The sequence below is a fragment of the Lepisosteus oculatus genome, chromosome 16, assembly GCF_040954835.1.
Source record: "Lepisosteus oculatus isolate fLepOcu1 chromosome 16, fLepOcu1.hap2, whole genome shotgun sequence".
In the NCBI taxonomy this organism is placed as follows: domain Eukaryota; kingdom Metazoa; phylum Chordata; class Actinopteri; order Semionotiformes; family Lepisosteidae; genus Lepisosteus; species Lepisosteus oculatus.
Genome location: NC_090711.1, coordinates 15,916,555 through 16,060,733, shown reverse-complemented (window position 1 = coordinate 16,060,733; position 144,179 = coordinate 15,916,555). Strand labels below are relative to the sequence as shown.

The following is a 144,179-nucleotide window of genomic DNA, read 5'->3' as shown; positions in this document are numbered from 1 at the left end:
CCTTTCTGCACACTGGGGTTAAGAGCTGAGTGTGTGGCCTCTTCTGAGCCTTGCTGTTACATGTTGATTCAGTTGTCTGAAAAAACGCGTTTATTTCTGGCTGAAAAACACGTTTTGAAAAGGGTGCTGTAACTGCCCAATAACTTACATGGGGTAGACCAAACTTGCAGAAACATGTTTATTTCTGCTGAAAAGCACGTTTTGACCCTTTCTGCACACTGGGGTTAAGATCTGAGTGTGTGGGCTCTTCTGAGTTTTGCTGTTACATGGGGATTCAGTTGTCTGAAAAAACGCGTTTATTTCGGGCTGAAAAACACGTTTTGAAAAGGGTGCTGTTACTGCCCCATAACTTACATGGGGTTGACCAAACTTGCAGAAACATGTTTATTTCTGCTGAAAAACACGTTTTGACCCTTTCTGCACACTGGGGTTAAGATCTGAGTGTGTGGGCTCTTCTGAGTTTTGCGGTTACATGGGGATTCAGTTGTCTGAAAAAACGCGTTTATTTCGGGCTGAAAAACACGTTTTGAAAAGGGTGCTGTTACTGCCCCAAAACTTACATGGGGTTGACCAAACTTGCAGAAACATGTTTATTTCTGCTGAAAAACACGTTTTGACCCTTTCTGCACACTGGGGTTAAGAGCTGAGTGTGTGGGCTCTTCTGAGCCTTGCTGTTACATGTTGATTCAGTTGTCTGAAAAAACGCGTTTATTTCTGGCTGAAAAACACGTTTTGAAAAGGGTGCTGTAACTGCCCCATAACTTACATGGGGTAGACCAAACTTGCAGAAACATGTTTATTTCTGCTGAAAAACACGTTTTGACCCTTTCTGCACACTGGGGTTAAGATCTGAGTGTGTGGGCTCTTCTGAGACTTGCTGTTACTTGGGGATTCAGTTGTCTGAAAAAACGCGTTTATTTCGGGCTGAAAAACACATTTTGAAAAGGGTGCTGTTACTGCCCCATAACTTACATGGGGTTGACCAAACTTGCAGAAACATGTTTATTTCTGCTGAAAAACACGTTTTGACCCTTTCTGCACAGTGGGATTAAGATCTGAGTGTGTGGGCTCTTCTGAGCCTTGCTGTTACATGGGGATTCAGTTGTCTGAAAAAACGCGTTTATTTCGGGCTGAAAAACACGTTTTGAAAAGGGTGCTGTTACTGCCCCATAACTTACATGGGGTAGACCAAACTTGCAGAAACATGTTTATTTCTGCTGAAAAACACGTTTTGACCCTTTCTGCACACTGGGGTTAAGATCTGAGTGTGTGGGCTCTTCTGAGTTTTGCTGTTACATGGGGATTCAGTTGTCTGAAAAAACGCGTTTATTTCGGGCTGAAAAACACGTTTTGAAAAGGGTGCTGTTACTGCCCCATAACTTACATGGGGTTGACCAAACTTGCAGAAACATGTTTATTTCTGCTGAAAAACACGTTTTGACCCTTTCTGCACACTGGGGTTAGGATCTGGGTGTGTGGGCTCTTCTGAGTTTTGCTGTTACATGGGGATTCAGTTGTCTGAAAAAACGTGTTTATTTCGGGCTGAAAAACACGTTTTGAAAAGGGTGCTGTTACTGCCCCATAACTTACATGGGTTTGACCAAACTTGCAGAAACATGTTTATTTCTGCTGAAAAACACGTTTTGACCCTTTCTGCACACTGGGGTTAAGATCTGAGTGTGTGGGCTCTTCTGAGTTTTGCGGTTACATGGGGATTCAGTTGTCTGAAAAAACGCGTTTATTTCGGGCTGAAAAACACGTTTTGAAAAGGGTGCTGTTACTGCCCCAAAACTTACATGGGGTTGACCAAACTTGCAGAAACATGTTTATTTCTGCTGAAAAACACGTTTTGACCCTTTCTGCACACTGGGGTTAAGAGCTGAGTGTGTGGGCTCTTCTGAGCCTTGCTGTTACATGTTGATTCAGTTGTCTGAAAAAACGCGTTTATTTCTGGCTGAAAAACACGTTTTGAAAAGGGTGCTGTAACTGCCCAATAACTTACATGGGGTAGACCAAACTTGCAGAAACATGTTTATTTCTGCTGAAAAACACGTTTTGACCCTTTCTGCACACTGGGGTTAAGATCTGAGTGTGTGGGCTCTTCTGAGACTTGCTGTTACTTGGGGATTCAGTTGTCTGAAAAAACGCGTTTATTTCGGGCTGAAAAACACATTTTGAAAAGGGTGCTGTTACTGCCCCATAACTTACATGGGGTTGACCAAACTTGCAGAAACATGTTTATTTCTGCTGAAAAACACGTTTTGACCCTTTCTGCACACTGGGGTTAAGATCTGAGTGTGTGGGCTCCTCTGAGTTTTGCTGTTACATGGGGATTCAGTTGTCTGAAAAAACACGTTTATTTCGGGCTGAAAAACACGTTTTGAAAAGGGTGCTGTTACTGCCCCATAACTTACATGGGGTTGACCAAACTTGCAGAAACATGTTTATTTCTGCTGAAAAACACGTTTTGACCCTTTCTGCACACTGGGGTTAAGATCTGAGTGTGTGGGCTCTTCTGAGTTTTGCGGTTACATGGGGATTCAGTTGTCTGAAAAAACGCGTTTATTTCGGGCTGAAAAACACGTTTTGAAAAGGGTGCTGTTACTGCCCCAAAACTTACATGGGGTTGACCAAACTTGCAGAAACATGTTTATTTCTGCTGAAAAACACGTTTTGACCCTTTCTGCACACTGGGGTTAAGAGCTGAGTGTGTGGGCTCTTCTGAGCCTTGCTGTTACATGTTGATTCAGTTGTCTGAAAAAACGCGTTTATTTCTGGCTGAAAAACACGTTTTGAAAAGGGTGCTGTAACTGCCCAATAACTTACATGGGGTAGACCAAACTTGCAGAAACATGTTTATTTCTGCTGAAAAGCACGTTTTGACCCTTTCTGCACACTGGGGTTAAGATCTGAGTATGTTGGCTCTTCTGAGACTTGCTGTTACTTGGGGATTCAGTTGTCTGAAAAAACGCGTTTATTTCGGGCTGAAAAACACATTTTGAAAAGGGTGCTGTTACTGCCCCATAACTTACATGGGGTTGACCAAACTTGCAGAAACATGTTTATTTCTGCTGAAAAACACGTTTTGACCCTTTCTGCACAGTGGGGTTAAGATCTGAGTGTGTGGGCTCTTTTGAGACTTGCTGTTACATGGGGATTCAGTTGTCTGAAAAAACGCGTTTATTTCGGGCTGAAAAACACGTTTTGAAAAGGGTGCTGTTACTGCCCCATAACTTACATGGGGTTGACCAAACTTGCAGAAACATGTTTATTTCTGCTGAAAAACACGTTTTGACCCTTTCTGCACACTGGGGTTAAGATCTGAGTGTGTGGGCTCTTCTGAGTTTTGCTGTTACATGGGGATTCAGTTGTCTGAAAAAACGCGTTTATTTCGGGCTGAAAAACACGTTTTGAAAAGGGTGCTGTTACTGCCCCATAACTTACATGGGGTTGACCAAACTTGCAGAAACATGTTTATTTCTGCTGAAAAACACGTTTTGACCCTTTCTGCACACTGGGGTTAAGAGCTGAGTGTGTGGGCTCTTCTGAGCCTTGCTGTTACATGTTGATTCAGTTGTCTGAAAAAACGCGTTTATTTCGGGCTGAAAAACACGTTTTGAAAAGGGTGCTGTAACTGCCCCATAACTTACATGGGGTTGACCAAACTTGCAGAAACATATTTATTTCTGCTGAAAAACACGTTTTGACCCTTTCTGCACACTGGGGTTAAGATCTGAGTGTGTGGGCTCTTCTGAGCCTTGCTGTTACATGGGGATTCAGTTGTCTGAAAAAACGCGTTTATTTCGGGCTGAAAAACACGTTTTGAAAAGGGTGCTGTTACTGCCCCATAACTTACATGGGGTTGACCAAACTTGCAGAAACATGTTTATTTCTGCTGAAAAACACGTTTTGACCCTTTCTGCACACTGGGGTTAAGATCTGAGTGTGTGGGCTCTTCTGAGTTTTGCTGTTACATGGGGATTCAGTTGTCTGAAAAAACGCGTTTATTTCGGGCTGAAAAACACGTTTTGAAAAGGGTGCTGTTTCTGCCCCATAACTTACATGGGGTTCACCAAACTTGCAGAAACATGTTTATTTCTGCTGAAAAACACGTTTTGACCCTTTCTGCACACTGGGGTTAAGATCTGAGTGTGTGGGCTCTTCTGAGTTTTGCTGTTACTTTGGGATTCAGCAGTCTGAAAAACGCGTTTATTTCGAGCTGAAAAACACGTTTTGAAAAGTGTGCTGTTACTGCCCCATAAATTACATGGGGATGACCAAACTTGCAGAAACATGTTTATTTCTGCTGAAAAACACGTTTTGACACTTTCTGCACACTAGGGGTTAAGAGATGAGCCTAGCAGTTACATTGGGATTCAGCAGTCTGAAAAAACGTGTTTATTTCGGACTGAAAAACACGTTTTGAAAAGTGTGTTGTTACTGCCCCATAAGTTACATGGGGGTTACCAAACTTGCAGAAACATGTTTATTTCTGCTGAAAAACACGTTTTGACACTTTCTGCACACTGGGGTTAAGAGATGAGTCAGTGGGCTCTTCTGAGTCTAGCAGTTACTTTGGGATTCAGCAGTCTGAAAAACGCGTTTATTTCGAGCTGAAAAACACGTTTTGAAAAGTGTGCTGTTACTGCCCCATAAATTACATGGGGATGACCAAACTTGCAGAAACATGTTTATTTCTGCTAAAAAACACGTTTTGACACTTTCTGCACACTGGGGTTAAGAGATGATTCACTGGGCTCTTCTGAGCCTAGCAGTTACATTGGAATTCAACAGTCTGAAAAACGCGTTTATTTCGGGCTGAAAAACACGTTTTGAAAAGTGTGGTGTTACTTCCCCATAAACTACATAGGGGTGACCAAACTTGCAGAAACATGTTTATTTCTGCTGAAAAACACGTTTTGACACTTTTTGCGCACTAGGGGTTAAGAGATGAGTCAGTGGGCTCTTCTGAGTCTATCAGTTACTTTGGGATTTAGCAGTCTGAAAAAACGCGTTTATTTAGGGCTGAAAAACACGTTTTGTAAAGTGTGCTGTTACTGCCCCATAAATTACATGGGGCTGACCAAACTTGCAGAAACATGTTTATTTCTGCTTAAAAACACATTTTGACACATTCTGCAAACTGGGGTTAAGAGATTAGCCTAGCAGTTACATTGGGATTCAGCAGTCTGAAAAGACGTGTTTATTTCGGACTGAAAAACACGTTTTGAAAAGTGTGTTGTTACTGCCCCATAAGTTACATGGGGGTGACCAAACTTGCAGAAACATGTTTATTTCTGCTGAAAAACACGTTTTGACACTTTCTGCACACTGGAGTTAAGAGATGAGTCAGTGGGCTCTTCTGAGCCTAGCAGTTACATTGGAATTCAGCAGTCTGAAAAACGTGTTTATTTCGGGCTGAAAAACATGTTTTGAAAAGTGTGGTGTTACTTCCCCATAAACTACATAGGGGTGACCAAACTTGCAGAAACATGTTTATTTCTGCTGAAAAACACGTTTTGACACTTTCTGCACACTGGGGTTAAGAGATGAGTCAGTGGGCTCTTCTGAGCCTAGCAGTTATATTGGAATTCAGCAGTCTGAAAAACGCATTTATTTCGGGCTGAAAAACACGTTTGAAAAGTTTAGTGTTACTTCCCCATAAACTACATGGGGATGACCAAACTTGCAGAAACATGTTTATTTCTGCTGAAAAACGCTTTTTGACACTTTCTGCACACTGGGGTTAAGAGATGAGTCAGTGGGCTCTTCTGAGTCTAGCAGTTACTTTGGGATTCAGCAGTCTGAAAAACGCGTTTATTTCGAGCTGAAAAACACGTTTTGAAAAGTGTGCTGTTACTGCCCCATAAATTACATGGGGATGACCAAACTTGCAGAAACATGTTTATTTCTGCTGAAAAACACGTTTTGACACTTTCTGCACACTAGGGGTCAAGAGATGAGTCAGTGGGCTCTTTCGCCTCTTGCAGTTACTTTGGGATTTAGCAGTCTGAAAAAACGCGTTTATTTCGGGCTGAAAAACACGTTTTGCAAAGTGTGCTGTTACTGCACCATAAATTAAATGGGGCTGACCAAACTTGCAGAAACATGTTTATTTCTGCTGAAAAACACGTTTTGACACTTTCTGCACACTGGGGTTAAGAGATGAGTCAGTGGGCTCTTCTGAGTCTAGCAGTTACTTTGGGATTCAGCAGACTGATAAACGCGTTTATTTCGGGCTGAAAAACACGTTTTGAAAAGTGTGCTGTTACTGCCCCATAAGTTGCATGGGGGTGACCAAATTTGCAGAAACATGTTTATTGCTGCTGAAAAACACGTTTTGACACTTTCTGCGCACTAGGGGTTAAGAGATGAGTCAGTGGGCTCTTCTGAGTCTAGCAGTTACTTTGGGATTTTGCAGTCTGAAAAAACGCGTTTATTTCGGGCTGAAAAACACGTTTTGCAAAGTGTGCTGTTACTGCCCCATAAATTACATGGGGCTGACCAAACTTGCAGAAACATGTTTATTTCTGCTTAAAAACACGTTTTGACACATTCTGCAAACTGGGGTTAAGAGATGAGCCTAGCAGTTACATTGGGATTCAGCAGTCTGAAAAAACGTGTTTATTTCGGACTGAAAAATACGTTTTGAAAAGTGTGCTGTTACTGCCCCATAAACTACATGGGGGTGACCAAACTTGCAGAAACATGTTTATTTCTGCTGAAAAACACGTTTTGACCCTTTCTGCACACTGGGGTTAAGATCTGAGTGTGTGGGCTCTTCTGAGACTTGCTGTTACTTGGGGATTCAGTTGTCTGAAAAAACGCGTTTATTTCGGGCTGAAAAACACATTTTGAAAAGGGTGCTGTTACTGCCCCATAACTTACATGGGGTTGACCAAACTTGCAGAAACATGTTTATTTCTGCTGAAAAACACGTTTTGACCCTTTCTGCACACTGGGGTTAAGATCTGAGTGTGTGGGCTCCTCTGAGTTTTGCTGTTACATGGGGATTCAGTTGTCTGAAAAAACACGTTTATTTCGGGCTGAAAAACACGTTTTGAAAAGGGTGCTGTTACTGCCCCATAACTTACATGGGGTTGACCAAACTTGCAGAAACATGTTTATTTCTGCTGAAAAACACGTTTTGACCCTTTCTGCACACTGGGGTTAAGATCTGAGTGTGTGGGCTCTTCTGAGTTTTGCGGTTACATGGGGATTCAGTTGTCTGAAAAAACGCGTTTATTTCGGGCTGAAAAACACGTTTTGAAAAGGGTGCTGTTACTGCCCCAAAACTTACATGGGGTTGACCAAACTTGCAGAAACATGTTTATTTCTGCTGAAAAACACGTTTTGACCCTTTCTGCACACTGGGGTTAAGAGCTGAGTGTGTGGGCTCTTCTGAGCCTTGCTGTTACATGTTGATTCAGTTGTCTGAAAAAACGCGTTTATTTCTGGCTGAAAAACACGTTTTGAAAAGGGTGCTGTAACTGCCCAATAACTTACATGGGGTAGACCAAACTTGCAGAAACATGTTTATTTCTGCTGAAAAGCACGTTTTGACCCTTTCTGCACACTGGGGTTAAGATCTGAGTATGTTGGCTCTTCTGAGACTTGCTGTTACTTGGGGATTCAGTTGTCTGAAAAAACGCGTTTATTTCGGGCTGAAAAACACATTTTGAAAAGGGTGCTGTTACTGCCCCATAACTTACATGGGGTTGACCAAACTTGCAGAAACATGTTTATTTCTGCTGAAAAACACGTTTTGACCCTTTCTGCACAGTGGGGTTAAGATCTGAGTGTGTGGGCTCTTTTGAGACTTGCTGTTACATGGGGATTCAGTTGTCTGAAAAAACGCGTTTATTTCGGGCTGAAAAACACGTTTTGAAAAGGGTGCTGTTACTGCCCCATAACTTACATGGGGTTGACCAAACTTGCAGAAACATGTTTATTTCTGCTGAAAAACACGTTTTGACCCTTTCTGCACACTGGGGTTAAGATCTGAGTGTGTGGGCTCTTCTGAGTTTTGCTGTTACATGGGGATTCAGTTGTCTGAAAAAACGCGTTTATTTCGGGCTGAAAAACACGTTTTGAAAAGGGTGCTGTTACTGCCCCATAACTTACATGGGGTTGACCAAACTTGCAGAAACATGTTTATTTCTGCTGAAAAACACGTTTTGACCCTTTCTGCACACTGGGGTTAAGAGCTGAGTGTGTGGGCTCTTCTGAGCCTTGCTGTTACATGTTGATTCAGTTGTCTGAAAAAACGCGTTTATTTCGGGCTGAAAAACACGTTTTGAAAAGGGTGCTGTAACTGCCCCATAACTTACATGGGGTTGACCAAACTTGCAGAAACATATTTATTTCTGCTGAAAAACACGTTTTGACCCTTTCTGCACACTGGGGTTAAGATCTGAGTGTGTGGGCTCTTCTGAGCCTTGCTGTTACATGGGGATTCAGTTGTCTGAAAAAACGCGTTTATTTCGGGCTGAAAAACACGTTTTGAAAAGGGTGCTGTTACTGCCCCATAACTTACATGGGGTTGACCAAACTTGCAGAAACATGTTTATTTCTGCTGAAAAACACGTTTTGACCCTTTCTGCACACTGGGGTTAAGATCTGAGTGTGTGGGCTCTTCTGAGTTTTGCTGTTACATGGGGATTCAGTTGTCTGAAAAAACGCGTTTATTTCGGGCTGAAAAACACGTTTTGAAAAGGGTGCTGTTTCTGCCCCATAACTTACATGGGGTTCACCAAACTTGCAGAAACATGTTTATTTCTGCTGAAAAACACGTTTTGACCCTTTCTGCACACTGGGGTTAAGATCTGAGTGTGTGGGCTCTTCTGAGTTTTGCTGTTACTTTGGGATTCAGCAGTCTGAAAAACGCGTTTATTTCGAGCTGAAAAACACGTTTTGAAAAGTGTGCTGTTACTGCCCCATAAATTACATGGGGATGACCAAACTTGCAGAAACATGTTTATTTCTGCTGAAAAACACGTTTTGACACTTTCTGCACACTAGGGGTTAAGAGATGAGCCTAGCAGTTACATTGGGATTCAGCAGTCTGAAAAAACGTGTTTATTTCGGACTGAAAAACACGTTTTGAAAAGTGTGTTGTTACTGCCCCATAAGTTACATGGGGGTTACCAAACTTGCAGAAACATGTTTATTTCTGCTGAAAAACACGTTTTGACACTTTCTGCACACTGGAGTTAAGAGATGAGTCAGTGGGCTCTTCTGAGCCTAGCAGTTACATTGGAATTCAGCAGTCTGAAAAACGTGTTTATTTCGGGCTGAAAAACATGTTTTGAAAAGTGTGGTGTTACTTCCCCATAAACTACATAGGGGTGACCAAACTTGCAGAAACATGTTTATTTCTGCTGAAAAACACGTTTTGACACTTTCTGCACACTGGGGTTAAGAGATGAGTCAGTGGGCTCTTCTGAGCCTAGCAGTTATATTGGAATTCAGCAGTCTGAAAAACGCATTTATTTCGGGCTGAAAAACACGTTTGAAAAGTTTAGTGTTACTTCCCCATAAACTACATGGGGATGACCAAACTTGCAGAAACATGTTTATTTCTGCTGAAAAACGCTTTTTGACACTTTCTGCACACTGGGGTTAAGAGATGAGTCAGTGGGCTCTTCTGAGTCTAGCAGTTACTTTGGGATTCAGCAGTCTGAAAAACGCGTTTATTTCGAGCTGAAAAACACGTTTTGAAAAGTGTGCTGTTACTGCCCCATAAATTACATGGGGATGACCAAACTTGCAGAAACATGTTTATTTCTGCTGAAAAACACGTTTTGACACTTTCTGCACACTAGGGGTCAAGAGATGAGTCAGTGGGCTCTTTCGCCTCTTGCAGTTACTTTGGGATTTAGCAGTCTGAAAAAACGCGTTTATTTCGGGCTGAAAAACACGTTTTGCAAAGTGTGCTGTTACTGCACCATAAATTAAATGGGGCTGACCAAACTTGCAGAAACATGTTTATTTCTGCTGAAAAACACGTTTTGACACTTTCTGCACACTGGGGTTAAGAGATGAGTCAGTGGGCTCTTCTGAGTCTAGCAGTTACTTTGGGATTCAGCAGACTGATAAACGCGTTTATTTCGGGCTGAAAAACACGTTTTGAAAAGTGTGCTGTTACTGCCCCATAAGTTGCATGGGGGTGACCAAATTTGCAGAAACATGTTTATTGCTGCTGAAAAACACGTTTTGACACTTTCTGCGCACTAGGGGTTAAGAGATGAGTCAGTGGGCTCTTCTGAGTCTAGCAGTTACTTTGGGATTTTGCAGTCTGAAAAAACGCGTTTATTTCGGGCTGAAAAACACGTTTTGCAAAGTGTGCTGTTACTGCCCCATAAATTACATGGGGCTGACCAAACTTGCAGAAACATGTTTATTTCTGCTTAAAAACACGTTTTGACACATTCTGCAAACTGGGGTTAAGAGATGAGCCTAGCAGTTACATTGGGATTCAGCAGTCTGAAAAAACGTGTTTATTTCGGACTGAAAAATACGTTTTGAAAAGTGTGCTGTTACTGCCCCATAAACTACATGGGGGTGACCAAACTTGCAGAAACATGTTTATTTCTGCTGAAAAACACGTTTTGACACTTTCTGCGCACTGGGGTTAAGAGATGAGTCAGTGGGCTCTTCTGAGTCTAGCAGTAACTTTGGGATTTAGCAGTCTGAAAAAACGTGTTTATTTCGGACTGAAAAATACGTTTTGAAAAGTGTGCTGTTACTGCCCCATAAATTACATGGGGGTGACCAAACTTGCAGAAACATGTTTATTTCTGCTGAAAAACACGTTTTGACACTTTCTGCACACTGGGGTTAAGAGATGAGTCAGTGGGCTCTTCTGAGTCTAGCAGTTACTTTGGGATTCAGCAGTCTGAAAAACACGTTTATTTCGGGCTGAAAAACACGTTTTGAAAAGTGTGCTGTTACTGCACCATAAATTACATGGGGCTGACCAAACTTGCAGAAACATGTTTATTTCTGCTGAAAAACACGTTTTGACACTTTCTGCACACTGGGGTTAAGAGATGATTCACTGGGCTCTTCTGAGCCTAGCAGTTACATTGGAATTCAACAGTCTGAAAAACGCGTTTATTTCAGGCTGAAAACAATGTTTTGAAAAGTGTGGTGTTACTTCCCCATAAACTACATAGGGGTGACCAAACTTGCAGAAACATGTTTATTTCTGCTGAAAAACACGTTTTGACACTTTCTGCACACTGGGGTTAAGAGATGAGTCAGTGGGCTCTTCTGAGCCTAGCAGTTATATTGGAATTCAGCAGTCTGAAAAATGCGTTTATTTCGGGCTGAAAAACACGTTTGAAAAGTTTAGTGTTACTTCCCCATAAACTACATGGGGGTGACCAAACTTGCCGAAACATGTTTATTTCTGCTGAAAAACGCTTTTTGACACTTTCTGCACACTGGGGTTAAGAGATGAGTCAGTGGGCTCTTCTGAGTCTAGCAGTTACTTTGGGATTCAGCAGTCTGAAAATCGCATTTATTTCGGGCTGAAAAACACGTTTTGAAAAGTGTGCAGTTACTGCCCCATAAGTTGCATGGGGGTGACCAAACTTGCAGAAACATGTTTATTTCTGCTGAAAAACACGTTTTGACACTTTCTGCACACTAGGGGTCAAGAGATGAGTCAGTGGGCTCTTTCGCCTCTTGCAGTTACTTTGGGATTTAGCAGTCTGATAAAACGCGTTTATTTCGGGCTGAAAAACACGTTTTGCAAAGTGTGCTGTTACTGCACCATAAATTACATGGGGCTGACCAAACTTGCAGAAACATGTTTATTTCTGCTGAAAAACACGTTTTGACACTTTCTGCACACTGGGGTTAAGAGATGAGTCAGTGGGCTCTTCTGAGTCTAGCAGTTACTTTGGGATTCAGCAGACTGATAAACGCGTTTATTTCGGGCTGAAAAACACGTTTTGAAAAGTGTGCTGTTACTGCCCCATAAGTTGCATGGGGGTGACCAAATTTGCAGAAACATGTTTATTTCTGCTGAAAAACACGTTTTGACACTTTCTGCAAACTGGGGTTAAGAGATGAGCCTAGCAGTTACATTGGGATTCAGCAGTCTGAAAAAACGCGTTTATTTCGGGCTGAAAAACACGTTTTGCCAAGTGTGCTGTTACTGCCCCATAAATTACATGGGGGTGACCAAACTTGCAGAAACATGTTTATTTCTGCTGAAAAACACGTTTTGACACTTTCTGCACACTGGGGTTAAGAGATGAGTCAGTGGGCTCTTCTGAGTCTAGCAGTTACATTGGAATTCAACAGTCTGAAAAACGCGTTTATTTCAGGCTGAAAACAATGTTTTGAAAAGTGTGGTGTTACTTCCCCATAAACTACATAGGGGTGACCAAACTTGCAGAAACATGTTTATTTCTGCTGAAAAACACGTTTTGACACTTTCTGCACACTGGGGTTAAGAGATGAGTCAGTGGGCTCTTCTGAGCCTAGCAGTTATATTGGAATTCAGCAGTCTGAAAAATGCGTTTATTTCGGGCTGAAAAACACGTTTGAAAAGTTTAGTGTTACTTCCCCATAAACTACATGGGGGTGACCAAACTTGCAGAAACATGTTTATTTCTACTGAAAAACGCTTTTTGACACTTTCTGCACACTGGGGTTAAGAGATGAGTCAGTGGGCTCTTCTGAGTCTAGCAGTTACTTTGGGATTCAGCAGTCTGAAAATCGCATTTATTTCGGGCTGAAAAATACATTTTGAAAAGTGTGCAGTTACTGCCCCATAAGTTGCATGGGGGTGACCAAACTTGCAGAAACATGTTTATTTCTGCTGAAAAACACGTTTTGACACTTTCTGCACACTAGGGGTCAAGAGATGAGTCAGTGGGCTCTTTCGCCTCTTGCAGTTACTTTGGGATTTAGCAGTCTGAAAAAACGCGTTTATTTCGGGCTGAAAAACACGTTTTGCAAAGTGTGCTGTTACTGCACCATAAATTACATGGGGCTGACCAAACTTGCAGAAACATGTTTATTTCTGCTGAAAAACACGTTTTGACACTTTCTGCACACTGGGGTTAAGAGATGAGTCAGTGGGCTCTTCTGAGTCTAGCAGTTACTTTGGGATTCAGCAGACTGATAAACGCGTTTATTTCGGGCTGAAAAACACGTTTTGAAAAGTGTGCTGTTACTGCCCCATAAGTTGCATGGGGGTGACCAAATTTGCAGAAACATGTTTATTGCTGCTGAAAAACACGTTTTGACACTTTCTGCGCACTAGGGGTTAAGAGATGAGTCAGTGGGCTCTTCTGAGTCTAGCAGTTACTTTGGGATTTTGCAGTCTGAAAAAACGCGTTTATTTCGGGCTGAAAAACACGTTTTGCAAAGTGTGCTGTTACTGCCCCATAAATTACATGGGGCTGACCAAACTTGCAGAAACATGTTTATTTCTGCTTAAAAACACGTTTTGACACATTCTGCAAACTGGGGTTAAGAGATGAGCCTAGCAGTTACATTGGGATTCAGCAGTCTGAAAAAACGTGTTTATTTCGGACTGAAAAACACGTTTTGAAAAGTGTGCTGTTACTGCCCCATAAACTACATGGGGGTGACCAAACTTGCAGAAACATGTTTATTTCTGCTGAAAAACACGTTTTGACACTTTCTGCGCACTGGGGTTAAGAGATGAGTCAGTGGGCTCTTCTGAGTCTAGCAGTAACTTTGGGATTTAGCAGTCTGAAAAAACGCGTTTATTTCGGGCTGAAAAACACGTTTTGCAAAGTGTGCTGTTACTGCCCCATAAATTACATGGGGGTGACCAAACTTGCAGAAACATGTTTATTTCTGCTGAAAAACACGTTTTGACACTTTCTGCACACTGGGGTTAAGAGATGAGTCAGTGGGCTCTTCTGAGTCTAGCAGTTACTTTGGGATTCAGCAGTCTGAAAAACACGTTTATTTCGGGCTGAAAAACACGTTTTGAAAAGTGTGCTGTTACTGCCCCATAAATTACATGGGGCTGACCAAACTTGCAGAAACATGTTTATTTCTGCTGAAAAACACGTTTTGACACTTTCTGCACACTGGGGTTAAGAGATGATTCACTGGGCTCTTCTGAGCCTAGCAGTTACATTGGAATTCAACAGTCTGAAAAACGCGTTTATTTCAGGCTGAAAAACATGTTTTGAAAAGTGTGGTGTTACTTCCCCATAAACTACATAGGGGTGACCAAACTTGCAGAAACATGTTTATTTCTGCTGAAAAACACGTTTTGACACTTTCTGCACACTGGGGTTAAGAGATGAGTCAGTGGGCTCTTCTGAGTCTAGCAGTTACTTTGGGTTCAGCAGTCTGAAAATCGCATTTATTTCGGGCTGAAAAACACGTTTTGAAAAGTGTGCTGTTACTGCCCCATAAGTTGCATGGGGGTGACCAAACTTGCAGAAACATGTTTATTTCTGCTGAAAAACACGTTTTGACAATTTCTACGCACTAGGGGTTAAGAGATGAGTCAGTGGGCTCTTCTGAGCCTAGCAGTTATATTGGAATTCAGCAGTCTGAAAAACGCGTTTATTTCGGGCTGAAAAACACGTTTGAAAAGTTTAGTGTTACTTCCCCATAAACTACATGGGGGTGACCAAACTTGCAGAAACATGTTTATTTCTGCTGAAAAACGCCTTTTGACACTTTCTGCAAACTGGGGTTAAGAGATGAGTCGGTGGGCTCTTCTGAGCCTAGTAGTTACATTGGGATTCAGCAGTCTGAAAAAACGCGTTTATTTCGAGCTGAACAACACGTTTTGAAAAGTGTGCTGTTACTGCCCCATAAATTACATGAGGATGACCAAACTTGCAGAAACATGTTTATTTCTGCTGAAAAACACGTTTTGACACTTTCTGCACACTAGGGGTTAAGAGATGAGTCAGTGGGCTCTTCTGCCTCTTGCAGTTACTTTGGGATTTAGCAGTCTGAAAAAACGTGTTTATTTCGGGCTGAAAAACACGTTTTGCAAAGTGTGCTGTTACTGCACCATAAATTACATGGGGCTGACCAAACTTGCAGAAACATGTTTATTTCTGCTGAAAAACACGTTTTGACACTTTCTGCACACTGGGGTTAAGAGATGAGTCAGTGGGCTCTTCTGAGTCTAGCAGTTACTTTGGGATTCAGCAGTCTGAAAAACGCGTTTATTTCGGGCTGAAAAACACGTTTTGAAAAGTGTGTTGTTACTGCCCCATAAGTTGCATGGGGGTGACCAAACTTGCAGAAACATGTTTATTTCTGCTGAAAAACATGTTTTGACACTTTCTGCACACTGGGGTTAAGAGATGAGTCAGTGGGCTCTTCTGAGTCTAGCAGTTACTTTGGGATTCAGCAGTCTGAAAATCGCATTTATTTCGGGCTGAAAAACACGTTTTGAAAAGTGTGCTGTTACTGCCCCATAAGTTGCATGGGGGTGACCAAACTTGCAGAAACATGTTTATTTCTGCTGAAAAACACGTTTTGACAATTTCTGCGCACTAGGGGTTAAGAGATGAGTCAGTGGGCTCTTCTGAGTCTAGCAGTTACTTTGGGATTCAGCAGTCTGAAAAACGCGTTTATTTCGAGCTGAAAAACACGTTTTGAAAAGTGTGCTGTTACTGCCCCATAAATTACATGGGGATGACCAAACTTGCAGAAACATGTTTATTTCTGCTGAAAAACATGTTTTGACACTTTCTGCACACTAGGGGTTAAGAAATGAGTCAGTGGGCTCTTCTGCCTCTTGCAGTTACTTTGGGATTTAGCAGTCTGAAAAAACGCATTTATTTCGGGCTGAAAAACACGTTTTGCAAAGTGTGCTGTTACTGCACCATAAATTACATGGGGCTGACCAAACTTGCAGAAACATGTTTATTTCTGCTGAAAAACACGTTTTGACACTTTCTGCACACTGGGGTTAAGAGATGAGTCAGTGGGCTCTTCTGAGTCTAGCAGTTACTTTGGGATTCAGCAGTCTGAAAAACGCGTTTATTTCGGGCTGAAAAACACGTTTTGAAAAGTGTGCTGTTACTGCCCCATAAGTTGCATGGGGGTGACCAAACTTGCAGAAACATGTTTATTTCTGCTGAAAAACACGTTTTGACACTTTCTGCACACTGGGGTTAAGAGATGATTCACTGGGCTCTTCTGAGCCTAGCAGTTACATTGGAATTCAACAGTCTGAAAAACGCGTTTATTTCAGGCTGAAAAACATGTTTTGAAAAGTGTGGTGTTACTTCCCCATAAACTACATAGGGGTGACCAAACTTGCAGAAACATGTTTATTTCTGCTGAAAAACACGTTTTGACACTTTCTGCACACTGGGGTTAAGAGATGAGTCAGTGGGCTCTTCTGAGCCTAGCAGTTATATTGGAATTCAGCAGTCTGAAAAATGCGTTTATTTCGGGCTGAAAAACACGTTTGAAAAGTTTAGTGTTACTTCCCCATAAACTACATGGGGGTGACCAAACTTGCAGAAACATGTTTATTTCTGCTGAAAAACATGTTTTGACACTTTCTGCACACTGTGGTTACGAGATGAGTCAGTGGGCTCTTCTTAGTCTAGCAGTTACTTTGGGATTCAGCAGTCTGAAAATCGCATTTATTTCGGGCTGAAAAACACGTTTTGAAAAGTGTGCTGTTACTGCCCCATAAGTTGCATGGGGGTGACCAAACTTGCAGAAACATGTTTATTTCTGCTGAAAAACACGTTTTGACAATTTCTGCACACTAGGGGTTAAGAGATGAGTCAGTGGGCTCTTCTGAGTCTAGCAGTTACTTTGGGATTCAGCAGTCTGAAAAACGCGTTTATTTCGAGCTGAAAAACACGTTTTGAAAAGTGTGCTGTTACTGCCCCATAAATTACATGGGGATGACCAAACTTGCAGAAACATGTTTATTTCTGCTGAAAAACATGTTTTGACACTTTCTGCACACTAGGGGTTAAGAGATGAGTCAGTGGGCTCTTCTGCCTCTTGCAGTTACTTTGGGATTTAGCAGTTTGAAAAAACGCATTTATTTCGGGCTGAAAAACACGTTTTGCAAAGTGTGCTGTTACTGCACCATAAATTACATGGGGCTGACCAAACTTGCAGAAACATGTTTATTTCTGCTGAAAAACACATTTTGACACTTTCTGCATACTGGGGTTAAGAGATGAGTCAGTGGGCTCTTCTGAGCCTAGCAGTTATATTGGAATTCAGCAGTCTGAAAAATGCGTTTATTTCGGGCTGAAAAACACGTTTGAAAAGTTTAGTGTTACTTCCCCATAAACTACATGGGGGTGACCAAACTTGCAGAAACATGTTTATTTCTGCTGAAAAACGCCTTTTGACACTTTCTGCAAACTGGGGTTAAGAGATGAGTCAGTGGGCTCTTCTGAGCCTAGCAGTTATATTGGAATTCAGCAGTCTGAAAAACGCGTTTATTTCGGGCTGAAAAACACGTTTGAAAAGTTTAGTGTTACTTCCCCATAAACTACATGGGGGTGACCAAACTTGCAGAAACATGTTTATTTCTGCTGAAAAACGCCTTTTGACACTTTCTGCAAACTGGGGTTAAGAGATGAGTCGGTGGGCTCTTCTGAGCCTAGTAGTTACATTGGGATTCAGCAGTCTGAAAAACGCGTTTATTTCGGGCTGAAAAACATGTTTTGAAAAGTGTAATGTTACTTCCCCATAAATTACATGGGGGTGACCAAACTTGCAGAAACATGTTTATTTCTGCTGAAAAACCCGTTTTGACACTTTCTGCACACTGGGGTTAAGAGATGAGTCAGTGGGCTCTTCTGAGTCTAGCAGTTATTTTGGGATTCAGCAGTCTGAAAAACGCGTTTATTTCGGGCTGAAAAACACGTTTTGAAAAGTGTGCTGTTACTGCCCCATAAACTACATGGGGGTGACCAAACTTGCAGAAACATGTTTATTTCTGCTGAAAAACACGTTTTGACACTTTCTGCGCACTGGGGTTAAGAGATGAGTCAGTGGGCTCTTCTGAGTCTAGCAGTTACTTTGGGATTCAGCAGTCTGAAAAAACGTGTTTATTTCGGGCTGAAAAACACGTTTTGCAAAGGGTGCTGTTACTGCACCATAAATTACATGGGGCTGACCAAACTTGCAGAAACATGTTTATTTCTGCTGAAAAACACGTTTTGACACTTTCTGGACACTGGGGTTAAGAGATGATTCACTGGGCTCTTCTGAGCCTAGCAGTTACATTGGAATTCAACAGTCTGAAAAACGCGTTTATTTCAGGCTGAAAAACATGTTTTGAAAAGTGTGGTGTTACTTCCCCATAAACTACATAGGGGTGACCAAACTTGCAGAAACATGTTTATTTCTGCTGAAAAACACGTTTTGACACTTTCTGCACACTGGGGTTAAGAGATGAGTCAGTGGGCTCTTCTGAGCCTAGCAGTTATATTGGAATTCAGCAGTCTGAAAAATGCGTTTATTTCGGGCTGAAAAACACGTTTGAAAAGTTTAGTGTTACTTCCCCATAAACTACATGGGGGTGACCAAACTTGCAGAAACATGTTTATTTCTGCTGAAAAACATGTTTTGACACTTTCTGCACACTGGGGTTAAGAGATGAGTCAGTGGGCTCTTCTGAGTCTAGCAGTTACTTTGGGATTCAGCAGTCTGAAAATCGCATTTATTTCGGGCTGAAAAACACGTTTTGAAAAGTGTGCTGTTACTGCCCCATAAGTTGCATGGGGGCGACCAAACTTGCAGAAACATGTTTATTTCTGCTGAAAAACACGTTTTGACACTTTCTGCGCACTAGGGGTTAAGAGATGAGTCAGTGGGCTTTTCTGAGTCTAGCAGTAACTTTGGGATTTAGCAGTCTGAAAAAACGCGTTTATTTCGGGCTGAAAAACACGTTTTGCAAAGTGTGCTGTTACTGCCCCATAAATTACATGGGGGTGACCAAACTTGCAGAAACATGTTTATTTCTGCTGAAAAACACGTTTTGACACTTTCTGCACACTGGGGTTAAGAGATGAGTCAGTGGGCTCTTCTGAGTCTAGCAGTTACTTTGGGATTCAGCAGACTGAAAAACGCATTTATTTCGAGCTGAAAAACACGTTTTGAAAAGTGTGCTGTTACTGCCCCATAAATTACATGGGGATGACCAAACTTGCAGAAACATGTTTATTTCTGCTGAAAAACCTGTTTTGACACTTTCTGCACACTAGGGGGTTAAGAGATGAGTCAGTGGGCTCTTCTGCCTCTTGCAGTTACTTTGGGATTTAGCAGTCTGAAAAAACGCGTTTATTTTGGGCTGAAAAACACGTTTTGCAAAGTGTGCTGTTACTGCACCATAAATTACATGGGGCTGACCAAACTTGCAGAAACATGTTTATTTCTGCTGAAAAACACGTTTTGACACTTTCTGCACACTGGGGTTAAGAGATGATTCACTAGGCTCTTCTGAGCCTAGCAGTTACATTGGAATTCAACAGTCTGAAAAACGCGTTTATTTCAGGCTGAAAAACATGTTTTGAAAAGTGTGGTGTTACTTCCCCATAAACTACATAGGGGTGACCAAACTTGCAGAAACATGTTTATTTCTGCTGAAAAACACGTATTGACACTTTCTGCATACTGGGGTTAAGAGATGAGTCAGTGGGCTCTTCTGAGCCTAGCAGTTATATTGGAATTCAGCAGTCTGAAAAATGCGTTTATTTTGGGCTGAAAAACACGTTTGAAAAGTTTAGTGTTACTTCCCCATAAACTACATCGGGGTGACCAAACTTGCAGAAACATGTTTATTTCTGCTGAAAAACGCCTTTTGACACTTTCTGCAAACTGGCGTTAAGAGATGAGTCAGTGGGCTCTTCTGAGCCTAGCAGTTATATTGGAATTCAGCAGTCTGAAAAACGCGTTTATTTCGAGCTGAAAAACACGTTTTGAAAAGTGTGCTGTTACTGCCCCATAAATTACATGGGGATGACCAAACTTGCAGAAACATGTTTATTTCTGCTGAAAAACACGTTTTGACACTTTCTGCACACTGGGGTTAAGAGATGAGTCAGTGGGCTCTTCTGAGTCTCGCAGTTACTTTGGGATTCAGCAGTCTGAAAAACGCGTTTATTTCGGGCTGAAAAACATGTTTTGAAAAGTGTAATGTTACTTCCCCATAAATTACATGGGGGTGACCAAACTTGCAGAAACATGTTTATTTCTGCTGAAAAACACGTTTTGACACTTTCTGCACACTGGGGTTAAGAGATGAGTCAGTGGGCTCTTCTGAGTCTAGCAGTTATTTTGGGATTCAGCAGTCTGAAAAACGCGTTTATTTCGGGCTGAAAAACACGTTTTGAAAAGTGTGCTGTTACTGCCCCATAAGTTGCATGGGGGTGACCAAACTTGCAGAAACATATTTATTTCTGCTGAAAAACACGTTTTGACACTTTCTGCGCACTAGGGGTTAAGAGATGAGTCAGTGGGCTCTTCTGAGTCTAGCAGTTACTTTGGGATTTAGCAGTCTGAAAAAACGCGTTTATTTCGGGCTGAAAAACACCTTTTGCAAAGTGTGCTGTTACTGCCCCATAAATTACATGGGGCTGACCAAACTTGCAGAAACATGTTTATTTCTGCTGAAAAACACGTTTTGACACATTCTGCAAACTTGGATTAAGAGATGAGCCTAGCAGTTACATTGGGATTCAGCAGTCTGAAAAAACGTGTTATTTCGGATTGAAAAACACGTTTTGAAAAGTGTGCTGTTACTGCCCCATAAACTACATGGGGGTGACCAAACTTGCAGAAACATGTTTATTTCTGCTGAAAAACACGTTTTGACACTTTCTGCACACTGGGGTTAAGAGATGAGTCAGTGGGCTCTTCTGAGTCTCGCAGTTACTTTGGGATTCAGCAGTCTGAAAAACGCGTTTATTTCGGGCTGAAAAACATGTTTTGAAAAGTGTAATGTTACTTCCCCATAAATTACATGGGGGTGACCAAACTTGCAGAAACATGTTTATTTCTGCTGAAAAACACGTTTTGACACTTTCTGCACACTGGGGTTAAGAGATGAGTCAGTGGGCTCTTCTGAGTCTAGCAGTTATTTTGGGATTCAGCAGTCTGAAAAACGCGTTTATTTCGGGCTGAAAAACACGTTTTGAAAAGTGTGCTGTTACTGCCCCATAAGTTGCATGGGGGTGACCAAACTTGCAGAAACATATTTATTTCTGCTGAAAAACACGTTTTGACACTTTCTGCGCACTAGGGGTTAAGAGATGAGTCAGTGGGCTCTTCTGAGTCTAGCAGTTACTTTGGGATTTAGCAGTCTGAAAAAACGCGTTTATTTCGGGCTGAAAAACACCTTTTGCAAAGTGTGCTGTTACTGCCCCATAAATTACATGGGGCTGACCAAACTTGCAGAAACATGTTTATTTCTGCTGAAAAACACGTTTTGACACATTCTGCAAACTTGGATTAAGAGATGAGCCTAGCAGTTACATTGGGATTCAGCAGTCTGAAAAAACGTGTTATTTCGGATTGAAAAACACGTTTTGAAAAGTGTGCTGTTACTGCCCCATAAACTACATGGGGGTGACCAAACTTGCAGAAACATGTTTATTTCTGTTGAAAAACACGTTTTGACACATTCTGCAAACTGGGGTTAAGAGATGAGCCTAGCAGTTACATTGGGATTCAGCAGTCTGAAAAAACGTGTTATTTCGGACTGAAAAACACGTTTTGAAAAGTGTGCTGTTACTGCCCCATAAACTACATGGGGGTGACCAAACTTGCAGAAACATGTTTATTTCTGCTGAAAAACGTTTTGACACTTTCTGCACACTGGGGTTAAGAGATGAGTCAGTGGGCTCTTCTGAGTCTAGCAGTTACTTTGGGATTCAGCAGTCTGAAAAACGCGTTTATTTCGGGCTGAAAAACACGTTTTGAAAAGTGTGCTGTTACTGCCCCATAAGTTGCTTGGGGGTGACCAAACTTGCAGAAACATGTTTATTTCTGCTGAAAAACATGTTTTGACACTTTCTGCACACTGGGGTTAAGAGGTGAGTCAGTGGGCTCTTCGGAGTCTCGCAGTTACTTTGGGATTTAGCAGTCTGAAAAACGCGTTTATTTTGGGCTGAAAAACACGTTTTGAGAAGTGTGCTGTTACTGCCCCATAAGTTACATGGAGGTGACAAAACTTTCAGAAACATGTTTACAGATGCAGCCATTCAAAATGGGTGAGGTATTTCGCAGCATACCCCGGTGGGCGTGTCGCGGTATCACGCGGTATCACGTGACTAACTATCCAGCGTCGCCTTGTAAAACCGCCAGGAGGAGCTTAACCTCTCATGTACAGCATTTGAGCCTTTAATTTTGAACTGTGTATTACAGCATGTTAATCATCAGTCATTAAAATGTTGGTATATTTTATGAAAGCAAGATTGCTCAGTTGGACAAAAGTACACAACCTACCTTTATCAGAAATATTTATGCATCAAAGCCTTTAATGAAGATATTACTAATAGTATTAATAATGGATGACTTTGGACAAGCTGTATACTCAAAGTATAATTTCTTTAGCACATTTGTACAAGCACTTGAAATCTGTCCAAGCCATACTTTGTCAGGCATTTTGTTTTACTTCAACGGGCATAAAAACTTCCTTGCTTTTAACAGGGCGTTTCATAATTTCTAGCTACAAAAATGATTTAAAATGCGACACCTATCATTCAACTAGAGCTTAAAATATCACAAGGAAAAATACACACCGGTATTCCATTTCTCCCTAAACATTGTAAGTTTCGAAGTCTTTAACTAACGTGATACTGGAGTCAACAAGCATACTTTTAGAATTTGATTAAAAGGGAATATAATATGGAAACGCGTATCTAAAGAATTTAATAACGGTATGATTATATCTGTGTACTGCGACAGGGCTGTGTAGGGCTGTTTCACCTGCCTGATCATGCGAGCTGTTTTGTAGCCTACTGGTCTAGGTGCGTGACTACCAACTGGCAGGTTGTGTGTTCGAATCCAGCTGATGCTGGACTTTTATTTTAACAAACATTTCTTCCAAAAAATAGGTAAGCGATATTATGGACAATCATTTGACTTTTATATTTCAAAATATCGCAACATGATCGATATTTGCGATATTTTGAACATATCTTCCCTTCTGACAGCGGTTCCTGCTTCTATTGTGTGTGTAAATTTTTATAGAGAAATGGCGGCTGGACAGTATGCGTTACAATATAAACATTTATATTGATTTAAATCGTGTTCTGATTTAAATCGCAAACGCGTGTTTAATTATGTGTTTTTTAATCATAATCAGGCTAATGCATTTCTACATTTTCTGTATGAACCAGCTTAGAGGTTCATACAGAAAGACAGCCTGTGTTTAAATTGAGTGTAAGGTAATTTATGCTTCTAAAGTCATGGTCAGTATTATTGTACTGTGCTGTACTGTGTCACATTATTTTATAGCGTTTTTATTGCGTTATTAAATCCGGTGGCGCTGTGTTAGTTTCCTGACTCACATTATTTAAACTGCGACACTGATCATTCATCTCTAAATAAACTTTATTTTATATAGCGTTTTAAGCGAATAGGTAATTAGATTGCTCATAAACCTAATCGCTTTTTCTACATAAACACAGCGTGATTGCTCTCTGAAAATGCTTTTCCTTTATTTTTAAAGTAGGCTCAGATTTCAACTATAGATCGTATTATTATAAACTTTCTTGGAAAAATGTATTTTATGTAAACCATGTTTGCTATTAATTCATTTAGGGCTAAAATACGTTCATTGTCTTCCAATCGAGTCGAGTTGACATTGGAAGCCTACCACACCCGGACTGTTAAACCAACGCATTAGCACGTCAAAGCCCATTGAGCCAGTATTGGCTTTAGTATTCCCCCCTTTTCCCCTCAATTCAATTCAATTCAAGGTGTTTTATTTGCATGACAGATGGGTACAAGCAGTGTTGGGTATGTATATTGTAACGCTTACGGCAGACAGGCACTGTGTAGGAGCCGACGCACCAGAGCAGCGCACCGAGGGAGCGTCTGCATTTATAACTTAGTTTTTAAAATTAGTCAAGCAATACGAAGCATCTCCTTTTACTTAGTGCCTGAGCATACTGCAACGCGTGTGAAGCCCATAAACGATATTAATTTTGGAACTTAAACATACAGTATATGGCTGGTCTCGGTACTTTAAAGAAAACATACACACCAGTATTCCATTTCTCCCTAAACATTTTAAGCATCGAAGTCTTTAACTAACGCGATACCGGAGTCAACAAGCATACTTTTAGAATTTGATTAAAAGGGAATATAATATGGAATCACGTATCTTTAAGAATTTAAAGACCAGACAATCGCAAACTCGTTTTCAATAAAATTATTTTATTCATTCAGCAGTTTGTGAGAGGGACATCCAGCAGGGAGAGACACACACACCGGTTTTCATTGACAAAATTGTTTTTTTGCAATTCCTCTTGTCTAACAGGAATGTTTTGTTTGTGGACAGACTGTTAGATAAGAGGAAAAGACCGCCTCCTCCTATGAAGCATTTCGTTGATCCGATCACAAATTCTTTTCCAGTCGTACGCAGCAAGGGTTGAGAATCTCCGATTCACCATCGTACTAATGGTTTCCTGGAGATTGCAAGGCAAGGCACTTTTGCCTCTGGACCCATCGAAATTTACAGACGTGGTCCACCCCCAGTAAATTTCAAAAGTCACAAGATTTCGAAACACGAGGGCGGCGTAGCGGTCAGCTCTTGCTTTCCCGTCTATGCCGATGCACTGCAAGTACGACCCCCTCTCCATCTCCTGGGTGATGGGTAGCAGTTGGACATCTGGGAGAATTATTCGTCCCACTGGCATCTGTGAATTCCGCTGTGCTTCCTGGGGGGAGATAGCCGGCGGGGACAGCATCAACAGATTCCTGCGCGGTGGTGAACTGAGAGGCCGGGATGGAGTGTCCTGAGGCGGTGTGTGCTCTGCGGGGGGCAGAGCTTCCGCCAGGCATTGCAGCCTGCACGGCGGGGAGAGGCACTTTTCGGGAGACAGCTGCTCAACTGTTTGACTGCTGGAACTCTAGCCTCCCAATCCTCCCCAGTAATGCATCGTAATGCTCCCGCTGCTGCCGAAATGTCTCCATACAGGTGCTGCTTCTACAGGTTGGCACCCTGGCCAGTGGCCGAGAGCAGAGACCCACGGCCTGTGGCAAAATAACATAATTCATGTAAGAAATAAAGTCACACAGTAGTATTCATCAGTCGCGGAACAGAAGTCAAAATAAACTTTTCTTTTTTTCCGTCTTACCGCTTTCTTTTTTACTGTCCTGGTGGTAGATCGTTTTGCCCGTGCGGTGTTTTCTTGAAGAACAGGCTACGAAGAAATAATTATAATTGAATTTAAAATTCAAAACGGCAATAATACCTTGTAATATGCGCTGTAATCGCGTATTTCAGATGAAGTCTGCTGTATTTGCTTACCCTTCGCTCTTTGGAAGCTGGGGCGGCAGAAGCACCCCGTCTCTTCCCGTAAAACGCCTTGGTCTCCATACTGTACTATGGTCGCTGTAGTGCAGGTTCGCAGTTTTTTTTTTGTGATGGGAGCTCACCCAATCCCTTGGTGTCTTTTATGCGTCACACATACTGTATTTCAGCGCCATATATTTCATGGATATTATGGAATATAATGGATGGATATCTTAGTTATCTTTCTAGTTCACAGGTTTGCATGCATAATTTAATTTTGAAAGCCACTGAGACATCAGGTACTACTGTTGTATTTATGAAAAAGAAACAAAACAAAAAACATACTAACAACTGTGCCATCCTACTCCTTAGTTAATACATTGTATTATTCATAAACAGTTAACATTGTTAGCAAAATATTTTGAATTATATTTAACCCTATTTTTTCTTTAGTTTTGTATTTAACTTATTATATGATAGTCAGACTTAATGTATATTTGAACAATGAAAATATATTTTTACAAGATTTTACATTAAGCACTTAAAATTAATATGGTTAATAATAGTAAACTGTAACATGCTGTAACAAGATCAGTTAAACTGCGAAGAAAATGCTTTCAGAGAAAATGTTTCAGGTGTGAAGAACATAGATCTCCAATGCCATTTCAACCAAACCTGTTCCCACACACCCTGCCCCCACTACCATTAGAATATACACAAACATTTTAGTGTTTCATTCTGAGCAGAAAACCCTCACACCTGAAGAGTGCTTGCTGTGACGAATTAAACCGGTTTTACAGGTTTAAATCACAGACCATGTGACATGGGACTCAGTAAACTAAAACACAGCGCCACTGGATTTGATAATACCTAACCAAAATCCGCAATATGGAAACAGAACCTGTGTAATTGTTGATAGATGATGTACTTGTAACATTTTTTCAAGACGAACTACAACATTTAAAAAATGACTTGTATGTACTTGATATGTCTAATCAATCCACGGGTTCCAGCACAAAACGAAACTAAAACGCATACCGTTTCGCGCTTCTTATTAGTTGCTCAAAAGTAATTGACCGTATGAAATGCATAATATAAACCTAGAAACATATACGTGAGCAGTACTTAAGCACTATAGTATCGGTGTTAAGACATTCCTCTCAAATACTGTAAATCAAGTTAAAAATATCTCAAGACCGATTCTGGTCGTAATGAAACCATGTTTCGTGTATGTTTTCTTTTTCATCTTGAAATAACTCATTTCTAAATACCTTTTTCACTGTTAACATCTTGCAGCAACTTTGCGACAAAATATACACTCTGGCAGTTCATCCTGCCACCAACATTAAATAAAACAAATCTTAAGATTTCTATATTTATGTCTTTATTTAGTGGTTTCATTCGAAGCTTACAATGTTTAGGGAGAAACGGAATACTGGTGTGTATTTTTTCTTTAAAGTACCGAGACCAGCCATATACTGTATGTTTATGTTAAGATTTCTCTTCAGTGGTAAACTTAGATATGAATATTCAATACTTAAACGGGCACAGTTAAGACATTAAATATACATATACATATTGTATACAGTACAGTTTGCATACAGTAATATGTTTATGTTACGCGATCAAAAAATAAATAAATAAAACTGAAAGGTCCAGCACCAGCTGGATTCAAACACACAACCTGCCAGTTGGTAGTCATGCACCTAGACCAGTAGGCTACAAGACAGCTCGCTTGAACATACAGGCGAAACAGCCCTACACAGCCCTTCCGCAGAACACGGATATAATCATACCGTTATTAAATTCTTGAGATACGCGATTCCATATTATATTCCCTTTTAATCAAATTCTAAAAGTATGCTTGTTGACTCCGGTGTCACTTTAGTTAAAGACTTCGAAGCTTACAATGTTTAGGGAGAAATGGAATACTGGTGTGTATTTTTTTCTTTAAAGTACCGAGACCAGCTATATACTGTATGTTTACGTTCCAAAATTAATATCGTTTATGGCCTTCACACGCGTTACAGTATGCTCCTATTCTATTTATCCTCAGCTACTAAGATTTCCCTTCAGTGGTAAAATTCAATATCTACAACGGGCACAGTAAAGACGTTTACAGTAAGTCTTTCTACGACAGACCAACGGATCACGAGTGCCCCTGTCGGTTAACCAATCACGCACCGCGGTACCCCGTGTCATCTTACCTGCGGTACGTGTCTGTACCACACACTTTGAATGGCTGCATCTGTATTTCTGCTGAAAAACACGTTTTGACACTTTCTGCACACTGGGATTAAGAGATGAGTCAGTGGGCTCTTCTGAGTCTAGCAGTTACTTTGGGATTCAGAAGTCTGAAAAAACGCGTTTATTTCGGGCTGAAAAACACGTTTTGAAAAGTGTGTTGTTACTACCCCATAAGTTACATGGGGGTGACCAAACTTGCAGAAACATGTATATTTCTGCTGAAAAAAACGATTTGACACTTTCTGCACACTGGGGTTAAGAGATGAGTCAGTGGGCTCTTCTGAGACTAGCAGTTACTTTGGGATTCAGCAGTCTGAAAAACGCGTTTATTTCGGGCTGAAAAACACGTTTTGAAAAGTGTGCTGTTACTGCCCCATAAATTACATGGGGGTGACCAAACTTGCAGAAACATGTTTATTTCTGCAGAAAAACACGTTTTGACACTTTCTGCACACTGGGGTTAAGAGATGAGTCACTGGGCTCTTCTGAGCCTAACAGTTACATTGGAATTCAGCAGTCTGAAAAACGCGTTTATTTCGGGCTGAAAAACACGTTTTGAAAACTGTGGTGTTACTTCCCCATAAAATACATGGGGATGACCAAACTTGCAGAAACATGTTTATTTCTGCTGAAAAACACGTTTTGACACTTTCTGCACACTGGAGTTAAGAGATGAGTCAGTGGGCTCTTCTGAGCCTAGCAGTTACATTGGGATTCAGCAGTCTGAAAAAAACATGTTTATTTCGGGCTGAACAACACGTTTTGAAAAGTGTGCTGTTACTGCCCCATAAATTACATGGGGGTGACCAAACTTGCAGAAACATGTTTTTTTCTGCTGAAAAACACGTTTTGACACTTTCTGCACACTGGGGTTAAGAGATGAGTCAGTGGGCTCTTCTGAGCCTAGCAGTTACATTGGAATTCAGCAGTCTGAAAAACGCGTTTATTTCGGGCTGAAAAACACGTTTTAACATTTTCTGCACACTAGGGGTTAAGAGATGAGTCAGTGGGCTCTTCTGAGTCTAGCAGTTACTTTGGGATTCAGCAGTCTGAAAAACGCGTTTATTTCGGGCTGAACAACACGTTTTGCAAAGTGTGTTGTTACTGCCCCATAAATTACATGGGGCTGACCAAACTTGCAGAAGCATGTTTATTTCTGCTGAAAAACACGTTTTGACACTTTCTGCACACTGGAGATAAGGGATGAGTCAGTGGGCTCTTCTGAGCCTAGCAGTTACATTGGGATTCAGATGTCTGAAAAACGAGTTTATTTCGGGCTGAAAAACACGTTTTGAAAAGTGTGCTGTTACTGCCCCTTAAATTACATGGGGGTGACCAAACTTGCAGAAACATGTTTATTTCTGCTGAAAAACACGTTTTGACACTTTCTGCACACTGCGGTTAAGAGATGAGTCAGTGGGCTCTTATGAACCTCGCAGTTACATTGGGATTTAGCAGTCTGAAAAAACGCGTTTATTTCTGGGCTGAAAAACACGTTTTGAAAAGTGTGCTGTTACTGCCCCATAAACTACATGGGGGTGACAAAACTTGCAGAAACCTTTATTTCTGCTGAAAAACACGTTTTGACACATTCTGCAAACTGGGGTTAAGAGATGAGTCAGTGGGCTCTTCTGAGTCTAGCAGTTACATTGGAATTCAATTGTATGAAAAACGAGTTTATTTCGGGCTGAAAAACACGTTTTGAAAAGTGTGCTGTTACTGCCCCATAAATTACATGGGGGTGACCAAACTTGCAGAAACATGTTTATTTCTGCTGAAAAACACGTTTTGACACTTTCTGCACACTAGGGGCTTAGAGATGAGTCAGTGGGCTCCTCTGAGTCTAGCAGTTACTTTGGGATTTAGCAGTCTGAAAAAACGCATTTATTTCGGGGCTGAAAAATACGTTTTGAAAAGTGTGCTGTTACTGCCCCATAAATTACATGGGGGTGACCAAACTTGCAGAAACATGTTTATTTCTGCTGAAAAACACGTTTTGACACTTTCTGCACACTGGAGTTAAGGGATGAGTCAGTGGGCTCTTCTGAGCCTAGCACTTACATTGGAATTCAGCAGTCTGAAAAACGCGTTTATTTCGGACTGAAAAACACGTTTTGAAAAGTGTAGTGTTACTTCCCCATAAACTACATGGGGGTGACCAAACTTGCAGAAACATGTTTATTTCTGCTGAAAAACACCTTTTGACACTTTCTGCACACTGGGGTTAAGAGCTAAGTGTGTGGGCTCTTCTGAGCCTTGGAGTTACATAGGGATTCAGATGTCTGAAAAAACGCGTTTATTTCGGGCTGAAAAACACATTTTAAAAAGTGTGCTGTTACTGCCCTGTAATTTACATGGGGGTGATCAAACTTGCAGAAACATGTTTATTTCTGCTGAAAAACACATTTTGACACTTTCTGCACACTGGGTTTAAGAGATGAGTCAGTGGGCTCTTCTGAGCCTGGCAGTTACATTGGGATTCAGCAGTCTGAAAAAACACGTTTCTTTCGGACTGAAAAACACGTTTTGAAATGTGTGCTGTTACTGCCCCATAAATTACATGGGGGTGACCAAACTTGCAGAAACATGTTTATTTCTGCTGAAAAACACGTTTTGACAAGTGTGCTGTTACTGCCCCATAAATTACATGGGGGTGACCAAACTTGCAGAAACATGTTTATTTCTGCTGAAAAACACGTTTTGACACTTTCTACACACTAGGGGCTTAGAGATGAGTCAGTGGGCTCCTCTGAGTCTAGCAGTTACTTTGGGATTTAGCAGTCTGAAAAAACGCATTTATTTCGGGGCTGAAAAATACGTTTTGAAAAGTGTGCTGTTACTGCCCCATAAATTACATGGGGGTGACCAAACTTGCAGAAACATGTTTATTTCTGCTGAAAAACACGTTTTGACACTTTCTGCACACTGGAGTTAAGGGATGAGTCAGTGGGCTCTTCTGAGCCTAGCACTTACATTGGAATTCAGCAGTCTGAAAAACGCGTTTATTTCGGACTGAAAAACACGTTTTGAAAAGTGTAGTGTTACTTCCCCATAAACTACATGGGGGTGACCAAACTTGCAGAAACATGTTTATTTCTGCTGAAAAACACCTTTTGACACTTTCTGCACACTGGGGTTAAGAGCTAAGTGTGTGGGCTCTTCTGAGCCTTGGAGTTACATAGGGATTCAGATGTCTGAAAAAACGCGTTTATTTCGGGCTGAAAAACACATTTTAAAAAGTGTGCTGTTACTGCCCTGTAATTTACATGGGGGTGATCAAACTTGCAGAAACATGTTTATTTCTGCTGAAAAACACATTTTGACACTTTCTGCACACTGGGTTTAAGAGATGAGTCAGTGGGCTCTTCTGAGCCTGGCAGTTACATTGGGATTCAGCAGTCTGAAAAACGCGTTTATTTCGGACTGAAAAACACGTTTTGAAAAGTGTGCTGTTACTGCCCCATAAATTACATGGGGGTGACCAAACTTGCAGAAACATGTTTATTTCTGCTGAAAAACACGTTTTGACACTTTCTGCACACTGGGGTTAAGAGATGAGTCAGTGGGCTCTTCTGAGCCTAGCAGTTACATTGGAATTCAGCAGTCTGAAAAACGCGTTTATTTCGGGCTGAAAAACACGTTTTGAAAAGTGTGCTGTTACTACACCATAAATTACATGGGGGTGAACAAACTTGCAGAAACATGTTTATGTCTGCTGAAAACAACGTTTTGAGAAAATCTCAACACTGCTGTTAAGAGCTGACTCAGTATGTACTTCTGGACACAGCAACTGCGGTGCAGTGCCAAAGGTTTCCAAAACGCGTTTGTTTGAGCTGAAAACAATGTTTTGACAAAATCTCAACACTGCTGTTAACAGCTGACTCAGTATGCACTTCTGGACACACCAGTTACAGTGGGATGCCAAAGTTGCCAAAACGCATTTGTTTGAGCTGAAAACAATGTTTTGACAAAATCTCAACACTGCTGTTAAGAGCTGACTCAGTACGCACTTCTGGACACAGCAGTTACAGTGGGATGTGAAAATTCCCAAAATGCGTTTGTTTGAGCTGAAAACAACGTTTGACAAAATCTCAACATTTCTGATAATAGCTGACTTAAAAGCATTTCTTGCCACAACAACTACAGTGCGATGCCAAAGGTTGCCAAAACACAATTGTTTTAGCTGAAAACAACGTTTTGACAAAATCTCAACACTGCTGTTAAGAGCTGACTCAAATGCACTTCTGGCCACAGCAACACAGTGGGTTGCCAAAGGTTGCAGAAACGCGTTTGTTTGAGCTGAAAACAACGTTTTGACAAAATCTCAAAACTGCAGATAGGAGCTGACTAAAAAGCATTTCTGGCCACAGCAACTAAAATGGGATGCCAAATTTTTGCCAAAATGCATTTGTTTAAGCTGAAAAGAATGTTTTGACAAAATCTCAACACTGCTGTTAAGAGCTGACTCAAATGCACTTCTGGCCACAGCAACACAGTGGGTTGTCAAAGGTTGTAGAAACACGTTTCTTTGAGCTGAAAACAACGTTTTGACAAAATCTCAAAACTGCTGATAAGAGCTCACTAAAAATTATTTCTGGCCACAGCAACTACAGTGGGATGCCAAATTTTTGCCAAAATGCATTTGTTTAAGCTGAAAAGTACTTTTTGACACAATCTCAACAGTGCTGTTCAGAACTGACTCAGAATGCACTTCTGAACAAAGCAGTGACAGTGGGATGCCAAAGGTTGCCAAAACCCGTTTGTTTGAGCTGAAAACAACGTTTTGACAAAATCTCAGCACTGCTGTTGAGAGCTGACTCAACTGCACTTCTGGCCACAGCAACTACAGTAGGATGCCAAAGGTTGCCAAAAAGCGTTTGTTTGAGCTGAAAACAACGCTTTGACAAAATCTCAACACTGCTGTTAAGAGCTGACTCAGTATGTACTTCTGGCCACAGCAACTACGGTGCAATGCCAAAGTTTGCCAAAAAGCGTTTGTTTGAGCTGAAAAGAACGTTTTGACAAAATCTCAACACTGCTGATTAGAGCTGACTAAAAAGCATTTCTGGCCAGAGCAACTACAGTGCGATGCCAAAGGTTGCCAAAACGCGTTTGTTTGAGCTGAAAACAACGTTTTGACAAAATCTCAGCACTGCTGTTGAGAGCTGACTCAAATGCACTTCTGGCCACAGCAACTACAGTAGGATGCCAAAGTTTGCCAAAAAGCGTTTGTTTGAGCTGAAAACAACGTTTTGACAAAATCTCAGCACTGCTGTTGAGAGCTGACTCAACTGCACTTCTGGCCACAGCAACTACAGTAGGATGCCAAAGGTTGCCAAAAAGCGTTTGTTTGAGCTGAAAACAACGCTTTGACAAAATCTCAACATTGCTGATAAGAGCTGACTAAAAAGCATTTCTGGCCACAACAACTACAGTGGGATGCCAAAGGTTGCGAAAAAGCGTTTGTTTGAGCTGAAAACAACATTTTGACAAAATCTCAACACTGCTGTTAAGAGCTGACTCAGTATGTACTTCTGGCCACAGCAACTATGGTGCAATGCCAAAGTTTGCCAAAAAGTGTTTGTTTGAGCTGAAAACAACATTTTGACAAAATCTCAGCACTGCTGTTGAGAGCTGACTCAACTGCACTTCTGGCCACAGCAACTACAGTAGGATGCCAAAGGTTGCCAAAAAGTGTTTGTTTGAGCTGAAAACAACATTTTGACAAAATCTCAACACTGCTGATTAGTGCTGACTAAAAAGCATGTTTGGCCACAGCAACTACAGTGCGATGCCAAAGTTTGCCAAAACGCGTTTGTTTGAGCTGAAAACAATGTTTTGACAAAATCTCAACACTGCTGTTAAGAGCTGACTCAGTACACACTTCTGGACACAGGAGTTACAGTGGGATGCCAAAGATTGCCAAAATGCGTTTGTTTGAGCTGAAAACAACGTTTTGACAAAATCTCAACACTGCTGATAAGAGCTGACTAAAAAGCATTTCTGGCCACTGCAACAACTGTGCAATGCCAAAGGTTGCCAAAAAGCGTTCGTTTGAGCTGAAAACAACGTTTTGACAAAATCTCAACACTGCTTTTCAGAGCTGACTCAGTACGCACTTCTGGACACTGCAGTGACATGTGGGATGCCAAAGATTGCCAAAATGCGTTTGTTTGAGCTGAAAACAACGTTTTGATAAAATCTCAACACTACTGTTAAGAGCTGACTCAGTATGTACTTCTGGCCACAGCAACTATGGTGCAATGCCAAAGTTTGCCAAAAAGCGTTTGTTTGAGCTGAAAACAATGTTTTGAGAAAATCTCAACACTGCTGTTAAGAGCTGACTCAAAATGCACTTCTGGACAATGCAGTAACAGTGGGATGCCAAAGGTTGCCAAAACGCGTTTGTTTGAGCTGAAAACAACGTTTTGACAAAATCTCAACACTGCTGTTAAGAGGTGACTCAAATGCACTTCTGGCCACAGCAACTACGGTGGGATGCCAAAGATTGCCAAAACGCGTTTGTTTGAGCTGAAAACAACATTTTGACAAAATCTCAACACTGCTTTTCATAGCTGACTCAGTACGCACTTCTGGACACCGCAGTGACAGTGGGATGCCAAAGATTGCCAAAATGCGTTTGTTTGAGCTGAAAACAACGTTTTGATAAAATCTCAACACTGCTGTTAAGAGCTGACTCAGTATGTATTTCCGGCCATAGCAACTATGGTGCAATGCCAAAGTTTGCCAAAAAGCGTTTGTTTGAGCTGAAAACAATGTTTTGAGAAAATCTCAACACTGCTGTTAAGAGCTGACTCAAAATGCACTTCTGGCCACAGCAACTACGGTGGGATGCCAAAGGTTGCCAAAACGCGTTTGTTTTAGCTGAAAACAACGTTTTGACAAAATCTCAACACTGCTGTTAAGAGGTGACTCAAATGCACTTCTGGCCACAGCAACTACGTTGCAATGCCAAAGGTTGCCAAAAAGCGTTTGTTTGAGCTGAAAACAACGTTTTGACAAACTCTCAACAGTGCTCTTAAGAGCTGACTCAGTACGCACCCTTGGACACAGCAGTTACAGTGGGATGCAAAAGGTTGCCAAAACGCGTTTGTTTGAGCTGAAAACAACGTTTTGACAAAATCTCAACACTGCTGTTAAGAGCTGACTCAGTATGTACTTCTGGACACAACAGTTACAGTGGGATGCCAAAGGTTGCCAAAACGCGTTTGTTTGAGCTGAAAACAACGTTTTGACAAAATCTCAACACTGCTGTTAAGAGGTGACTCAAATGCACTTCTGGCCACAGCAACTACGGTGGGATGCCAAAGATTGCCAAAACGCGTTTGTTTGAGCTGAAAACAACGTTTTGACAAAATCTCAACACTGCTGATAAGAGCTGACTAAAAAGCATTTCTGGCCACTGCAACTACTGTGCAATGCCAAAGGTTGCCAAAAAGCGTTCGTTTGAGCTGAAAACAACGTTTTGACAAAATCTCAACACTGCTTTTCAGAGCTGACTCAGTACGCACTTCTGGACACCGCAGTGACAGTGGAATGCCAAAGATTGCCAAAATGCGTTTGTTTGAGCTGAAAACAACGTTTTGATAAAATCTCAACACTGCTGTTAAGAGCTGACTCCGTATGTATTTCCGGCCATAGTAACTATGGTGCAATGCCAAAGTTTGCCAAAAAGCGTTTGTTTGAGCTGAAAACAATGTTTTGAGAAAATCTCAACACTGCTGTTAAGAGCTGACTCAAAATGCACTTCTGGCCACAGCAACTACGGTGGGATGCCAAAGGTTGCCAAAACGCGTTTGTTTTAGCTGAAAACAACGTTTTGACAAAATCTCAACACTGCTGTTAAGAGGTGACTCAAATGCACTTCTGGCCACAGCAACTACGTTGCAATGCCAAAGGTTGCCAAAAAAGCGTTTGTTTGAGCTGAAAACAACGTTTTGACAAACTCTCAACAGTGCTCTTAAGAGCTGACTCAGTACGCACCCTTGGACACAGCAGTTACAGTGGGATGCAAAAGGTTGTCAAAACGTGTTTGTTTGAGCTGAAAACAACGTTTTGACAAAATCTCAGCCCTGCTGTTGAGAGCTGACTCAGTATGTACTTCTGGACACAACAGTTACAGTGGGATGCCAAAGGTTGCCAAAACGCGTTTGTTTGAGGTGAAAACAATGTTTTGACAAAATCTCAACACTGGTGCTAAAGTTTAATATTATAATATTTATTATATGTGTATGCGAGTGTGTGCATGCAGACACGTTCATGTTGGTTATTGAGAATTTCTGGGGTTCCTATGAGAAGAGTACTTGTAGGTGGTACTTGGATGCTTTGGTTTGATCAGGGGCGGTACTTGGTCCAAAAAGTTTGAAAACCAGTGTACTAGATGGACCAATTTTTCAGTTTTAGTGCAGATTAAACTAGTGCAGATTCTAACAAGCTGAACAAGCTCATCAGGAGAGCAAGCTCTGTCATTGGGTCTGGCCTAGACCCCCTGGAGGTAGTGGCTGAGAGGAGAATGGTGTCCAAACTAGAGGCCATCATGGACAACGTTTCCCATCCCCTCTATGACATGCTTGTAGAAATGAAGAGTACGTTCAGCAATAGACTGATTCAGTCTATCCACGGTGCAACAGGGAGCACTCCAGGAGGTCATTCTTGCCTTCTGCCACAAGACTGTACAACTCATCCACCTTGTTTTTGCGCAGAGGCAACATTGACAGTGACCTGTTTCTGGACTGAACAGTAAACTGATACATCTGTTCTTTTTCTTTTCCCTTTTAAAACTGTTTTTGTGCAAAATATGCCAAGGACCTGTGGAATACATTTATATTTATAGTCATATTGTGCAATATGACTTTTTTGTGTACTGTTCTGGTTTGTTCTGTTCTTTGTGTGTTCTGGACTGTGAGCAACGCATCTTAGTGCACTTCTCACTGTACTGATTGTATTGTAATATTATTTTATCATTGATTACACTGTCTGTCTTAAGCTGCTGTTGCACTGCAATTTCCCTCAAGGGATCAATAAAGTATCTATCTAGATTACTTTTTTCTAAAACCTTAGGTTGTCTATGTTGCAAATCCTACAATATAGAACTATATAATCATTTTTCCCCATTTGCATTGTAAAACCCCTAAAGAAATAATCATTTATTATGCAATAAAGCTTTTACTGACTGTACTGCAAACTCACAGGTACAAACAGGTAAATGGTCATGCAGAAAACTAAGAACACCCCTGCCACACCAGAGCTGTGCAGCCAACTGTGTAGTTTCCTGGGGAACACAGATCACAATTGGATGATAGAGCTCAAACTAGCGACGACTGGGTCACAAACTGACTTGTACAATTTTGTGCTAATTTTAACTGAGACAAAAACAATAAAATCAGAAAAGTTATTACTTCAGTAATAACCAAGAGTTCAAATACAATAAAAACATCAGAAATAGGGGTTTAGTGTTGGTGTAGAAAGACAAAATCCACAATGCCATTCTGTATGACAAGAAGTTCTTTAAAATTTTATTCAATACATGTGTTACATTCAATATCCAATGTGTTTCATTTGGGCACATATATAATTGGCATAAATACAAACAAGCTTTTTTGTGCCTTTCCTAATGAATAAAGAGATACAGACAAATGAAATATACTTCACATCTTTATATTTACAGATAGTCCTCCATTTCTATACATCTCAAGTTAAAGCCTGCAATATTTACAGAGAACATATGAATTATTTTTATAGGAACATAACAGAAAAAAACTACGTTTATGCAATATGCTGAGATTAAGATTGTACATGATATTTTCTGACACACATGACAACTTTAATATTATAGCTCAGTCTAAAGCCATATGTGCATGACCAAAGTGGAACACATTCCGTTTCAAATATACTTTTGTTTCTTCAGAAGATAATTCAACAGTCTAAAGTTTCACATTTTACTCTCACTAAGCATAGAAAACCTTACTGAATATAATTGCCTTTAACTAGATTTAGTGTTTGACTTATCCAGCAATTTGAAACCACCTTAAAACAGTATAAAAACTTCAACTGTATACTTCCAGTCAGAGAAAGCTTTTGCATAATGGAAATACCAGCTCCACACCCTCACAATGGCCAAAAGCTCCAAAATTGTGAACAATAATTGAATCTCAATGTTCTAACTTCTCTTTTTAAGAACATTAGGTGGAATCTGGGTAGGAACACCAAGAACACTTTCTGCTTTCTAGGTATAACACAGCATATTTGGAACACACAAGAGAAAGACTTGACAATGTTGACATAAAATCCACTGGGGGGTCATACAGACATAACCAACAGAACAGGTTCAGGAGAGGGATTCCAGCATGGTAAAGGCAGTGCTACTGATGGTCATGTTGGTGACAGCTCCACAAAATATTTATCCAAATACGATTTAAGCCCTTGAATATTTTATAAATCCTTTGTAATTATAATTCCGGATTATAAATCCACATGACAAAATTTAAATACTTCACTTCACTCAGGCCCTTTGTCTGAATAGCTCATGAAGTATGAAAAGCACAGGTTTTCTTCCTGACACTTTGCATGAATGGTTCTGTAAATATACACTACATCATTCATCATTTAACCTTGTAGGATGCTATAAGTGAACTGCTTTTGTCTTTTAAGTACATAATCAAGTTGAAGTGCCAGTGGTAACAGGATAAAAAGAAGTTTCTCAATACACTTGCAAAAAAGCAGTTAAATTTAATAATTTAAAACTGAACAAAATGCAGTTCATAGATATATTAAAGTGATCACATTTTTTAAAGCACCAGCAACATCATTCATATATGTTCTGAATCAATGTGAACAATGTCTGTTAACACGTCTACAAATGTAACTGTTGTTAAAGCATATGCAACGTGCAGACCCTAAGTGAAAAGATTTAAAAGCTGTTTCAATCTTAACACATTAAAAACAACAACAGAACACCGTGGCTATGTTAACAAAAGATACGAGTGACAAACAGCATAATCAGGAAGGGATGTTTCTGTGGTGAAATGGACTATTAGGATCATCTAAGCTCAAAACAGGGGGGTTTCAAAGCTCATAGGTAACAGTATTAAAGGAAAGATCAAATTGGTCAATGAAAAAAATAAAAAAGCAAAACATGGTCTTGACGGCCTGAAACAGGTACTGAGGGGTGATGCATTACCTGATTTTAACTGTTCCTAAACTATGGAAGGAGCATTCCCACATCAAAAAAAATATTGCTACTCTTCTTACTCAGGATCTGAGCAGACATAAGAAGGAAGAAGGAAGACTTGGGTTGCTTGCATTGAAATGCTGTCCACTTTGTTAGTACTAATCGACAAACAACTGTCAACGACTGTGAATAATAAAAATGATACAGTGTCATAGTCTGACAGTTCCTGAACAAAATAATGTGTCTGTTCTGCTCCTTGGTAAGCAACGTGATTATTGAATATCACTGGGTAAGATAGGAGATCCATAATTCCAGAAATAAATAAGTATTTTTATCGGTCAGAAAAGGTATTTTTTTATCTTAACTGGGAAATCAGATCAAGACAAGGGAATACCTGGCCTTTGCAGCTCTGTGCAATGAGTTCACACCTTCTGACTTATTTGGTGTTTGGTTTTTTCAGTACACATTTTTCAACTAAAATGGAATAGGATCCCTGAAAGGCAGGTTTCCTTTTTTAAAATGTGCACTGAATACCATATAAGGCTGGAAATTATTTCAGATAAACAACCTGAGAAAATCAACAGAGCTGAAGAAAAATTCCATCTGTCTGAAACCATTTTTAAAAATAGGACACATTAATGACTAGAAGGTCACATTGTGTTAAAAAAAATAAAGTCCTAAAGATGACTTGGTGTGGTGTCTCATCTCATGACCTTGTAAGAGGAAGAAAACATTAACACTGTACCATTAGATGTATATTAGTAATTGTGAATGGTCAAGGCCCTTTTTATATTTACAGGGACACTCTGAATGTGTTTACATGTTGTTCCATTTATGCTAGACAAACAAAAATGACAAAACAGACAAAATTACAGTAATCAAGAATGTCAAGCAAAGGACAGACCTATGCAGGAACTGCTCCATGAATAACAATAAGATAAGATGACCAACAGCAGGACTGAACTGGATTCTTTGGGAAAAGTGACAATGCTTGACTTCTGTACAAATGATTTGGTCCTAAAAGGCCACTTGAAAGGTTGTGTGGAATTGCACTATTTGACTAACAAAACCCTGCAACATTGTCCAATTTTTATTTTTACTATTGTTTGTTGATGTTTTCTGTGTTCAAATGAAGCTATCAAGCTGTTAATTCTCACCCTATCGAGTACTGTGACGATTACAGATTGAAGGTCCTCCGTGTAGGGATCTGGTTAGGATTAAGATCCCGGGACCAGGACATTAAGTTGGCTGGCATGGCCGTGATGGTGTGCCTTTTTTTCCTATGGAACACATTGTTTATCTCTGCATTCAAAACGCACAACCACCAAGTAGTGATAAAATTAAGAGTTTAAAAATCTAGAAAGAAACTGAGCTGTCCATTTTGTCCGTGTCATGGATTCAGATTTTTTAACCCCACCTCCTGGAACAGTGAGGTGTAGAACTCGGGCTCAAGTTGCTTGTTGCGATATTTATTGACAATCTCAGCTATTTTCTGTTTTCTCCGTACATGGGGTGGATTGTAAGAATCGCTCTCCAGCCTCTTCCTTCGGCAAACATTAATCACGGTCTGTCGGACCAAAAAGCCTGAAAAAAAGCCAGAACAAATAAATGTATAGAAACAGGTTATTTTTTTCATGCTAGTGTAAATTTTAATTAATATTAGCTTCAGTTTCCAGAGAAAAAGAAACTTTCGGGATTATAATGAATTATTGGCAATAAGTGCTGATTTGAATTCAGCATATTGACTCCCAAAATGGTTTTGCTGACAAATACTACTTATATATTAATTCAGCATACAGATCATTTTTGAATATTTCTAAGGAGAAATGTCTGTTGCTTAACCCGTACTTATTTGATCGTACATCACCACTGAATCTCATCAAGAAGATCATTTGTCAATGGGACCAACATCAGTGCCTGTGTTTATTACCCATCTCTCATGGAAACAGTTCAAATTTCTGCTGATTCTCTGTTTTGTGTGCGACCACTACGTTCTGAACAGAAAAATGCTCAACAGTGAGGCATCATTTAAAATTATCAATGCAAGTTCAAAAAGTCAAAGGATTAATGTTGTTATGAGACTATATTTCTCATTTGCTTACAGTGACTAGTGAGCAAAAAGGGACACTTTCATGTCACAATTCGCAAACTCTCACTTTCGCCTGGGCCTGTGGCAACATGGTGACCATACAGTAGTTTCTCAAAATTCATGGTTTCATACTTCATTCACAATTTTGCGATACTTATTTTGTTATCGAGTTATAACGGTCTGAAAATTGGGACTGCAATTCCCCTTTAAAAGAAGTCAGTAAGGTAATTTGTTCTGTATATTGGTCCAGCATTTCCAACTCCTGATGCTCTCACCCAAAGCTCTCCTGCTAATGACCATGCCATCCACCAGAGGAATAACCATGCTGAACTTTCCCACAGCTCCATGTAGCTTAATCCGAAACAGGCCAGTCTTCAAAGGGTGAATAAAAATAACAGGGACATCTTTTTCTGACATGGTTGGCCTACAAAGAAAGACAGAGAAGAGGGATGAAAAGAGTGTGTTAGCCATCAAAAGACCTGCACTTCAACAGTGGTTCTCAATGGTAATGCACTGAGGCAATGAAACACCCTCCTGTGTATACTATTGCAGTTCAGGGAACAGTAGACCCATTTGGTTCACTTTTTCCAAGTCTCCAAAGGGAATGGGATACCTGAGTGAAGTGCTGCTGTTCATTGTTGCCTCCACTCCAGTGCTTGTATCTGCCAAGAGGTCTGAAAGAGGGAAGTTTTCTGGAAAAAAAAACAGACTCTGCATGACAGGGTACAGAAAACTGATCACAATAACCAAAGGAGTGAATGAGTAATGAGTAAGAAATAGAAAATGAAATAAGTTACCTTTGCATGATTTGCAGAACAAACATTTGAGTTCCTAAAAGCATTCAGTTTCATTGTAAATATACAATGAAGGAAGCTATCAAATATTCCATATACTTAACATCTATTAAAGATTCTAGAGTATCTGAATATTTAGCCAAGCTTGTATTCACTCTGGATCTCTGGATAAGAAATAAGTAAAAAAAAACTTAATTTTACCAATGTCATCATAGCGCTCCACCCAGACAACAAACACTTTGGTTTCTGGGCCCAGTGGGGGCACTGTCCGTCCTGGAGGCATCTTCTTGGATTTCACTGTGGGACTCAGCTAATGCAAACATACAGTATTTTCAAAACAGCTTCTAACACCAATAAGACAACATCACTGCACTGGATTTTTCTTCTGCAGGGAGCAACATTTTTGGACTTCTTTGGGGAGTTAGATCAGATATTTTAAATTACGTACTTTTCACTTTGCATACTTAAATACATTTTATAAAACCCTGCCTTAAGCATGAATTATGGGATTTCTGGTGATACTAAGCACAAGTATTTTTATAATCAATGAAAAGAATATAAACCCTATTAGCACTGACACAATTAAACTACATTTATTGTAAACGGACAAGCGATTACAGTGGTGACCACTCAATAAGTACATAAATCACTAAAACAACTGAAAAGTTCCTCTACAAATTATCTTTGTATATTGTATGAAGACAAGACTTTACTAAGCTTTTGAAAATAGGAAATATTTCTACATTTATGAAGTGTCAGAAACCTGTATTGGCTCAAGACTACAGAGAAAATCCTCTTCAGAGCACTTACCCTCTGACTTGAGCTGAGGTTTTCCGAGTGGTTTGGGAAGAGCTCCAGTGTGAGACTGGACTGTTTCAGTAAACTTGGCAGTAGATCCATCTGGGAATCTGATTCCATTGAAGGGAAGCTGTTCTCTGACGAATCAGCTGAAAAGACAAGATCATCAATTTTGATTATTTTGAATGCTATTTTACTTGATCAGAGTGAAAACAGAGAACTCCATTAAAAGCTAAAATAGATCAGTTAAATGTATACACATTAAATTTTAAGCTGTTTTGTATCCAAAATACAAAAACAACAAAAAACAATGTTATTAAAATAAATATTGGCACTTTGCATATACATAATCTTTTACTTATTATGAATGGTACTGGTTCAGAATAAACATTTTATATGGAATTTTGAATTTATAGTTGCAATGGTTAAGAAATCATTATTTTTAAATAATAAACTGGATTATATGGATTTTGTTTTTAAAAAGGGATGTTAAATACAGTCAGAAATATGGACATTCTTGAAACATTTTTAATACTAAATTGTAATGCACTAAAACAAATCCAACCCCGAATCCTCACCGGAAGAGTCCATTAATGATGGAACCACAAAGGCTATTTCAGTGAGAGCATCCGCGTAGTAAAGCACTTTCTTCTCTCCATTGAAAACACCTCCAGCAGTATCCTCTAAAGTGACTGCCTCTTCTGTAGAGCAAAAAAGCATGTAAGGGCTGCCATAAACTGCACTTCACTGTCAGCACCTTTGATTCTTTATACAAATTTAGAATCACCATCATTGTTCAAGTGGGAAGCGGCTTCAGCAACAAAAAAAGAAGCCAAGGCTAATGCCATGTTGAAACATAGAACAAATTATGTTTCAGGTGTTAAGCTTTCTATGCATAAGGCCATTAACATCACAAACAATATCTTGTTGAATTAATATACTTTGGAATAGCCAATTGTGTTTTTCATGTTTTACCTTATGGCTAAAAACCCTGTGAACACAAATAGGGGAGAATGAGAACAATGAATGCAGACTCCTCTGACCTGCTCACGTTCAAGTCACCAAATACAGATAAAGCAGCACCATACTGGAGTTTCAGCTACCAGATGGGGGGGAAATGTACCCCTCACCAACAGAAATGCAAGCAGAAATGCAAGTCTGCAGTGGTCCAGGAAAACAGAGCGCTGGTAAAATAACGGTGGTGCTCTGCCAATTCTGCACTGTTGCTTGAGAAATCCCTGTCAACTGGCAAGTGACATGACCCCGGAGCTCAATGTCACTTCAAGCCTTTCAGGACTATTGTCTGATAGATATTAAATGGCCACCTAATAATCCCCAACTATGACCTGGTTTCATTTTCCCCACACCACTGAGAACTGATGTATAGCTGCCACTAAATCATTCAGGTGGGGTGGTGGCAGAGGGGAGTGCCCATAACCTGTAAAGCGCTTTGAGTGGAGTCCAGAAAAGCGCTATATAAGTGTAAGCAATTATTATAAGCATAATGACTGATGATGATGATTATTATTATAATTAAAGAACAGAGGGTGGCTTTGAACTTCTTTGTATTATGGAGAAGAACAACTGACCAGTAAAATGAGGTTCAACCTAATTTAATGTGACCCACTTTATTTGAAACCATGGTTTTTAAGACTAAAAACTAGCAGTGACTATGACTCTCACCTTGGTTCTGTCTTTCGCTGCCATTACCGGTGTTTAATGACCAGCTAGTGTACACATTACCAGTCCAGCCAGGGTGTTTCCCCACATCCACAGGCCAGCCCAGAGACAGTAAGAACTCCAGAAAGTGGCATTGGACATTTGCTGATGAGTCAACATTTCTCAGGATCTGAAGCATAGCCGAAAAGAATGGTTAATGTTTTAACAGAACAGACTGAGCTCATTTACAGCATGTCCCTAACCATGACATCTCAATACAACTACAACTTCCTTTTTTCTTTGTTGTTGACTTAACACGGCAGCAATATAATAAAATCATACAGAACACAGCACTTCAGTCACTGTCAGTACTTAAACAGGTTTTATCTTAAAAATCGAAGGTGATTTTTAATTCCTTTTTGAATAGTAGGTATCTAACTTTCCATATGGAATGGAAAAAGCTATACTGAGTTTTGTAACACAGGACCTTTCTCACCTCGTGGCTGCTCTTTTGTCCTGCCTTCATGTAAAATACAAAAACAGTGTCAAAGGGGCGGCAGGGCAGCAAGTCCAAGTACCCAATGTCATCAAAGAATCCTGGCAGGGCAGAGTCCAGTGCAATAAGGTGAGGTGGTAATCGGCTGTTGCCAGGGTCCTGGAGAATGACAGGGGACATTTTCATTGTCCCTGTTTTAGCTAAGAATCATTTATATTTTGAAAACAATTGTACAATAAACATACCAAAACATGAGAACTAAGTAATTTGCACTATTATTTAATAATTTGAGATGGAGATATTTAACATTACAAATAAATATTAAAAAAATACTGTTTCTAGTTTACTTTGAATGGACAATATCTACAAGCTCTGGCCACACAACAATTACATTTTAGAACTAGGTGCTTTATCATTTATTTATGCACAGTAAAAATATAAACATGAAAAGTATGCAAACTTGCACATATTGTTGTAGCCTTTTCTGATTCTCTACTTAAAACATGACATTTTGAGTCAGAAATGCTCATGTAGCTTCATGACAGCTACAAGATTTGAGACACTTTTCCATGAAAAGCCAGCACCTCCCCCCATGTCTTCTGTACCTTCAGTGCTTCCAGCGAGAGGAAACCGAAATGTGACAGGAAGAGGCGGGCAGTTTGAAACTCCTGCGAGGGAGCAGGGGGTTTGCAGTCTATGAGGGGGTCAGGAAAGGTCTTATTTCTCCAGCGGTCTTCGCTTTGCCGCTCCACAGCCGTCTCGTACTCCATTTGTTTCACCATCACATTACGCAGTTTATCATGCTGCATTTCTAGCTGAAGGCAAAAAGATTATTTAAAATTAATTAAAAAATAGATTCCTCTTCTACCTAACAAGGTAAGAGATGTGTGACTGCCACCAGAAGGAAAGATATCCTGCACACAAATCACCCAAACTCCCCAAAAAGATGGAGACCCATGTCTTTGAATTGATTGCAACAACCCAACTTGATTATCATGCATTGAGATATGTTTATTTTATCGGGGACCATGTTCTTATTTAATTAAAATACAAAAAACTGCTCCTTCATAATAGTAAGGCCTGCAATGAACTTGAAGCGCAGCACTTCCGAGATATTCCTGGCAAAGGCCTCTGCAAACAAGAGTGAATTTTGGATAAAGGACAGACAATGAAAAGAGCTCTGATGGACTAACAAACTTATTAAAAAGGGAAATGAAAGTAATTTGCGAGCCATTTTGTTTTGCTTTGGGAAGTCACGATATGTACAAAATTAAAATTAAAGAGCAAAAGTTATGTTGCTTGAGAAGCAGCAGAAAACAGTCCTGTGAATCTTAACCCCTCATCTCACTGACAGATTATCCACAACTCACTTCAGGATCACTGTACTTCATTGTTGTCGTACTTGTCATGAATTGTTCAGCCTGTCAGCCAAAAGACAATCTGGTCTATATACACTTATAGCAATATCTGTTTATTTACCTGAAAATTCTGTTAACTCATTTATGTTTTGACTATGCAAAGAGTCTGCACTAAAAGGTTCCTTTTAAATCTTAAGTGTTTTGTTCTACATCCAATCTGTATAGTTAACAGCTTTACAGGACCTCCGAATTGAAATGGATTGAATTGAACCTCCGCAAATAAATCTGCAATGTTACATTAGCGGCATTACTAAGAAACATTGATATTTTTAGAAGAAAGTAATAAGAACAGTAATAAGAAAAGAAGTATCCTTTGAAAAGTCTAAATCAGCTGAAAAAATAATAGAGAGGCTTATAGTACTATGAAGTATGTGTTTACAGTCCTATGTATTTGTAATCCTCTACAATCTATCGGCTGTAACAGTAAGGTTTTGGACTTACATTCAAAAAGTATTCTGGTGAGTGAAATCCTAGGTTTATTGATGTGGAAAAGTGACTCTTCCTCTTACCTCCTTATTCACAATCTCATGCAGATCTGGAATGCTTAGGTCAGCTTTCACAAACGGAATCTTGTCTACCTCTTCAGGGAATGGTCTGTGTTTAACGTTAAACTTTACACCAACATCATTTTTGGGGGTTGGACGACTCTCTGGAACAAACACCTACACAAAGAGAATCCATTGACTGGAAAGAATCCCATATTTAATCTAGGGACATTCTTAAATAGAACTGCCAATAACCCACATATATATGAAGTCAAAAATAACTGTAGTGACATCTGTAGAAATCCTTGTGCACATTTTAATTTATATGCAATACTATTCCTAAACACCCACATGATGGTAATATAAAAGTACCCACTTTCAAAGTCTTTCCCTTCAACATTGAAGGACTGAGCTTAATCAGCATAGTGGCCCAATAACTGACAGTGCAGAGCCAATCACCTACCTTTTGGTTTGCCCTTCCTCCTCTGGGCTGGTGGTACAGCTGCATTGTCCAGGCATGTCTCCCCGACATCCCTCGTATCAACACTGTCACTGATGGGCAGGGATCTGCTAAGGAGCATAGTGCAGCAATTGACTATGAAACCCTAGCTTACCAGTAAACTATAAATCAGGAACATCAAATGACTAAAATTAAAAGTTAACCCTATTAAATGAGATTTAATGTGCACTTACAAGTATTCAGCCCTTATGCACACAGCAATATCATTACCTAATGCTTTTTAAACACACACAGGACTGTCTGTCCTGGTAATACTGTGATTAGAATTTATGTAATTACATTTGTTTCTCCAAAAAGAAATGATATTCCTGCTATGAGTAGCATGAGCTAGGTGATTATGTATATTTTACTGCATATGTATGCTTATGTATGTTTAAGAGCATATGTCAAGGTTATCAATTGTTTTAAGGCTTATAAGAAAGTATGTGTTTACAAGTATAGGTCACAAGTACCACTGTTGCATGTCAAAAAGAAAACAGCTTGTCCACCACAAGCATTTTATTCCATTTTTTGTGCCACTAAACTGGGAATCCTTGTTTTAGTCGTATTGTGAATGGTAGAAGATTCACTGTCCAACTATAGGGACCAGATTACACTCCAGGTGAGCATCTTTGCCACTCCAAAATCCCTTTTTTTGGTCCTTTTAATACAATGCTTCTCCCTTTTAATACAATTTCCCCTTTAAATGAGGAGTGCTCCAAGCCTAGCTGTTTTTTGCCCAAGCAGGCACACTCACTCTGTTCATTCCCAAGGGGTTGCTCCAGCATGGCTAATATGACTGAGTTATCCAGGACAAAATACCGGAAGTTATGTCTGGTTGTGGAGGACAGTCTGGAATACTTTATCAGTGTGTCTTCATTTAGTAAGCTGCACGGAGAGGAAGGCCCACTGGGAGAAGGGAAGGCTCCAAGCACCTGCATGATGCTTTCACAGAACAGCAACACAACAACAAACAGAAAAATAAGCTTATAAAGACAACAGGAAACAAAGTAATGGGGAGCCTTGTAGATGACAAAAATACACCTTAAAAACAGACATCTATAAGCAGGCAATAATTATGCAGGTACCTAAAGAAAAAGTAATGAAAGTGGTTATTTCTAATCCAAATGATGAAATTACACATTCAACATCAATTTTATCTGTGTAATGCCTGTACAGTGCAGAGAACAAGTTTCTGGACCTCCTTTGTTGTCCCATATTCTCATATGTTTTAGATGTATAACAATTATACCTTAATAACAGATTAAGATAACATGATAAAACATATGATAGAAAGACATATATTTTGAATTAAAAAATCCAACAATAAATATCCTCGTAAATAAGTATGAATCCTTAAAATCAGTAATTGGTACAGCAACATTTCCTGTAACTGTTTAGCTGTCTCTTGGATCTGCTTTCAGGAATATTGGACCATGCTTTCTTACAAAGCTCTTAAGTCATGACATCTAAGAGTTCACTTGCATGAATTAAGGACCTACGAAACCTTGTAGCATGTTTACATGAACTAATATGGTAAAGACAAAACCAACAACTCACAGGGCTGCCTACATTTTAACCAAATTTAACCTTAACAAATTATTTAAACATCTGATTCTAATTATCCCCAATTATTCAAATAAACTTCATGGTATTCATTCATGTATTTTTTCACATATACTAATTCTTATTCATTTTCAGCTTTACACAACATTGTCTCAAAAGCACAGAATTGGTAAATATAAACCCTTTTAGTTATTTAAGAATAGACCAGTTTTGAGTAAAAAGGGTTTTATGGTATGAAATTAAAACTCCCATAATACTGGGGGTTCACAAACGTCTGCTTTGGCATTGTATATATATGAAACAAAGTGACTTCCAGATGTTAGCTCACCATGAAAGGGTTGCTTCAGCTGCATCCTTTACCCTCATGGAGGCAGGGTTGTGTTCTTTGTCTCCCTTGTACCTCACCTCCTGGTCACTGGTCTTTGACTTGCTTCCTGATATCCCCAGCTCTACAATCTCCAGCACTTCTATTAAACAATCCTGAGAACACAACAATGTAAAAAACACCGTCACAAACACATAGATAACTCACTGAGACAACTAGACAAGACAGAATGGCATAAAATACAATACGGAGTAACTTACATTATTTTTCCAAATAAAGCCAAAAGGTAACTGAAATGCAGTGTGTTCTTGGCTTACGTTAGCTATGAAAAGTATTAACTTAGACCTTTTCACATTTTACATATTACAATACAGAATATAGGAAATAGGCTCAATTGGATTTTCTGCCATTGATCGGCATAAAAACACTCTATAATGTCAAAGTAAAACAAATTCTGTAGGTCCTCCTAAATTAATTATAAATATAAAACAGAAAATAAGTGATTGCATTAGCATTCATCCCCTTTACTATAACACACAAACAGGCTCTGGTGCAGCCAAATGTCTCTAGAAGTCACAAACTGTTAAATGGAGTCCACTTGTGTGCAATTATGGTGTTTCACATGAGTTGAGAATAAATATCTCTCTGGGTGTCTTGAAAAACTGAGTATCCAAGCAAGAAGTGTACTAGTCAGGGAGTCCACCAAGAGGCCTGGGACAACTGTAAAGGAAAAGCAGACTTCCATTGCTGAGATGGGAGAAACTGTGTAAATGATAATTGACACTTGCTTAAGTACTTCACAAATTTGGGCTTTATGGAACAGTGACAAAAAACTCACATCAAAACTCCACTACACTTTTCCAGAAGATATGTGGGAGAATCTAAGACCAAACAGAAGAAGACTGTATGGTCTGACGAAACCAAAATTAACCCTTTTGGCTTCAACGGTAAGTGCTATGTTTGGCGCAAGAGTAACAGTGAACATCATCCTGAGAATACCATCCCTACTGTTAAGCATGGTTGTAGGGAAACTTTGATACATCAGCAGGGCCAACTTCATGGAGCTCACTCTGGTAGAAATGCAACTGTATGACCCATCTCTATTGCATTACATCTTGTGTAATGGTACTGTTGGTACTATTTTCAAATATTACCAAGGTCTGTATGTATGAAATGGTAGAGATTCCATGCTGTTTTTCAGATGTGTTATGAACTACCTAGATTAATTTAGTAAATAGTGCCCCTAAAAAATAAGTACTAAGTACTAGTTCTAACCTTTTTAAATTAATGGCTCAAAAGAAGGGTTGAATCTGTCATCAACATTTGAACTGACTTTTCATGTAAAAAGTACACAATGAGTAACTGATTACCTCTACAGATTTGATAGTTAAAGCCTGTTTTAAAAAAATGCTAATATTTGTTAATGTTCACTTTTCAAGGTGAAAACAGCAGCCGGAAAACGAAAGCACTATATCTCAGGAAGGAAAGAGGCTGGGAAGCTACTTTTAATGGCACAAACACAAACAAATGAGACCAGTTAGGTTCTCCTGCATAGTTGTAGGAGGGCTGAGTGACGTAACACCCTGAAAAAGAAGGCACTATATCTCAGGAAGGAAAAAAGTACAAACGCTACTTTCAATGGCAAAAACATGCACAAAAGCAGCACTAACGAATAAGATTGGTTCAGTTCTCCTGCGCCTTTGTAGGGGGGCTGAGTGACGCCATGGCTCAGAAAAATAAGGTGCTATGCCTTGGTAACGAAAGCGGCATGAATGTTACTTTCAACAGCACAAAAGCAGCAATAAACGAATGCAGTGTGTTTCATCATTAGTGCTATTTGTAGGGGAGACAAGTTCACAGAGCTACCTCAATCCAATCGAGAATCTGTGGTAGTAGTTGAAAATTGCTGTTTGAGCAACTTAGCAAACAAGAAAGGCATCTAAATGTGCAAAGCTGGTAGAAACTTATTCAAGACTGTTTTTTCTGCCAAACGTGGATCTACCGAATATTTTCTCAAAGTGGATAAATAAGATTGCAGTCAGTTATTTTCCATTTTATATTTATAATTTATTAGGATGATCTGCAGCATTTTGTTTTCACTTTGCCATTAAAAAATGTTTTCTGTCAATCAATAGCAAAAACTCCCAAATACATACATTATGATGATTCCATATTGTAATACAATAAAATGCAAAAAAGTCCGGGGGGGGGGGGGGACTGAATACTTTTGATAGCCACTGTATATGACTTATATTAAAATGTACTTCTAAAAAGTCTGGAGTGTGCACATGCCTTCTCGTTCAGCATGTCAGGATGCTCAGTCAGCCAGACACACAGGCACTGGAATGCTGCCACAATCATGGAGTGGAGATCCCTGGAGTGCAGTGGGGCTGGGCGGCTGCACTGGTACACAATGTAACTGCATACAGAGCTGACGGCACGCTTCTTGTCCGAGCTCTCTACACCAGCTTTCACCTGTGTCTCAGACAAAGACAGAGCCACATTAAAAAGAACAAAGCTTTTTATTAAAATAAGATATCAATATTTTAAATGAACTGTGCTTCTTAAAGAACCAGGCAAGTTAATCAAGCTGGTTGTGAACATTCCCGAGTCATTTTTGCATGATGTTTTGAACTATCACTAGCTGTAATGCACATTATTACTGTATATTACTGAATGACTGATAAACAGCTCAGTACAATGAAGGGACAACATTAAGTCTTTAAATTAGAAATAAGTGTCAGCAGAGCCAAGGTTCTAGAAATTTAATTTCTGATAAATGCAGAACTGACATGCAATAATGCTTAATATAAACAACACAGATTTCTATGTATTATAGAGACATTACAGGTATTGAAGAGTAACAGAACGACACTTGCTTTAAAACAGTATTTTCCATAAAGTAATACATGATACTTTGTTGCTAGGTATTCAAATTATTAAGAATTGATAAACCTTCCCCTAGTACAAGAAAAATACAATGGGTCCCCTTAAAAGCTGGGGTTAAGGATCACAAAAGTGAAAAAGTATAGCAAAATATAATACTTATTCATATAATGGGGAATTTACAGTCAAATCTTGATATTTGCAAAGGTTGGGATATAAATGGCAAATATGGGTCTTAAAATCATATGGGGAAAATTGGGAATGGTATTGCAAATCATGAAACAAGCATTTCTGTAGTAATATTTTTTGTTATAACTTTTAAAACATTTCTGAAATAAGTTATGAAAATGAAGATTTGAAAAGTAATATCATTCCCCCTGTAATTCAAATTATTTGAAATGAATACAAATACATTAGTTCAATGTTATGATATAGATTAGGTTGTATTAGATTTTTTCATTTTTAGTGAACTCATTTTTAATTTTGTTTACATTTTGCTTTGATTACTATTATAAATGAAGCACTGCTGTACTGAAACTAAAGTTTATTACAGCACAGTAATGAGTAAATTAAATATACCCACTCCCTTCACTCACTCTCCTGCAGTTTGTCTAATTCTCTTTCATCTAATTTTGTCTTTTATAAATTTCCATGTGAAAACTGAGACTATGACATGGACTATGACACAAAGGATTTTTTTAGTGTTTCTTTTTTATTTCACAGCACAACACCCACATTGCTTTGATAACAGTACTACAAACCATGCACATCTAATGCTTTCCTGAAGGAAAATTAATAACCAAAGCACAACCCATGATGCACTATAACATAAACTGTTAACCTTGTATCCTTTACTACTGAGACTGATGCATGTTCAGAATGAAGAAGAGGAAGAAGTGGGTGCCTGCATTTTACACACCTGCTTTGCAGCCTGTGGATATGGTCTGCAGCAAAAAGTGGTCATGAAACATTTCATGCGAATAGGCAAAATCGCAAATATAGAACCAGCTTACCTTGAGGTTTTACTGTATTTTACCACTGTGTTTTCTTCTTACCTTAGCCAAACCAGCCAGGAGCTCGAGCGCTGCAAGTGAGATGCTCATATCGGGTCTCCACTGAGAGTTCAGCCTCTGCGTAACCAGGTGGATGCTACGGACCAGGAGCCCCGCAGCCGTATCTGTATGAAGAGCTATGATATAACCCCAATACCACACACCACAGAGAGGGAAAACTAAGTATTAGTAACTACAAGCAAAGCAATCCAACAAGCAACAGGCACGCTCAGCCAGTAAGCAAACAATTACAACACGACCACCTATGGCAAATACCACAGGTACTATCATGCAGGCTTTTCAGCGCCAGTCTTTTGAGAAGGACATTCTGAAGAATGTCTCTTATTTCCTTTTACAATATAACCGGTACTGAACACATCTGTCCTCCTTAAACTCGTTAAGATGTGTACTCCAAAATATCTTGAAGGATTCTAATACACCAATTTATTATTAGCTGTATTTTTAAGAGATCACCACAGGCATCCATATACCATAGTACCATCTAACCTCATCAAATAAGAAGGTTATAGAGAAGCTGCCATATACTTTTTTGAAATTCTAATTAGACTAAAATAGTAGATAATATATTAATATAAAATTTAAAGTTTGCGCAGCACAATAAGATAAGCTCCCGAAGTATTGCACATGAGGTCTTTGTATTGAATTTGTCTTGCAGATGGTCAAGATTACATCTTTAGATAAAGATTATATAGAATACATTTTTAATATGGTATATTGTGATGAAAACTGCATCTGGAAATATCTTAATAACCATAAATACACTGCAGGCGGTAAGAATGTTAATGTATAAAATCTAACCAATATTAGACATGTTAATTTTTAGGCCATCAGAAGAATTGTCCATATTACCTTAAAACTTTGGTAAAGTTGCAAATAGGGAAGGACACAGTGTATGATCATTGTTAAACTACATGCAGTATTATTCCAACACACAACACAAATAAATTATCAAACAGTTTGTACTGTTCATTTGCTATTAGTTTACATATGCAAAGAAAAGTTGTTTTATCAATGCGCTATGACAAGACCAGTGAAAGCAGAAAAAACAAAAAGCTTAAAAAGCAATTTAAAATCACAAATCAAAACATCTTATCTACAGCACAGAAAATGCTGAGATGCATGACCGAAATCCATCCATCCGTTTTCTAATCGATCAACCAATTCAAGTCATGGGTGAGATGAAGCCTATCCTGGCAAGCAACAGATGCAGGACTGTGGGAGAAATCCGGACGCAAAGACAGGAAGAACATACAAACTCAAAGCATATTGGAATTTGGAAACAGATTTGGAATTAAACCCAGGCCGTGAGGCAGCAATGCTAACCATTGTGCCATCATGTCACCCATGACTAAAATCAAACATAGTAAATTAAATGTAATATTATTAACATGTAGTATCTTATACTGTACTGCATTCTGTTAAAGGTAAAAACTGCAATTTGTTAAAGGAAACTCCTATAGGAAGAAATGGTAAATTAGTGTTCATTCACAAGCAGAAATAAAATTACTCGTTACAAACTACTGTCACAGAGCAAAATAAAAAAAAATCCAAATAACTTTGTCCACAGACTGCTTTATAATGCTCATTTTACTAATAAGGTTGTTGAGTAACTTATGCTGTATTTTTTGCACTACACAATACACTTTGCATTTAAACCAATATGCTTCAATTACAGATGCAGCCATTCAAAATGCAAGGTAAAACCCTGCAATGCGCAAAATTATCTACAGTTTAGGTCATTACACTGCAGTAAGTGATTGGCTGGCCAAAATGACCGACACTTGTGGTGCATTGGCTGTTAGTGAAACGATTGCTTAATTTAATCTCTTTACTGCGCACGTTTAAATCTGCATAATATTGAATATTAATTTGGAATTTTACAACTAAAGGGAAATTTTAGTAGCTGGACATAAAAAGAACTGGAGCATAACGTATCTTAAGGTCAATCAATATTAATTTAGAAATATAAACATATTATGTAAACTGTATATGGCTGTTATTGGTAGTTTAAATAAAAAATGCACACCAGTATTCCACTTTCTTTATAAACATTATAGGCATCAAAGTCTCATTCGGTTGCATATTGTGGTTATTTTGGAAAGGTTTTTACGTGCTCCTTCTGACTATATTAAGTTTATATACTTCATAAAAAGTTCATGTTTTAACCTTTTCTATGAATACTTGCGCTCGTTATTGCAGTAAAAAACGCATACTTTTTAGAATTGGATTAATAGGGATTATAATATGGAATCATGGATCTAAAGAACTAAATAATGATATAATTATATTCATATACAGATCCAGCCATTCAAAATGCGCGGAGTACGCTGTGTTAAAATTATGTAGGCGTGGCACATCATACCGCATTTTAATCGAATTATGATAATAGTATCCAGAAGTACCTTGTAAAACCGCTAGGTGGAAGCTATTAAAGCTTAACGTCTCATGTACAGCATTTAAGCTGTCTCCAGAAAACGCCCGGTTTCAATTCCCAGTCACTGCAGAGAGACAATCTTTTTCCAGTGAATAATTTAAGTTGTATACTCTTTAGACTTTTAATAATTGTAAACTGTGTATTATAGCATGTAAATCATTAAACGTTAAAAAGTCGGCATATTTTATAAAAGCAAGATTGCTCCGTTGGACAAAGGACACAACCTTCCACCTTCATCATAAATACATTTAATTATTCATAAATATTTTACTCATCAAAGTCTTTAACTTGGTAACTTAGTGGGTTCTGGTTTTAACGTGCTTGTTCTAACATTATTAAGCTTATATTGTGTACTTCATAAAAAGTTATAATGTTTTATCCTTTTCTAAGAATACATAGTAAGAACACCACTTGCTGTTATTATAAAAGGATAAATGTAGTGATTTAACATCACTTGATAGTTATATGAATACGGAATCGCGTCACTAAGCAGCTAAAGAATCACAAGTGGACGTTTTGGAAACATTTTAACATTCGTTTCTTTTAAAAAAACTGTCCTTGTAGTGGTAATGGACATGTACTGCACCCAATGGTCCAAAGCGCGATCAGAGTATTATTTTCAGTTCGTTTCTTATATAGTGAATACATAAAAATAGTTCACTATTATAGGTTGTTGTTGGCTCTGGCAAGAATTTGTGTATTTGGGTAAATTAAGTGATGGTATTGTGATTAAGGAATTCTTCGCAAAATTCTTTAAGTTAAACAAAGGAGGGAAGAAGGGTTATTTTTACAATTGGCATTCCGAGATTCAGACTTGTTTAATTCCCCTCATTTAGCTGGAACTGATAAAGAAATCATGTAGTAGTTATATGTATTGGAAGGCGCTCTGTTTTATTAACAGACACTCTGCCTCAAACCTGTGTTGTACAGCGATATAGACGTGGGTAATGTCATCCCCATTAAACAATGTGCTTATCGCACAAATCCTGCTTAACAAAAAATTAGACACAAGAAGATTATTATTGGACAATGGCGTGAGTCTCTGGTGGAATTTCTCTGTAAACTGAGGAGTTATAGAGGAGACACGTTGTGTTAATGCAACACAGAATATATTATTACTAACCTTTTAAATCTGAAGCTGTTAACTCTACTTCACACCTGCATGTCATGATTGTTTCGCAAGGAGGTGAAACGTGACAATTTGTTACAGTTACCATCAGGAGAAAAAAAAGTTTATTTTTTATTTGTGGCTGCAGCAGTGGCTTGCAATGACTGGATAGTTAACACTTCCCAATTGCTTTGTCAGTCTGTCGGTGGGGTGCTCTCCTTGACAGCTGACACTCCTCCATATGCTTAAGTGAAAAATTTAAAAAACACAATGTAAACATTATATTTACAATTTGTAAGTACAAGAATTCACCTAGTGAGCTGTGTAAGCATGCATAGGGTGTGAAGAATACAGATCCCCAATTCAATTGCAGCCTGGATGGTGCGCTATTTTGTCAGCAACCTGCTAATCTGCTTAACACCTGTAGAAAACATGTTTTAAACATTTTATTTCTGTACGGAATGCGTGTTGCATTTACAAAATTAAAGTGTTTCAAATGTTTAAATAAGAAGTAAAAAGAACTTACAGCTTACACAAAGACTCACAAAGACATTTGATTTCTGGTTGCCTTACATTAATTTTTAAAAATGAAATAAAAAATAAGATACAATGACATGTTCCTGCCTAAGTCAAACACTGCGAGACTTTAAAAGCTGTAAAAAATGGTTTAGATAGCAGAAAGATACCTTGCTCTTACAAGCAGATCTGTTAAGCAGAGTTTGTGTTAACACAACACAACTTAGTCTGTCAGTGAAAAAAATTACCACAGGCACTTTTCCTTCCCCCCATATTCTCATGTACTAGTAGAATAGGCGAACCTTCTATTGAAAGACAGGTTCCTTTCGCCCAAGACTGGCAGGAAACAGTTGAAACTCGCCACACCCAGACTGTTAACTCAATCAACCTTTTTTAATAGCCTTGCAAATGCTCTCACACTGTAGGATATGCACTCGACGCACCACAGGTGTCACATTTACTGTACATATCAAACCTGTTGCTTTCCATTGCGATTTTTTCTCCACAGCCTCCGCTTTATCATTTATACAGTATGCCTATTCCAGAGACATTCTCATTGTCGATAACTATGCGGGGAGAGCATGTAGATTCCAAAACACTCTATGGCAGCAGAAGTGAGCAATTACCTGCTCGAAAACGAATGTTTTCCCAAAAGCATATACTGTAGAATTATTGCAACATTTTCAAACATTCCTGATACATAACCACATTGACTGCCGGCATTTTTACTTCCCTTCAGGTTCTTTAGAAAAAACTCGCTCTTAATGGGCTAATCCTTCAGTCATTCTCTCTGATGCAGTGCATCAGCTGGTCAGGTGACTGACATTATTCCCCACAGCATTCTGAGGAATTTAGTGTTGACAACAACCTCCATCTTGTCTTCATCTATCACTCTCTCACAATTCATCATGTGTGAATGAGTCAAATTAAAAATAAAACGTGATTACAAATAAAGTGGATTACAGTACAGTTGGGTATGCATGATTAGCAACACAAGGTCATTGTTATGATTTCTCTATTATCAAATCTCTCAACTCATTCACTTGTGGTTATTTTGGAAACATTTTGACATGTTCCTTTTAACTACATTGCTGTCAATATTGTAGCAATAGACCAAATGAAAAGTTTGGAGCTTGGAATGTAGGGCGCTCTGAATGACAAACTTTGATGCAGGACAAATTTATTTCCCACAAGCTATACTGTAGTGGCAGGACAGTACCAGTTTGAAATTATTCATTATTAATAAATCACTTAGCTTCGAACATGCTGCGATATTTAGAAATATCAAAGTTGTCAATATAGTGTCCATAACATTTGCTATTTTAGTTTTTCAAAGAAATGTTGATTTGTTAAAAGAAATCTCATGGTGACAGCTTGGTTTGACTTCCAGCATGCAAGTCACATGCCTAAGCCATTACACCACACACAATCACAGGTGAATGAGTTAAATTGATGCAGACATTTACAAAGATATGGTACTACTGTGTTAATTTGAGCTATATAATTATAATTATATATCGTTATTAATTTCTTTAGATATGCGATTCCATAGTATATTCCCTATCTAATTATAAAAAGTATGCGTTTTTTACTGTGATAACAAGCACAAATATTCACTGGAAGTGTTACAACATTATAACTTTTTAATGAAGTATATACATTTATTATAGTCAGAAGGAGCACATAAAAACTTTTCCAAAATAACCACAGTATGTAACCGAATGAAAGACATCAATGCTTAAAATGTTTAGGAAGAAAGTGGAAACTGGTGTGTATTTTTTATTTAAACTACCAATACCAGCCATATACAGTTTACATAATATGTGTATGTTCCTAAATTAATATCATGTATGACCTTCAGACGCATTATGCTCCTCTTTTTTTATGCTCAGCTACTAAAATTTCCCTTTAGTTGTAAAATTCCATATAAATACTCAATATTAAGCGGATTAAAACATGAACAGTAAAGAGATTAAATGATTATATCATTTCACTAACAACCAATGCACCATGAGTGTCCGTCTGTCATTTTAGCCAGCCAATCACGTACTGCGGTACAACACAGTGAACTGTGGATAATTTTGCGCGGTACATGCGTTCCGTGCATTTTGAATGGCTGCATCTTTAGCTGAAATTATCACAGAGGTACACTTTATTTGTAAACATCTGCATCTATTTGACTGATTCACCCGCAATTACTTGGAAACTTTTTGCCTGCCCTTTTCAGCTACAGCTTAAGTTGTTAAGTGGTGCATTGGTGTCATGGCTTAGGCGTGTGCCTTGCATGCTGGAGGTCGGGGGCTTGAACCCAGCTCTCGTCATGAGTTTTCTTTTAACAAATAAACATTTCTTTGAAAAACTAAAATAGTAAATATTATCGACACTATATTGAATTTGTTGGTATTTCTAAATATCATAACACGCTCATAAAAGTGATTTATTAACAATAACAAATAATTTCAAAGTGCTTGTATTTTAAAATTGTATTTTGTTTGGGGTGATTTATTTTCACAAACTTAAATTTATTAAACATCTACTTTGGAGACAGGGTGTTCCAGACCTCCGTTTAATTGCTGAAACGTCCTCTGCATTCCATGTTTTAACCTTTTCTATGAATACTTGCTTATTATTGCAGTAAAAAACCTCATACTTTTTAGAATCTGCTAAATAGGGAATATAATATGGAATCGCTTATCTAAAGAAATTAATTACTATATTAATTTAAGGATCTAAATATATGTATTTATATAGCTGGTAGTATTACTGTAATCCACTTTCTTTGTAAACACATTTTATGTTTAATTTTTAATTTATTCTGCGATTCGGACACAGAATGGTTAAAAATGGGAACAGGTCAGGCAGGCATAGGGAAGGGGGAGGGGTTAAACTGCTACCTGTCCTGGATAAAGCTGTTAGAAAACAGGTGGATTTACACTTGTAAAAAACGTTCCAATCGTAATACAATATGGAAGACATTATTGATAATAAATTATCCTGGACAGTCTCTTAACTGAAGATTTATAGAGAAGACACATTGTGTCTTATCTTTCCAGCTTGGAATTAACTTTTACCTACTAGTATATTCCACTGCCACTTTATGTAATGCAGCTCTGTACTTCTCACAAAGGCTAGGAGTGTTAACACCTGCTGTGTAATGTTATGTACAATAGACAGTTCTGGGGTAGGGGAAGGAATTTTCAGTAGCATGCTCTGTTGTCCTTGTTGCTGTTTAACATAAGGCAACAAGTAATCAAATGTCCTGTTTTTTCTTAACACTCGTTTTTCCATACTGTAGTTTTAAAACTTGAACAAAGACTTGCCACATGCAAACAGCGCGGTGTTGTATAGTTTTAAAACAACTACAGTATAGCTTGTGAGAAATTTATTTATACTGCATCAAAGCTTAACTCGTTCAGAGCGCCCGACATTACAAACTCCAAGTTAAAAAGAACTGATTTCCAGGGAGTAACCCTGGTACAAATGGGAACAGCGCATCGGTCCTTGAATACGGTTAAACAGTACATACGATGTCTGGTGGAGATTCAGCATTCACTTTTCTGTAATCTGTACAGAACAGTGACGTCTCATCAATGTTTGGTACCATTAAACAGGGGTACTTCACAGACTTCCATCTTTGAACTCAGCTGCGCTCCAGTAAATAATGTACAGTTTATCACCTTCTGCAATTCTTCTAATTTAGCAGGTTTTGCACAATAAGCACATTGTTTAATGGAGATGAAATTACCTATGTCTACATCACTGTACAACACAGGTTTAAGTCGGAGTGTCTGTTAATAAAACAGAGCGCCTTCCAAAACATATAACTACTGCATGACTTCTTTATCCGTTTCAGCTAAATGAGGGGAATGAAATCAGTCTGAATCAATTGTAAAAATAACCCTTCTGTTTAACTTAAAGAATTTTGCACACCAGAGCCAACAACAAGCTATAACAGTAGACTATTGTTATGCATTCGGCTATATAAGAAACAAACCAAAAGTAATGCTCCAATCACACTTTAAACCGCCTGGGTGTAACTCTCTACTTTACAGTGCTCATTACCACTACAAGGACAATAGAAGTTTTGTAAAAAAAAACGAATGTAGAGATGTAGGGACCCACTAGATGCAGAAGAGAGATTCAAGTTATTTATTTTAGCAGATTATTGTAAATCAGTGATTACTGTTGTTTGTTTCAACTGATGAATGTTATTTTTTAACGTAAAGCCAGTGCTTTAATTATCACATTAGGGAGGGCTGTTTATGTCTTTTAAACATACCAACTATATACTGCAATGCATTATATACTGTATATAGTATAGAGGAAGAGCTGCTTACAGAATAATTTTTCTATCCGCGAAAGCTTTCAGCACCAAACCGTCGCAAATGTCGTGACTACTGTATATATTTTGAAATAATGTGAATAACTAATATAGCGCAACTAATTGTGTGGCTCATTAAGTTCATGTTGTGCAAATTAATTTAGGTTTGCTACAAGAATATGGGTAATTATGACCTTTCCATTTTGCTTTCATAGTCAATTCATTCTTTTTTGCCTTGAATATGTATATGGGGTAAATTGTGTATAAAACACAATTTGAATTGATACTTCAAAGAATTAAATAAACACAACTGGAGTATCCAGAAAAGCACTATGTAAGTGTAAGACTATTTATTATTAGATTGCAATCAGTAAAATTAAAGACACTGGGGTTCAACTTACAAATAATCACATTTTTTATCATAGCAAAAACGCTTTCAGAGGCTCCTTAAAAGATTGTCAAGATAACAAAGAACTGCCCTGTTTTTCAACAGAGTACAATGTTACAGGAATAAATATGTTTGAAGCAACTGTATCTTTTTTTTCCTTACCATAGTCCCTCAGAAGTGCTTGTGCGGGCCTCTCGCTGTCTGGAGTGGTGGCTTCTGAGCTGCCCCCACTGGCTGTGCTGATTCCACTGCTGTTTCGGCTGTGGCTCTTTACAGCCGTCTGGTCACATTCGACACCAACCTGCAACACCACAGCAATGCAGTGAGATGACCATTACTGAACCCATTTATACAGCTGAGCTCAAAGGACTGCCAAGAAAAGCTAGACATCTTAGCCTGGATCTCCACTGTCAATCTACAGAACTCATTACACACTACAAGCAAAGACCTCTACTGGATGAGTAACTCTGGACCAACAATCAAGCCACTGTACACTGTTACAGAAAATTAATACCTTATTCTGTATGCATGTAACAAAAAGACTGAAAGATATACTTTCATTAAAGCCATGAAATAAAGTTTGTCACCAATAAGGATTTTATAGTGCTATTACATCCTGATCCTGTTTTCCAGTGCTTGTGTTATGACAAAATAGGTACTAAACACAGAAAAGGTAAAATGCTCTTACCAATTCAGATTGAGTCCCTATTGATTCTAAAAGGGCTGAATCCTGAACAATATTTAGCATTGCACCTAAAAAATAGAATGTAAAAATTATGCTCAAATGTCGTCATCAGAGGCTACTTACAGCATATCAAAGTCACATATAAAACCAAAAAAATTGAACAGTATAAACGGATGTATTATTTTAAAAAAAAGTTTTAATGTTAAGGTTATGTTCTAGAAAACAAATCACCTGCCTGACATATAATTCATGTCATTTTACACACCTAGGATCATTTGTGTATTGTTCGGATCCGTCTCAGTCTGTAGAGCTCCTATTAAAATATTGACCAGCCTGAGCTTCAGCGAGAGAAATGTGACCGCCTTGTCCTGCATTGAGTTGTCATCATTGCTATACTTCCCTTCCAAAAGAACCTGGAAAAAAACAAAAAACTGAAACAATCCACTGAAATTACATTTCCTAAGAAAAAAAGTACTTAATGTACTTCACAGTATGAACTGCTATTACAGAGAAAATGTTTTAAGTGGTAGCAGGGTTGACAAAACCAAAAGCCATTAAATTTAATCTGTTAAGGTTGCAGGACACAATTCCAATGAGTAACACATAGGTTAAGAACCACCAATGGACAGGAAGGTCACTAAAAGTTCCCAGACACAAACAATTTTATACTGATCACAGTCCAGTTATCCAAAGAGGATAACTGTTGGGCACCCAAAGGCAAGTTTGGTATCCAAAGAGGCTTGTGTATATATAAAAGAACCTCTTACCTAATTCAAAATCTGATGGTGGATTTGTAATGGATATTTATGGATTTATGGACATTATGAGGCTTTTCTGCTTCCACTGGTGCTGGGGCCCTTGTTAAGGTCATCTGCGTCATGAACGCTACCCTCTACCAAGTACCAAAAATCTCATTACCTCTTCCAGGAGGCTTAAACAAGGCCAAAAGTGGATCTTCCAGCAAGACAATGACCAAAAGCACACATTAAAAACCCAAAGGAAATGTTAACCACAAAATAAACATTTTAAACCAACCATCTCAGTGACTGGACTTGAACCCCATTGAAAACCAGTAATTTGAATTGAAAGGGGCAGTCTACAAGCTCATAACGGAGGATATGAAGCATCTAGCAAGAGTGTGTGGAGGAATGGTTTAAGATCCCTCTCAATGTGTCCTCCAATTTCATAAAACATTATAGAAAACAGCTCAGTGCTGTGATCCCTGAAAAGTGAAAGTTCACGAAGTACTGAAAAAAGATGTGCCAATAATTACTGCACTTAATACCTGTGTTGTTCGTTTTATACAGCCTTTTTTCTCATCTTCATCAACAATGCCAATAATTTTGGAGATGACTGTAAGCCCCATATAGAGTTTCTTTATTAAAGAGTAGTGATTTATTAGAACTGTACAATTACTTTCTGTTATATTAAACTGAATGCAGAAAAATATACCTCCGATTTCACATTTCCAAAATGATGGGGGAGAGGAAGCATTGACAACAGAATGTTGATGGATGACCTCCTCAACTCAGTGGGGTTCACATAAGCTTTAAATTTAGACAATTCCCTGCAAGACAGGCAACACATAGGGATGAAGCAGAATTGCACCTGTAAATGGGTAAACTGTTTCAGTTTAGATGGGTACAATAACTGAATCACTATTAGTTTAATAATAGGGTTAATAATTGTTTAGCTGAATGTATAAACATGGCGCCTTGTTCAATTTTGGATAGTTCTAACACAAGCAATAGACGGTTTACAGACAGTAAAAAAAGTTAATAAGTTTACTTCAAATTTCTGAATGCATAAATGCAAAGGAAACTGCAAATATCACAAAGACATGTCATTTGCCAAACCGCTTTATACCATATGGTGTTGCAGGAAGCCGGAGCGTATCCGGCAAGCAAGGAGCGCAAGGCAGTGTACACCCTGGACGGGGCGCCAGTCCATAGCAGGGTAAGTGCAAACCAATCATACGTGGGGACAATATCAAGGCTGAGGGGGGGAAATTTGGCCCAGACACTGGGACAATCATGCCTGGGGATCTTTAATGACTACTGAGAGTTAGGACCTTGGTTTAACGTCTCATCCGAAAGATTGCGCCCACTACGGTATAGTATCCCAACCACTAAACCAGGGCATTAGGACCTACACAGACCGCAGGGTGGGTGGATAGCCAGTTAAGAGCTGCAGGGTGATACGGCTGCTGGCTGTTTCACAAAGTACCAAATAAAAACCATTTTTCTAAAAACCATCAATAGAGGTATTTATAACAAATTCAAAATTTGTAGTTACCATTGGTTAAGAAGCATAACAAAGTTTAATAAAAAGAACAAGAATAGCAGTAGCAATAAGTCATTCAGCAGACGTTTTTATATTTATTTCTGTTACTTCCCAAGTCTGGAAAGTGAACTTTGCATCAACAACTACTGATTTAAAATGACCAAAACCAGGACACAGGGTTTTTTTTAATGTCTCACACAAAGGATGGAGCACACGGCAGTTTAGTAACAGGCTCTGTGTAACACAACTAAACACTGAGTCAGCACTTGAACAATGAACATCCTAATAACAGCACTGAAAACGCCTAACCACCTAGCTTCTTAGGGCTACACTGTTCGTATGCCTAAGTATAATCTACAGCTCTTACCTATCTGGTAAAATGGTTTCCAGTGCAGAGATGAAGTAAGGAACAACAACATTGATTCCTTTCAGATCTGAGCAAAACAGTGCAGAAGAGTTGAGGATAATGCTGGCAAGGACAGGGCGACAGATAAATTCAGATATCTGCAGACCCTGGATCAGAACCATATCAAACCTGAAGAGAAGAAAATTGAGAATCTTAGATGACAGAAAAAAAAAATTCTTCAGACAAGTGTTGCATAAACAAAATGTGCAGTACTCACGATCATATTGAGAGATACATCAAAATAATATTAAAATATTTTATTTACTTTTCTGTAACAGAAGGTAAAGCAAAACAATCATAGAACAAAACAAATAAAAATCAGCCCCGAAGGTGTACTTCCTATTGTCTTAAAAACAACTTTTTATGTATAGTTCAATTGTATTATCTTTCAAGGTATGAAATTAAAGGGTCCCATAACTCCTAAAACTCTTTGAACTTGTCTTACAGAATAAATCTGATCCTCTCTAAGTGCAGTGTATAAGTCAGCTCAGTGAGCTAAAGCTTCACTGAGGCCACCTTCTTCTTTTTCCAGAAAATAAGAATGAGTTTCTTTGCAGTGATTAAACCATAGGCTAAGAAGCATAGGTGGGCTAATTGTAGCCTCCCCAGCCCTTCCCAATTACAGTAGCACCTCAGATAAAATTCTGAATATTCTCATCCAATATTCCTGTAAGGTAGGGCAAAGGACATAACCATGAAGCAAAGTGGCTTCCATGACGTTACATTTGTTATAAATGGTTGAGATCTCTGGATATAGAAAATAAAATAACCTATAGATTTGATAACCTTATGCTTAAGTGGTGTTAGTTCTTTAACATGGCATGGCATGATTTACCTAGATAGGTACACTGGCAGAATCTCTTCACCAGTCTTTTTACTGCAGAATATTCTGCACAGTGTTCCACAGGCTTCTGCTCGCCCAGCCTCATAGTTATCCGGGAACTCATTGGCATCAAACATTGGATTGGAGACCATGGTGTCCGTTGACATCTGAGAACCCTTTCGACGGAGCTCCACACCAGCCTGGGTTGCTATCGCTGAGGACAAAGAAAAGAATGCCACCTGAATTGGACAACTCTCAGTCTCAGGGTGGCTCAAAGGGAGTTCTGACACAAAGATTTTGCAAAAAAGCTGAGTTTTAACTTAAGGCTTCATCCTGCCACTAGATAAGTGTTAGCAGATCATAAACAGTTGGAGGATGCACTCAAAAACTTTTAATTAAAGACTTCAAAAGCGTGAGCTCAACTAGGATTTTAAAAATAACTTTACTTATTTTACTCCTATGAAAGTGCTCATTTTCAAATGTACCAAAGGACTTAAAACTAGCTTCATATTTCCGTGTGGACATGCATTAGTGTGATAGCAGCAAATTTCAGCAAAGAGCATATATTAAGCCATGTGTCAGACTGGCTTGACACAGATGTAATTTTTTTACTAAAGGTATGGTTACAGTGACACTTTACTTTAGTTTTTATACTACAGCTGTGAAGGTAAGTCATCACGTAGATTGTTACAGATGTTTTTAGAGTCCCCACAATTTTAGTTAACTATCTGCTGAAACATTTTTCCTTCCCATGGAGATACAAATCTATAAGTTCTTCTACAGTACTTTGTGTCTGTATTAAAAACTAGTTTAACTTAAGTCACTTAAGGCTACAATTACAACATATGTCACTGTGATTTTCAAAATGAGAAAATCATATTTTGTGCCACAGTTCCCAGATTCAGATACAGGTCAGTCAGGTTGGCACAGAGTAGCTGTTGTACTGCTGTTTGTCCTTTCCAGACTCACAGCAAAACTTGTGCTTCTTGCGTCCCCAGTAAAGATAATGGCACCATGGTCCACCATGACACAAAGGAAGACATCTTATCAATTTCCCAAAGAATTGCGTCAGTCATTCTAAATCAGGGAGCATTCTGAATGCTCACTGTTGTTTTCTTGACATTGTTACTTACTGTTTTCTTGTAATATGAATGCTACTGTAGAAATTCTTTAGATGTAGGTCAGCTATGCATTGTTTTTATTCTTTCAATGCCATTACTCTCTGCAGATTCAAGAATTCAACTGAAGAATGCAGCCAAATAAAATAAACATCAGCAAAGTCTCTTTGTCAGTTCCCATGAGTCTTTAAAAACAGAACATAACTAGCACTTTCTGGACAGACACTAATTTCATGCATTTAGGCACATACAAAAACCAAACAATTAAGGAAGAAAATCAGACAAAAAAAAAACTTTACACTCAACAACATAGGATAATTTTTGAGAAACAAAAATGGTTAGTGCAAAACCTGGGGGAAATGAAGTGATCACAGACTAGTAGAACATGGTGGGTCAGATTAATGAGGACAGAAGGGTCTCTGGCCAGCAATCTTTCCCACTCGAAGACAGAGGGAGGAAGGAAGTGGATAGCTCTCTTTCCCCAAGAAATCAGTGCATAGCAACAAGGACCAGATGACAAAAATGTAAAAATTATAGGAGGGAAAATGGTGGCGATGAACAAATACAAAAAATAAAAACTGACTGCAATTTAATAGAAGCTACCGTTCCTACTTACAAGATTTATAAGAAAGAAGAATTTGGATAAAAGATGCTGCAAGATAATAGAAATAAAAATGGAAACAAATCAAAGGACAGCAGTAATATAAATATCTTTAAAGATGATGAAATCAGGTTTTTAATGTAAAAAGCAGCCTCCTTTCACATTTTTTTTGTACTGGAAAATCTTTGCATGGAAGCAAACTAACTACATATAAGAGTGGCAGTCAGGTTATAACAGCCAGGACTTGGACAATCACATGCAAAAATATATAGATAAGAAAAATCAGATAAAACAAGAAAAAGGTTAAGAAAGACAGCAGAACATTCAAGATAAGTTTAAAACTAATTATTCCCTTTATTAACCCGTTCAGCTCAGAAAAAATGTCTTTAGAGAGGAAATATATATTTTTTTTGCATCAAGAGGGTTTAGATTTATATAATTTTAAGTCTTGTCAACAATTTGCCTCCCTTGTGCTCAGTATGAATGAAACTGAACTAATAAAACATATGTGTGCTATGTTTTACATATATGAAGACTACCATAACTTTGCCAAAGACCTGCAAATTACCAAAAAGAAACATCACTGAAGTCAAAATGGGCTATTCTAGACTAATTTCTACGGAGTCGTGCCTCTTTCTGACACTGTCCAGGTCAGCTTTGAACTGTCTGACATTTTAACCCATTTATAATGGTAGGGAGTGCAGGGAAATTCCTAGAATTCAAGGCAACCTGTGTTTTTTTTTTTTTAACAAGGATACCTCCTAATTGTTTTACATTCCAACTGACTTAACTATCAGCCTGGAAAACTGAGAGCAAAGGGTTCAAAGATCCATCTGTCAAACTACACCGTCCTCAGTGGAACAACACCCCATCCCTTCGATATCCTTTTCATGCCTCAGACCTATGTTTTATGACTCACTCACAGTTCTCCCAGGCTCTGTGATCCATATTCTAGTTCCTACCTCTCACAAGCTTGTCAGGCTTGTCATGTGCCCGTGCTCGTGACCCATTATTTACGGACTCAAACCACCAGGGCACAAACATCCATCTCACATACTGGTCCCTCACAGGTAGTAACAGCGTAAAATCATCTACTGGTCACTCCCGTTTGGCCAGAACTGCTGTCTACTTTACCTTACTAGCGGTCTGACACAGCATCAACTGCGTCTGGTAGCATTTCAGCTCCTCACTGTATCACTAACTTGGAGCACTCGGCTCCTCTGTGTATTTATACAATAGAATGATGTCCTGGAGCACCTAGCTCCTCAATGTAAAACTAACACATTAGCAGCTACTAGCTCACTGGTGTTTCTCCAAGCTGCCCTTCAACTTCATATCTGCGTACAGCCACTGGATCACCAGGCTGCCCCTTACATACATCAACATTACTAATCACATGAACAGGACTGGTTCCTCTCAGCTGCCAGTGTACCTCCAGTACCCCATCAGTCTGCAATATCAGAATCAACATAAAACACTCATAGCTTTGCTGTAACACTCAAATTGGAGCTAGAGGCACATTTCCAGTTCCGTCAGCCTATGCTCGGTACACATAACCCAATAAGATGCAACACCCTTCTCAAAAACTGCCAGAAGCCAGCAGAAAGTCATATCCTTCCATCATTCATTACTTTCCATGTAGAATGAGCCCTTTCCTGGCAACATTCCTACTTTTTGGACAACTAATTCACTTTTTTTGCATAACCTTTTACTCGCACTTTACAAAATTCACATAAGACTGGTTAACTGCTGATGGATCCCCACAACTGCCACACACCTTCTGCTGTATAAGTTGCTGCTACACATATCAGGTCTGCTCACTCACAACAATTACGCAGATAAAAGAATACTGACACTACCATAGCTCCGTGCCAGCTGCTCGTTTCTGCACCTCTGCATATGTTGAACTTATAGAAAAATGGAAACAAATCAAAGGATCTCAACATATACCACTCAGGAGAAATGCTCTCTTGGTTCCTTTCTCTGTCCTACCAGCTCTGTGTCTTAAGGGAAGCAGGTGGCTTTTAGAAGTAGTGCCACTGTAAAGCCTCCCACAGCTGTCACTCTCACTGACTACCTACTAGTGATGCGTGGGTTGACTCAAACCCACGGGTCGGGCTGGCTCGGAATAAAAACAAAAAGATTTTAGATCGGGTCAGGCGGGTGCGGGTTCGTTTCTCACAACTGCAGGCGGGTGGGGGTAAAAAAAAAGCTGACCCATGCATCACTATTGTTTGGTGTAATTTCTAATGGTTGGGTTCACACTGGGTTCAGGTCAGTACTTTTATCATTTTAAATGGGGTCGGGGGGGTGTGGGTTTGTTCCTCACAACTGTTGGCGGGTGCGGGTAAAATAAAAAGGCCGACCTGTGCACCCTACTACCTACAGTAGGTAAGCCTGCCTCAATAGGCTCTTAAAGACTTCTTCTCAAAAAGATGCTCCATCCCTCCGACATCCTATCTACAAAGTACGTACGGATGATAAATGGACATGTTGCCTGTATGAAAAGTATACCTCTACATTTGTATTTGTGCATTGAACAAGCTGAATCAGTAGCAGGCCTACCCCACTGATACTTTGAGATATTCTTGAATTCAAGCCAGGAATCTCATAAAAGCAAATGTTCTAGACATAACCCAAGAAACACTTATATCTTGATACAAGTGGTAAATTCAGGTCAATTTTATGTATTTTTTCCACCGCTACAAAGCGACAAAAACACTTATTCCACCAATACTGTTCAAACCTTAGAAACCATTTGTTAATTTCCTTCAATCCTACAATCCTTTAATTCAGTAATATATTGGCATGACAATTTTGCGACCTGCAATAAAGTTCTGTCCACCCCAGTGTGTCTTCCAGCAAGAAAGGCATTTAACTGCACTGAAACAAGTAATAGGTTTATTCCATGCTGAAAAACAGAAGAAAGAAATCACAACGTTTCGGCCGTGGAGCCTTCTTCAGGTGTGAAGAAGGCTCACATCTCACACCTGAAGAAGGCTTCACAGCTGAAATGTTGCGTTTTCTTTCTTCTGCGGAATGGAATAAACCTATCACTTGTTCCTTTGCAGCCTATGCATGCTGATGCAGCTACCCACCTGAACTACATTTAACTGCACTGTGAGGCAAAACACAGCAAATTATTTTTGGGTGCTTGCAGTATACAGGACACTTGACTAACTGAAGAGAAAGGAGGATATCAATCATCATTACATGTAGCATTGACAACATGAAGATAAGCAAAGGAACAAGTAATAGGTTTATTCCATGCTGAAAAGAGAAGAAAGAAAACGCAATGTTTCGGCCATGGAGCCTTCTTCAGGTGTCACACCTATTACTTGTTCCTTTGCATCCTACGCATGCTGACACAGCTACCCACCTGAACATAAAGGTATGATCTGTTAGACTCATTAGCCAGTTATTAACCAGAATACTAAAGTAATTAAATGAAATACAGATTATATAACAACCCGGCATTTCTAAATTTGTTCATACAATATATACCAGGAGGCTAACCATAACTGAAAAAAAGATTTGGTCTCCATAAAATGCTCCTAAAGCTTCAGGCTTCAAACATTTCTGAGAAGGAACACATCAACAAAGCTGATACTTAAATAACTAAATACATAACTGTCTAGCAGTTTTATCTAAGGACATATTTTTCTCTTCTTTTGTGAAAACAAGTGAAACAAAAAGGAATTTGACTAAAGAAAAAGTGCCTGCTGGACAGTTGTCAGCACACAATGGGGACAGGACAGTGTACAGCGATAAGCCACAGGAGGAACTGGCTACTGCAGCATTGGTGAGTGTTCCCAGAGGTGTTATGGAATGCAGAACAATTAACAATCACCACAAAAAATCCTTGATAGATGATGGCTATGAACAATTTACTCCTCCCATCTGAATAAATAAAGCAGCTATGTTATACAAAGTAGAAGGCACATGAGACAAAAAAGCTTTAATGTTACGCCAAGACAATTCAAAATGAGATAATTAAAACTAGACAAAATATTTTCTGCTCGAGTCGATTTCACCACACATCTGAAGTTTTTCAGCTCAAAGTTTGAAACTGGTAAAAACACACTATATTTCAATATTTACAAAGTATGGACAAACACATTTTCACCATATTAATCAAGCCAAAAGTTGCTGATTTTCCTTTTTGAAAACATTGTCAGACATTTATAATATTTACAAATCTTGTGAATGGCACTAAAAAGTTGGAGAATTTACTGTAAGCTTATGGTATTAAGATATACAAGGCATTGATTTAGATTGTCTTTTGTTGCTCCTATTACTACTTAGGATCCAGCAGAATATAAAAAGCTGTTGCAGATTCTGAGCTGAATGGGGTTAACCTGATGCCCTACCTTGGCAAAAGTAGAGAAGCTACTAATAAGCACTTGCATTTTCAGATGTAAAGCAGATGGAGCTGTTAATCTTGCAGGTAGGAAATTTGGAAACAATAGGAAAAGGGAAAAAAAGAAAAAAATAAGATAAAAAAACCTAACTTTGTGGTCTTAAAACACTTTCTTACCAGTCATGCTGTTGTCCCTGTTCATTCCATTATGTAGTTTACAGTGGACCAGGGCCGCATCAAACAGCCATTGGCCAAAGAGGTTCAGTACGCTGTTGACCTTTGGTCTGGTAGGTGCTGGCAGTGGCCGAGGTTCAGAGCTTGTCTGGTTGGGACTGGACAGAGGAGAAGTTGTTGATGTTTGATGCTGCACTTTGGAAGGGTGGGCTGTACTTCCCTAGGAGAGGAAATTAATATATTACCAGATGAAGAGGTTTTGGAAATGTGAGCATCACAAACTCCATCACATTCGTATAGTCTTGCTAAGGCAAGATTTTTTATATAAAGGAAGGACCAAATTAGTCAAATTAAGACACATAAAGCTATTTATTATTTTTCTTCTTTTCTTCAAATCAATAAATTGCAGCATTAAACAAAGTATTTTCAAATGAATAGGATTAAAAATTATATATTTCTAGCATGTGTTGAATTCAGGAGCTTCATATCCTAGCTGCAAATTGAGTTTAATACTTTCGAATGCAGACTCGAATGTGTGAATCCTAAAAACAAAAATGGCAATGGAATGGAAAAAATTGAAAATGAGAGTTCCCCTAACAGCATTCTAATCAGGTAAAAAATGTAAATAAACATTAAAAAAGAGACCATCAATCCATCCATCCATTTTCTAACCGCTGTATCCAACAAATGGTCACAGGGGAACCAGAGCCTATCCCGGTAACCAACCAGTCCCTTGAAGGACACACACAAGCCTACAAGCATGTCTTGGGGCTGTGGGAGGAAACTAAAGCACCCTGCGGAAACCATCATAAAAATGGGGAAACATGCAAACTCCACTCGGCTACATCCTACAAATTGAACGCGGAACCCTAGCACTGAGGGGCAGCAGTGATAACTACTGTATCACCATGCCATCCCATAAAGAGATTATATCATTTCTATTTAAAAAACATTCAAATAAATAATCGACTGTATTTAAATATCTTTATGATTAAAAGGATGATTGGAATACATTATCAGCAACCATCCAGCTTGTAGTCAGGCTGGAGCTGCACTTACTGTAGTGGTTTTGATGGTGTTTTTGTTGACAGTGACGGCGCGATGCCTTCGGCTGTGCGGTGGGGTGGTGTTGGTTGTGGTAGGAGCTGGAGGCATGCTCAGCCGGTTGACCGGAGTAGGTGGGGCACTATCTGATCTGGGGCGAGAGATACCTAGGAAGAGTTGGCAGTAAAAAGAAAGGACACAACCTTGATATGTTGATCACATGTGCCTCCCAGTGTCAGAAAACATCCCTCTCCCAGAGTGCTGATCTGAATGGCAAAATTAATATGATTACAATGTTGCCTCTTTCCACAAGTGCAGTTTCATGCATGCTTAGCCCTCTTTGCATAACCATCTAAGGTGAAAAATGCTTAAAATGTCACTTAGCAACAAACTACATGCAGAAGAAATGAATGACACCTTTTGTGATAAGATACTCATCTTAGGAGTTAATAGCATTAAAGTATTAAAAACAGTAACATTTTGAAAGCTAAATTACAAAACCAAGATTTAAGTTAACATTCAAAAATATTTTGGTATACATTCAAGCTTCCTAATGTTCAGTTTTAATGGTTTTCAGTGATACTATTTACCACGTCTTTTCCAAACAAGGTTTCTGAAAAAATGGTGCCACATTAGACGGTAGCCAGAGGGGTCTAAAGCATCCAAACTGCTAGTCTTCAGATATGAGGCTTTGGACAAACAGCAATCACTGCTGAAGGATTGGTGGTTTTGTAAGGAAATCAAGAAAAACACTGTGCAACTCTTCAACTGAAGGTATGTTTGAAAAGATATAGTTTTAGATTTACCTGGTGAATAAAGTACATGCTTGGTAAACACACTTAAAACATTTTCATGCAACATGGCTATTGATTAGGTAAGAGACACACTACCTTAAATAAATCAATAATGGATTGCAACTTCTTTGTGTATACGATCTGGCAAATGCCAGGTGCCAAATGTGAACATTTCCGTATAAAAGGCTTGGCTTACAAAAATTCCAAGTTACCAAAATATATTCTTCTCCCATTCACCATACCTCATAATGCTACATTACTGCCAAAACATTTAACTGTCTCACTACTAACAGAATGTGTAAGTACAGTAATTTGTCTATGTAAGAGACATGTCTAGGAGTGACATAAAAGGCGATATTTGGATTCTCTTCATTTCATTGATGACTTAAAGCATGTAGCCCCATCTAGAATGAGTCAGAACCACAGATAGGAATCATTTTGCTGTTGCTAGGCTAATAAATGTTGTTTTTAACTATTTTAATCTGGAATAAAAAGTAAAGTAGTTCTTCTAAATCCACACATGAAGATTATTCTACAAACAGGACAGAAAGCCCTTCAAACAGAAATATTCTGCAATTTCATCTACTTCCAAAACCAGATGGAGTTTCAATCTGTAAATGATGATAATAACAACAGAGTAGTTATGGATGCATGCCAAAGCAAAAGCTTCCCATTAACCTAAACACTTACTTACAGATTTAAAATATCCACACAATTAGAAACTGTAAATCTTATGTACATTGAAACCTTTGGCTAAGACATTCCTTTTTATTGAGAAGAATTTGGAGTGGCCATCTTTGAATAATACAGTACAGGTAGGAACTGAAAAACACAACCTTTGGGCTTTTTTTTCAATTGGAAATGTCAGTTATTATCCACGGTGAAACCAACACCAAGCAAATCTGTTAATATTTTGCCTTGTCAAGAATTAGATTTTTTTTTGCAAACTCCTACAAACCCTTTAACCCAGATTGCAAAACCTTCCTTTTGATTATTTGGGTGCACTAATATATATACCATAAGAAGGAAGCTTTTCCCGAAAATTGGTCTTAGACACTGCGACACCTGTGGAAGAAAGACATTATAGTGGACTTTTTACATATTAGAAAAAATATAAAAATAAGCATAATGAATCACATAAAAATGGAGATGGAAAACAATTTAAGATACGTTCAATGTTTCATCCCAAGCAGCAAGACATTAAAAATATTATATTTAAAGCTTTATTGATTTTATTCATTTCCATTCTCATAGAAGTTATTTAGGACATTTTCAGTGATAATGGAAAGGAATAAATATTCCACATCAATTGTTTTGTTCTCATTGTGCTGTTTTTTCTGGACAATCCCAGGTGCCCTATGATTCCCCCAGATAAGATAATTCAAACTGACACAACAAATTGACCACACCAGGCAAGATAAAATGTGTCGCATTTAGTTTAAATTCAGTATTGTGATAAGTTATTTCTGTGATCTATACCAATTTATTAACTATTACTGGATACTAGAATTTGAAAAAAAATAGTTGAGACTGTTTGACTTATAAAATCTCTTTAGATTACAGTTTGGTTTTATTTTAAAAAACATCCATATTTAAACCTGATGCCAAAAACTCCAGATTGAACCGCTGGGGATTTTATTCTAAAGGCCAAAGGTTTTTCTAGTAAAACGTATATGGCATACAGAGACTACATGGTGACCTACAACAGCTTCTCTAGAGTCACTTGCTTGAGATCTGGGTTTTGAGCTATTTGTGCTCTGTTAAGTTATTTCAACCATGAACCTCCAAGAAGTATGGTCAACCGTCACACCATATACAGTATTCTCCAAACCGAATATCCAGCTACAGATTACATTAAATGCCTCACTGCCAGTGAACAGTTAAAAAGACTGGTAATTTGTAAGGTACATGAAGCATAATAAAACTGAGCAACTTCAAGACTAATTAATTTTAACTACACATACTGTATTTTTATATCTATTTTATATCTATACATATACATATATCTATTCTTACTAAAGCCTTTTACCAACATCTTTTCTTGTCAATCACTACTGTGATTGCCTTGCTCGTTACATCAGCCACAACCAGTAGGAATCATATGTACATTTAACCCATCACACCCAAACACTATTATTATTACTATCTGATGATTGGTATTTAGTCCAGATTCAGTGTACCATAAGAATAGAGTCTGTCACGCATATTGCTTCTAGAAACTGCTACTCCTATGAAAAAAAAAAGAAATAACTGTTTAACATAGCATTTTAAGCATACAGTATACAATGCATACAATCACAGCAGTAGTTAAAAGTGACCTATTTTACACCGCTAATTACATCCTCACTTCAACATCCCTTTGTACTTATTCAGTTCATGCTAACAGCAGTACTTATGATCTTATGATAGTAGTACTCATTCATAAGCTTCATTTCCCAACATACACTGTGCCTTCAGGACATGCACCAATACTTTCCAATTTATTGCCTTTTCTATTAGAGACAACTGTACTCTAATAGAAGAACAATAGGAAACTGTACATCTCACATTTCTGACTCTTCCTATGCCATCAGTTTTGCTACCAAACAACTTCGGTATTCGTAGAGATCTACTTATATAAGCTCCTATGGACACTCAATATTTTACTACTTTTCTTCTCTACCCAAGGAGTCTCCTTGAATTTTAACCTTTTACTTTCTTGCCGGATATAATAGTTTATTTACAAAGGTATACATTAAGAAGCAAACATACATATATATACACATATACAAAAAGGCATACTAGTATGTTTGGCCAATCAGTTGCAGTAATGTCTGTGTCTGTAAGATATACAGCCATTGGCACCGATAAATATCAACCCTCTGAAAGGGAAAAACTATTAGAAAGCTGAGTGAAGGGTTTTCTCTCTTCACAAAGGTCAGCAGGTGGCAAAAACATAACATTCTTTTTGTCTTTCTCATGAAAGTAACAATGCAAAGTATGACATTTTAAAAATTACACTTTATAGGTGCAGACAGTCCCCGGTATAAGTTGCCCCACTATTTCGCACTTACATTGTAAGTCAATGTAAAAATTCCAAGCGATGTTGGTTTAATAGGTAGGTTCATGGAAAATGAAAAATAATTGTGAAAGCAAAAACTAACATTAAAGATTCTTCTTGTAGAAAATGCTGCTGCACATTTTGCTGTAAGTTATATTATTTAGGAACGTAACCTGGACTTGAAAAGAGACCCTATGCACTGTATTTGGGGAGCTATAAGTGAATCAAACTCATGGGCAGTTTATTCTCTTCATGGTCCAGAGCCCTGCAATTTTACATTTTACTTATGGGGAAAAATAATATGTTGTTTCACAATACATTACAACTTTCCTTCATAACTCAGTGTGGTAAAATCTGGTAACAAGGCTAAAGCAATGTATTTTGCTTTCAGTCTGCGCATTTACTTCACTCATTACCAGAGCACAACACCTTCCCAACCTACAACACATAACCACAATTACTATTAACAGAAATCAACCTTTTTCATTCAGACACTCTCCTACCCACATTAATATAGTTCTTTCTCTATGATTATGACAAATATATACCATAAGAGGACAGTCTTTCACGCATTTCTCTCCTAGAGACTGCAACTCCTAAGAAAGAAAGAGAACATGTTTTTTAAACATTAAAAAAGTGTCTTTGAAAAACACTGAACCAACCAGCTCCTAAACATAAATACAGTACATACGTTCAGTACATAAGGATTTTAAAGAAATAAACAGAAAAGAATTGCTGACACTGTCAGAAGTGCTGCTTCAGGAGCAAGATTATCGGCTCAGGATGTACAGGTCATGTTAGCATCTTACTGTGTAACAATACATGTAGCTAAAAAGGTCTGTTGGCAAGTTAAGGACTTCAACAGAAATAAAAATCTATAGCTTTGCATACAGGGTATTTATTCAATCAATGCAATAATTGGATATTTACGTTTGCTCCGATCTATGGATCCCAGAGAAGATAAGTTGCTTCCTAGTTTCTGTTACCCTACCTAGGAAAGCATCAACCAGGCAGCTGATCCCACGCATGGCACGGAAGAATATCTGAGGCAGCTGTTTGAGGCAGGGGTGCTGAATGACTTCCTGTGGGACACCACTGACATTGAGCAGCTGCTCCTGGAATTTTGGCGTGGTGCTGACAATAGCAGGATTACTCAAGTCCACAGGGTTACTGCAACACAGTAACCACAACAGTGTTCAAGTCCATGGCAGGTAACAGTTTAAGACTACAGGCTATAACAGATTGAATCAAATGAAACACAATGGCAACTTTTTGACCTAATGAATGCTGATGTGACTGCTGTTAAGTTCTTACAGTTCAATATGTTTAAGAGAAAATCTCTTAAACTATATATTCATCTAAATTTTCTTACCTCTGTATTGCCCCCTACAAACAGGACAAATTCTAGTGTTTAGACAACACTAGGACACTTTTTTAAAAGAAAAGTACTGCTTATAGAATGTCCATTATAATGTTTGAAATATAAACCTATTCAGAACCTTTCAGCTACAGTGCCCTCCAGAATTATTGGCACCCTTGGTAAAGATGAGCAAAAAAGGCTATGAATTAATGTCTTTGTTGTTTATCAGATTGATCTTACACTGTAACTATGAGAGAAATCTAACCTTTCAGTGAGGTAAAATTAAAATTAAAAAATCCTTATAAAAATAAACATTTTTCTCAAAATCATATGTGTCAATTATTGGCACCCCTGCATTTAGTACTTTGTGCACCCCCCTTTGCCAAGATAACAGCACTGAGTCTTCACTTATAATACTGGATGAGGTGGGAGAACACGTATAAAGGGATCCAAGAACATTTCTCCATACAAAATCTCTCCAGATCCTTCAGAGACCTTGGTCCTCACTTGTGGATTCGCCTCTTCAACTCACCCCATAGGCTTTCAATGAAGTTTAGGTCAGGGGACTGGGATGGCGACTGCAAAAGCTTGATTCTGTGGTCAGTGAACCATTTTTGTGTGGATCTGGAGATGCTTTGAATCACCGTCCTGCTGGAACATCCAACCACGACCCAGTCTTAGCCTCCTGGGGGAGGAAGCCATATTTTGATCTAAAATCTCATGGTAGTCGATGATGCCATGTATCCTAACGAGATTTCCAGGGCCTTTGGAAGAAAAACAGCCCCACAACATCACAGATCCACAAGCATACTTCACAGTGGGGATCAGGTTTTTTCTGCATGACCTTGACTCTTTTTATGCCAAAAACCCACCTCTGGTGTTTGGTGCCAAAAAGCTCTATTTTTGTCTCATCTCACCATAGAACCCGGTTCCAATCAAAGTTCCAGTGATGTTTAGCAAACTGCTGGCGCATCCGTTTGTGGTTTGACGACACCAGAAGCTATCTTCTGGCAAGCCTTCCAAATAGTTTGTTGTCATGGAGGTTTAATTATAGTTTTGGAGACTTGGTGATCCCAGGATGCAACCATCCTGCAATTGTCCAACTGTGATCCTTGGAGAAAGTTTTGCCTCTTGAACCATCCTCCTCACTGTACGTGTGGGCAAAGTACACTTGCATCCTCTTCCAGGCAGGTTCATCACAGCTACAGTTGTTTGAAACTTCTTAATTATTGCCCTAATAGTGTAGATTGGTATTCTCAGGTGTGAAGCTATTTTTTATAGCCATTGTCTGATTTATGAAGGTCAACAACCGTTTGACTTATTTAATTTGTGTATTCTCTGATCTTCCCCACATTGATGGATTATTTAGGATGTTTGTCCTGCGTGTCACCTCATCTTTATACCCCAGTGAAACAGGAAGTCATGGATGACCACCTAAGAGTTCCTAAAGAGTCAGGTGTTCTTAAAAAAGGTAAAATATGAATGGGAATATTTGTCAATTAGATTTTGTTCATAGGAATTTCTAGGTAGGTAGGTCTCTTTTTAGGACCATGGAGAATGGGGGTTAGGGCTACCATTTTTTTTTTACCTATTACACCCGGAATTCATTTGGAAAGCTGGCTGAATGGACCTAGGAGCCATCTGGAAGGAATTAGAGCAAGCTTCATCGCTTGCCTCTACCTGAGACTGAACCCGAACCTTCTAGTCAGGAGCTAGACGCCCTTGCCGTCTGAGCTACCACAGCTCCCATAGGAATTTCTAGGTGTGCCAATAATTGCAACGTGTTTTTCAGAAAAATGTTTATTTTTTATAAGGATTTTTTTTTGAATAATTTTACCAAACTGAAAGGTTAGATTTCTTTCATATTTTCAGTGTAAGATCAAGCTGATAAACAACAAAGACATTTTTTCATAGCCTTTTTTGCTCATCTTTACCAAGGGTGCCAAAAACTCTAGAGGGAATTGTATATTAGACACAATTGTACTAAATCATTCAATCACAGCAGTTTCAACCTTTTAAGTATGGTTGTAAAACTCCCCCAAACCAATGCATGTGTGGTAGAATGGGTCATAATAAAATAAAAATTTGGAACCTGAAACTGAATATTCTGCAGAAACCAATATCAAAATTCACTAATTTTAAATCAAAGACTTCCTTTACTTTAAAATACTTCTATACTTTAAAGTAAAAAGTACTTTACCTCAGCATGTGCAAAAATCGAAACCATGTCTGTGCAACACAGTCATTGTCCATTTCAGCAGGAATAAGGTTTGCATCTTCATCTGGAACTTTAAATGGGGGAAACGAGGGACCATATGTAAATCGCAACAACCTAAAAAAAAAATAATTTCATTTTCCTTTTTCAATATAAAAAATATGGTGAGCTTTAAATGTAAAATCTTCAAATGCTTCCACAAACATAAAAATCTACACAGACTTACCACATAACATAAAATACATTTCACAGCTTTTTAAAATGAGAAAAGTTGTAGACAGTTGACAATTCTTGATCTTACTGCTTCAAAGCAATCTATCTAGCCTATTTGGGAGTTAGCTAACAGATCTCAGGATCTCATCTGTTTCTTGCAAGAATCTAGGTCACTGGCTTCAGCAACATGAGTGGACAGATTGCATATGCAAAGTTTGCAAGTTTTCTCCCTTAAACATTAACTTCTTTTCTATACCTGGAGGTGAGAGCACAGATGACCTTACTCCACTGCTCCACCACAGGTGGGTGATGTCTCCAATTGGCCAGCATTTCCCTGGCTGTTTTCCAGTAGGGAGGGGTGGGAAAGCAGCGGGTGCAAGCCAGGAACCACACTTCAAACAGCACGCTTATCAGCTTCTCAGCCAACTTCTCCGCTATTCCTCCTTTAAAAAAAATATAACACTGAGCAAAAAATGTAATGGGTCCTAGCTGTGACTCACCACAATGTTATCCCTTTCTTGACAGCATGATGTTCACACACATCATTAATGTTGTTTGCATGTTCTTGGATAAACAGGAAAAAGCTCTTATGAAATAATTCAAACACCATTCCACTACAAAACACTGTGCAAATAAATTAAGAAAAAACATGAATTTCCATTTTCAGTTTTAAAGGCCACTTCCTCTGCACTTGTTTTTGCTAGCTTATATTGTTCAAATTTTTCAAAGTTTTTATTCTGCCACAAAATGAAACTTTCAACTACAAAATATACAGGCTTTCCAAACTGTTTCCTCCAAGAGATATCGCAGATTTCAATGTGACCTCTGTATGGAGTGAGGCCATGTGCAGGTGGTTGCAACTGACCTCCCACTGTTGGTGGTGCTAACAGGGTGTCATTGATCCTCAGCAGGAACAACAGGAGCACCTCCCAGGTCTCTCTAGCCATGTTGCCTGACTCTCTAGCCAGCTTCTGTACTGCTGTTAGCACCTGCTGGCACAGTCGGAAGTGATTGGGGCTGTAATGCTCTGGCCTTTAATAGACAGAAGGAAAAAAAAATACATTTTACAGCAAAATTCCAAGAAAATGTTGGTTCTCTGGCATTAGTGCAGGCAGCCGACAACCAGACAAAGGAAAAACCTGTGAAAAAACAAAGGAATCCCATAGTAATTCTAATTTTTCCCTTTCCATCCATCTATATTTTCTTTGAATGCCACTGTAACTGAAAATAACTGAGTTACAAAAACTTAGTTATAACTAAAGTTGGGAAGGACCTCACTGAAGGAAGTCTTTTGAGACAGCACAAATATAAACTGCAGCACAAAGCACATATAACACTGTACAAACTTCTGGTTTAAGGAAGATGCGTTAGCAATGTGGAATATCTACCTAACTGGTACACAAGCCATAAGACAAAGACACCAATCAACCACACAAGAGCTCAATGCACCCTCTCTGATTGAGTTTTTTTTTTTTATTTTATGACCCAAAGAGCTTTTTTATTTTATAACTTTCATTTTATTTATTTAAAAACTACTGGATGCACTATAAACAGTTGCTGTTGTTAGGGTATTCAGTTCTGCTTTGTTTACTAATTCAGTGATACAGGTTGAGTGGTTAGCTCAGGAGAATAAATGGAGATGTCTTTATGCATTGTTATCATTATTATATGCATTTACATTCAGCTTTACTTTGTGTGAAAATAAACCCATGTGACATAGGGCTAAGGTATAAACAATGCACACAAAAAAAAGAGGTCACAGATGCCAGAGTGAGTAATTTCCTTTATCTACTTATTTTTCTCTTTCTTCCCCTCCCTTGGACTCTGCTGCCTGTCAATGTTCTTGAGGTACCTGGGCAAAAAGAGGTTATGGAGGTGTTTGAGAATAGTCTGCACATAGAGGTTTGGTTCTTTGATGATGGGCTGAGGAATAGTGTCCCGTGGAGCCACCAGTGCCATAATCCAGTCAGTGTATACATCCACACACAGCTTTACAGTGTCTCCATCAAGAGGTAGCGTCAGCCCGTAACACAGAACTTCCATCGTCCACTTCACCTGCAAAGGGCCAACCAAAAGAACTTATATGGGATGTGCAATCACAAAAATCCAACAAAATATCTACACCCTAAAATAACATTATTGACAAAGCATCATAGGATTAAGTTGTGGAGAAGTTGTGTATTTTTTGGGAAGCAGTGACTTTCCCTGTTGCCTAGCACTTCTGAGTTGACCAACACAAGCCGATTCCTATCCAGGCTCGGCTAAGATCATACTCCCAGACTGATCCAAGTCTTGTCTTCTTCTGATCACCGGATATGTAGCCGAGTGCACACTCAATAAAGGTCATGCCTAAATATACTACAGATGGGTTAAATGACTGCCACATTACAAACATGTCTTGTCTAAGTAATAGGTTTATTCCATGCTGAAAAAAAGAAGAAAGAGAACACAACGTTTCGGCCGTGGAGCCTTCTTCAGGTGTGAGAGAGACAGGGCAGTAGGCAAAGGTAAAGTAGCGGGAGAACAAAGGTTGGGAGGGAGGAGGAGTGAGAGGCGGGAGCAGGGGACAGAAAGAGAGGCCAATCAAGAGGTGTGAAGACAGAATGGGTGCAGAGAGGTGTGAAATGAAACTTCCAATGAATGGAGAAAATTTAAAAGAACAGTAATCTGTCGTTAAGGGAAGGGAGAATGTGTGATCCTAACTGCAGAATAATTTTAGTTTCGGTGGTCTTTCTGATGTATGAGTTCGGAAAACCGTCTTTGAGAACACAGACGGAGAGATTAGTGTGGTCGTGGCCGTCAGAGGTGAAATGGGAAACAATGGGCTTGGAGAGATCTTTAATCTTCACAGCCCTGACGTGTTCTCTGAAGCGGTCTCCGAGTCTCCTTCCTGTTTCTCCAATGTAGATGGCTGGGCATTTACTGCAAGAGATACAGTAAATAAGGTTGCTGGAGGTACAAGATGCTGTCTGGGTGATCCGGAATTGTCCTGAGGGGCCTTGAATGAGTGTGGTGGTGGCTGTGTACTTGCAGGTGATACAGCGAGCTCTGTTGCAAGGGAAAGTGCCTGGTGTGGATGGTTGTTGAGGGCGGTCAAGGGAGCTGTGAACAAGGAGGTTACGCAGATTAGGTGGTCGGCGATATGAGATGATAGGGCGATCAGAAAAGAGGGCCCCAATGGAGGGATCATCCTGTAGGATGGAAAAATTCTGGTTAATGGTCCTGGGGATAGGAAGTGTGTTAGGGTGGTAAGGAAGCACCAAGGGAATGCGGTTGTTACGGCGGGAGTTCCTGATCGGGTTGATGGTCCGGGGGGTGTTTTTGGCTCGGGCAAGGGCCCTGTCAATCACACTGCTGGGATATCCTCTGTTGATAAAAAATGAGTACATTTCGAGGGCTTGGTTCTCGAAGTCGATGTCGTCGCTGCATAGTCTTCGTAACCTAAGGAACTGTGAAAAAGGAAGAGAGTTTTTAGTGTGGTTGGGGTGAAATGAGCTGTACAGGAGGTAGCTGTGTGAATCCGTGGGTTTGTAATAAACTGAAGTGGAAAGTCGGGGGTAGTTGATAGACAAGTGGATGTCTAGAAACGGAAGAGTGGTGGAAGATATGTGAACTGTATATTTGAGGGACGGGTGGAAGTTGGTGAAATGGTGCAGGAAGAACTCGAGCTGATCGTTGGAGCAGGTGGCGGCACCGACGCAATCATCAATATATCGTTTGTAGAGGTCAGGGACATAGCCAGTGTAGGAGGCGAAGAAGCGTTCTTCTACCCAGCCGACAAAAATGTTGGCATAGCTGGGTCCCATTCTGGTGCCCATGGCAACTCCACTGACCTGTTGGTAAAAAAGATTATTGAAAGAGAATGCGTTCAGTGTGAGGACCAATTCTGCAAGGCGTACCAGGGTGTGGGTTGGTGGATCAAGCACTGTGCGTTTGTCCAGCGTGTGCTTGAGTGCTGTAAGGCCGTCATTATGGGGAATGACGGTGTACAGAGATGTGATGTCCATGGTAAAAATGTGGCATTCGGTACCCTGAAATTGGAAATCATTGAAAAGTTGGAGCGCGTGGTTGGTGTCTTTGATGTATGAGGGAAGATCTTCAACCAGCGGTCTCATGAGGCTGTCGAGAAAGGCTGAGATGTAAGTAGTTGGATCTATATATCTTTGAAGCCTCTAGACAACTAACTGACACTTCTGCCTACCTCCCTCTCCAACAGGACCCTACCACCGACTACCAAAAGGAAGTGGTATCCACCATTTCCCTTCTTATCAGCAGTAACGAGCTCCCCCAGGAGGCGAACCGGCTCATCATGGAACATCCACAGGTATCTCAATTTTACCTCCTCCCCAAAATCCACAAACCGGACACCCCTGGACGCCCCATCGTATCAGCATGTAACTGTCCAACTACTTACATCTCAGCCTTTCTCGACAGCCTCATGAGACCGCTGGTTGAAGATCTTCCCTCATACATCAAAGACACCAACCACGCGCTCCAACTTTTCAATGATTTCCAATTTCAGGGTACCGAATGCCACATTTTTACCATGGACATCACATCTCTGTACACCGTCATTCCCCATAATGACGGCCTTACAGCACTCAAGCACACGCTGGACAAACGCACAGTGCTTGATCCACCAACCCACACCCTGGTACGCCTTGCAGAATTGGTCCTCACACTGAACGCATTCTCTTTCAATAATCTTTTTTACCAACAGGTCAGTGGAGTTGCCATGGGCACCAGAATGGGACCCAGCTATGCCAACATTTTTGTCGGCTGGGTAGAAGAACGCTTCTTCGCCTCCTACACTGGCTATGTCCCTGACCTCTACAAACGATATATTGATGATTGCGTCGGTGCCGCCACCTGCTCCAACGATCAGCTCGAGTTCTTCCTGCACCATTTCACCAACTTCCACCCGTCCCTCAAATATACAGTTCACATATCTTCCACCACTCTTCCGTTTCTAGACATCCACTTGTCTATCAACTACCCCCGACTTTCCACTTCAGTTTATTACAAACCCACGGATTCACACAGCTACCTCCTGTACAGCTCATTTCACCCCAACCACACTAAAAACTCTCTTCCTTTTTCACAGTTCCTTAGGTTACGAAGACTATGCAGCGACGACATCGACTTCGAGAACCAAGCCCTCGAAATGTACTCATTTTTTATCAACAGAGGATATCCCAGCAGTGTGATTGACAGGGCCCTTGCCCGAGCCAAAAACACCCCCCGGACCATCAACCCGATCAGGAACTCCCGCCGTAACAACCGCATTCCCTTGGTGCTTCCTTACCACCCTAACACACTTCCTATCCCCAGGACCATTAACCAGAATTTTTCCATCCTACAGGATGATCCCTCCATTGGGGCCCTCTTTTCTGATCGCCCTATCATCTCATATCGCCGACCACCTAATCTGCGTAACCTCCTTGTTCACAGCTCCCTTGACCGCCCTCAACAACCATCCACACCAGGCACTTTCCCTTGCAACAGAGCTCGCTGTATCACCTGCAAGTACACAGCCACCACCACACTCATTCAAGGCCCCTCAGGACAATTCCGGATCACCCAGACAGCATCTTGTACCTCCAGCAACCTTATTTACTGTATCTCTTGCAGTAAATGCCCAGCCATCTACATTGGAGAAACAGGAAGGAGACTCGGAGACCGCTTCAGAGAACACGTCAGGGCTGTGAAGATTAAAGATCTCTCCAAGCCCATTGTTTCCCATTTCACCTCTGACGGCCACGACCACACTAATCTCTCCGTCTGTGTTCTCAAAGACGGTTTTCCGAACTCATACATCAGAAAGACCACCGAAACTAAAATTATTCTGCAGTTAGGATCACACATTCTCCCTTCCCTTAACGACAGATTACTGTTCTTTTAAATTTTCTCCATTCATTGGAAGTTTCATTTCACACCTCTCTGCACCCATTCTGTCTTCACACCTCTTGATTGGCCTCTCTTTCTGTCCCCTGCTCCCGCCTCTCACTCCTCCTCCCTCCCAACCTTTGTTCTCCCGCTACTTTACCTTTGCCTACTGCCCTGTCTCTCTCACACCTGAAGAAGGCTCCACGGCCGAAACGTTGTGTTCTCTTTCTTCTTTTTTTCAGCATGGAATAAACCTATTACTTGTTCCTTTGCAGCCTACGCATGCTGACGCAGCTACCCACCTGAACTATGTCTTGTCTAATAACTGCAACTCAGTTTTTTAACCGTAATAAGGGTGAGAGAATGATCAGTGAAACCTACAGGATACAGGATACCTTTTCACTGCTTAAAACGTATATAGAACACTGAAAAAAATCGATGTTTCTGCAAAAGCACACAAATTATGCTGCAACATTTATTAAAGGAAAGGGTAAACTGGAGCATTTAGAAAAACTGTATGTATGTACAACGTAATTTTTGGAATACAGTAAAAGTCTTTCACATAGATTGCATTGTGAATGATATGGAGATCCTTAGAAACTTAAATACTGCAGATCTGAAATACAATTTATTTCTGAAAACATTTAGAATTGAGTTAGTTTAATTCAAAAGCCTGATCACTTGGCAAAATCTATAAAAGCAGCTCCTATTTTTGGGCTAGAAACTGCAAAAAGCAGCCAAGCATCTCCTGAGTCACACTACATTTATTCCCAATTTCTGATAATTATCAACAATCATCCTTTCTGACAAGATGAATAGAACTGAAGGATTGTCTGTCACATGCAGGGTCAGTCAAAGTGTTACATGGTGTGCATGACCAGTTCCAGATAGTGGAGAACTGAAACCATTGTGAGACAGTACACCATGCAGTTCACCTGAAAAAATATCATAGTGGGATTATTGGGACTTTCACTGAGGTCATGGTGCAAAACCCTTTTCTTCTGAAAGGCTGGCATCATGTCACATCAATTAGACAAGTCAGAACATGATGCTCAGAACAGGCAAAAATAGTTTAGTGATCCTATGCTTATTTGCTCTGAAGTTATAGCTTGATCTATGAGCAGCATGGAGAGAAAACAAAAACACTTAACAGGAAATCCAAACATCCATGGTTACATTAAGGCAAGACATGTATCTTTGAAGTGTACCATACTGTGAGAGCTACTGTTATTGGATAAAACATTTTCTTTTGGCACCGCACAGGTGTTTAAAAATATGTACTTACGATCCTCAGACTTGCCTTTCTCTTTGTTAATTTGGATGATTTTCTTGTTACTGCTTTTTGTGTTCTGCCCTTTCATGTTAGCAGTGAAAGTATTTCCTGTGTAGTCCAGACAGGCTAGTTAAAGGTGTGATACTACGTGACAGAAGGTACTGCATCATTACAGAAGTTCATTGCAGGATCCAGTTTCTTCTTTAATAATGTGAGAGGCTCTACTTCTGTAGGATAGATTTTACAAAGTGTTGCAAAATGCTCCAACCCTTCTGTGAAGAAGTTCCTTATTCCTGCAGCTGGGAGAAAACACTTACCTCTTTGTCTGTTTTGAGGACACTCTCAGCCCCAGCAGAGGAAGGCGTGTTAAGGACCAGTCCCAGCGGCCGTACCACTGCATTGGCCACATCGCGCCCTACAGCATTTGGGTAGCTGTGGAGAACACTCAGGTGTCCCTGGTCACTCTGGACCACCAGGTGCAATGACCGCCATTCCGAATACATGGTGCTTCTGTTCTACTCAATCCAATAACTACCTGCAACATAGCACAAATCTGCTCTCAGAAACTAGGATTCAGATCAACCTTAGAATAGCCACCTGACTTTTGGGGTGCACATGTTTATCTGCACCCCAAAATAGTTATTTGTAAATAAAAATCAATGCGCTGACTTTTTTAGTTGTACACAAAATGCAATAACTAAAAACCCTGTGGTGTACAATAAAAAAGACACCATTTGGATAAAGGCTCAAGCTAACAATTTTCATTCAAATAACGACACCATTGTATCAACGAAACAAAAACCTTGCCCACAACGGCTGCCCCTTTAACAATGTAATAATGCAACATACAGTATACAAATGGTCACTTCTGTGAACACTTCTACAGCAGAAGCAATGTAGTGGTAAACAATTAACTCATTTTATTCAAGTTATATTCCACACAAGTAGGATCGTTTTAATTAATCTCATGGTGTATATGTCTATGTAACATTATATTTGTTGTATCAATTGACAAAAAAATGCATTTTCAGGGTAAACCTAGACCATTCTTCTGCTATAATGTTAGAAGCAACACTTGCTAATGGAACATTTAGATAACACTGACTATTCTGAGGAAGTATGAGTGCTGCATCATGACCAACCCACCACTTCAAATGAGATTCAGTTATATCTGGCAACAGTCACAATCTTTTAAATCACATAATCATCAGTGCTGTAGATCTGCTTATGACTTGCTTGTCCAAAGCACAAATGATCCTCAAAGGTGCAAGTTGGTTAGTGCACAAATTATCGACAATACTACTATTAAAAGCAATAATGTCTTTGCACTCCAATTGTCATAAAAAATAAACAAGGTTAGCATAAGTTCATCTACAAAACCACTTTTAGTTAGTAAGAGTTCACATGCTTAATGCACAATTACAGCACTGGAACTCCAAGCAAAAAAGCAACAACCAGTTGAAAACCAGACTGAAACTAGATTGAAAGAGTGACTATAGAGGCAGCAGTGTGGAGCAGTGGTTAGCGCTCTGGACTCAGACTGTCTCGTTGTGGGTTCAAATCTCAGGCAAGCTGCTGATGTATAGATGGCCAAGGTATACATCACTGTGCTAGTTTCAGTAAGTCCTAATTAAATGGGTGCTCTGCAATTCTCTGAAAATCATTTTCTCAACTGACTTATCAAGTTAAATAAAGAAATGTTTTGCCACTAAGCTTAATCAGAGGTTTTCTGTCCTATCACGTAACTAAGCAATTTTCATGACATCTAACTTACAGGTTCACAGATGTACTATAACAATGCCAAAACCTGACAGGAAACATGAAAATATGAACAATGAAAAAGTATATGTTAATAAATTTTAACATGGGAACATTTTTGTTAAATTACTTTTAAAGTAAGAGTCCCCACTTTGTTGTGTCATCAACAGGAAGCCTTTTAGCACTCAAGAGAGATATTGGAGTGAAAATCCAAGTACTGTTGAACTTGGCAAGGCTGTAGTCTGTTAACTGTGCAGTATTGGAGCTATTATTACATAAACCATACTACATTTTCTTTTGATACAGTGCAGGTATCTAAATTATTTTAATGACTTTAGGGTCAGTTTTAATCTCTCTACCACCTTTGTTTCTGCAGAAAAAGAGAACAGTTAAACAGCAGAGCAGAGCAAGTTTTCTCCTCTGATCAATGTCTACAATATTGGTTACATCTGAGTGCAGCAATGTTTCGTGCTACATTGTGCAGACTGAAAACAACCACTGTGCACAAACATGGATTTCCCAATTGTTCACTATATATTTAATACCTTGGCATTTATGGTTAACAGAAAGTCATTATTGTACAGCTCAAGACCAAAATCTTTGAGAGGTTGGTAATGACAAACATTGAACCCCGGGTTCACAGACAATGTTGATCCATTTCAGTTTACATACAGACATAATAGGTCCACACCTGATGGGACCACATAATAGGTCCACAGCTGCTTAGGCAGTGATAGTAATATAGTATAGATGTTTATAATTTCAAGATTGTAGACACCTATACTGTATTACTATCCATAGATTATAGCTCAACTTTTAATACCATAATACCATCCAAATTAGTCACCAAGGTCTTGGACATGGCCTTAATACTTCTCTTTGTAACTGGATTCTGGACTTCCTGACGGACAAACCTCAATCTGTGAAAATATGCAACAACATCTCCTCCACTCTGATCCTCAACACAGGAGCCCCCTGTTCTACTCCCTGTTCATCAACGATTGTGTGACACAGCTCCAAATCCATCTTTAAGTTCATTGACAACATCACCCAATTGTGATGTTGTCAATGAACATCACCACTGTAGGTTTGATCATTAATAATGATGGAACAGAGTACAGAAAAGAGATTAAGGACCTGGTATACCAGGCCAGAACAACAACCACTCCTCAATGTCAGCAAAACTAAGGAGTTGGTTGTTGACTTCAGGAAGCAGGGAGGAGGCCACAACCCTGTCTACATCAACGGGGCTGCTGTGGAGATGGTCAGCAGCTTCAGGCATTTACATCACCAACAATTTGACCTGGTCTCATTGCATAGACGAAGTAATCACAAGACCACCACCAGTGCTTCTACTTCCTCAGGAGTTTGGTATGTCTCACAAAAACACTCACAAATTTCTACAGATGCACTATAGAAAGTATTTTTACTGGATGCATTATGTTTTGGTATGGTAATTACTCAGCTCATGAACATAAAAAAACTACAGGTGGTGGAGACAGCTGAGGCCATCACTGGTACAGAACTCCCTTCAATCCAGTCTATTTTCACCACACACTGCCTCAGTCTGGCAAATAATATAATCAAAACCCAGTAACACCCTGAGAATTCACTTTTCTTTCTTCCTCCTTCTGGCAGAAATTTTAGGAGTATATAGCCCGGACCTCTTGGTTCAAAGAACGTTTCTACCCCACAGCCATAATACTCCTCCTCTTAAATCCTCCCCCACTTACAACCCTCTGTTTTTGTACTGAACTCAAAATACTACCACGCTCACTTTTGCACACAGCTGTTACCTAAATGCTCATTATAATTATAGCTGCTACCCTGTTCCTATCTCCATGAAACTGTAATGTCATTTATGATGTCATTTTCTATGTCAATGTTATGTTATTTGTCAAGTGACAAAACACAGAAGTATTGCACTGTACTCATGTACACATGACAAACTTGAACTTGATGTAGTGCACTACTTTGAAAACTATCCTTCCTGTGTGTGCTGGGAAAGGAGTCTTCCTTTACTGCTGCAATGGCAGATCTTCACAACACTGACTCTCCCTTCGTTTTAACGATTCGTTTTAACCCTTCGAGTTTAAAACATGGTGACAAATTAAAATGCTAAATTTGTTTACTGATATAGATTCAGGGTTTCCCACAATTGTATACAGGCCAAGCTGACTGCCTAACCAAAAATCCGCAATGCCTGGCCAAACATGCATGAACACCAAAAAAACATACGCAAGAATTCATCCTGAATTACTTTCTTCTTTCATAATGATACACAGCAAGATCATTTGCCAGCCAGCAGCCATGATGGTATATAATCTCATGAATTTTATCTCATTCCATGGTCTGAAAATCTCATGCATTTGCATCAAGTGTAGGTTGATTAAAAAAATGCATTAATGAATGTGAAATTTAAAACAGTTATAGGGTATCTCACGCACAGTTTTGAATAATCATCACCAACTAGATTTCAAAATTGACTGCAGTAAGCCTTTGCTATCTGCAGATTTGTAATGACAGTTTTGAATAATCATGAATTGTCACACCATTCCGCACTTTCCCTGTGCAACACACTTTGTACAATGTACAGCATTAATTATATGCAGGGTGATTATGCCAGCAGCCATATCACCCTGCAACTCACAACTGGCAACCCACTTAAGCTAAGCAGGTGTGAGCCTGGTCAGTACCTGGATGGGAGACCTCCTGGGAAAAACTAAGGCTGCTGCTGGAAGAGGCGTTAGTGGGGCCAGCAGGGGGCGCTAACCCTGCGGCTCATGAGGGTCCTAATGCCCCAGTGTAGTGACGGGGACACTATACTGTAAACAGGCAGATGAGACGTAAAACCGAGGTCCTGACTCTCTGTGGTCATTAAAAATCCCAGGGTGTTTCTCGAAAAGAGTAGGGGTGTACCCGAGCGTCCTGGCCAAATTTCCCATCGGCCTTTATCAATCATGGCCTCCTAACAATCCCCCTCTATAAATTGGCTTAATTACTCTGCTCTCCTCCCCACTGATCGCTGATGTGTGGTGAGCGTTCTGGTGCACTATGGCTGCTGGGACTTCAGACAACCTCTGTACTGTGGATGACAAGTCTCTTGCACTACACTGCATCTTTAAAGACATGATAATAGACATGACTTTATACTTTCTGTCCCGAAAATGAAGAGGTTCCAGGTTACAGTACGCTCCTGGTCTGTGAGGTCCATCTTCCAGACCAACAACACTACCTTTAAGACGAAATGCAGCAGGTATTGCGTTTTAAATTTTTTAGTTATTTAAAGTACAAAATATACTTTTCAAGCTACTCTGTAGGCTTTATATGTATTAATAATCTCAATTGACAGAAAGTTCAACATTGCTGAAGGTCTGTTGATGTACCATATACTGACAAATTCCTTGGAGTCAACTGCAGAATACAGGAAGAAGCTTAGAAAAACGTTAATTTATTAGGTGTGTCTGACTGTGCTAAAAGGTGGTATGTGGCACACCCAGATAAAAATGACAAAGTCACAATAGTCATGGTCAGTCTTAATATTACTAATAACAACACTTTACAGTTTCTGACACACCTGAAGAAGGCTCCACTGCCGAAATGATGCATTTCTTTTCTTCTCTTTTAAGCATGGAATAAACCTTTACTTGTTCCTTTACATTTATGGCTGTCAGGAAATAGCAACTAGGTGAATATTACAACAGCTTAAGTTTTATAGTCCTGTCTAGTTTCAGTAAAGCACATCAGATGAGGTGAGGCTAAAGCATTTTTCACTGAGTCTCATGCTGTAACAAAACTTAATGTGCTATCTGCTCTTCTAGAATCTGCACAAACCAAAGAGTTTTCTGCCAGGTCAAACCCAAATTACATAACACAAATTAAATACACTTTGCTGTAATTTTTAAATATATTTCAAAATAAATATTTCTCCACAACCATTACACCTTCTTACAAAAACAAAAATAAGAAAATAACATGAAAAAGGTTACATACTAGATGGATTAATTTGCTTCCTCTGTTTTTTTTGGTTCCTACTTGACCCTAACTGACCTCATCCAGACATTTCTTAAGGCTTCAAGCACCTAGGCACTTTAAAAAGAGTATAGGGAAGGTTTCAGTGAGGGCTAGTTAAGAATTTAAGGAGCAACTGCTACTGCACTGGACGGAGACAAAAAATATTTGTCACTCCCTCTGTGACCAAGCACGGATGGATGTGAACCAATATATTGTCTGCTGTATTGTTTCATTAAAGCTGAAGTTGATATTTTGGAATGGGATTCAAACATTGAGCGACAGCTTTATTAAAATCTGCTCACAATGATGCAAAAGGGTCAAATTCACCAGTGGCAATGGACTTATTTACCTATCTATTCTTGTGCAACTCCCATTATTTAGAAAAAGCACTCTTTTGGCTTCTGGGGGAAAGACCAGAACAAAAGCGCACTCTATAAGCAAGCGTTAAGCCCGTGGACAGTCGCAGACTTTTAGAGGAAAAGCAACAAAACCCCAATGTGTTTTTCAGGAGTCTCTAAGACTGGAACTGATTGGGGATCGCATGGCAGGGAGAATGTACTCCTGCCTCAAGTACTGGAGAAGGAGTTTCTGGGGCTACGACAGCTACACGAAAAGGTTGGGGGTCAATCCGTGCCACGGGAACGCAGTTAGGGTTGCTGGTTTTCTGATAGTACAGGAAAAAAAAAGCAGAAGACCAGATTCAAGAACAAGAACTAAGATCCTTGCTAGCTCACAGAAAAGCTGGATTCCTCGTTACAGGAGGAGCGCTGAAGGGCGGAAGGGCTGGGTTTCTTTTCACCGTAGTTAAGATAAAAAACGCAGTAAAGCGCAGATCACACAAATGGTGGTTTCCGAATATGAAGGCGACACATAATGAGAGGAAGTCGGACAAACCTCGGTACCTCTGGCCGTGGCAGAGATCATTCACTCCTTCGATACAAATAACAGTTACAAGCATGCGATCACAACACCCCGGACATAAGGAGAAAAAAACCTATACAAACATTTTGCATCAACATAACGCGTTGAAACATCATAGTCGTTTAAGGTTTTAGATAATTAATCGTTCAGTTACAGCTAGCTAATTTCCTGACACAAAATCTGAAAACAGATCGCAGTTCCAAAATACGGGTCTTTACGGGTAGACTAGGTATCTAAATTGGTGATTCCGACTACACTAAGATAATAAACATGGCCTATAAACGGTAACATTCTCAAGCTAAAATATCATACAATGTCACCGACACAGCAAAAAAAAAAAGGCAACCCTAGCCAGGCACAAGTAAACGGCCACAAGATAAACTTGAGTCCCCTGCTGCGCTGTTAATGTAGGCCGCAATGCAGGACAAATAAATCGTGAAACCCTGGCCCAGGTATTAGGGATTACTAAAATACCTGTGCAAGGGAAAGGTTGACAAATCATCCCGCTTCGTCTCCGCTACAGCTTCGGCTTCACAGTCCGGGATCATTCAACATCATCTTTGTTGATAAGTCCACCGATACGAACAGCCCCTTCCGCCCTGTCTCCGTCCGGTGGAGTCGGCACCGACACTGCGGGGATTCGGGAAGCGCCGAGAAAAACCGAAAGCAGCGCCCCCTCCCGGGCACAATCGGGAAAGCCTGTACTCTCAAATAGAGCAGAGGACGTCGCTACTATCTCAGACAATTTCAAAAACAGAGCGTTTAGCCTTAGAAAAAGATTCCTAATTTATATTAATTATTATTTAATATTATATAATTTTAGTTATTACGTTCTCTGATTATTGTATCTGAGTTTTTATTTAGTATCACAATTTCATAACACAACTCAAATAAATTTTTGCATTGAATATTATTTTGACCTGCTTGTGAGTTGTTGATTCTTCCACATTGATTCGTGAGTAGGCCTTCAAGAAACTTCAGGTCACTTCGTAGGCGACAGGTCTATGTTGGCTTCCAGTATCTTCTGCTGCATTCTTAACCCTTGTTTTTATCCTTTACCCCTTGCAAACTTTTCCCCCTTCTTACAGTAGTGTGCTTTGATTAGCTACTTTTAAAGATGCTATATAAAAACACATTTATTTTTATTAGCAAGAAGAATTTTATTTAAAAAGATTCAATGTATTAAGAGCAAATATTTTACATCACTGGACCGTTGTGTAAGAGTATATTGTAACGCATTCGCCCGGCGCTATGGCTGAAGAGCGCCCGGCTGGGGTGCACGACGAGGGGCAGACGGGAGTGGTAGTGGTCAGGGCGGGGACTAGGAGGGCCGCTGACCAATGCAGCTGACCCGCTGCAAAATGGGCGTACAGTCTGGTGAGATCAGATTCATGTAAATAGTTCCCTGGTTTCGCACCCCTGTTTTACTTGTACCCAATTGACACCCCATACCTGTGTAACTACCCGAATAGACCCCTGTGTTGCTCTCTCTCTTTTCTCTTTTTCTGGCGCTCGTTCACTCTCTCTATTTTCTCTCTCTCTGGCGCTCGCTCGCCCTCTTTCTCTCTTGGCTGTTTTTTTTACTCCACGAAGTCTGAGTCACTGTGTCTGTCCTTGCTGAACCCGAAATCACTACATTGGTGTCAGAAGCAGGAGGATGGACAGTGAAAAGCCATTGATGTCGGACTCGGAGAAGCGCCTGTAGCCCCAGCAGCTGAGCGACCCCGTAAAGCGCCTTTTGGGGGCGAGCAGCAGCCGCCAGGGGCCGGGATGGCCCCTCAGCACCACCGGTGAACAGCCCTTATAGGGCTACCCAACAGCGGCCTGCTTAGCAGAGGAGGGACCCTTTCCCATGTCGCCTCAGGCCATGTGGCGGGAAGGAGACGCCAGACCAGTAGGGTCCAGCCTGCCACCACTGCACCAGCCAGCACCGATGCGACTGAGCCGATATAATGGGGAGGTTCCATGGCAACTTTTGAGGCCCAGTTCCTGATTGCGGCCTGGGCAAACGGCTGGTCTCAGGTGGAGATGGCAGGCCACTTGGCCACGGTCCTGGAGGGGAAGGCCTGCCAGGCGCTGCTGGATGAACCCGGGGCGTTTCGGCGGGAGAGGGGAGGCGCTGTAACTGTTGCGGGCGAGGTTGGCCCAAAGCTGCCGCCTAGTGGGAGTGCAACTGGGGTCGGTCGCCCCCGACATGGTCTACTTAGCCCGCCAGGGTTGCCCACCAGGAGATAATTAATAATAATAATAATTGCTTACACTTATACAGTATAGCGCTTTTCTGGACACTCCACTCAAAGCGCTTTACAGGTAATGGGGACTGTCCTCCACCACCACAAATGTGCACCACACGACGGCAGCCATAGTGCGCCAGAACACTCACCACACATCAGCTATTAGTGGGGAGGAGAGCAGAGAGTAATGAAACCTCATAGATGGGGATTATTAGGAGGCCATGATTGGTAAGGGCCAATGGGAAATTTGGCCAGGACGCCGGGGTTACACCCCTACTCTTTTTCGAGAAACGCCCTGGGATTTTTAAAGACCACAGAGAGTCAGGACCTTGGCTTTACGTCTCATCCAAAGGATGGCACCTGTTTACAGTATAGTGTCCCCATCACTATACTGGGGCATTAGGACCCACGTGGACCACAGGGTGAGCACCCCCTGCTGGCCCCACTAACACCTCTTCCGGCAGCAACCTTAGTTTTGTGCTCCAGGCCATTGCGCCGACTGAGGTGCAGCACCACGTGATGCTGGCCGCGCCAGTCTCCTTGGAGCAGGCCCTGGCTCTGGTGGAGCAGGCTGATGACCGGAGGGCACCACTGGAGGGGAGGAGGAAGTGGTCAGCACGGCGACGCCGGGAGAGCAAAGACGGCGGGTCATCTGAACCGCTGTGGGGAAAGGGGGCACTTCACCCGGGAGTGCTGGGTGCCAGAGCCCCGGGGACTCCTGAGGCCATCGGGAAATGGGAGTGGGGCAGCCTAAAGAGGGGAAGGCCGCCCTTGAATGATGCTACCCCTGTCTGCTGCTGTGGGAAGGGTTGGCCACAACCGGGGTTTATTTCTTTCCTGCCTCATCGAGGGCAGACCCTGCCAGGCCCTGGCCGACACCGGCTCGACCATCACACTGCTGCGGCCTGGTGTCCTGCCGGGCACCGAGGCAGCCGGACACCCAGGATCGGAAACCACCAGCCTGCACCTGAGGACGGTGATGGGGCAGTGCGCAGAGGTCCTCGGCAAGTGGGCGCTCACTGTGCAGTTTGGGGCTGTGAGGGTAAAACACCCCTTCTGCCTTGCCCCAATCCGTGAGGACTGTATCCTGGGGTTGGACTGGTTGCAGCAGGTGAGTGGTTGCCTTGACTTGGGCCGGCAAGAGTTGGTGGGGCAGGGGGAATGTATCCATCCTGCTGCTGGCGGGGTGGGAGGTGTCCAGGGCGCACTGGCTGACCGGACCAGGAAGCGGAGATGGTAGTGGCGAGCAGAACTGACTCCCGGGCCGCCCGGCCAGGTGGTTAATGGGGTGGCCGCTGGGGGGAATAAAGGTCACTCGAGACCAGCAACGGCGGCTGCAGTCTTTCCTTTTCCGAGAAGAAGATCTGTTCGCGGCGAGGGATGAGGACTGCACCCGCACGGCTCTCACACAGCACTAAATTGACACTGGGGATGCGCAGGACTGATGATGCACTGGACAACATTTCTGGGTTGACCTGATTCAGCTCGCTCGATCTCTGCTGGTTACTGGCAGGTTCCACTCATCCCTGAGGCTCACCCGAAGATGGCCTTCTCCATCGGCCAAGGGCTCTGTCAGTTCACAGTCATGCCTTTCGGACTGTGTAATGCCCCGGCGATGTATGAGCGGTTTAAGCACAAGACAATTTACTCGTGCATGCCCGGGATTTCAAACAAGCCTTGGCAAGCCTCCGGTTAGTGTTGGCTTGCATCCGGCGGGCTGTTTCTTGGGGTTGGCATCTTATTACCGGAGGTTCATCCGGGACTTCGCCGGCCTCGCTGCCCCGCTGCCCCGCTGCACCACCTCACACAGAACGGGCAGCGTTTTGTGTGGGATGCGGAATGTGAGGCGGCCTTCCGGGAGTTGCGGGAGGCACTGGGGGGGGCCCCCCTCCTGACCTTCAAAGATCTGACATTGCCCTATATGATGGATAGAGATGCCAGTTTTACAGGGGTGAGCTCAGTGCTAGCACAGGAAGGGCCAGACAGGGACGGTCCGCCACTTCAAGCCCTATCTGTTCGGGACCCAGTTTAAACTGCAGACAGACCATGCGTCCCTCACCTGGCTCCTCAATTTCAAAGAGCCAGAGCTCTTTGAAATTGAGCCAGAGGTCAAATGGCGAGGTGGATTGAGATACTGCAGGAGTACAACTTCACGGTCGTGCACCGTGCGGGGTCTCGCCACCGAAATGCAGACAATCTCTTGCGGAAGCCCTGTGAGGCAGCGGACTGCCACTATTGCGCCTGGCTGGAGCAGCGTGAGGAGGCCACCCATGGCAGGAGGGAAGCGAGCATCGCAGTCACGTCCCCGAGCGGGCCTTTTGGTGTGGGCCTGGCAGACCTGGGGTGGCAGCAGGAGGCAGACCCCAACATCAGGCCAGTGCTCCGTGGGAAGGCATCATGGATCTGGCCAGTGCAGGAGGAGCTCGCCCCTCACCCTAGGTCAGTGAAGACGTTCTGCGCGCTGTTCGAGGTCTTGGTTGATAGACGGGGTGCCGCCGGGCCGGATTATGAGTATGCCGTGGAGCAGCGGATGCTGTGAGTACACAGCTTCGCCCGAAGCCGCCTGACTCAGGTGGGGGTACGGCAGAAGCGGTACTATGATCTGCACTGCAGACCGGGAGACCTTGTCTAGGTCTACAACCCCCGGCGCCGCAAGGGCCTTAGCCCAAAGGAGGGACCTGGGGAGATCGTGGAGGTCATGGGGAGGTCTGCTACCGTGTTCAGTTCGGGAAGCGAGGGAGGGTGTTGGTCCTGCACCGAGACCGTCTGGTTCCTTTCAGGGCTCGTGAGGGGGCGCTTGAACAGAGGGGCGCAGAGGAGCCCTGGGAGCAGCCAGGTCCAGATTTCACTGGGCCGGCAGGGGCTGAGGGGGCAGACTGCCAGACTCCACCCGGATTCGTGTAAATAGTTCCCTGGTTATGCACCCCGTTTTATTTGTACCCAATTGACACCCCTTCCCTGTGTAACTACCCATGTGTTGCTCTCTCTTTTCTCAATTCAATTTAAGGTGCTTTATTAGCATGACCGATGGGTACTATCAGTGTTGCCAAAGCAAACACTCTCTCTCTGGTGCTCACTCGCTCGGTCTCTCAATCTCTCTCTCTCGGCTGAGCGCATGGGAGTGCTGGCTGGCTGGTTGTGCCGAAATAAATAAAGCGCCGTTTTTTTTACTCCACGAAGTCTGAGTCACTGTGTCCGTCCTCTCCGAACCCAAAATTGCTACAATTTCTTAACCAAATATTTCAGCCACACTTACCCAATATTCTGCATTGAGACCCGAGGTAATTTAAAATGTTAATGTATCTTCTATTTGCACATTATGAGCCTACATATTTAAACATTAAATTGACAGGGGCATGTTTTCATTATTTTGTGATAGGCAGGTAGACTTAATTCTCATCCTGTTCTTGTCATTTTGGAAAAATCCTCCCATTATCAGAAAGCCACTCATACATGGCAAGATTGGCAGCAACATGAAGCCTGTTTGGAAGCACAGGGTGCAAGGTGGGTGTGCACTCTGAAGGAGACTCCTGTCTATTGTAGTATACACACATGTACACAGGCAAAATTTTGAGACATTAGTTAACAAAGCCAGTTTAGTTTTTGATAATGAGTAGAAACCAGATCACCTAGGAAAAAAAAACATTTTAGTATGGAGAGACCATGCAAGCTTCACACAGAAGGTCCCCCAGAACATATGAGGAACAACACTGTGACTGTGTGACAAGCAAAAAATACCACGATGCAAAGAATATTGACTGCACAAAGAACCAGAATTGAAAAAGAACAAAAATAACGGGACTGATGCTAAAAAACTTCAGACTTACAAAGGCAAGGAGGTTATTCAAACCATCTAGCCAATTAGTGAGTAGCTAATTGGTCTAAGGATCTCATCCAGCACTTCCTTAAAAAGTAGACCGGGTATCAGCTTCAACAACATGAGTGGGTAGCTTGTTTCAATACTCTTTGTCTAACCCTGTTTACAGTTTGCAATACACTTCTCTGTAGTTTCAACCTGTGTTCTCTGGTCTGTGTTTCATAGTTAATTCTGAAAAATTGCCCTGGATTAACCCATTAATACCTCTGAGAATTTTTAATACTTGTATCAGGTTGCATTGTAATGTTCCCTTTTCACAACTATAAAGATTCCGTTTATTCAGCCTGTCAACATACTGTAGGTCTAAACACACCCTTTGGAAGTTTTGGTTTTATAATTAAACCCTACATTAAACATCATTTGCAAAGTGTTTAACCAGTCTTGATTTTTATCTTTCCAATCTTTTCCCAATTTTTACATTTTGTTTGCTTCTTCTACAGTGTTCACTAATCCTCCATTGCAAAATTGACTAGTTTACAAGCTATACCAGAATGTAGATAATTGATTTACATTAGGAAGGCCGGTGGTCCTATTTACTATTTAACAGGTGAATTACTTATGACTTTTTAAGCATCTATCTCTTGTGTGTACTTTCTGTTTTCTATAAAAAAATCTTAATCCATATTTCTCTATTTGAAAATAAAACATTAATGAGAGGCTATCAAAACCATTCTACGAATATAAGTACAGTAAGATCTCATTGTTGTAACAGAAGAAATAAGGTTCTTGATCCCGGGATGAAGTAAAACAAATGAGTTTATTGCATGCAAGGAACAATAAAGCCGAAGTCTTGTTTCCCGCAAGAAACAACAAAACCGAAGTATTGTTCAACGTACTGTTACAAACTTTTGGGTTATATAGTGTTTTCTTCTCCGTTTCTGACGTCACTCGGTCTGATGGTAAAGAGGGGGGTTCATGGTATTTGGCCAGTTTACGATGTTCTGGACAAATGGTCAGTTTAAGATTACACCCAGGGGGGTTCCTAGCTTGCATCTGCAATCCTTATCAGTTAACCCCCTTTCCTGCCATAAACCCCAGCTTGTGACTTAGAAGTCTAAACCCCCTACAGAAAGGATTAAATTCAAACCCCCGTCTTCACATCTTTCTTCATCATCATTTACAAATTTAACAATTGCAAATTCACTTATTAGCAATTCAGTCAGCGAACAGAATGACAACATCTTGGATTGCAGAAGAGCTTAGCGGAAAAAACTGCTTTTCTGGGGTTTGTTTCTTTGATGACTATATTGTACGTCCTGGGTCTTGTATGTCAGATGAGTTGTAGAGATGCGAGAAGTCACAGAACAGTTCAGTTGAATGTTTGAGATGAGTTTTCATTTGTCACAAAAAAGGCCATTTCTGGAGAACACTAAAGAGGACACATGTAAGGTGTATCCCCCATAGTGCTCTGAATTCCAGCAATAATTCCAGCAAATCCAGAGTCCAAATACAACTATGTTATTACCATTAATGGGTATTTGTGTGACTAATTGTATACGTATTGGAACTATAGAAAAAACTTCCACATTTGGCATTCTTGCTATTCCTGATAATGTTATATCCACCTTTCAGTTATTTCTGAAATGCCACATACAACAGGTCAGGAATGACTCCAGGCCATGTCTGGATTTCTATAGCATGAACAGCAACCCATATTTGAATTCCCAGGCAACATTAACAAGATGCAATGTGAAAATATCAACCATGTTCTCTTAAACCTCTGTAACACAGCAGCCAGAATTGGAGTTTATAAACAACTGGGCCACCAGTGGGTGATTAAGGAATTGGCTGCATCTGTAACATGCTGATTCTCTATATAGAGACTACGAGAGTAGACAGAGATTGTCTACTCAGATCCTTGCAGTCTTATAGATGGTGAAAGATACTTTAAACAGTATTACAAAATAAAAAAAAGTAGCAACCTCAGTTGTTGCCTTACCATCCTGCTGGTAAAAAAAAAGAAGTTAATAAGAGCACACTGGCCTAAATGGGATCGACAGTGGGATAGACTGAGTTGAGGTTATATTCCACTGCTACTTATTGTCACAAGAAGGAGTTAATCATTGTAATAGTGCGGGAGTGGGAGGAGCCGTGGCAAGCACCGGTTAAAGTCGACACCCCGTCTGAGGGGCATAAGCACCAGTGTGAAGTTAGCGAAAACCCAAAAAAATAGCAAAAAGGGAAAAAAACAAAAGGAAAAAGAAAAATGTGCTGCTTTACAGAGCAGCATCCAGGCTGGACTGTCCCTATTTAGTGGGGTCCAACCTGGGAAAAAAGAATCGATTGAGATGACAATATCCAGTCTGGATTATCCCTATTTAGTAGGATCCAGACCGGAAGAAAAGGAGCACAAAGCCAAAACAAAAAAAAACTCAACCTGTCCAGGTAGGGATACATGGCAGGACATGGGAGGAGAAGGTCAGCTTGCCCTGGTGGAAATGCATGGTGGGACAGGAGAAAAGAAAAAGAAAAGAAAATGAAAGAAAAACAATGGCCTTACTCTTGCGACACAATCCCCCTCCGGCACTGTCACTGGAAGGTTCTCCGCTTGCAAGGGTTTGTTCATCCCTCCAAGGAGGTGTTCAGTGTGTTCTTAAAGGTCCCCTCACAGCTGCAGCTTGTCGTTATTAAGACGGGACAGCTCTGCTTGCTAAGGCAAGGCATCACCCTTAATCCAGGACTCTGCTACCATACTGAACACACCACCACATAATGCCACAGCATGCATTTAAATGAACTAGAGTTAGAACTAGGTAGATTAAATAACAACAGATGTGGTCTGTCTGCTGCTTAAAACTCCCCAAAATAGGGGGTTTATATGCTAGGTTCCCCTGCTATTCTTCCATCTCATGGGGATCTGTCACACCTTCATAAAACATTTAAAAGCAAAGATTACAAATCCCTGAAAAACTAAGTAGTTAGGAGAGAGAAAGATTGAAGTTATAGTTCGATGATTTTAAATGGAAAAAATAAAAATATCCTGATATTTTGTATTCCTTTATTGAACATCCAATATTCCCACATAGTGGAATTCTGAATCCTCCAGCATTCAATCCGTTATTGTAGCAGTAGGTATCATAATAATATTATTAACAATTTGCATCTGAATATTACTTTTCATACTAATGGATAATACTAAAGTACTTTACATATTAGAGGGGCCCACTTCATCCTCCTCTGAAGTTCAGTGCCCACCTTGTTGATGCACAGTAGCCATTCTACACCACCACCACCTACACAGCAGATAAAGAAGAGAAGTGAGAAATTGCTTCACCAGTTGAATGAAGGGGGGAATTTGGGAAGGGAAGTTTATGCAGGCTTAGAGTAGAATTCAGCACCCATACTCTTATAAAATGTGTATTCTTTCAAAAAGGTACTCTATTTTAAAAGGTATTATGTGAAGAACAGTACTTCCTACAGCATACTGTGGTATTGGTTTTGCAATTCCTGACATAATTACACCATCTATTGGTCTGCCATATTTTACTTCAATGCGGCATGCTAATGCAAGGTAACTACTGATATGTAAGCAACAAATTATTTTAAGGGATGTTTCATACTTAATCTGGAGAAACAAAAACAGAGAACAGAGCATGTGTTCTTTGCTTTGGTTTGAGACATATATGTTTAGCACTTATTACAGACAAGACAGACATTCTGGCATTTATCCTGATCATATTTTTCTCCTACAAGCCATATCTGTCACGCCCCGCACTTGCCCTCGCAAACGCCATTACATTCCCAAACCCATTGTTTCATGATCTCACTTCTAACTGAACCCATCACATTCTTACAGACATAAGATTCCACAGATTCTCACTCCTGAACCAATTATCCAACCATGTCCCTCTCCGTTCACTATCTAAAGTTCCCTCACGCACCAAACCATGCTCACTATTGAAAAGCCTCCTTTAGAGTTTTCAAGTGTGCTTTTTTGTCTTGTTGGATTACCTGGTTTATGGACTTTACTTTTCCCTTTTGATCTTGTCTCTTGGGTATCACCTTTTGGATTGTCTTCTCATTTTTTCTCGGCTCTTTCTGGTTAACTGATCTCTAGCTTCTCCTATCAACCTTGCTTCTGGATTACGATTTTGGATTGTTTGCCTCTGCATCTCACAGAATTCTCGGCTTCTCACAGGATTCTTGGAAAACTACCTGCTGGATCCCTGACAATATCACGTTCTACAACCTCAAACTATACACCAAAACCAAATGGCTCTCCTGATGCTGGGCCATCCACAATTTTTTATCAGTTCTCCTGATGTTATCAGCCCTTACAGGAACTCCATTTGTGGTCAAGCATCCAACCCACCAATCCTATGGTTCCAGTCTATACTTTGTAATTTTTTCGAATTGTCTATAATTGTTTTGTCTCTCCCTGTCCCCAATCCTTCTTTTCACTGTCTCTTCAGGAGCTCCTGTTCACTGACACCCATGCCATCCCATGGGTGGGAAAACACTTTGTCAGTCTGCTCTGGATTCAGGACTCTGCAGAACTGATTCACAGCCCTCTCTGTTCCTGGCATCCATGGCCCAGACTGCTACAGCAATGGGTTTATTCCCCACCTCTTTACCCCCTTTTCAGTTGATGTCCAACAGGTGCCACATCAGTCCTCAACTCTTCCGTCTCTCAAAGCTTCCATCTGCATCCAGCTGATATTTCTTCTTGAATCTATGAATTGGCTTCATCACTCTGTTCTCCTCCCCACTAATAGCTGGTATGTGGTGAGTGTTCTGGTGCACTATGGCTGCCGTCACATCATCCAGGTGGGTGCTGCACATTGGTGGTAGTGAAGGGGAGTCCCCATTACCTGTAAAGTGGTTTGATTGGAGTGTCCAGGAAAGCGCTATATACAGTAAATGTAAATAATTATTATTTGGGATTTATTTATTGCAATACATTACATCCATTTTTTCTAGCAAATTTTAGCATGTGCTAGCTCTGTTCTTTCTTCTGCATCAATCTGCTTTTCACTGTCACCAAAGGATCTTCTGCTACCCATCAGAGTTTAAGTCTCAAGTTATTTGGTCCTGCTAGTGCCGCCACCTATTTAGTGACTCATGTCCTGTCATCCACATCATGTCACGATTGTAGTCCCTCCCCCTTAAGGGCGCTCCAGCTCATTCACTTCTGACCTGATTTTGTGCACCTGCCCTTTGTTCTAGCTGATGTGTGGTGAGCGTTCTGGCGCACTATGGCTGCCATTGCATCATCCAGGTGGATACTGCACATTGGTGGTGGTGGAGGGGAGTCCCCATTACCTGTAAAGCGCTTTGAGTGGAGTGTTCAGAAAAGTGCTATATAAATGTAAGCAATTATTAATTATTATTATAGCCTCTTTCCAGCCCCCCTTAAAAGCCAGACGCACACTCTGTTCCGGGCTCTGCTCTGGTTTCCGCACCAGGCGAGTCCGGGACATGGAAGCGCCTGGTCCCGTTAAGGTTTTATTTTCTGTTCCCTTTTCCCCTGCCGGTTCCGACCTGGTTCCTGTTTTTTATCATCTGTCTACGATGGACCGCTCTGTCATGAAAGCGTTCTTTTCGGACCCTATACGGACGACACAATCCGGGGTTGAGGAAACACTGGGAAAAAGTCATGCAGGATACGGGAATAAAAACAGGGGGGCGTGTTCAAGGAGTGCTGGTGGTCGGGGAAGGTGTAGCGAGGTAAACGATCCGGGGACGAGTCCAAAGAGAAGTCCAAAAACAAGGCAAAAGTCCATGACCAGGTGATCCATCCAAGACAAGAGATTAGAGAGAGAGCAGGGGGAACAGGAATAGGAACAGGAACTTAAAACCATGACGGAGCCAGACACATCCAAGACCCGGGTTCGCATGATACAGGAACCATTGCAGAGCCCAGATTGGCATCTGCATCTGGCTTTTAAGGGGGAACTGAAAAGGGGCTGGAACAAGGAACAGGTGTGGGGAATGAGGCAAACAAGGAAGGGCTGGAGCGCCCTTAAGAGGAGGGGTTTGTGATTGTGACACATTATACATGCTTCTCATTCACCATCTGTGTTCCTATAAAACACTGCTTATCTGAATCTCCTTATTCAAACAATCATCATACACAGGCCTTGTTCATTCCATGCTGGAATAAGATGTGTTCTGTTTTTGTTCCTGTGAAACGGATTAACTTTTAGCTGCGTGCACAAAATCTGTTTCACTTTTAGGGGAATGTTACAGTACTGACAGTCATTTTCTCAACCAGGATAGATAACACCAATATTAAATACACTTTAGTCATCAGCTTGTTTATTCTTTATTAGAATTTGCTGAACTAGTGAATTTTGCACCTTAGAGATGAATTTAATATCCTCATGGCTTAAAGGAAAGAAATTGTAAAAATAATTAAGATCCATGGCATCTCCCTAATTCATGGTAAGACATTGTGGGAATCTGTGAGTGTCAGTGTTCCAGTCCACTCACACAACATTTTCAAGCCCTGGATTGCAAAATAAGAAAGTGATGTGTAATTTCTTAAAATGATTTTCATAGTTCATGAAAGTGATGTGATCTGTCTTGCATGTACAGCATGCTTCTTTATATGTGCTCTTCAGGACAAATGATTAGACACATGATACTGTGAGTGTAAGTCTCTCACTCTGCTCTTCTAACTTCCAAAAAAGTACAAGCGGTCATCATATCAATTGAGTCCTTTGAGAAAACATGTTCATATCAATTTCACCAAAACAATGTCAGCTGTTATGACTGCAATAAAGAAATCTTACCCAGAACAATTAAATAATTGTGGTAATGTAAAATACAGCCCTCACCTATGTACTTTGCTTTGTTTGCTGTAAGAATAAACAGAGCTAAGATGTTTGATTTCACTGCTTTTGTTACAGCACTACACTGCATTTATTGTACTGTAACTAATAACAGAGATGGCTAATGTTATCCCATTCTAGGCACGGAAACCATTTATTGCAAAACGTGTTTCTCCAAGCACAATAAACATATATGTCCTTGAAAAATATTGAGATTTGTCTGAAGGAACCCTGAAAAACCATGAGTGCAGAATACATAAAAGGTGTTAAATTACAACAATTTAATTTCCTAATTTACTGTACTACTCCAGTACAGTGGTGATGACATTGGCAACACAATTTGTTTGCTTTCAATAATATCTCTAGAATATCAGTGCCTTATATTGTATAAGCAATCAGTTTAGTGCTGTACAATTGCTTTATCTTTAACTATCGTTTGGAAGATAAGATATTATTGAAAATGTATTAATGTATTATTATAAACAGCTTTAAATGTAATACAACAAAATGATTTACAGTGCACATTACATGTGCAGTAAATCACCATTTTTCTGGTAACAGTACTGTATAATTCCATTACCCCTAAGTTTATTTTGGCATACTGTACATCAGCAAACAGTAACTGTCATGTGGGACTCTTTTTTAATACAATACATCAAAGCACCCATGACAAAACTACAACTGAGTTCATAAGGAAGCATATTTTTTAAAATAAGGAAGATCAACTTACTGTACATCAGCCACATTTCTTTGATGGACTCCAAGTCACCCTACTTTTAAGACTGACTCTAAGCACACCTCACAAGCAGTTGGATTTAGTGTTACAGATCCACCTTTGATGGTAGCTGAGCATGGGTAAACTGTGTAAAGCTGTGTTGGAACCTGTTTATTACCTTTTAACTTTATTTTCATCCAGATTTGGTTCAACACTTGCATGCTTTATTCCATATTCCATTTGAACCTTATGAATGAGTATAAGTTGTAGTGGAATGAAACCTCGACCTGGTCATTTCCATTTAGCCAGTCTCACCCTCCACCATCTTCTTTTTACTGGTGAGCCAAAGCGGAAATGACCGGATTTTCTACACCTTGAGAGTCTTCCCTGGTCTCTATAACATTTTCTCCTTAAAGTCTCCCCACTCATAGATGATTCCCATTTGAAACCTGTATGAATCTTTAGCCTTTCGCTACTATTATAATGTCTCACTGTGAGACTGATTTCCCACCTGAAACTCATTATTCATTCAGTCCTGATCTCCCTAAGATCTCACTGCCAGCTGTCCCTTATATAACCATACTTTCTAACCACTATCACCTCCAGAATTGCTGATGGAACCAGCCCCTTTCAAGAAGATCTTACTTTTATTCAGAATTTCACTGTGAGATTTCAATTCTTGCTTTCTTCCTGACAGTAAGTATCCCACCAAAACCTGAGCAGACATCTAGAGTCTCTCCGTGAAACTTTGTTACTCATTGCCATTCCTGGCAGTGAATATCTAGCTCTACCTGAGCTGAACCTCAGGAGTCTCCCAGTGAAGTTCTAACTCCCCTGAGCCATCTGGGACTGTTCATTCCCTGAGCAATTCATAGAAAAATTGACTTTTTTACCTGGGGGATGCCAATCTTCTAATATCTTTGTGTTTATTTAATTATATATTCTCCTTGTGGATCAGGAGTCTCTCTTCGCTGCTCTCCAGTGTCTTAACCTATATTTGACAACTCCAGATCTGACTGACTTGTAACAGACAGCTACTATTCAGGTACAGATCCTACAGAGGGTACAGCCAGGCAATTTCATTGTTAGTTAGGGACAAATTAACAGCAGTCAGCAGCTAGTCCCACAGTCAATGTCTTATTGTTTTTGTTATGTATTGACACATGCAGAAATAATTAATAATAATAATTCCTTAAACTTATATAGCATTTTCTGGACACTCCACTCAAAGCGCTTTACAGGTAATGGGGACTCCCCTCCACCACCACCAATGTGCAGCATCCACCACAGCGCCATAGTGCACAGCACGCTCACAACACATCAGTTATCAGTGAAGAGAAGAACAGATGAAGCCAATTTATAGATGGGGATTATTATTAGCAGGCCATTATTGGTAAAGGCCAATGGGAAATTTGGCCAGGACACCAGGGTAACACCCCTATTCTATTCGAGAAACACCCTAGGATTTTTAATGACCACAGAGAGTCAGGACCTCAGTTTTACATCTTCTCTGAAGGATGGCACTTTTTTACAGCGAAGTGTCCCCGTCACTATACTGGAGCATTAGGACAAACTAACACCTCTTCAGAAGGATCTCAAATTCAATGTGCAAGAGGCAGTCATGACAGTCAGTGATTATATTGGCTGTCTACATTATTTATTTGATGTAGATGTCTGAAGATGTAGAAGTTATGCTACTACAAAAATGTTGCTGGTTACTGTCCAGCAAAGTCTATTTTTATTGCAGGTATTAAGGTTACCAAACCAGGCTACCACAGTGGATCTGTTAGAACAGATTCAATAAAAGTACTATAGAATAAAGTCATCATTTTGCTACATACATGGAATGGAGTTTTCTCAGGAAGAACAATTGCTCTTGGCTCTTCTTACACATGGCATCTGTGTTTTCCTCAAAGATTAGCTTGTAATTCACAATAGTGCCAAGATATTTGTAACTCTTGACAATTTCGATTTTATACTCCTCAGTGACTATGTTTACAGCTGGCGGTCTTTGGTTTTTGACACATTAGGTTGAAGGAAGTAGTTGTTACACCATTCAACAGAATAACCCACCAAAGTCCTATTATCTGTGTCTACGTCTTGGAGGAGACTGACAATGACAGACACATCAGAAAAATGAATAATTTGTCTCTCCTTGAAAGGGCTTCTACAGTTGTCTATATAAAAATGTGTAATTTGTAGTGTTGGGGATATAAAGAACTTCCACATTGTTAATCTCATTAACTCAGTAATAATCATTTGCTATGTCCTCAAATAACTGAGACCTTATTAGATTCAAGTGCCAAGTCCACTATTAAACAGTCCCTCAAAGACCAGTTAGCCACATAACCATTATCAGAAAGCTTCCTATATTTGGTAAGGGTCACGGCAGCCTACAGTCTATTGTGACAACACAAGACGGAACTCCATCATAGATAGAATTATCCAGAAAAGAAGGTGGGAGAAGGTACCGCATCATAGACAGAACTAAACTGAAAAAGAGGGTCACAAGGAGGAACTGCTCCTTAGCCTGGACTGTCTGAAAGCTAGTCCATGACAGGGTTTATACACACACAAACACAGAGGGAAAATGTAGAGATACTGTACCAATCAATGTAGAAAGCATATTTTAGGTAGGAGGGAGAAAAGCATGGAGCCCAGATGAAACTCAATTAGTGTTACGAAGCGTTTTTCTATGCAGAAAGCACAATCCGGAAGGGAGTGAAGAGACACAGGGAGAAGACGAGGAACTGGGTTGGTCAACGAACAGGGGGGTGTGATGAGTGTGCACTGGTGCTCGGGGGGGGGAGTCCAGGGGGAAAACCAGGGTGAAGTCCAAAAGTCCAAAAACCAGGATATCCAGAAGATTACAATCATGACAATTAGACACATGAATTACATTATGAGATGTCCTGACTCTCGAGGTCCTCACTGAGGTCCTGACTCTGTCCTGGCCAAATTTCACCTTGGCCTTTACCAATCATGGCCTCCTAATAATCCCCATCTGTGAGTTGGCTTCATCACTCTATTCTTCTCCATACTGATAGCTGGTGTGTGGTGAGTATACTGGCACACTTTGGATGCTGTCACATCATCCAGATGGATGCTGCACATTGGTGGTGTCAGTGGGATTCCCCATTACCTGCTTTGAGTGGAGTGTCCAGAAAACTCTTTATACAGTAAGTATAAAGATAATTTATTTATTATCCCCAGCATCCAACTCAGCCCTTGGTTCCCCCACTTTCAGACATTGCTGCTCATAATGTCAACACCAGCTCTGTCCGGTGTCCTACCTCTGACTCATCCATTTTGGCCCTGAGTTTCCCTCATCTCGATCCCAGCTGTCTTGCCCCTTGCACAGTCAGCAGGCTTCCACAGCTTTTAAATGTCTTCTTCCTCCTTTAATGTAGTGTCCGTATTCCATGCTCCTTCTCTCTGTTTCAGTAATTTCAACAATGGTGGTTCTGAAGGTCACTTGTTTCCTTTTGGGGATTGAGTCTCCTAGTGCTATGGTTAGGAGGCCATCTCTCAACCAAGCAGGTTAAGCCAAAATGTATTATACTGTACTTAAATATTCAATAAACAAATACAAACCATCTGATTCTTGTATGATGTTATTCTTTGTGAAATACATTAAATCTTAATAATTTTAATTAATAAAATTTTTCAAATTGAAAATGAATAGTATTTGCATGACCAATATTTTTCTGTTTTTTCTTGTTTTTGTTTAACTGTCAACAACAGTTTGCAATAACAACAAGTTTTGCCATGACTAAATTACTTTTCAAACAAAACTAATGAAATAAATATTAATGTTAGAACACAAAGTAAAAATTACTTATATTCACGTACTGCTACAAAATATTATGTTTGCAGTCTCTTTAGCCTCATCATCAAGGTAATTGTTGGCAGAATACACTGAAGAAAGGTCAGATTTTACATTGTTTATTACCTTCACAGAGCTTCTCTGATTACTGGAACAGTATTAGTTTGTTTTGCGCCATATCAACTTTGCAGCTGAGAGTTTCCAAGATTCCTTCTGAGATTTTCTGTGAAGGAAAGCTGCTCTGGAAAGTAAGAAAATACCAGTTGTGACAAAGCAGAACAAAAAAAGGCTGGCACAAGTTGAAGGTCCATAAGTTGGTTTTTCCATAAGGAGGATTAAGTAATTAAAAATATTTCTATGTAAATGCAAATAAAAGGTATAAGTAAAGTAGGTCATGTCCTTTCTTGAATACTATGTCTAAATATATTTTATTGTGATGCAACAGCATATAAAATGATTCAATAATTGAAAAAAAAACCTTCACTATCTTGCAGAATAACCCCAGGCTAGCTTGGATACAAATTAGTGAGACATCCTTTCTATGAGCATTGCCTTTTAGAAATTGAAGCCAATACTTTTACCATTCTGTTGAGGTGTGGAACGGGTTTAATACTCTAAAAGGATCTCTCATGGCTTCATGCAACAAACTTTTGGAATCAACCCATTTCCTCAGACACGATGTTGTTACATTTTACTGACCTTCATTGCCTCCATAATGGAAAAGTCATGGCTGTCCTTCTAATGACTTTTTCTTAAAATATGTCAGCCTAATGGGATGCCATCTTTTATGAAAGGAATTAATTACCAACGAGGGTGGCATCATGGTGCAGTGGTTAACAGAGGCCCTAGGTTTAATTGTTGGCATGGGGTGCAATCTGTGTGGAATTTGTATGTTCTGCCTGTGTTCATGTGGGTTTTTGCTGGGTGGTCCAGTTTCCTCCCACAGTCCAAAGACATACTGTATTGGTAGGTAAACTGGCTTCTGGGAAAACTGGATCTAGGTGTGAGTGTCTGGCTGTCTGCCCTGCAATGTACACTGTTCAGGGTGTATCCCATCTTGTTCCTGTTGTTTGCTGGGATAGGCTCTGGCTCCCCAGAAGCCCTAAATTAGATGCATCAGTAAGAATGTGGATGGGTGTGTACAATAACACTACAACTAATAATAATTTTATAGCACTTTTGTTAAAGGATATCAAATAACTTTACATGTCCACCTTTGTGCAGATACATTTTGAAACCAATAGCCTGTAGTAGGTTTAGAAAAACAGTATAGAAAGCTACAAGTGGTACAGGGTCTAATCAAGTTAACTGACAGCAGTCTATATATTAAAATGTATTTGTGTCTTCTCTGAAATTAATTTTAGGAGAAAAAAGTTTATGATACAAACAAACTAATTGACCCATTATGTTTAGTAGCTTGCTATTCTAAAGATCTCATACAGCAGATAAATGTATGCATCTTAAACTGTAGAAATTTGCACAAAGTACATTACAGGGATTTCAAATGAAAAGAGAATTAATCCCTTCAGGGTCTTAAACAACTGGACATTAATTATCAGTGTTATTGCAACTCATCTTACATATTCACCAATGGGCTTCAGCAGTCCTGTTTGGTGCTTAAGTAGGTCCAGAAAAATCATACCACTACCATATGCCTGAGAGGGAGAACAGAGATTTGAATTGTTAAAAAAATAATAATAATACCTTCCACTTACAGTACAGTATCTAGTGTTTTTCTGGACACTCCACTCAAAGCGCTTTACAGGTAATGGGGACTCCCCTTCACCACCACCAATGTGCAGCACCCACCTGGATGATGTGACGGCAGCCATAGTGCACCAGAACACTCACCACATACCAGCTATTAGTGGGGAGGAGAACAGAGTGATGAAGCCAATTCATAGATTCAAGAAGAAATATCAGCTGGATGCAGATGGAAGCATTGAGAGACGGAAGAGTTGAGGACTGACGTGGCACCTGTTGGACATCAACTGAAAAGGGGGTAAAGGGGTGGGGAATAAACCCATTGCTGTAGCAGTCTGGGCCATGGATGCCAGGAACAGAGAGGGCTGTGAATCAGTTCTGCAGAGTCCTGAATCCAGAGCAGACTGACAAAGTGTTTTCCCACCCATGGGGTGGCATGGGTGTCAGTGAACAGGAGCTCCTAAAGAGACAGTGAAAAGAAGGATTGGGGACAGGGAGAAACAAAACAATTATAGACAATTAGAAACAATTACAAAGTATAGGCTGGAACCATAAGATTGGTGAGTTGGATGCTTGACCACAAATGGAGTTTCTGTAAGGGCTGATAACATCAGGAGAACTGATAAAAAATGTGCAGCATCCACCTGGATGATGCGACAGCAGCCAGAGTATGCTCAGTGATGCATGTCACTCATGTGGAAGCTTCACTTTAAGGGAAGGGGTGGATGTAGGGGTTCGCATCCATTATGTAAAATCATATTTTATTCTTTGTGAGGAAAAGCACTATAAAATCATTATTTTTAGTAGTGTTATAATCCTCTTCTTCATCATCATCTCTAGTACAAATTCATCCACTTTCTAATCGCTTTATCCAGTATAGAGTCACGGGGGAGCTGGAGTCTACCTTGACAAGCAACAGGTGCAAGGTGCCAGGATACACCCTGGACAAGACAGTCCATCACAGGGCACACACAGACACAGAAATGTACAGTATATACTCACACACAGGGCTAAATTTCCCAGAAGCCAATTAATCTACTAGCAGGTGCTTTACTGTCTGTTACCACTAGATGGACCCCTGCACTCGAAGATTTGTAGTGAGACACAGCTCATTTACCTGCATGGGGAGACTCAGCTCGGGCACCATCCAGACATGTAAGGAGAAGAATAGGATAGTTTGGTGAGAACAGGTGTATCTACCTGGAAGGCCAACACTTAGACACACAATGGCATGTACAGCAGCACCAGCAGCCATAGTTACAACAAGCTATGATGTAAGGTATGAGTAGGCTAGGCTAGACTAAAGTAATAGGTAAATGTTCGTGAATGTTTGTTACCATTATTGTTTTAAGAATATACAATCATATATAATACAATAATGTATTGTATAATGAGAATATACAATTATACCATTATTTTTCATTAGTTTTCCAGTTGAGAAATTACCCGGGACAACATTACAATGCAATACGTCCTAACACCAAAGTTACATGCAGCAGAACGAAAATTAAAAAGGTACCTTCTATTTGGATAGAATCCCATACAGTTTCCTTATGTCTGATTTGTTTTCTTTTTATAAGGTCTTCTATAGGCACACTTTGGTACATGCTTGTACATTTTAAATTGCTTCTATGTCTTTATCACATAGTATTGCTCCATCTGCATATGTACACACACCCTTCCCCCACAACTCTATAAATTAATCGTCTCAAAGGCCTGTACCTTCAACAGCATTAGAACTGTCAGTGCATGACATGTCTGGGATTATATTTCTGGTTTGCCCATCTTTGAGCATTAAGTACATATTTTTTAAATATATTTTAACATTAGCATTTTCTAAGTTCTAATGTTATTAAACATGGTATATGTTTAATACTGTACATGTGCATACTGTTCATTTTCATATACTAACTGCTTTAGAAAAAACTAATGACAGCCATGTATCCTGTCAGTGGAAAAAAACTTTAAACACTTTAACAAAACTGATGGATTCTATTGCTTGAAAGAAGTAACATATGTATAACATATATACATAATATATATGCTGTACTTCCTCTACAAAAGCTACTTTTTAAAAAACATAATTTGTGATCTAGTCATGAAGGAAAAAAGCAGAGCAAACAAAATAGAATTATTTCTGGACCTGTAAAGAAAAGAAAACTTGTTTGGTATAAACACCTAACATTTTATGAATGGATATAAAAAATCTTGCAAGAAAAAAATATCCTAAAACCTAAAAAATATGAAGAAATTATACATTAAAATAATATTTTATTGCCATGGGTTTGAATATCATTCCAACACTTCTCACATGGCCTTTCTGTAAAAAATTAAATCAAGTGGGGTAAAATGTAAGTTGTCATTTCCTTCCATACAATATAATTTATGTAAAAAAGATGGGTGTAGCTATCAGACTGCATGGCCCAGTGAAAGGAGGACATGAGGAAATACATTCCATTTAACCCTGTATTTTCTTCACTGATCTAATTTGCTGTCATTTGCCCTTATTCTGACTTTCCCACTGTGCATCACTTTCTTTGCTCTGCAATGCTTTAATTTATAGCACTGCAGACGCAGAAATGATTTTTGTGCCACATGCACTAGGACATCTTTAGATTATCATAAGGCTCTTCTAGGGTTATAGGCTTGTCATAGAAATATATTACAATTGTGTGAGGTGAAGGGCATGCATAGTTCTAAAGTCAAGGAACTGAAATGAAAGCAAAACCATGCTTAATACTGGAAAATGAATAACGCACTTGAAAAACAGGAAAGGCAGCCACACTTTTCATGTCCAATCCCTTAAATAAGGCAAACAATATCATTTATCACTCAACACCTGTGTCATCCTCCTGTACCTTTTTACATTTCAGATACATATCACCTGAAATTTTTATTATAAGCTTGCATGTTGCTATTATTATTTTTATTATTGTTACTGTATATGTATATGTGCCTTTTGAGAATACAAAGACTAGACACAACCCTCCTGGGGGTTCATAATATATTCTGTAAAAGCTAGACATAAAATGAAAACAAATGCAGTATTATGAATCTGGGAGGATAAACCAATTAATCTACTGTATACTGTATTCCACTAGTAAATCAAAATAAAAATAGATCAAGGCTCATGATTCTTTAAATATAAACAAGAATGGTATGTTGCAGGGAGGATGAGGGAGGGGGGGCAGTCTGACTTTTTTTGTGGGATCACCTTCTATATGAGGTTCATACTTGTATGACAAATTCTTTGCAAAACATCAGAATGTTACTGAGCAAAAAAAAATAACCCTATTTTGACACAAAATGTGAATTGTTAGAGTCTTAAAACATTATGATTTATTTATTTGCTTTCTGTTTCTTTCTCTTGTTGTTTGAGACTGTCTTACCAGTGGACTCAGATGCGGTACTGAGATTCTGAATGAAAAATAACCCTGTGTCTCAGAAAGCAGTTCATTGCAACTACAGTAGTTCAGGACCCATTCAAGCTTTTTTTGGGTCACATCCATCTATTATCAGAAAACCATTCATTGCCGGTAAGGCATTTGCTTTGAAACCGTAGACCGAGAAAGTGATCACTTGCACCAGAATCACTTGGGATTGAGTCCATCAGGTTATGGACACATAGTTTGCTTTCCTCCTCCTGAAGACTTCAAGAAGATCTATTTTTTGTGTGGTCTGTCAGCAATACTTGCATCTCACCTGCTGTGAAGAAAATGACTGCTTGGGTTTTCCAACCACTAGGGAAATAATTTCCACTATCAAAAGGATACTACTGAGAAATTTCATCTTCCTTTTCCTTTTTCATCTTACTATTGCTTTTTTGAGTAGAAAAACACAATGGCCAGGATATGCAACACTTTTGGTTTTCATGGAGGAAAAGGGCATTGGCAGAATTACCAACATGCTACAAGTACAGCTGAAGCTATCAGTAGACAAATCTTTTGTCTAAAAATAAGTGGTCCTGGAGGATACGTAGACATTACTCTAGCAACAAGAAGGTTCTGGACATGCACAGGAAGATGACAGACAAAGCCCCCCTCTCTAAATTTAAAGCTGAATCAAGATGGAAGCACAACTTAAAAATGGTAAGAGTACATATGTATAACCTCTTCGTTTCCACAGAAATTGTAAAAACCTTCCTGGTTACAGATATTACCATGATCTCTCAGTCCAGGGATCTATTGGACGAATTTGGAGTCTGGACCAGGAATTGTTAATATTGGTTTCTCCTAAGGGCTTTTGTCCACCCGTGCTTTGTACAATTGGTGCAGGAAAGGGGTATATTTTTTACTCAAGGCAGACAGAATTCTGTAGATTAATTGACCACAACGAGAAAATGACACAAATGTGGAGATAAAGGGCACATAGCGCATAGACTGCAATGTCACCAAAACATGCAATAGATACAGTATGATATGGAGGGATTACTGCTCAGAGAGTGCAGGGTAATCCACATTCTTACTCCCAAACAGCAATAGGTGAAAAAATTGAACCCCCAGCAAAAAAAAAATCAGGACAAGAAAGAAACCCCCTGAAAAATCAGGGCCTAAACCAATAACCCCAATTTCCTAAGCAAAAGTGGAAAATGGCCCAGAAAAGAAGGAGGAAGAGTTTTGTTAAACTCACACAAATTCAGGTAGGTAAAAGGGAAAAGAGGTCCAGACCTGAGCCTGCATTTCGAAGAGAGGAATAAGAAACCTCACCTGGAAAATTTTTTCCAACTCTGGACTTTTGTCCACCTGTGAGGTTTCTTATTCCTCCTGGAAGCAGTGGTGGAAGCACCACCCTCCATTTCTCCAAGCATGCTGGAGGTTACTTCAGAGGAGATCCAGAGCAGCAAAAAGAAGAAAGAGCTCCATGAGGAAGTGGCAGAAAGCCTACTGCAGCCTGAGGAAGAGAAGGAATATTAAACCTCAGATAAGACAGATAAAGAACAGTGAAACATGGATGAGGGCCTTACTTCTTTCGCCAGCAAGACTGAGGAGAAGCTCACAGTAGTCCCCAAATATCAGGAAATACATTAAAGGTAAAAAAAAAAACTTAAAGTAAGCAACACCTCCTTTTTGAGAAAACAAGCTTTATTGATAACAACTAAAGTGAGAGGGCTGACGGACTGCCTTTTACTACTTGACGTCCCTTCATTACTATTTTGTAAAGAAGGTATGTTTCTTGCAGGACGTACACCTGAGAAATGAAAGCAATAAATGGGCATTCTCAAAAGAGTGAAAAATATGAGATCCATGATGGAGCATGGGAGGAGTACACTCTGAGTGGGAATTCTCTTAGGAAAGAAACACATCACTCTAACACCTTCTCAATTGTGCACGAAAGGATTCTGGTTGCAGACATAGAGAGGGCAGAGGTTAAGAGCAATTAATGTCTATGCTCCGACACAGTACTCAGAAAGGAAAGAGATTTTCTTGGAGCTGGCTAACTGGTCCACAAAATGAACGACAGGTGATACTGACACAGGTGATTTTGACGTTGACCATGAGAAAGGTGGCCATTCCAGTTCAGCAGAGCTGGATTTACTCCTGAAACAATTCTCTTTGGTAGATGGCTCTCGTGAATGCTGCCACAATGTGACAGAAACGACTTGGCAAAATCCCAGGTAAGTAAGCAGCCATTTGGAATATGTCTTCCTGCTCTCTGGAATCTACAGGTGTGTCCCCATTTTGGTATTCAGGCCATAATTGACAAATTGGGGTTACTGAAAGTCTCAAGGCAGACCCGTAAAGGTAACGGGAGGATGGTCCCAATGCGGTACCTAAGAAGTAAAACGAGAGGCGGAGTCCGAGTAGGGTTCCGAGGTCTGTGAGGGAAAAGGCAAGAGAGAAGGTATCCAAACCAGAGAAGGGCAAGGCTGGGGTCGAAGCCGAGTAGGCAAATCCAGAGGTCAGAAGGAGGAGAACAACAAGTGTGTTTCCAAATCCGTGGGGCAAGACAGAAGGCGAGGTCGAGGTCGAGGTCGAGGTCCGTGGTAGGTAACAAGGAGTCAGCAGGCAGAGAGAAACAAAGGCGAGGCAGGTGAACTAAAGTACAGCCAATACCAGCTGAAGAGCAGAGGATTCAGAGGGGTTTAAGAACTGTGTGAAGAAGAAGGTACGTTGATTGAGGAAGTGTTGTGGTTGGCTGATTTGCAGGGGCGGTGTCGTTTGGCAGAAGTGCTCAGGGCTGGGGTGAAATTAGTGCGGGTGTGTTTCCGTGTGAGAATGCGGTGAGTAGAGGGCGTGACAGAAAGCTGAACCGGGAGTTATTAGAGGAAGACCATTTCAGAGTGTCAGTTAAACTGAAGGATGGGTACAGCTCAGTGGTGGAATGGTGGGAAGTGGTCAAAAGGAGAACCAGGACATTGGTGCAAAACTACTGCAGGCAGAAGGTGGCAAGGGAAAGAAAAGAGGCTACGGATCTCTAGCTATTGCTGGCAGGGCCTTCAATTTAGCTTGAGCAAGAGACATGGAGGAAGCAAGAGACATTGTTCAAAGCTCAAAGGAAGCACTGTTAAAACTGTCCCTCTTATTTCTTTTGAGAAGAGTCACTCAGAAAAGTGAATTAATTCACTGCTTGAAGAGAAGAAATGAAGGAAGAGTACAAGATGAGAGCAGCAAAGTGGAAGTAACCACCAAGTTTCACAAAGAGCTTTTTTTAAGACAGGCATTTAGAAATAGAGGAGGGAGAAGCTCTCCTGCAAAAGCCTAAAGCAAGAGTTCTGGAGGAAGTTAAGTCTGAAAGCCCCCATAACAGCGGAAGAGTGGACGGTAGCACTTTGGTCCATGAAAAATGGCAAAGTACTTTGGCCTGATGGGCTTTCAATGGGCTTCCACTTGCTTTTAAGTGCTACAGGGAATGGTATTCAACTTCTTCCGGGGATGGAGGTAGGAGTACATCACAAGGAATTGGATGTGCCTGGCAGTGGAAAAAATGTACCCAAATTCCTCCTGAAATTGGACTACATCTTCTTCTGCAATCTCTGCCAGGTATTACAGAATACAGCCAGGCACACAGTCCGATACTTTCTCAGGCTGTGGTTCTCAATACTGATGAGACATCTGACTCAATAGTCAAACACTGTATCAAAGTTAATTGTCATTGAAGAAAGATGTGAAGACGGGGGTTTGAATTTAATCCTTTCTGTAGGGGGTTTAGACTTCTAAGTCACAAGCTGGGGTTTATGGCAGGAAAGGGGGTTAACTGATAAGGATTGCAGATGCAAGCTAGGAACCCCCCTGGGTGTAATCTTAAACTGACCATTTGTCCAGAACATCGTAAACTGGCCAAATACCATGAACCCCCCTCTTTACCATCAGACCGAGTGACGTCAGAAACGGAGAAGAAAACACTATATAACCCAAAAGTTTGTACCACTATGGTGAACAATACTTCGGTTTTGTTGTTTCTTGCGGGAAACAGGACTTTGGCTTTATTGTTACTTGCATGCAATAAACTCATCTGTTTTACTTCATCTCGGGATCAAGAAGCTTATTTCTTCTGTTACGACATCATGAAACAGTTCTTTCCAGGCCCTATGCAGACGACACAATCCGGAATTGTGAAGAAACACTGGGGAAAAAGTCATGCAGGAGAGGGTATGGAGACAGGGGGCATGCCCAAGGGGTGCAGGTGTCCAGGGAGACAATCTGGGTTTTACTAATGGCGAACAATCCATGAGTAAATCCAAACGGGTAGTCCAAGACAGAAGGTAGTGTCCAAAGCCAGGGGATCCATCCAGGAAATAAAACCATGAACCGGGTTGGAACCGGCGGGGCGGGGAATCAGGAACTGAAGGTTAAAAACATAACGAAGCCAGATGCAGCAGGACCCCGGGTTCTCACGTAGCAGGATCTATGAGGAACCAGGAGTAAAGTCTGCGTCTGGCTTTTAAGGGGGAACGGAAATAGGGAACAGGTGCAGGGAAAGGGAGAAAACAAGAAAGGGCTGGAGCGCCCTTAAGAAGAGGGGTTTCCGATCGTGACAGTAATAAAATGAAGGGGACTCTACACATGCTGTCATGTGGTTCCCGAAACATCAGGCCAGTCGTCAGGCAAAAGTGAACAATAACCACAGAGTTCTGTATAAACAAATAAGGGGGTAATTGGTCAATGGGGAAATATAGAGAGTTTCCAAAGAAATCTGGGAAAGGACACAACTAAAAGAACTGGACCGCAAATTGAAAGACCTCAGCTGATTGAGAGTCAATGAGAGACTTGTGATAAGAGAAGTCCTCAAAAGACACTTTTTAACCATGAAAGAAATTAGCTAATCCTTCCCAACCTGGAGTTGTGAGTCAGAGAGTTGGAGTAGAACGTCCTTGTGGACCTAAAAGAATAGATTAAGAAGGGGTTTCTCCACTGCAAAAGTAAGAAGGAATGGAGCTGTACAAGATACACATGGACATACCAGGGGGTAAACAGAATACCAGACAGTGAACTATCAGAACTGCCTAGTAAGATAGAGAGAACTGTATTTCCCTAAAATAAACTATTGTCAAGTTAATTGTGATTTTTTGTAAGAAGTAAAACATTATACATGCAATGACTTTGAAAATAAGACAGATGTTTAATTTTACAAAACTATTCCTAAGGTAAGGGTTTAGGCTGTCCAGAGCCTATCCCAGAAGCATAGAATGCAAGGGGACCTCTACCTGGATGGTGCACCACTCAATCATAGGCACACTGTCCTGCACTCAAGGGCAATTTAGAGACACCAATTAATCTTGTTAGTCAGGATGTCTTTGGGAAATAGAAGGAAACTGGAGTACGACAAGAAAACCCACCTAAACACAGAGTAAACATGAAAATCCATGCACAGAAGACAAATCAGACAGAAGAGAAACCATAACCCAAGAGCTGTGAAGTAGGAGTGCTAAACGCCAATCTCTATTGGGTCATATGCATTACAGAAATACAACCATCTTGTGCCCAGATTAAATCTGATCACTGACTCACTTGCAATTCATGAACTTGAAACCCAATGCTTGATCATGATTTTCCATTAAGCAGTGGCAAGAAAATCCTTCCCTGAAACACAAATCCACCATCAAGCCCTGAATTTAGAGTTTTCGATTGGCAGGCAAGTCATGTAGTTGAAAATATTTTGGGAAGGCTTTATAATGCCAATTATGAGGGAGTTTATTCAGTTCTGCAGGACTCTGTATACAAAAGCATGATAAGCATGCACTAAGTAAGCTTTCATTGACCTATACTAACCAGGAGTAATGTAGGGTATGAGATTTTTACCACATAGACATTTATGATCAGAATAAACTGTTTGCCATGTTATATATTTTGAAACCAGCAGACACAAAACTTGCAACTTCTAAACAGAGGTGTCTTCCTATCTATCAGGATGTTACAGAATATATATTTCAAATATATGGACCTTTTACTCCAGTTGGTGTTGTTTATATGGTTTGTTTCTTTACTCATAAAACCTCCACAATACATTTAAAAGCAATGTTAACCATGTATACATTAATTTATTAGTGTTTTCACTTAAGCTCTTTTTGCACATTTGGTCATTACTTAAAAGGCTGGCACCACTGTGAATGTGTAGAGGTGAAATTATGGTAGATACAGATATAAGCATTGAAGAATATTGTGAACCATACTGTAAGAAGTAGGTGTACATTACTGTATGTTCTCTACTAACTTGTGAAGCTTAACAGTAAGGACCGAACCAAAAAATAAAAATATATGAGTTGCCATGTACAGTAGAGTTACTTCATACTGTAGGTTGCTTAGTTATTAAGCAAAAAGATTTGACTCCTTTGCTTGACTGACTGATACAGGTAGAAGTGATTCATTTTAGTGTTGAAAGCGAAATAAAAGAAAATTGGAATTTGTGTGGAAAAATTAAAAATGAAAGGGTGTAAGGTAAATAAGAAACTGCTTGAAAAACAAGAGGACACTTGTGTTTTAAATAATTTGACTATCTACATTATTACAGCCAGTGGTGTGAAGTAAGGTTGCTACACTACTGGATTACATCTGTCCGGGATCTGTACTTTACTTTTATTTTTGGGATATTTTAACTTTTACTCATGTTTTTAGTTTAGAAAAGACCGTATTTACACTAGATAGGCTGATTCTGACTGGGTAAAGCAAGCTCACGCGCATGTACTATTAGGCTTTTACATACAGTAATTAGAACAAATGCATCAGTAGAATGAATAGATTGTTCTTGAAGGATAACAATAGAGTGAAATCTTATCCAGTAGAACCTACTTGTGAATCACAAAAAATATGTGACGTGTAATATATATATATACTGTGTATGCTGTACATACTGTATATCTTTTATGTCCTTTTTTATCAAAACACAATAGAATGTTGATAATATAAAACAATTAAATGGCATAATAATAATAATACAAAATAATAGTGTTCCGGTCTGCATTCCTTTTCCTCTATAAGCTTCTTTGTAAGGAAAATATTGCTTTGACAACATGATCTACAGTCGCTGTATCCCCCATAATTTGCTCTTCCTTTATGCCCAGAAAGTCAATGTGCACAGAGTTTTTTGGTTTCATTTTGTGAAGGGGTCACCAGGAATACTCAAATTCACTAGTTTTAAATTTGTACAGTAAGTTGCAAGATTCTACAATTACGTACAGTATAGCAGGAACAGCCTCAGGGCCAGGAACCAATGGAATTCCACCTGAGCTCTATAAGAATGCTGTTGTCTTAGAATTTCTGTGGAGGCAAATTAAAGTGGCATGGAGAAGTCAAATAATACCAAAGGCATGGCATAGGGAAGAAGTAGTCCTAATTAGCAAAAAATAAGATGCTTCAAATATTGACAAATCAATCTTCTGAGTGTTGAAGATAGGATCTTTTTTCAGCATCATTGCACAAAGGCTGTCATCTTACCTGGTAAGAAACAACTTTATTGAAGTTTTGGTGCAAAGGGCAAGATTTCCAGGCTTCTTGGTGTGCTTAGAACATACTGTATAAGTATGATATGGCACCAGAGTCAAGCTGCTAAAAGAGAAGTTAATATTATATATTATATTTTTAGATTTTGCCAACACATTTGGATTAGTCTCTCATAACTTCTTCATGTGGTCTGCAGTCCTTCAATGGGCACACGACTCCCGCTTTGTGGGACACCCCAGCATCAAACGCACTCTTGAACCGGTTTCTAGAGACTTCTGGTTGCCTACCATTAAGAAGGACATTGGTGACTATCTGTGCCCGAATCAAGACTCTACCCAGTCCAGAGCGCCCCTGGAGCCACCTCCCCATCAGCCAGGGTTGCATCACCATCCTAGTCATCATTGACAGGTTCTCAAAATCTGCTCATTTTGTTCCCCTGCCCTCTTTACCCACCACTCAGGACCTGGCCAGCCTGTTCATTCAGCATGTTTTCAGACTCCATGGAATCCCCAAGGACATAGTCCCAGATCTCAGTATGGTTCCAAGTTCTGGCATGCCTTTTGTAAAGCTCTTGGAGCCTCCGTTTCCTTGACCTCCGCATACCACCCACAAGCTAATGGGCAAACAGAACGTACCAATCAAGACCTTCAGACTTTTCTAAGAGCGTACATCTCTACCATGCAGGACAACTAGGTTTCCCTACTCCCCTGGGCGGAATATGTTAATTCCCTCTCCACCTTTGCTACCGGTATGTCTCTATTTCAGTGTTCCCTTGGCTATCAACCCTCTCTCTTCCCAGATACCCTTCCAGAGATCCAGGTGCCGTCTGTGCAAGATTTTGACTGCAACCTCCAGAATATTTGGAAAATGGCTAAATCGTTTCTCCTTCATACCAGTACTCGCCAAAGGACATCCGCGAATAAACATCGCATTTCTGCACCCCGGCTCCGGCGTGGGCAACTGGTTTGGCTGTATACCCGCAACCTTCCATTCGTCGCTCATCCCACAAACTTGCTCCCCGCTTTATAGGTCCCTTCCGTATTCTGGCACAAATCACCCCAGTTTCATATCACTTAACCCTCCCTCACTCTTTGAAGATTCACCCCACTTTTCACATTTCCCTTCTCAAACCTTTCCGCAGATATCCCCTTTCTAGATCCCATCCCCGGCCCCCACACCCCCGGACCATTGATGGACTCCAAGCATTCACTGTTAATATGATCCTGGATTCTCCCTGGTTCCGTGGCAAGTTACAATAACTCGTTGATTGGGAGGGCTATGGACCCAAGGAGCGCTCCTGGGTTCCTGAAAAGGACATTTTGGACCCACAACTGATTGCTGATTTCCGCCAACGTCTCTCCAATCGATACTCTAGGGCATCGGGAGCCGCCGGTGGAGAGGGGGGTAATGTTACGCCACGCACCCGGAGGAATTGGCATTCCACCTCACATTCCAGCACAGCTCCCAATTAGCTATTTTCCCCAGCCTATTTAATGCTGCCTCACACTCTTCCTCAGTATTAGCGTTTTCCTGGCTAGAGCTACTCCCAGTCTCATTGTTATTCACACCTTGGTTTTTGGCTTCCTGACCCAGGTTTGTTCTCCGTCTCCGTCTTTGTCTCCTGGTTTCGGTTTTGGTACTTTTGCTCTCGTTCAGGTTTTGACTCTCGGCTTCCTTACGGATTATGGCTCCGCCTCCGGTTATTTGTACTTTAGCACCGGCTAGTTTACCTAAGGCTTTCTGACCTCGAATTGTTCTTTCAACTAAGCCTTTCGGAGTTTGCCCTGGTTTTCTGCATAGGGTCCTCACTACTAATTCCTAACAATACCAGCTGCAACATTGCCAGAGTATTTGGGGGCTTTAGAGTAGGTGTTTGGCATCACAGACAGTGAAACTGATTTGTTGTTATGGTTCAGAAGCACTGTGCAAGAAAAAAGTGATAAACTTTTAAGTTTTGCATATAGATTGGACAAAATGATGCAAAGAATGTTGTTGAGGGGTGTCATTTCCAGAAACTGTCTTGACTGTACACGCATGGAGATCGTGAGAGGTGCTCTAACGAATGACATAATTGCTATGAAGCACAAAGTCTCAGAAACTGTCAGAAGTCCACCCTCATATGCTGACCTAATCAGGAGGGAGGAGGATAGGCTAGAGACATGTATCAAGGTGAAACCCCATGTGGCTATTGTCATTTAATGGGCATTATATGTAAACTGAATATGCCTTTAAGAGAGCTGTGTTAATAATAATAATAAACTTTATTTTATATAGCACCTTTAAAGGTGGCTTCTCAAAGTGCTTTACATGATGACAACAACAATAAATAAGAAGAATACACAAGATAAAACACAATTACAATATATAGAGGAGACCGTGGATGGTGGTACTAAGAAAAGCAGAGGGGTGAAGAATGGAACCAGTTAAGTAAAGGTTTTTCTGAAGAAGAGGGTTTTGAGTCTGGATTTGAAGGAGTTTAGAGAAGGTGAATCTCTGATATGCTTGGAGAGAGTTCCAGACCTTGGGGGCATAACAGGAGAAGGCCCTGTCGCCCATACAATGTAGACAGGCTTGGGAGACAGTAAGGAGAGCAGAATTAGAAGAGCGAAGGTTGCGTGGTGGGGAGTAGTTAGATAATAGTTCAGACAGGTACTGAGGTGCCAAGCCATGCAGAGCCTTATAGGTGAGCATGAGGATTTTAAAGTCTACATGGAATTTGACTGGAAGCCAGTGCAAGGCCTCCAGGATAGGAGTAATGTGAGTACTTGCACTAGACCTGGTCGAGAGAACTGACTACTGTAATGTAGTTATTGTAATGTAATTATTGACATTGTTGGAATGTCAGAAGGCACTTACAGAAACTGCAGGATGCAGGTACTATATCCCCTTCTCGGAGTACATATGCATTTCCCATAATCATTATACATAAGAAGAGTGGGAAGATTCAGATGTGTACAGATTACCAGAATTTAAATCGGAGCACCATCCAAGATCAGTACACTACTCCAAAAGTGGAAAATGCACTGCACTTTCTTAATGGAAGTAAATAATTTTCCATCTTGGATGTACACAGTGGCTACTACCAGATTCCAATGAGGCCTGCTGATAAAGAAAAACCTGCATTTATATGCTGTAAGATGATCAGAGGAAGGGTCATCCAGGGCAGGTATTTCAGGAACGATCTGCTCAATATACTTGACTTAGACCTGAACAAGACAGCCGCTAAGAGAAACCAGCTGACCCGCAGATGGAAAGGGCTCAGTCCGAAAAATGAGACACAGGTGTGTCTCATCAGGAAACAAAATATACAGTATATGCCCTGGAAACAGAGAACGAGCGTGGAAGCCAGTAGGTGAATGAGTTTTGGAGGAGATAGTGGAATTCGGTTGGTGTTGATATAGCTTTAAGGATAACGGATTAATTGAAGAAATAAAGGATTACGGTTTGTGATTTGGATACGGTGCGGATTTGTGGAACTTTTCAGACTTTGGAACTAGGACTGAATAAGGATTGAGAGAACAGATTGCTGACTGGCTTGGAAGACGGACGAACTGGAGAAACAGAGAAAAACTCCACGAAAATAAAAGAAGAGAAGTGTGGTGTGAGTACTTTGGTCTCTATTACATAAACCTTTCTCCCGGGGGGCACCACAATGCCCATAAGGGTTTTTTCAGTTTTAAACATTGTCTCTGAGAATTTCATACACCCCTGATACTTTCCAAAGGGTAAAGGAGTGTGCAGTAGGGGACATGAATATGCTCAAGCTACATGTGTATCTAGATGATCTCATAGTTTTTGGGTGAAAACTAGAACATGAAGGAGGTCTGTTGAAAATGTTAGATCTCCTCAAAGAGGAAGGACTGAAACATTTATTGGAAAAATCCCAGTTTTGTCTCACTTCAGTGGCCTACAGTATGTAGGGCATATGGTGTCTAAGCATGGTACTGATCCATCTAAAATAAAAGCTGTCACATATCAGCCAAGACCACAGAACTTTTCAACCCTTGGATCCTGCCTTGGGTTTTGTGTGTATTATAGAAGTTTCATTAAAGGATTTTCAAGTACGGTTCATCCATTAACCCAACTGTTACTGGGCTACCAGTGTTCTCTCAGATCTTCCCAGAAAAGAGATATTACAAACCTTCTGAGCCATTTGACAATGTCTGCTTTCCAGCAAATTAAAGACTTGTCAATGCTCCTGTGTTAGTACTGTATTAGCAGAACTACAAAAAACTAACATTCTGTGGATGCTACTTTGGATGGCCTTGTGGAAGTCCTTTACCAAGAACATCATGAGGTGTTGAGACCTATAGCATTCGTCAGTAAACATTTAACAGTTTCAGAAAGAAATTACCCTGAGCACAAATTGGAACTATTGGCATTAAAATGGGCTTTGGTGGACTAATTTTGTTGTTTTAATATAGTTTGTGAATATAATGTTAATGTGAAAATTTTCAGGTGAAATGCCAGTTATTTTGTAATTCAACTGGGTTAAGTAAACATATGTACAAGGCTCGCTTAACTGGAAAAGGTTTGAGACTACATGTCATGAGAGGAAAGAAAATAGAGGACAGAAATAAATATGGAGAGTGTGTATCACAGGTAGACTATGGAGATATCCAGAGTATCCATAGTAGGCTTGTGACTTCAGATTGGTTAAGTTACAGTAGAAGTTAACGGGCAGCTGTACCTCAAGAGAGGAGAGATTACTGCTAATGGGAAGGAAAAGGATTAATGATAGAAGAGTGTGACTGGAAAATGTCCAGAAAGATGTGGTGTACATCATGTGAAGCATCCTAATTGGTTCTCAATAAAAAAAACTCAATGAAGAGGGCAACAAGTTTCTTGATCGACTGAAGTTGTGAGTAAACTTGATAATTTACAGCTGAGGACAGTAGACACAGGACATAAGTTATTGCCACTGGGATCGTTTGATTTTCTTTTTCCCTGAGACATAAGGACTTAATTTATTTCACTGTTTTACCGCAGATTAACATGTTTTTTTTTCTAAACTGACTTTACTTTTCAATACAGTTTTAACAAAACTCCTAATTTCTTTGAAAAAATCATTTTGTGGTATGGCAAAACTTTTGGAATTAATCATTTCTGCCCCTCAACATATACTGTACTGTATGCCAATGTTTTTTATGTACCTACAGTAGCTGACAACCACCATCGTGCCAGTACCAAAAATAAAATCAGCACCCACATGCCTGAATGACTACCACCCTATTGCACTCACTCCCATAATAATGAAGTGCTTTGAAAAATGACTTATTCCACACATTAAAGCCAGCATTCCAAAAACACTTGATCCTCTCCAGTTTGCCTATCGCACAAACCACTCCATGAGAGTGAGGATGCAATCTCTATACCTTTACACCAAACAAACCTACCTGGATAAAAGGAACACCTATACAAGAATGCTGTTCATTGACTTTAGCTCAGCATTTAACATCATCATACCCATAAAACGTGCTACCAAAGTCAAGGCTCTAGGTCTAGATACTGTACCAATCTCTGTAGCTGGATCCTAGACTTCCTCACCAGCAGGCCCCAGACTGTCAGGATTGGCAACCTCACCTCCAACACGCTCACCCTTAACCCCCTCAAGGCTGTGTGCTCAGCCCACTGCTTTACTCCCTGTTCACCCACGACTGTACTGCCAAGTTCAGCACAAACACCATCATCAAGTATGCTGACGATACCACAGTCGTTGGCTGATCACTGACAACAATGAGACTGCCTACAGGGAGGAGATAAAACACTTTGCAGACTGGTGCCGAACCAATAACCTATATCTCAACATCAGCAAAACCAAAGAGCTGATCATTAACTTCAGGAGACAAGGAAAAGTCCACTCTCCCATCCACATTGGTGGAGATGGTGAATAACTTCAAATTCCTAGGTGTTCACATCTCTAAGGACCTCACATGGACACTCAACCTCCAGTCTCATAAAGAAGGCACAACAGCGGCTGTACTTTCTGAGAAGGCTGAAGAAAATACACCTGCATCCACAGATCCTCACCAATGTCTATAGAAGTACGGTGGAGAGCATACTGACCAGCTGCATCACAGTCTGGTATGGCAACTGCACTGCATCCAATCGTAAGGCACTGCAGCAGGTGGTCAAAACTGCCCAACACATCATCGGCAGTGCCTTACCATCCAGGAAATCTACAACACCAGAAGTTTGAAAAAAGCCACCAAAATTATGTCTGACGCCACTCACCCCAGTCATAACTTGTTTGTCCCCCTACCATCTGGCAGATGCCACTCCCATCATACCATGATCTCTCCTAACTTCTTCCACGACAACTGAATGTAAGCCAAAATTGTACTTAAAACTGTATTAGTTGTAATATTTATTAATCACTGTATTATTTTTGCACTGTTCCCCGAATTACTTTTGCACTGTTTTTGTCCTGTTGTATACTTTTCTCTGTTTGTGTATTTGCACAGTTTTTGATTACACTGTTATGTTATTACACTGTTATTGTTATTGTGTTATTGTCTATTGTCTTGTTTTCTGTTCTATTTATATACTTCACCTGAGTGACTAATGAGAAACACTTTTCACTATACTATGCACCCGTGTAAGTATAATGACAAATAAAGTTGAAATTAGTGCACTTGTTTATTTTTATAGTAATGCTTTTTTCTCAACAGTTATTTATGTATTTTGTTGTTTTGGGCAATTCCTGTGTAACGTTCTGTATGTGTTTTTAAAGTTTAAATTATAGAAAGCAAGTAGGTTTATTGTCCTGTGTAATAAAGGGTAAAAACGGAGTACACAAACCTGATGTTTTGTGATCGCTGGCAGAATTACTGTTGAAATTCCTGAAAAGCCTAGTAGAATCACAAATTGATTCACAATTGTTTCAGGTGGAAGCACCACTTATTTAAAATGATCATTTTTTGTGCAACTGCACTATGTGGCTGGTGTTGTAGTTGTGGACTACAACACTAGCCACATTAAGACCCTAGGTCATCCAATGTATTACATGTGTATTACATTACATTAATATTCATGTTTTGGGTAGGGTTATAAAAGTAAAATAAAAAAAAACACTTTTATAAATTAAATTATTACTCTTCACACAAAACCTGTTTAAACCAGAGAATCCCACTTTCACACCCATTGTTAGATATAGAGGGTTATAAAAATAGAAAATATTAGAAATTATATAGCAGATTAATCAATAACTAAAATAAATAATCATAAACCCCAAGTTGTAAATGATCTTGCTAAAAGTATACCAAAACTATCTTCACAAAGGTTCAAATATGTCATTTGAATCTGGTCTTTATGGATCATCTAGATAATCACATTGAGCCACAAAAGAGATGAAGGGGACTTTTTCTTTCATGGCATCTTCTTGTACACATCAAAGTACCAAACAGCTGGAAGGATATTGGACCTGTCCAGCAAACAACATGGATCTGCTCAGGGCCTTTCCCATAATTGTTAAAAGATGTAAATCATTTGATTCCTCTGTGTTTATTGTGATTTGCCGTTGTTCAGAAGTGGAGGATGCCTTTAGAAAAGTAATGGGAATCTACATGCAGTTTCAAAACAGGATTTCATAATTTTAACATTTGATCCTAAAACATTTTCATTAATTGCTTTATTTGTGGATAAAGAATATGACAATGATTTCAGTTTGTGATCAAATGAGAAGGTAGCAGGTAGCATCAGACTTCATTTCTCCCACACCAGGGACTCAGGCTTAGAGTTTCTGTTTCTCTCTTCTGAAATGGGAAAGTCCCCCCACCACTTCTCATTTCTCTCAAAACACATCATTTTTAAAGCATTCACTTTTAATTTAACCACATCTGAAGTCAGTGGTGGCATATTACATTAGCTGGAGACTGTGAGAGATTTAGTTACATAATACTAGTTAAACTCTCTTCACATGTTCTGTTAAGTACTGTAGTAGCTCTTAAGATGGCAGGAGAAAGGATCCTTATTTCTAAAATGGCTATCAACCTGGAATTCTAAATCTTAAACATTTTTAAAATATTTCTTTTCTTGTGAGAGGGACATATTCACAGGACGTTAGAATACTACAATGTTTTCTTTTTGATGTTTTTCACAGTCATGTTGTGTTTTCATCATAGGTAGTTAGTGTACACAGGTAGTGGCGCAGTGTTATTCACTGTGCACATCACATTTTCCCATAGTTTGCAAACTAATGCACATAACTATAAAATACTTGCACATTACAAAAAAATACTAATAATTAACATATTGTACAGTCAAATTCTGTTTAGGTAAGTTTAAAGGTACATTGTACTTTAACAGCATAATTTTCTTATGTGTAGAAAGCTAACAAAAAGAAGTGGCCATTTAGTTCATCTAGCTCATATACAACAGTAGTATATATATCCAAAGATCTCATCAAGTTGTTTATTGAAAGAAGCCAAGATGTCATCTTCAAGAACATGTTGTACAAAACAGATTTAAATGCACTTGCTTGTAGTTTTTATTACTCTGGCTCATATTTCACCGTGATTATGAACACCTTCATGTGTTTGTCAATGTCATTGATGACTTTAATATTTTAATCAAGCACCCTCTTAGTCTTCACTGTTCAAAACTAAAAAGACTGTGTTGTTACCTGTTAGAGCAGTACATACGTATTGAAACATATTTCTTAACTGGGTTTTATCAATCAAATGACTTCTACTGTGAAATGACTTCTACATTACAAACTTGAATACCATTGCCATGTGGTCATAACATTCCTTCACCCAAGCCACAGAAAGAACAGCAGCAAAACATAAAACAGGACCCCACAGTGAACAGGACCCCAAAGAGTGTCAGTTTTAAATACTAAATCTGTTGAAATACTGCTACTTTAGTACTATTACTGGAAATAATGTAGTGCACATTGTAATCGATTACTTACTAATAATCTATTAGTATAAAATTACAGTTTTTAATGTGGAATAGTCTTCTTTTCAGCTAGTGAACACTAGGTGTCACTACGGTACAAAAGAAGGCCAGAAGACGAGGTTGTAGGGAGGAGTCTTTCTGCTTGCATGGTATTATTCACACGTAGTTCTTGTAACATATTTTTGTATGTTTGCAAAAAAAAAACGTCAATAAAACGGAAAGTTTGCTCTTAGGGGGCTAGATGCTCTGTATCATGTCACGAATGCAGAGCGTCTAAAAATATGGGAATATAGTACATTTAATATTAGCCCCCACCTTCCCTTGCAAAAGTAGTATTTTAAGTGCTGAACGTGTTTGGAGAGAAAACGTGTACACCTTCTGTATGGCTTATATTGTGTATCGTATTTTGCTTTAAAACGTACTCTGTAATGAATGTTATATACTGTATATATGTTAGCTGTCAATAGTTATTGTACTGTATTGTAAAGGAACTATTGCGGTGATAACTAAAATCAAACTGCCCTGCGAAGAGAACTACTGTACATGGTGTAGTATTAAGAGAACAAATACAGCTCTCGAAGTGAATTTTTTCTGTTACTTGTGTCACTTCACTACAAATTAACATCACCCATAAGTCCTGAAAAGCATGGAACTGAATTGTGCAAGCGAGTTTAACTTTATAAGGTAGTCGTGCTCCCTCATTCCCCCCTGCTGTTACTGTTCGTTTAAAATCGCATCTGTATACGAGCGAGAAAGCGTAATGAAAGTATTAATCAGCAAGTTTTTTATATTCTCAGTTCATTTTATACTACAATTATACACAGGCCCGAATAGAAAGCCTAAAAACAAGATACTGTTTGAAGACTACTCGCACAAGAACGTCCAGAGTGTCAGTTTAACAGCACAGAATCTGAGAATTCATAATTTGTCTGAAGGACGACGTTGTTCCGAAAACGCACGGATCTTAGTGGTTCCTGTGAAAGTGATGAAGTTTGAACAAAAGTGACAGTTCATTCTACGAGTGGTTTGCAATTTATAATTTACAGCTTACTTGTTTTAATAATGCCCTGAATATCATTAAGCTGAGCGGTTGTCTTGAAAACTATAAAGGGGCTGAATTTTCAAAAACTGTATACATTTCAACATTTCAACATTCAACCTCAGCACGAACAAAAACCCTAAACTGCGAAACACCAGTTTCCTGTTGCATCATCATCGTGTTTGGAAATAGTATGTAATATGTTTTATAACAATTATTATATTCAAGTGATATTAAAGCTATTGTAAAGTAAGAGTAATTTTTTTGGTCAAAAATTTTTTTATTCGGTTTTTAGCAGAAAAATAGGAGCTTTCTTTTTGGTGTTTCTAGTTTAAACGTGCTGATTTTGAAGGAAAACAACATTTTTTGTGATATGTAGAGGAACCTTCAGTACGGTACATGGCTTTGCCTTCTAGGCTAATAAGCTAACTAACAAAAAAAAGTAATCAACCGAGTCAATGTAAAAGATTCTTAAATCCCTAAATGTTTATAAAATTATAATACATTTATCTTGGCGCCTATTTTTTATTATTATTGCTGCAAACTGCCAAATGGATTTTGGATTATATTAGCACTTTATCTGGGGTATTGGGAACCATTTTATTGCTTAACACAGGATGTTTAGTCTTACGATAATGGTGAAGCTCTTTCAGTTTGATTTATGTAAATGTATGCAAACTCAGAAACTCCGCTTGAAATTCTTAGACAGAGATGAATTTAATATTATCAGTGTCCTATCTTAATCTGTCTGACAGGAACAAACTTTACGGAATATTTTCCTGTGATGGTTTGCTCTAGGGTAGACGTGCTCTGAAAAAGAGACGTTAGAAATACAGATCAAGACTAAAGTACGTGAACAACGACTGCAAAACGCATGGTTTTACAACTTTCTCAGTTTGCCGTAACACAAACATTCTTAACAATAACAATTGTATTTATTTTCTCACGGAATCCAAAAGGCCATGTCAAGTTTCAGAGTAGTTTTCCTCAAGTAGAGTGTAACAAATCAGGTCACATTTACAAGCGAAATTGTGAGTTAACTGCTGGTTAACTTGGTTTTGCAAAAGTAACTCTATTGGTTTATGAAACATAAGAAATACTTAAATCGATTTTAATAGAAAATGTTTTTTTGATTACCTATAGTATACCCCGTGGACTCAGGGATATTCTAGTCCCACTACCCTTCAACCTCTAAGTGTATGACAGGTTGATGTAATGGTTTGTAATGTCCTTGTTTTAAAAAAAATGTGTCAGTTGGAAGTCAAGAGAAATAGTTGGGTATTTTTCTGGGGAATTAGAAGTAATAACTAAGGCTGACAGGGGGTTTGTAATTAGGTTTAGCACCAGGATTACAATCAAGATAGTGTTTTTTAAAAAAACACACTCAGATTCAGATTTTAACTTCAAGAAGGTTGAAGAACTCTAAAAAAACATAACTCTAACACTCCTGTGTCTCATATACCTAGTCTTGATTTTCAAAATCACACAAAGCCATGTTAAAAAGAAAAAATAAGACATGAAAGCTGTCCTCTGTGAAGTGAAATGTGCAATACAGGGTAATCTTTCAGGACATCTGAAAGTTTGAAATTGACTGACTTCACAAAAAAAAACAGTTATGACTCATTGCATTCTGTGCAGAATTGGCAAGATAAGTACACTCTGATCATAACACAAGAAACATATCAGTATAATTAAACACCTACAGAGATCTTTTTTATTTATACTATATTATTTTATCAGCATGGCTTTCAACTGTTTTTTACAGGGCAGAACTGTTAAAAAAACAGGGCAGTTACTCTTAGTGCTGCACAGTAGTAATTTCATATGGATGTACATGCTAGGTTACTGAATACACTATACACCTACTTCACCCATTCTACTGTCAGTTTTGTGATATTTGAACAGTCTTGTACAGCCAAGAGATTGATTTATGTTGTTAAAATAAGATGTAGATGGATTTTGTGTTTGGAATTAGCTGTTGAAGAAGAAATATACAGTAAGTGGTTATATATGGTTATACTGTATAGGAAAATATATAGTTACTTGCATTATTAAGCACCTTCGGGCAACCTTTCTGTAAAAGGCGCTATATAAAAATAAATTGAATTGAATGTAATTGTAAGTGTACATGTGCATTGTACTCTGTGAACGTCTGTATTGCAGAGCAGAGAGAAGAAAAAGCAGTGCTGCAGGTTTCTGCTTTAGAAACTCCTCCATCATGTCTTTCCAGCTCAAATTCAGAACATAAAGTGTTATTTATTTACTAGCATTACTGTGTGATATCCTTCATAACAACCTGTAAGAGAAAATATATTACATGCACTGCACAAACTTGCACTTTTTATTGCTTATTTTCAGGATAGCTGTGATTGACAGTGACTTCCTTGTATACAGTACTGTATATAACACAAAGTCCCTTACAGGTGTAAGCTAAATAGTCATGGTAAAAGCAATGTAAAGAACAGAGTTAGATCAAGTGATTTTATACAAATTGTATAAAATACAATACAAAATACAATTAATAATTAAACAATTTGTTATGGTCATATAAGAAAACTAAATGTCACATCCAATGTAGGATTGTAGGATAATAGCAAGAATACCATGGAAAATTCTCCTGGTAAACCTTCCAAAAACATTTATACATTAACACAATCTATGGTCAAATACATCAGTCGAAAAAATTAATTCTAATACTGGAGTGAGTTCCCCGAAAGCGATTAATCTTAGAGACTAACGAGCAATTTTACGATGTACGTACCATAACGTACGTGCTACTTTTTCGTGGGTTTCCCAAAACCCCTCTTCATCGGTCATTTTACGAGCGAGTATAAAGTACTTCTTTGTTAACCCCGGCCCTGAAGTCGCTTAGCAAAAAGCATCACAAGTTGATTGAAAAACAATCGATTGACAATACTTGCATTATATGGTGTCGGTTTTGGTCCTTCAGTGGAATGAAATAAAGTTGGTTAAAGGAATATGAAGTAAGCATGACATCATAATGTAACGCTTACGGCCAACAGGCACTGTGTAAGAGCCGGCGTACCAGAGCAGGTGACGTCACCGCCCTTCCCTGTGATAGCAGGACTACAGCTACTAGGCTGTAGAGAGATCTCTCTTTAGCTCACGGGGCTAGGTCGCTGCAGAGAGACGCGGGAGTCCCGGGTTCGAGCCTCCAGTCGGGATGGGGCCGACCAGATGCGGCAAGGGCGCCCGCCTGAGCCCCCGTTGCGTTACAATAATTTAACAACCATTTAAGCGAAAGCGTATAGATAGGCTTGGGACAACATGGGACACTTATTGTTTCTAAGAGAAAATAAAATAAATGACTGACATGCCGTAAAAGAAAACCAATATTGCGTGGACAGTGTATGCGTCCTGCACGGCGTTTTTTCTTTAAAGCAAGATTTAATTGGCGCGCTGCCATTGTTAAGAGTCACAGTGTTTCATGAGAAAATACTGCTGTTTATAGTTATTGGGTATATTGGAACTCCATTTGAATTGGTCTTATTAACATGACATCTGGAAAAATTACTAAGCTTGGCATGTATCACTCAACAAATACAGGACCTATAATCAAATTTAAAAACACGTAGGTCTAAGCTTTACCGTCAACAATCAAGACAGAACATAAAACGGTATTCGAACTTAAATAAATATAAGCCGAATAATTTAACTTAAATTAATGCATTACTGCATTTCATCATGAAAATCATATCATCTAGTCAAGTATAAAACTTGGCATTTTTTTATTTTTTTAATTAAATGTATTATAACGGATTGGGGTTCTCTGGGCATGTGCCCTCGCCGCTCCCATACAAATACAAGCAGAGAAGAAAATACAGATAAAAGAAATAAAACATAAACAGAACAAAAAAAAACACAACTAACTGCCAGCGGAAAAGAGGTAAATATTTATGTAAACAAGTTATATTTTTACATATATCAAATGTTTTCCTTGCTTTAGCATTTTTCACGTTCTTTATGGAATTTAAATAAAATTTAAACTCCACCTCATAAGTACTACTGTAAAAGGGAGTATTATTGGACCATTTGACTTGAATATGAAATTTACCCAGGATGACTAGTTAATTCATTACTGTATAAACAAATGTTCTTTTTCCAAATTTCCTCTTACATAGTACAACAAAATATCAAAATCCTTAATAAAAAATTTTAGAAATCTAAATTTCCAGAGAATTATCATGACGTGCTCTGTCTGGCGATCTGTCGCTAAGGTTGGCGCAAGAGGTAGCCAGTTTAAGAAGCACTTAGTGATTAATGAGTGGGTCAGGGAGCATGTAGATTACGAAGGATTTAACGTGCTATTTTAGTTATGATGGATTTTGAGAAACAGTCGTAAATTAACGATTGATTTTAAGATCGAGTTTACGATGTTCTTAGCGCTTCGATGCTTTCGGGAAACTCACCCCTGATTAGTAAAAAAAGATGGTGAATTGCTGTAGGTGGAGTGAATGATTTTATTATTACTCATTCTTGAAACTGGCAAAACAGACCTAAGAGTGAGTTCTTAAATTCTACAAGAGATTATTTGCATAACAGTTAGGCAAAACTGTTCTGCTGCCTTAGGCTGGCTGATTTAAGACTCTTAAAGAAAACAAGGTAACAGTTATGTCTAATGTCTGTTTACGTGGGCTTAATAGAAAAAGAATCCAGTGTGAGGTTGTTCATGAAAACCACCATCACTTTGTACCTCAGCAACGCAGAAAATGGAAAATGTCAAGTAAAGGCAATGATTTGGTATCCAGCATGCAGTTACATTTTCCAATCAAAACATTTAGTAATTACTGGAACTGGTAGAACCAGCCCCAAAATGGAATTTTATGGAAATTAAAAGAAAATATCTCACCATCTGATAAACACAAAATAATTGGATGATAGCTGTATGATTCAGTGATACTAACTGTATTTATGAAAAGGGGGTTCCCATTTCTTTAACATGAATCTTAAAATGTTCAGTGATATTGGGATTTGCATCATTGGAATCAGTTTTGTATATGATAGAAAACTGAGCAAACCATACAATATGCTGCCATTGTTTGGGTTTCTCCCATAATCTTATAGAGTTAGGAAATTGAAAATGGTTTATTTAAGGAGAGGGACTAACACCTTTAAAAGTAAAGTAAAAAATGAATCTTTATAGAAGATAATATGGATTTTAATGATGGCAGAACAAAATACCACCAGAAGTCTAAAATTAAGAGTTTTATAGAGATGGTCACAGTAGGGAAAATATTTTAACTTAAAAAATGGTGTAAATACAGTATATTTTATATTCCTTGTAGCCATTTAGATTATTTTAATGTATTGTGCATCTCTAAACCTGGATCTCACCAGAACTATCGTTTTGTTCTTCTTTATAGAACTCAGCCAGTATACCATAATGTATTGTGGGAGGTTTCTGTGTTGAAGACTGTCTGACCTTTTAAATGAGATATCATAAAAAGGCTTCATTTGACTCTGCAGACATTAAAGGTTACATTTATTCATTGTCAACTATGTTAATCAAGGCAGGCCTGATGAGGTTTTCCCTATCAAGATTATTTTAAATGGTAAAGATTTTATACACCATACATCCACAAGTTTTGCTAAGAGATACATACAGTATACACATCTAATTATTTAAATAAATACATAGGGCCTAGTCTCTGTGTATGATAACCTCACAGTTGTGTATGAAACCTAAATTCAAACAAATACAGTATACTGAAATTTGATTCTACATATGTTGGCACATGTTGTAAAAGTTTAGTAAGAACAACTATGTTCTATTTTATAAAAGATTAAACATTATAAAATAAACAAGAACAACTTACAGTATATTACGTATTGTAACAGAATAATAACAAAAGTATTTGTTTAAAAACTAATTTAATAAAATTTGATTTACCAGATTAACACATTTGACAGCTGGACCTATTTCTCTAACTGTGATTAAAGTATTCACTGTAACTGAAAACAATGTAACTGTAACAGCAAACAATAATTCTATCATTATTTTACAACACATCTGGAGATTGAAATACATATTTACTCATCTGTATTACTTTGCAACATGGAAAATCCAGTCATCCACTGTACTTGTAAGGTGGACATCTAGTGTGGTTAGGGATTAAACAACCAGTTGACCTGAAATTCAAATACTGACATACAAATAAAAAAATACAAACAATACAAAATGTATTTCTGTGGCAGATGGCTTTATTGAAGGACCCTTGTACTATTATTGGGTTATTTATATCAAGTATAAAACATGAACTATTACAAAATGAATATAACGTTAAAAAATAACATTCTTTGTGTACTTAAAATAACATCACTTAAAAGTACACACACAAAAAAATCAAATGTGATGAAAAAACATAATGCAATCAAATAACAAATTTGATGATGGGAAGTTGATGTAATGTGCAAGATGTAGCTTTGAATGACTACTGGTTTCTTATGTTCTCTCTGTCAGTGGAGGATTACACGGGTGAGTTTCCCGAAAGCATCGTAGCACTAAGAACATCGTAAACTTGCTCTTAAGATCGATCGTTAATTTACGAGTGTTTCCCCAAACCTATCGTAACTAAAGTATAACGTTAAATCATTCGTAATCTACGTGGTCCCCGACCCACTCGTTAATCACTAAGTGCTTCTTAAACTTGGTACCTCTTGCGCCAACCTTAGCGACAGAGATCGCCAGACAGAGCACATTCAATTCACGTCATGGGAATTCTCTGGAAATATAGAATACTAACATTTTATATTAAGGATTTTGATATTTTGTTGTACTATGTAAGAGGAAATTCAAAAAAAGAACATTTATTTATACAGTAATGAATTTATTAGTCATCTTGGGTAGATTTCATATTCATAAGTCAAATGTTTTAATAATACTCCCTCTTTTAGTACTGTTGTAACAGAAAGAATAAGGTTCTGGATCCCGAGATTAAGTAAAACAGATGAGTTTATTGCATGCAAGGAACAATAAAGCCGAAGTCTTGTTTCCTGCAAGAAACAACAAAACCGAAGTATTGTTCGATGTGCCGGGACAAACTTTTAGGTTACATAGTCCTTGCTTGCTGCTTCAGACATCATTCGATGTTATGGTAAGGGGGGAGGGGGTCATGGTATTTGGCCAGTTCAGAGGCCCTGGCCAAATGCTCAGTTTAAGATTATGCCCCCAGGGGGTTCCTTGCTCGCATCTGGAATCCTTATCAGTTAACCCCCTTTCCTGCCATAAACCCCTGTTGCTTAGAAGTCTGATTTTCAGGCAGAACTGACTTAAGTTATAAACCCTTTTAACATCTCTTACTTCAGTACTTTTGGGGTGGGGTTTAAATTGTATTTAAATTCCATAAAGAACGTGAACCATGTAACATGTACTACAATGTAGTGCCACGCAGGGCGGGCTGAGAACAGCACCTGGGGACTACTGGACTGTATATAGTGGGACTGAGGCTGGGATAGAGACTCTTCCCTTCGTGTGTGTGTAGGTGCAGCACTGTAACCCCTGTCCCTGTGTATGTACCTTTCCCGATTCGAGTTATTAAATGTGTTATATAATATAACACATAACACATTTGTCTTGTCTCCGTCACGGATGAACCACCCGGTTCTGGACATTTGCCTTCCCGTGGATTTCCTTACGGACGCCCTTTGGACTTTGCCTTGGACACGCCCCTCCGAGCACCAGTGCACATTGGACACGCCCCCTTGTTCTTCAAGACCAGATCCTAGTCTTTTTTCTCCGTGTTTGTCTCACTCCCCTCCGGATCCTGCCATCTGCATAGGGCCCTGAAAAACGCTTCGTGACACATATCATCAATTGCTTTGGAACAGAGATCCACACTCCTGAAAGATTCCTCATTCTCATCAACACTTGAAGTCTAGAAAACTTGGGGGGAAAAACTTTTAAATTACCCCAAAACATGGCCAGATACATCTTCTTTATCATCATCATTATTATCATCCATCCATCTATTTTTAATAACTTCTTAGTCTAATTCAGGGTCACTGTGAACCACAACTCGGCAAGCAATGAGAGCAAGGCTGGATACAATTGATGCCAGGCCATAAGGCACACATACATTCATGGCACAATTTAGAGATTACAGCTAACCCAGGGAGTATGTTTTTGGACTGTGGGTTACAGTCAGGAAATTGAAGCACCTAGAAGAAATACATTCTCGCACATACTGTAAAATGTGGAGTCCATGCTGAAGGTACTATGATCCAGTATCAAATACAGAACCCAGGTGCAATAAGGCAACAGCATGAACCTCCACACCACTCTGCTGCATAAGAATACTATAATAATTACAATATTTTATCCAGCTAAAATATAAAAGCACAATACCATACTATAACAAACAGTGAAGTAACATTCTGATACTGACATTGGGAGCCTATATGCATCACCATAGCCTTATCAACTTTATTTTATGAAGGTTCAGTGATGTTTATACCTTAATTTAAAAAAAAAACTTGTACATAATGATTGATGGAGGTCCCAGTATCCCAATATAGGATGCCTTTATTGATGCTATCAAAAGCTGCCCTTAAATCCATAAAGAGAAATATACTGAATGACTCAGAGTCACCTAGCATTAAATGATTACTTTAAAAAGGGTGTTTCAGATCTCAGTCTTTGCCTTAACCCTGACTGGAAATGCTCAATTAGCTCATTAGGAGCAAAATGAGTTTATATTTGAGCTTCCACTTTCCCTTACAGTTTTAGGCAAAATGGAAATACAATGTTAGTTGTTAAATATTATGAGGTGTAATCTGGTATTTTTTTAATACGGGTGTGAAAACAGACAGGACCAAGATCATACTTGGGAACATATTGATAATTTTGATTTGGGGTGTAGGAAGAGAGTTCAGAAACAGGTAGTACAGTAGGTTTTAATTTCACAACCAGCTCAGTAATATACTGTAAGCTCTGTTAACAGCAGTAAAATGAGAATTCAAATCTTTGAAAGCATGTTAGTGAGTGGTTGTAAAGACTGCACAAGGTGAGGTCAACAGTTCGTGTTAATAATACTAATGTGGTAGGTCAACCCATGGAAAGGTAGTAGTGACAAATAGTGTGAAAAGTTGAATCTATACTTGGTGTGTATAACAGTGGGTGTATAGTGAAAGCAGAGAGAGTGGAGAGTCCAGCAGACAGAGGAGATAGTGGGTGTTCGAGGCTCTTTAGTTACATTTTGTTTTGTTTTATTTTACCTTGCACCAATCCACCTTAAGAAAGCAGGAATCGCCATCTGGACAATTGATTGCATGGAGCTGGACATTAATCTTATTGTCGAAAGGCCCCCTAAGTCAAGCCATCAGAGCTTGAAATCTTCCAAATATGGTAGCACAGCACTGGGAAGTGTCCTGTATCCTGCAACAAAAATAAAAATTAACATGATTGTGTCTGATGTGAGTATGGAAGAACTACTGAGTGTGCTGGAGCAGGTGATTGAGGCCTGGAAAGTTGAA

At 39.7% G+C, this 144,179-nt stretch overlaps 1 protein-coding gene across 7 annotated transcripts; it reads right to left on the bottom strand.

Annotated features, from left to right (window-relative positions):
* Positions 1 to 37,234: 37,234 nt before the first annotated feature.
* Positions 37,235 to 95,371, bottom strand: ralgapb (Ral GTPase activating protein non-catalytic subunit beta). 7 transcript variants are annotated; one of them, XM_069179664.1, is made up of 34 exons: positions 95,216 to 95,371; positions 88,366 to 88,583; positions 82,742 to 82,944; positions 81,755 to 81,921; positions 81,146 to 81,332; positions 80,662 to 80,793; positions 78,093 to 78,271; positions 77,650 to 77,697; positions 76,242 to 76,289; positions 75,079 to 75,126; positions 73,283 to 73,434; positions 72,227 to 72,443; positions 67,705 to 67,740; positions 65,983 to 66,184; positions 65,109 to 65,276; positions 63,911 to 64,025; positions 62,724 to 62,871; positions 62,462 to 62,526; positions 61,936 to 62,074; positions 52,989 to 53,122; positions 51,340 to 51,522; positions 49,051 to 49,202; positions 47,914 to 48,101; positions 47,121 to 47,224; positions 46,682 to 46,834; positions 45,360 to 45,569; positions 44,755 to 44,913; positions 44,283 to 44,448; positions 43,178 to 43,300; positions 42,612 to 42,748; positions 42,003 to 42,111; positions 41,621 to 41,699; positions 41,283 to 41,431; positions 37,235 to 40,502 (listed from the first exon to the last, which is right to left on the bottom strand). In XM_069179664.1, the coding sequence occupies exons 2-34, from the start codon at positions 88,549 to 88,551 to the stop codon at positions 40,309 to 40,311; spliced, it is 4,680 nt and encodes a 1,559-aa protein (XP_069035765.1). In that variant the 5' UTR covers positions 88,552 to 88,583; positions 95,216 to 95,371; the 3' UTR covers positions 37,235 to 40,308. The 7 variants fall into 7 exon arrangements, with proteins under 7 accessions (XP_069035765.1, XP_015220101.1, XP_015220103.1 ...); XM_015364615.2 differs by lacking the exon at positions 67,705 to 67,740 and having other exon boundaries at positions 47,121 to 47,227; XM_015364617.2 differs by lacking the exons at positions 75,079 to 75,126; positions 76,242 to 76,289 and having other exon boundaries at positions 47,121 to 47,227.
* Positions 95,372 to 144,179: the final 48,808 nt, after the last annotated feature.

What these genes read in the sequence shown, in the direction of transcription:
- ralgapb (XM_069179664.1), bottom strand. Translation starts at nt 88,551, where the DNA reads ATGTATTCGGAATGGCGGTCATTGCACCTGGTGGTCCAGAGTGACCAG. An exon ending in CATAACCTCTTTTTGCCCAG is followed by an intron (nt 81,922 to 82,741) that starts GTACCTCAAGAA and finishes TGTCTATTAAAG; the next exon opens with GCCAGAGCATTACAGCCCCA. An exon ending in TGACAGACTCTATTCTTATG is followed by an intron (nt 75,127 to 76,241) that starts GTACACTGAATC and finishes TTTCTTCCACAG; the next exon opens with GTGTCGCAGTGTCTAAGACC.